The sequence below is a fragment of the Sciurus vulgaris genome (genome assembly GCF_902686455.1).
Source record: "Sciurus vulgaris genome assembly, chromosome: 4".
Lineage (NCBI taxonomy): Eukaryota > Metazoa > Chordata > Mammalia > Rodentia > Sciuridae > Sciurus > Sciurus vulgaris.
In genome coordinates this window covers 83,365,934-83,510,112 of record NC_136464.1, presented here as the reverse complement: position 1 = coordinate 83,510,112, position 144,179 = coordinate 83,365,934, and the positions used below count along the sequence as shown (strand labels likewise).

General features: G+C 34.8%; 2 protein-coding genes across 3 annotated transcripts; one reads left to right on the top strand and one right to left on the bottom strand.

The window, feature by feature from the left end:
* Positions 1–47,840: 47,840 nt before the first annotated feature.
* On the bottom strand, positions 47,841–124,411 carry PTEN (phosphatase and tensin homolog). Of its 2 annotated transcripts, XM_079138310.1 has the most exons (8): positions 123,700–124,411; positions 100,852–100,936; positions 77,098–77,141; positions 74,689–74,927; positions 61,715–61,856; positions 56,214–56,380; positions 53,423–53,647; positions 47,841–51,353 (listed from the first exon to the last, which is right to left on the bottom strand). In XM_079138310.1, the coding sequence occupies exons 1-8, from the start codon at positions 123,776–123,778 to the stop codon at positions 51,168–51,170; spliced, it is 1,167 nt and encodes a 388-aa protein (XP_078994436.1). In that variant the 5' UTR covers positions 123,779–124,411; the 3' UTR covers positions 47,841–51,167. The 2 variants fall into 2 exon arrangements, with proteins under 2 accessions (XP_078994436.1, XP_078994437.1); XM_079138311.1 differs by lacking the exons at positions 100,852–100,936; positions 123,700–124,411 and adding an exon at positions 82,715–82,759.
* On the top strand, positions 123,817–128,445 carry LOC306658938 (uncharacterized protein; the record flags this gene model as incomplete). The annotated part of the gene is made up of 3 exons (XM_079136220.1): positions 123,817–124,220; positions 124,252–125,001; positions 127,590–128,445. The coding sequence occupies 2 exons, from the start codon at positions 123,817–123,819 to the stop codon at positions 124,994–124,996; spliced, it is 1,149 nt and encodes a 382-aa protein (XP_078992346.1). The 3' UTR covers positions 124,997–125,001; positions 127,590–128,445.
* Between the last annotated feature and the right edge of the window lie 15,734 nt (positions 128,446–144,179).

Genomic DNA, 144,179 nt, shown 5'->3' with positions numbered 1-144,179 from the left:
GTTTTCTTACCTTGGCTCTTGGAAACAATGCTATAATGAACATGTGAGTGCAGATATCTTTATGAGGTAGTGATTTCATTTCTTTTGGGTATGTGCCCAGAAGAGGGATTGCTGGGTCATATGGTAGTCCCCACCCCCCCACCATGGTCTTATTCTTTTGTAATATTTGCGCCAGTGGCCTTCAGCCTGGCTTGATCTTTGCGGTTTCCAAAAAACTAGAAGATATTTGTGTATAATCTTGAGAACTGCTATTTCTCACACACCCTCTTTGACAGTGGCTCAGACATCCCAGGATAGTGTTCAGGATTTTCACCTCTTTTGAAGAGCTGTCTATGGCTTATTTTTTTCCTTAACCACTGTGTTAAATAGAGAAACACAAGACTTGGAGTCATTACCAAAGGGAAAAGTCAAATAGTAATAATACTCCAGAGACATTCAAAGTATTATGAAAAGGAAATGTTTAAGTGGAAAATATCTACCTATGGAAATAAAATTGCCAATATCTGAACCTCAGTATGAAACCCAGTTAATGAATATGAGAAATGGCAGAAGCTCTTTAGCCATTGACTCCAATCTCTGGCAAATGGTCCTTGATGAATCCAAATTTGCACTGGGATTTGAAACTTTCCATGCTCTTGTATTTCATCAGCTGCTTTGAGTTACTTTTAAAGAAACACATTTTTAATGAGAAATTTCTGACAGAGAATGCAGTGCAGATGTAATTCTTTGAACAATTATTTCTTTTGTTGATGGCTTTTTTTCTTCCAGAATATCTACTTGCAATTAAATAAAACAGTAATTAGAACTCAAAATTACTGTCCCAATGGTCACCTCCAGAGAGCCTTCAAATGTCATTGTGGAAAGAATGTCTTATCAGAGAGCCAGCATACTAACATAGAAAGTCTTACATTTTTCTATTTTGGAGTTATATATTCATAATATGCAGAAACTTGTAAGTGATTAGAAAATCATCATGATGAAATAAAAATCCAAGGCTTTAGGGCTTAGGATAGTTTCTCTTAAAATAAAAGAAAGGTTTTTAAAATTTTTTATACCAATTACAAACACATTGAAGAACTCAGTAACAAAGATGTAGTAAGACATAGACCAAAACATTTTCCCAGTGCAGACATGAATTGTTCAGTCTAATTTAGCCATAACAAAAGAGCACCTTTCTGGTTGTCTCCCTAAGACAGATATGTTTAAATCTGATGTTAACTCATCAGTTGAATTTTTGGTGCTTCTTTCCAGAATGATCTCCTCTCCCATATTGCATCCTCCGCTTCCCCTCCCCTCCTCCTCTTATGGTATTCCTGACTTTCCTGAAAGGCACCATTGTCTTCCAAAACAAGCAGGCAGCTTCTGGGGATACCAGACTACTTCTTTTCATGGCCCATGTGAGCCTTTCATCTAAAGTTTTCTCACCTTCTCCCTTTTTTTTCCTTTTATACAAATTACACTATTTTCTTATTTTCTTTCACCTGGTCTCTTGATTTCCATTTCCCTCTTGCTCTAATTCTCACAGCACAGCACTTCCAAGGTGATATTCCTAAAGGTCCCTGATAAACCATTCTCCAGCTCCTGAAACTCAGCAGCTCACATTGACCTCCCAGGGTTCATTGCAGTCTTTAGTGCTGAATTACCTTTTTCCTTCAACAAGCATCATCCCCGATTCAAGTACTCTCAGGATACCAGCCAAACTGAATTGTCTTTAGTTTTTCATATATGTTGTGTTCATAATTCTCCACACCTTCAATTACACTATTTGCCATTCCTCTCATGTTTGCATGTCCAAATCCCATCCACCCTCCAAGTCCCTATTCAAGAAAAGCTACTGCACAAATTGAATCTTGAAGGACAGCTGTAGATCCAGAAGAACCCTATAGTGTTAATAGACTTCTGGAGCTGATTTGTATCACATTAGAGCTTTCTCTTTCTCCTCTTGGTTGACTCCAGAATATGTCCTCCCTACATGTGAGTTAAATCTCACATTTGGTTCTTTGTTCATCAAACAATTGAACTAAGAAGAGAGTGACACTGTCACCATGAACTGTTTGGAAGAGGAAGTGGACATGTAGGAGTAGGTCTACTCAGCATCATTTGTAAACAGATAATTGCTAATGACTAGGAAGATTAGAGGAAACCTGCTTGTGGTGATGGAAGATAGCCCTGCCTCTAGGAGAGCAAAAGTGAAGAGATCTCACCTTAAGTCCTCCAGCTCTGGAAATTCCCGCCCTGCACCAAGAAATTCACACGCCAATTCTACCAGGTTTCCTAGAAAGAAGGTAGATTAGGAACCACTGACCGGTGATGAAGACAGTTTAAAAGTTTCATTTCCAGCCTAAAGGTGAATTTCCCTCCCAATAGGTTAAGCTGGGTCTTTTGATTGCAAGAACACCCAAGCTAACACATATAAAGAGGGGTGTAGGGATTAAGGTAATAGAAAGGGATCTTACAGAAGTTCAAAGACAAGAAACTATAGTACAATCTGGTGCCTCATGTGATTTGGAGCTGGGAGACTACCAGGAACCAAAATTGCTTTATTCCTTAGAACTTAACTGCTTTTTCTCAGCACATCTGTTCTTTTCTTCTCTCTGTTCTATTACCTCGTAGCTTTTCTTTCATCACTTTAACTTGTACTTGGCCTCTGCCCTGACTTTACCTGTGATTTTCATGTCCTTTCCCTAACTGGCTCAGTTTTATCAGAGCCCTAGTTCTTCTTTACTGTGAGAGCACCGTCAATCACTCAAAAACACATTTTGAGCAAGATCACTGACTAGCCTCTTGCTGGGTCATCCTTAAGAAGTCTGTTATATGCATGTGTGTTGGGGCAGTAATAATAGCTGATTACTAACTGTGAACGGTTTTTCCTCCTAGAAGGGACTTGTGCTTCAGACAGACTATGAGACTTCACTGGTCCAAATGATAAACATGCTGCAGACTTTGAGTGTGGTAGCAGAGCTTCAGTGAGCATATTTTGAGGTAGCAAGAAAACCTTGAATCATTTTTCATAGTTTGGGAACCTGTCCCACTAGGCTCATCACTAGGGTGAACTTTTTAAACTGTTGTCCTAAATACTATTAAGTACTATTATGGTTTGGATCTGGGATATCCCCAAAGGCTCATGTATGGAAGGCTTGGTCCCTAATGCAACACTATTCAGAGGTGGGGTTTTTGGAAGGTGATTGGATCATGAGGGTTTTGGTCTCATCAACAGGTTAATCCACTGATGCATTCATGGCTCATAGACTATTAGAAGGTATGGAAGCTGTAGGAGGTGGGACCTAGTTGAAGGGAGTAGGTTCTTGGGGGCATATCCTTGGGGACTATATCTTGTCCCTGGCTTCTCACTTTCTCTCTTTCTTTCTCTCTCTCTCTCTCCCTCTCCCTTTCTCTCTTGTTTCCTAACTGTCATGAGCTGAGCACCCTTCTACCACCTCACTCTTCTGCCATGATGTTCTGCCTTACCTCAGTCCTCAAGCAATGAAGTCAGTTGACCATGGTCTGAAATCCCTAAAACCATTAGCCAAAATAAATATTTCTTCATTTAAGTTGTTTTTCTCAGGTATTTTTGTCACAGCAACAAAAAAACTAATGTAAATACTAAGAAAGGCATTTATGTTCACACTCACAGCAAGGTGACTCTTTAGAATATTTGAAGAGAGAGAAAACACTTCCCTATACATAATTCATTAGGCTTGTATTTAGTTAGAAAAGTCCAGGATGTATCTTTTTGAAAATAATAATCAGTATAGGAGTTAACTGGGCACATTCATCAGTGTCCAAAAAAAAAAAAAAAAAAAAAAAGCATTTTCCTAAAGCCACTGGAAATTCTGAGACTTAGTTCTAAGAGCTTAGCAATACATTATGTCCCAGCGTTCCATATATAGGACACTGGGACATAAAAAAAAAAAAAAAATTGTCTAATTATATAATATTTCAGAATCAAATCCCCTATCACATAGCAAATAAACAAAATGGGGAGGGGGTGCCAAAGATGCATTGAGAGAATCTTATAAACTCTGCTACTATATACCCTTTGACATGTTGAACTAGCAAGAAGAAAACCTGATATCTGGCCTAGTTATTTAGTTGGCAAAAAGCCAGGGTCATGGTTTCCATCCTGTTCCCCAGGTGGTTTCATCTTGTCAATGCCTACAGCATGTGGTCTGGCACCTTGGCCAGGCTCTGTAGGCCCTTATTCTCTTTGGGGAAGAGTTAGGTTTGGGAGAGTAACAAAGACTGTTTACTATCTTAAGAAGAAAAAGAAGAAGAAGTTAGAAAAGCTCTCTTCAGTCTACCAATCTTGTCATTTTCACTGACTAGAAGATAGCCTTTCTCTCATTAGGGCTTGGCTGCTTGTTATGGTTTGGATATAGAATGTCCAACCAAAGGCTCATGTCTTAGTACTGAAATCAGCATGTTCAGAAGTGGGTCCTGTAGAAAGGGATTGGAGCATGCAGGCTCTGACCTCACCAGTGGGTTAATCCACTAATGAATTCATAATTTAATGTCTATTGGAAGGTGGTAGAAAATTAGAAGGGGGGGCCTAGTTGATGAAAGTAGGTCTTTATGGGTGAGCCTTGAAAGGTATATCTTGCCCCTGGTCCCTTCTCTCTCTGCTTTATGGCAGCTATGAGGTAAGCGGCTCTGCTCTACCATGCACTCCCTGCCATGATGTTATGCCTTGCCAGAGGCCCAAAATGATGGGTGATGCAACCATGGACTGCAACTTCTTAAACTGTGAGTCAGAATAAATCTTCCCTCCCTTAAGTTGATTTTCTCAGGTATTTTGTCACAACAGCAAAAAACTGACTAACACACTGTTCATCCAGCTCTACAATGACAATAGGATGACAGTGCCCTACCTCAATTAGGAAAGGCATTTATTTCTTTAATTCAAAGGGGAATGACCTTCTGATTAAAGCTCAAAAAGGAATTTGATAAACATTCAACACTGATACCTAATTTTTAAAAAATGCCTAATAATCTAGGAATAAGGGTAACAAACATATAACCCAAACAAAAGAATGTCATAAAATCAACGGCAAATATGATGTACATGGTGAAAGGTGGAGTTCTATTAGTATCAGAGATAAGGTAAGGATATCTTCCCTCACCATGAGCATTAACATTGTCTTGAATTTCTAGCCAATGAGGGGGAAAATCAAAAAGGAAGATATAGCTTCATTGAAAAGGAAACGAAATTGTTGTTTGCATATGATATTATTCCTATCTTAAAACTCCAAAACAATGAATTAAAAAACTATTAATCAGAAAAAGAAAATTTACACAAAATTAACACAGCAAAAGATATAAAACAGGAAGTTTTTTTTTCCCTAAAAAAAAAAACATCAACTATATTGAAATTGGATCAAGATGCTAGAGTAAATCTAGATGACCTCTGATTCTCACACCCAAATTTTCTTAATATTACAAAGATAAACCAAATGAGCACTGGAAAATGAAGTCTCGTGGACAGGAAGAAATCATGAGTAATTCTTGAAAACAGAAATACACACAAATGAAAAATACTATGAAGGATAGAGCAGAACACAGCAACCTCAACTGAGATCAAACAAACACAAAAACAGGAGGAAGTTTTAGATCAATCATGTATGACTAATATCTCATAATCAAATTTCATTTATGGATTGATACAGAATATTTGAAAATTGAATCCAGCAGAATATTAAGGGAATAATATGCTATGAGCAAGTAGCATTCATTTTATGTTTTTTATTTAGAGCACATTAATTCAATAAAATGCATCAAAATAAAATATAAATTTTAATAGAACTTAAACCATATTTGGTGAATTTCAATACACATTCTCATTTTAAAAGGAGAAAGAAAACCTTACAAAAAGGTTGTAAGGATATATGACAAAAATCTACAGTAAGCATCATATCAATGCAGAAATAAAAAAAAATATTCTCATTAAAATAAAAAATATCAGAAAACCAGCCATCCCTGAAATTTTTAAATATTTTACTATCAATAATAACAAATAAAGAAAAACTTATAAAGACATACACATATAAGAAAGGAAAAGGCATATAATTATTTGTAGATAATATTATTGTCAACTAGTACTAATACTAATAAATTAAGGAAATAAACTAAGAAATTTCTAACTGATAAGAATAAATATGGTTAGTACCAGATCAACACAAAATTCAACAGAATTTCTAATTGTCTGTATTAATCAGTTTGAAAGTTAAAAGAAACAAAGATACTATTCATAATAGCAACAAACTTAGAAAAAAATTCAATAAGAAACATTCAAGAATGATATGAATTAAATAATAAAAAACCCAAATAATTGGAGCTGTACTATCATTTTTAAGTGGGAATATAAAATATTTTTTAAAGTTAATCAAACTTCTAAGAGAAAATTTTCTACAATTGAACAAACTGGTTGTAAATTTCATGTGAATGAAAATAAATGGAAGAAATCAAAATTCTTGTTTAAATAGCAATAAGGGAGGCTGTGTCTAAAAGACACATATAATAACAACAGCAAAACTCACCACTTTCTTTATCACCCAGACTCAGCAGCAGTTTGACAACTCCAAGGTCAGTTCAGAGGGCCTGTGCCAATCAGCATAGCTTCAACACCAACACTACAATGACCAGATGGTTATGCAACTCATACATCCAGTGGATCACCAAAAATTAACAAGTAAAATGAAGACCTGCACTGTTTATTGAAATTCCTGCCTATAAACACAACTCAGTTCTACCAGCATGTTGACTCTAAATGGGGTTGGTGCTGGGGAGTCGTGGATGAGGAAATTTATGATTTCCAGGAGTTTATGTCTCTGTTTTTGCTTTTCATTCCAGATGCAGTGAAAATTATTACTCCCTGGGCCAAAGCTGGTTACTCTAAACTAGTCTTGTTTGCCGGCTTTCCCAACCATATGACAGGATACCTGAGATACACAACTTAAAAGAAAAAAAGGATTATTTTGGATCACAATTTGGGAAGTTTCAGACCATGGCTGCTTGGCCCTGTTGCGTTGGGCCTACAAAGGCACAGTTCATCTTGGCATGAGCACATGGCAGAGGTCTGTTCACCTCATGGTGACCAGGAGAAAAGCAAAAAGAGAGAGGAAGGAAGGGGCTGAGGTTCAAACATGTCCTTTGAGGGCACTGCTCCAATGACCCAATTCCTTCCATTAGGCCCCACCTCCTAAGAGTTCCACTACCTCCCAGTTGCCACAGACTGGCAACCAAACCTGTAGCATATAGGCCTTTGTGGGACCTATAATTTATAATTTATAATCCAAAACAATTACACTAGTGGTTTTCCAAAGTGAGGTCCTGGGATCTGCAGCATCAGCATCTCCTAGAAATGTATTAGAAATGCTGATGCTGAGGTCCCACCCCGACCTACTAAATCAGATTCTTGGGGCAGGGGAGTCCTCCAGGTGATTTCAAAGTACACTTGAGTTTGAGAGCCATTACCCACTACTCTATATTACATAGAAGAGTAGTTCCTAAATTATTTTCCTTGTGAAAATTTTGCTTAAGATTACTTAAGAATAAGCCAATCCCAAAAAAACAAAGGCCAAATCTTCTCTCTGATATGTGGATGCTAACACACAATAAGGGGATAGGGGATAGAAGCTCACTGGATTAGACAAAGGAGAATGAAGGAAAAGGAGGGAGGATGGGAATAGGAAAGAGAGTAGAATAAATCAGTCATGTATATCTAAAAACAACAAATTTAAAAAAAATCACCTAAGAAACCACTGTATAATTTGTATATGCTATTTGATTTTAAAAGAGTGAGACACATTTTGCACATCAGACTTCTGGAAATAGCCCATTTCCATAGGTCCACCCTATATAGAATGGTCCTGTAGCTGAAACTTATATTCATTTACTGCTGGAGTAATTATTTCTTGAGTCTCTATTATTACTGTGGATAACGCTGCAGTGAACAACTTCATACATAAAGCTTTTGTTTTCATGAATTAATTTAATGGAATAAATTTCCAGACATGGGATAACTGTGTGGGGGGACAAAAGAATAGGAATATCTTTATAGTGCTTGATGCGCATTGTCATGCTGCTTTGTTAATGACTTTGTCCTCAAATGATGCCAGCTGTCCTGTGAACGTAATAGTATCATCACCAACTTCCCCACATAGGGCATAATCATTCAATTTTGATGTGTATAAAATGTCGCCCCCAGGCTTTTCCATTCTACTTTCTTTGTTCTCTAATGATGTTGTAGATTTTTCCCATGTGTGTCTTTAATATTCACATTGCCTATTGTGTGACTCATCAGGGGTGATCCTTTGGTTAACAGAAACAGCACTTTAAAAAATACCCACTCAAGAAGTCACTGCTTGACTTAGGATACACAAATGTGTTCCAGGTACATAAAATTGTGGAATTAAGCTCCTATAAGACAAGGAATCATTTCCTCATTCGGGCCAATGGGTAGAATTCCTATAGTAATACCTTTTTAGTTTTCCCAGGGCTGCTTCTAGCCTATAAGAAAATCTGTGAGAATTAGGGGAAAAAATCTCTCTTCCAGGGTTGAAGTCCCAGGTCCTAGACATGACATTTAATGAGCAGAGGGGACGGGTTCCCATTTGCTCCCTAGCCCAAGTGTCCTTGAAGAGTGAGCAATCTCCTTGGCCTGTCACTCTGAGTTTCTATGCAGAACTCCTGATTTTCTGAAAAACAAGCCAAAATGGGAGAAAATCTGACATGTCCCCATTTCCATGGCTTAAACTTCCTGCAGATGGCTTCAGGTTTGGGTGGCAGGATGGGGTGGGAATACCACTTTTGGTTGTCTTTTCCATGGTTTGGAAGAAAGACCTGTACTTAGATGTCTGGGCCCTAACAAGGATCCAAGAGTTGGAGGTCAGGGCTCTTGAAGGTAAGTGCCCTGTCACTGCTTCCCAGGGTGAGAATGAACAGGCAATTCTAAGGTCAATTCAGAAAGTCTGAAGAGACTCCTGCAGCTCTCCGTCCTATTAGCTTTGGCTCCTTCAAAGAACTGCCTCACCTCACCCTTGACCAATGACCTCTTACTATTCTCTTTATTCTAGATAAAGACACTCATTTTTAACATCAACATAACATACTCAAGACTTTCCCAGCTTAAAACAAAAATCCTTTCAGCCCCTCTTCTAGTTTCTGCCCTTTCTTCTTCTTTGGACAGCTAAACTTCTTAAGTAATCCTGTACAATAATCTCTGAGTGTCTGTGTTCCCCACTCCAAAATTCATATGTTGAAGCCTAATAACTAGTGTGATGATCTTAAGAGATGGAGCCTTTGGGAAGCGATTAAGTTACTGAGGGCTCCACCCTTCAAATGGATTTAGTGCAGGTTGAGAGGAGTCAACTTAAACTTTCCACCCTGGGAGAACAAAGATACCATCTTTAAGAAAGGAGCTCTTAACACCTGGAAACTAAATAATATACTATTGAATGATAATGGATAATAGAAGAAATCAGAGATGAGATTAAAAAAATACTTAGAGGTAAATGAGGATAGTGATACAACATATCAAAATCTCTGGGACAATATGAAGGCATTGCTAAGAGGAAAGTTCATTGCTTTGAGCTCATTCATTAAAAGAGTAAAAAGTCAACAAATAAATCACCTAACATTACAACTCAAAGCCTAAAAAAGAAGAACAAATTAACACCAAAAACAGTAGAAGACAGGAAATATTAAAATCAGAGCTGAAATCAATGAAATTGAAACAAATGAAACAATTCAAAAAATTGACAAAACAAAAAGTTGGTTCTTTGAAAAAATAAATAAAAGTGATAAACCACTGGTCACACTAATGAATAAAAAAAGAGAAAAAAATGCAAATTATTAAAATACATGATGAAAAAGGAATGTCACAATGGACATGACTGAAATACAGAAGATAATTAGAAATTCTTTTGAAACTTTATACACCGATAAAATAGAAAACATTGAAGACATTGACAAATTTCTAGAGACATATGACCCTCCCAAACTGAATCAGGAGGAATATACAATTTAAAAAATTACAAGTAATGAAATAGAAAGCACCATCAAAAGCCTACCAATCAAGAAAAGCCCAGGATCAGACAGATTCTCAGTTGAATTCTACAAGACCTTCAAAGAAGAATTAACACCAATACTCCTCAAAGTATTCCATGAAATAGAAAAGGAGGGAACCTTTCCAAACTCATTCTATAACACTAATATCACCCTGATACAAAAACCAGACAGAGGTACATCAAAGAAAAGAAAACTTCAGACCAATATCCCTGATGAACGTAGATGCAAAAATTCTCAATAAAATTCTGGCAAATAACATACAAAAATATATTAAAAAGATGGTGCACCACAATCAAGTGGGGTTCATCCCAGGAATCCAGGATTGGTTCAATGTACAGAAGTAAATGTAATTCATCATATCAATAGACTTAAAAACAAGAATCATATGATCATCTCAATAGATGCAGAAAAAGCATTTGACAAAATACATGTTAAAAACACTAGAAAAAATAGGGATAGTAGGAATATACGTCAACATCATAAAAGCTACATATGCTAAACCAGAGAACAACATCATTCTAAATGGAGCAAAATTGAAAGCATTTCCTCTAAAAACTGGAACAAGTCAAGGATACCCTCTTTCACTACTTCCATTCAACATCATTCTTGAAACTCTAGCCAGAGCAATTAGGAGAAAGAAACTAAGGGATATGAATAGGGAAAGAAGAACTTAAACTATCATTATTTGCCAGTGCCATGATTCTATATTTACAAGAGTCAAAAAATTCCACCAGAAAAATTCTAAAACTCATAAATGAATTCAGCAAAGTAGCAGGTTATAAAATCAACACCCATAAATTAAACACATTCCTATATATCAGTGACAAATCTACTGAAAGAGAAATTAGGAAAACTACCCCATTCACAATAGCTTCAAAAAATAAAAATAGTTGGGAATCAATCTAACAAAAGACCTCTACAATGAAAACTACAGAACGCTAAAGAAAGAAATTGAAGAAGACCTTAGAAGATAGAAAGGCCTCCCATGCTTCTGGATAGGCAGAATTAATATTGTCAAAATGGCCATACTACCAAAAGCACTACACAGATTTAATGCAATTCCAATTAAAATCCCAAAAACATTCTTCATAGAACTAGAAAAGGCAATCATGAAATTCATATGGAAAAAAAAAAAAAAAAACAGAATAGCCAAAGCAATCCTTAGCAAGAAAAGTGAAGCAGGAAGCATCACAAACTAGATGTTAAACTATACTACAGAGCCATAGTAACAAAAACAGCATGGTATTGGCACCAAAACAGACAATTAGACCAATGGTACAAAATAGAAGACACGGAGACGAACCCACATAAATACAATTATCTCATACTAGACAAAGGTGCCAAAAGCATTCACTGGAAAAAGATAGCCTACTCTAAAAATGGTGCTGGGAAAATTGGAAATACATATGTAACAAAATGAAATTAAACCCCTGTCTCTCATCCTGCACAAAACTCAACTCAAAGTGGATCAAAGACTTAGCCACTAGACCAGAGACCGTGCACCTAATAAAAGAAAAAGTAGACCCAAATTGTCACCATGTAAGTTTAGGATCTGACATCCTTAACAAGATTCATAAAGTGCAGGAAGAAAAATAAAGAATCAATAAATGGAATCGAGTCAAACTAAAAAGTTTCTTCTCATCAAAGGAAACAATCAATAACATGAAGAGAGAGCCTACAGAGTGGGAGAAAATTTTTACGACACGCACTTCAGATAGAGCACTAATCTCCAGGATACATAAAGAACTCAAAAAACTTAACACCAAAAAGAATAATAATAATAACCCAATCAATAAATGGGCTAAGGAACTGAATAAGTAATTCACAGAAGAAGAAACAATCAAATCAACAAATATATGAAAACATGTTCAACATTTCTAGATATTAGAGAAATGCAAATCAAAACTACTCTAAATTTCATCTCACTCCAGTCAGAATGGCAATTATCAGGAATACGAGCAACAATAAATGTTGGTGAGGATGTGGGGAAAAAGTATACTCATACACTGCTGGTGGGAATGCAAATTGGTGAAACCATTATGGAAAGAGGCATAGAGATTACTCAGAAAACTTAGAATGGAACCACCATTTGACCCAACTATCCCACTTCTCAAATTATTCCCAAAGTACTCAAAATTGCATATTACAGTCATGTAGCCACATCAATGTTTATAGCAGCTCAATTCACAATAGCTTAACTATGGAACCAGCCTAGGTGCCCTTCAACACATGAATGGATAAAAAAAATGTGGTACATATATATGTTGGAATATTACTAAGCCTTAAAGAACAATGAAATTAGATCCAAGATGGCGGATTAGAGGGTGACTGCATCTCCAGTCGCTCCAGAACCCAGGATTCAAGAAGGGGAGGCATTGAGAGACTCAGACTAAAATAGAGCCACAGGGTGAGTCTCCCCCACCGGGTGAAGCTCGGCCCTGGCAGCAGGCCCAGATACGAGCGGCTTATCAGAGTAGGCCAGGACAGCTAGAGTCTTCCCCAGGCAGCCCTGCACACTCCGGCGGTGGGCTCCTCCCACAGGGCCAGATTCTCCAGCTTCGCAGAGCAGGCCCCCCAGTGAGAGTCTTTCTGCACAGAACCAGCGCGTGGCCAGCTCCCCGCCCCACCCATAGGTTGCTTCAGAGACCAGGACAGGGCAGCCAGGGACTTCCCCAAGCAGCCCGGCTCCCTCCGGTGGGAAGCGCCTTTCTAGGATAGCTTCTCGGAGCAGACCGCCCAGTGAGAGCCTTTCTACACAGAGCCAGCCACAAGTCCCCAAGCCAACAGAGACCTCCGACCTGCAAGCAGCCTCTGGGACCAGGGTAGGGCAGCCAGAGACCTCTCCAGGTCTCTCTCCCTGGAACCAGTAGCGGGCTAGGGGCAGTGTTCTTCAGAAGCAATGCATTATCAAGTTACTCCAAGACTTCAGGCTACTGAAGGCTGGGAGGTGATACACTGGAAATCTACAGGGACACTATAAGCAACTAGAGGAAATCTGCAATATCACAGAGTCCCACTGACATCTGACCAATATGAGAAAAAAAGGGAAGAAAATGTACCAAACAAACTTAGATAATATATCAATAAAACCCAATGACAGCACAGCAGAAGAAATGTCAGAAAGGGAGTTCAGAATGTACATAATTAAAACAATCAGGGAAGCAAACGAGGAGATGAAAGAGCAAATGCAGGCATTGAAGGAGGAGATGAAAGAGCAAATGCAGGCATTAAATGATCGCACCAATCATCAGTTAAAAGAGCAAATATGGGAAGCAAAAGATCATTTCAATAAAGAGAGATACTGAAAAAAAAACAAACAGAAATCCTTGAAATGAAGGAAACAATAAACCAAGTTAAAAACTCCATAGAAAGCATAACCAATAGGATAGAACACCTGGAAGACAGAACCTCAGATATTGAAGACAAAATATTTAATCTTGAAAACAAAGTTGACCAAACAGGAAAGATGGTAAGAAATCATGAACAGAATCTACAAGAATTATGGGATATCATGAAAAGGCCAAATTTAAGAATTATTGGGATTGAGGAAGGCTTAGAGAAACAAACCAAAGGAATGAACAATCTATTCAATGAAATAATATCAGAAAATTTCCCAAATCTGAAGAATGAAATGGAAAACCAAGTACAAGAGGCTTATAGGACTCCAAATATACAAAATTACAACAGACCCATACCAAGGCACATTATTATGAAAATACCTAACTTACAAAATAAAGACAAAATTTTAAAGGCCGCGAGAGAAAAGAATCAGATTACATTCAGGGGGAAACCAATAAGAATATCAGCAGATATTTCAATCCAGACCCTAAAAGCTAGAAGGGCCTGAAACAACATTTATCAAGCCTTGGAAGAAAACGGATGCCAACCAAGAATCTTATACCCAGCAAAACTTACTTTCAGATTTGACGATGAGATAAGATCCTTCCATGATAAACAAAAGCTAAAGGAATTTACAAAAAGAAAGCCGGCATTACAGAACAATCTCAGCAAAATATTCCATGAGGAAGAGATAAAAAAACAACGATACCAATCAGCAACAGGAGGAACTAGCCTAAAGGAATAGTCAAATAAAGGAGAAACCAAATCATGTCAAAAAACAAAAATGAGTCACATGACTGGGAATACAAATCATATCACAATAATAACTCTGAATGGTAATGGCCTGAACTCATCAATCAAAAGACATAGACTGGCAGATTGGATTAAAAAGAAAAATCCAACAATATGCTGCCTGCAAGAGACTCATCTCATAGAAAGAGATACCCATAGACTAAAGGTGAAAGGATGGGAAAAAACATACCATGCACATGGACACAGCAAAAAAGCTGGAGTATCCATCCTCATTTCAGATAATGGGGACTTCAAGTCAGAAGGGATAAAGAAGGACATTTCATAGTGCTTAAGGGAAGCATAAATCATCAAGACATAACAATCATAAATATCTATGCCCTGAACATTTGATCATCCATGTACATCAAACAAATCCTTCTCATTTCCAGAAATCAAATAGACCACAACACAATAATACTAGGCGATTTTAACACACCTCTCTCACCGCTGGATAGATCGTCCAAACAAAAATTGAATAAAGAAACCATAGATCTCAATAACACAATCAACAATTTAGACTTAACCGACTTATATAGAATATACCATCCAACAAAGAACGAATACACTTTCTTCTCAGCAGCACATGGATCCTTCTCTAAAATAGACCATGTTTTATGTCACAAAGCTACTACTGTTAGCAAATACAAGAAGATAGAGATACTACCTTGTACTCTATCAGATCATACTGGATTGAAATTAGAAATAAATGACAGAATAAAAAACAGAAACTTCTCCAATACTTGGAGATTAAATAATACACTATTATATGATGAATGGATAACAGAAGACATCAGGAGGGAAATTAAAAAATTCTTAGAAATAAATGAGAACAAAGACACATCATATCAAAATCTCTGGGACACTATGAAAGCAGTACTTAGAGGAAGATTTATTTCATGGGGCGCATTAACAAAAGAAGTAGAAATCAACAAATAAACAACTTAATACTACAGCTCAGAGCCCTAGAAAAAGAAGAGCAGACCAACACCAAAAGTAGTAGAAGACAGGAAATAGTTAAAATCAGAGCTGAAATCAACGAAATTGAAACAAAAGAAACAATCGGAGAAATTAACAAAATAAATAGTTGGTTCTTTGAAAAAATAAACAAAATTGATAAACCCTTAGCCACACTAACAAAGAGAAAGAGGGAGAAAACTCAAATTACTAAAATTTGGAATGAACAAGGAAATATCACAACAGACACAAGTGAAATACAAAACATAATCAGAAGCGATTTTGAAAATCTATACTCCAACAAAACAGAAAACCTCAAAGACATCAACAAGTTTCTAGAGACATATGAATTACCTAAACTGAACGAGGAGGACTTACACAACTTAAATAAATCAATTTCAAGCAGTGAAATAGAAGAGGTCATCAAAAGCCTACCAACAAAGAAAAGTCTGGGACCAGATGGGTTCTCAGCTGAGTTCTACAAAACCTTTAAAGAAGAGCTCATTCCAATACTCCTCAAAGTATTCCATGAAATAGAAGAGGAGGGAACCCTCCAAAATCATTCTATGAAGCCAGTATCACCCTGATACCTAAACCAGACAGAGACACTTGGAGGAAAGAAAATTTCAGACCAATATCCTTAATGAACATTGACGCAAAAATTCTCAACTAAATTTTAACAAATTGCATACAAAAATATATTAAAAAGATAGTGCACTACGATCAAGTGAGTTTTATCCCAGGGATGCAAGGTTGGTTCAACATTGGAAATTAATAAATGTCATTCCCCATGTCAATAGACTAAAAGTTAAGAATCACATGATTATTTCAATGGATGCAGAAAAAGCATTCAATAAAATACAGCATCCCTTTATGCTCAAAACACTAGAAAAAATTGGGGCAGTGGGAACATTCCTTAACATTGTGAAGGCTACCTACGCTAAGCCCATGGCCAATATCATTCTAAATGGTGAAAAACTGAAAGCATTCCCCCTAAAAACTGGAACAAGGAAGGGATGCCCTCTTTCACCACTTCTATTCAACATCGTTCTTGAGACTCTAGCCAGAGCAATTAGACAAACCAAAGAAATTAAAGGGATATGAATTGGAAAAGAAGAACTCAAACTATCCCTGTTCGCTGATGACATGATTATATATTTAGAGGAACCTGGAAATTCCACCAGAAAACTCTTAGAACTCATAAGTGAATTCAGTAAAGTAGCAGGTTACAAGATCAATGCTCATAAATCCAACGCATTTTTATACATAAGTGATGAATCTTTAGAAAGAGAAATTACGAAAACTACCCCATTCACAATAGCATCGAAAAAAATAAAATACTTGGGAATCAATCTCACAAAAGAGGTGAAAGACCTCTACAATGAGAACTACAGAACACTAAAGAAAGAAATTAAAAAAACCTTAGAAGATGGAAAGATCTCCCATGTTCATGCATAGGAAGAATTAATATTGTCAAAATGGCCATACTACCAAAAGTGCTATACAGATTCAATGTAATTCCAATTAAAATCCCAATGATGTACCTTACAGAAATAGAGCAAGCAATTATGAAATTCATCTGGAAGAATAAGAAACCCAGAATAGCTAAAGCAATACTCCATAGAAAGAGCGAAGCAGGGGGTATCGCAATACCAGATCTTCAACTCTATTACAAAGCAATAGTAACAAAAACAGCATGGTATTGGTACCAAAATAGACAGGTGGATCAATGGTACAGAATAGAGGACATGGACACAAACCCAAATAAATACAATTTTCTCATACTAGACACAGGGGCCAAAAATATGCAATGGAGAAAAGATAGCCTCTTCAACGAATGGTGCTGGGAAAACTGGAAAACCATATGCAACAGAATGAAATTAAACCCCTATCTCTCACCCTGCACAAAACTCAACTCAAAATGGATCAAGGACCTCGGAATCAGACCAGAGACCCCGCATCTTATAGAAGAAAAAGTAGGTCCAAACCTTCAACTTGTTGGCTTAGGATCAGACTTCCTTAACAGGACTCCCATAGCACAAGAAATAAAAGCAAGAATCAACAACTGGGATAGATTCAAACTAAAAAGCTTTCTCTCAGCAAAGGAAACTATCAGTAATGTGAGGAGAGAGCCTACAGAGTGGGAGAATATCTTTGCCACTCATACTTCAGATAGAGGGCTAATTTCCAGAATCTATAAAGAACTTAAAAAACTCTACACCAAGAATACAAATAATCCAATCAACAAATGGGCTAAGGAAATGAATAGACACTTCACAGAAGAAGATGTACAAGCAATCAACAGATATATGAAAAAATGTTCAAAATCTCTAGTAATAAGAGAAATGCAAATCAAAACTACTCTAAGATTCCATCTCACCCCAATTAGAATGGCGATTATCAAGAACACAAGCAACAATAGGCGTTGGCGAGGATGTGGGGAAAAAGGTACACTCATACATTGCTGGTGGGGTTGCAAATTAGTGCAGCCACTCTGGAAAGCAGTATGGAGATTCCTCAGAAAGCTTGGAATGGAACCACCATTTGACCCAGCTATTCCACTCCTTGGCCTATACCCAAAGGACTTAAAATGAGCATACTACAGAGATACAGCCACATCAATGTTCATAGCTGCTCAATTCACCATAGCCAGATTGTGGAACCAACCTAGATGCCCTTCAGTTGATGAATGGATAAAGAAACTGTGGCATATAAATACAATGGATTATTACTCTGCCATGAAGAATGATAAGATTATGGCATTTGCAGGCAAATGGATGAAATTGGAGAATAGCATGCTAAGTGAGATAAGCCAATCTCAAAAAACTAGAGGACGAATGATTTCGCTGATAAGCGGGTGAGGACATATAATGGGGGGTAGGAGGGGTTAGCGTTAGGGTTAGGGTTAGCGATAAGGAGGGTGGTAAAAATGGAGTAAGGACGGACTGTATAGAGGGAAAAGAGGGGTGGGAGGGGTGGGGGGAAGGGAAAAAATAACAGAATGAATCAAACAACATTGCCCTATGTAAATTTATGATTTTTAATATAAAAAAATGGAGAAAAAGAAAAGAACAATGAAATCACGGCATTTGCCGGTATATGGATGGAACTGAAGAATATTATGATAAGCAAAAAAAAAGCCAATCCCCCAAAATCAAAAGTCAAATGTTTTCTCTGACATGCGGGTGCTAATTCACAATGGGAGGGTGGGACTAGGGAAGAATAGAGTTACTTTAGACTAGGTAGAGTGGATTGAAGGAAGGGGAGGGGGTATGAGGGTAGGAAAGATAGTACGATGAATCAGATATTATCACCCTATGTAAATATATAACTCTACGACCAGTGAGATTCTACATCATGTATAACCAGAAGAATGAGAAATTATATTCCATTATATATGATGTATCAAAGTGCATTCTACTATCATGGATAACTAATTAAAACAAATTTTAAAATTTATTGAAAAAAAAAGAAATGAGTCCTCAGATACCGAATGGGCTGATGCCTTGACCTTGGAATTCCCAGCCTCTGGAACTGTGAGAAATAGAGTTCTGTTGTTTATAAGCTACACAGTCTAAGGCATTTTGTTACTGCAGCAAAAAACAGACTCCTTATCTCCCATTCACTACTCAGCACAAGGTAATCTGGCTTCCAACACAATTCCTCTCAAACTAATCTCACCAAGACTGTAAGCTTACTCCTTAATTGCTAAACCCAATGTACATTTTCCAGTCCTTATTTTAAGTCACCTACTTAAAACCATTGATCTTGTTTCCCCCCTTGAAATTGTTTCCTCTGTAGTGTCCTTGATTCCATTACATGAGAATGTATATTCTCCACGAAGATAGGGATCTGTGTGTTGTTCATTAATGTATCTCAGGTTCTTAGAATAGTGCTTGGCCCATAATAGGCTCTGAATAAATACTTGTTGGATTAATTCATTACTATTTCCTGGTTCCCCTGCTTTTCTGGACACTCTCAGTATCCTTCTAAAAAATCTTCAACTTTGAAAGATCAAATAACCAAATGCCAATTTCATTCTTATTTCTGGCATCTCCGAACCTGTGCATAACGAATAATCATGTGATAGCATAAATTTATCATTCAGATTTATTACAAATAAATATAAACATTCCAGACTTAACAGAGTAAAACTTCAATGCTGCATATACAGAATTATCCATTAAAAAATAAATATCACTCTAAGAGTAAACTTGTAAAAAAAGCAATCAAAGAATTTGAAACAGCTAAATAAGAAAACATGTTTAACTGATATATTATAGCTTATAAATGTAAAGAGGATGTTAGTTATATATTTCTAGCATAAGTATTAAATCCTTGAAAGGACAAATGTTTATAAAATCATAAATAATAATCATACAAGTCAAAATAGTAAAAATAAGATATAAGTTTAGTCCTGTGGGGTTTCTTGGTATATTGACATTCATAACAATATATGAAATCACTTTATAGTTATATTTAATTTTCCATTTTTTAATTGCATTAAGCCACAAGTTTTTTAAAAAATAGTCCTGAGATCCTTTACTGTCTTGTGAGGATAAACTGAAAGGAACATGTAAACTTTGCCCCCTCAGTGTCACAAGTAGGAAGCTTTCCAAAATCTAGATGCAGCAAGTTATCTTTAGTGTAAACATAGGAAAGAATATAAAGGGGCTGGGGTTGTGGCTCAGTGGTAGAGTACTTGCCTAGCACATGTGAGGCCCTGGGTTTGATTCTCAACACCACATAAATAAATAAAATAAAGGTATTGTGTCCATCTGCAACTAAAGACAAAATTTTTTTTTAAAAAAGAATATAATAGATATCGAAAAGCAAGTGGAAAGCAATGTGGTACCCCCCAAAATCTTGCTCCCTCACTAACATCAGCTGAAAGCAAACAATTCAGTATTATCAGCATGCGAGTCCTTGACCATAGGAGACAACTGGGAAGAGATAGTACTAAGGAAGGATTGATTCTATGCTGCAACAACAAAGTCCTCAAATTTGACTACTCAGTTTTAATAGTAATCATAAAGTAGTAATAACATAACAATTACATTTGAAAATAAGAATTCAAATTTATTCTTATGTGTCAGAACTTCATTCTGTGATAATGTATTCATTTTAGATCAAATACAGATCTTAACACCAGACCATTCAGCAAAATCATTTATTCATAAACCCTTCTTTCTTTGATGACATTTTAATATTGAAATACAGGGAGGAAAGAAACATGTTAACACCACAATGATTAAAATGCAGACTATGGAATAAAACAACCTAGTTTCTTCAGCAAATTAATATAATTCCTAAAAAAAAAAAAAAAAAAAAAAAAAAAAAAGATGAAGGATGAACCCGCAGACTGTGGCACAGCAAAGAAAAAAAAAGTCTTCTTCCTCCAGGACCATCACCATCACTTGCTTCCCAAGCAGGAGCCTTGGGGATTACCTTATCTCCCTATCTCCCCTCCTGGTGTATACATTGCATTCTAGCTCCTTGGTATTTCCAGATTCCCCTTCCCTCTCTATGCTTTTTCAGGGCAAGTTAAATCCCTTCCCCTCTTTCTGCCTCCTAACTGTCCTTCATCTCTTCAATCTATCACTCTATGCCCTATTTTCACACTGCAGTATATCTCAGTAGAAACTTTCATTGACCCTCTTGCCAATTCTGATGCTAACTGTTCATCCTAAGCACAAGGCCAGTCCTGATTAGGTCCCAAACTTTCCAGCCTCATCCCCTGCACTATTGGAATTCATTGGCACTTCAAACCCACAGAGGTGTTTATAATTCATTGATTATAATGTAAGTGTTTACCCTTCCCAAGTCTTTTACCATCTCCTTCAAAGTTATGTCCCTCTGCTACCCTCCACCCTACTTTTTCCTGCCGTAAACCTTCTATTTCTCATTAAATAGCTTTTCCTGAAGTCCTCCCCAACTCCCAGAAGTTTATACACCTGGCTCCCCTGACCTGTTCCCATGGAAAGCTACTTCATCACTGAGTACATGCACTCATTGGAGAGGCGCTCCTCTCCCAGTGCCTCTCACTCTTCCCCTGCTCTGTTCTGTATTGCAGAGGGCTACCTTTCCCAGGTTCCCTCTCCTCTAGTTCTAGATAGGTTTGGACAATAAAAGACACTGGTGAAAGACTGAAAACCCCCTCAGCTTTCGGTGATGTTCTAGAAATAGGTCATCTTCCCTCTGCAGGACCAACTGCACCAGTCAGGCCCCACCAAGGCTCCTGGGTTCTGGTAACACCATCTCCCCGCCTGTGGCCCCTGCCCTAGGGACTTGGCAATTTCTTCTTACTAATCCCTACATTGCCTCACCAACATCTCATATAACCAATTCCCTATATTAAATTGCCTCTGATTTAAAATGCAGGGTAGTTACTGTTTTACTGACCAGATCCTAACTCATATATACATTAATACATATCTCTCTCTATAGTATACATTAGGTTGTAATCTTGCTACTAAATCAAAATTCTCAAAGGCAGAAACTATGTATGGAATCAGTGCTTACAAAATTCATTTAATTCATTTAATTACACCTGTAATTCTGTATATTAGGGAAAAAAGAAAGGGCTCTATGTCCCTTAAGAAGTAAGTGGCTCCCACTTGTATGAAATATTATAATCAGAGCTGGGGTTGTAACTCAGTGGTACAGCGCTTGCCTTGTACGTATGAGGCACTGAGTTCAATCCTCAGCACCACATAAAAATAAATAAAATAAAGATATTGTGTCCATCTACAACTAAAAATATTTTTAAAAAGAAAGAAAGAAATATTATAATTAGGCCAAGAAAGAAGCAAACCAAAGTCAGGGCCTTATATAGGGGCCTCTACAGGAACTGATTGAAAATTCATCCAAATCAACCATGACCCCTGATCTTCTTACTAAGATCAACCAGTAATCCATTACAAAGTTTCTGCCACAGAACAGGGCATTCTTTCCTTGTTGATTCACTTTACTCAGAAGCCTCCATGTTCCTGGAATTTGTGTTAAGTAGTAGCTTTCAAAGATGATAATATTTGCCAACAATCTCTGGGGCACTACTACTTTATATTTTCCTAAAACAAAAAAGGGGATGATTTTTTCCATATTTATCTTTTTTACACTCTTTTCCCTATATTAGTTGTTCTTCTTCTGGCATTCAACAGCAATATGTCCCCATTACATTATGAGAATTACTCTATTGCCTTTTAAACATCAGTTGTCAATTAAGGTTGACAGACTTTCTAACATCCTCATGAACATCTTACTCAACATGTGGGTACTCATTTCCCACTGGTTTCAAGAAATACTGGTCACAGGCAGACAGGCTGGTAGACTTAAGAATCTGATTTTTAGCAACTTCTCATAATTACCTATTTAAGTTCCTACGCTTGCATCATTGTCCCAAACAACAAGTTTAACATTACGTAGAAAGTGAAAGTGATGCTGTGACTATTATTGATCTAATCAAATCCAATTACTTTGTTGAAAACTGGTTACTTTTCTTCTCTAGCCTTTTTTTTTAAATCCCAGGAGTTTGCTCTATTATACTTTCTACTGCCCACAACCTGGTATGTCCAGATTCAAGCTTTATTGCAAGATCAGTGAATGTCAACATCTCAACTCTTTGTAATTTGCATGATGTCCAATAATCTCTGTCCTTAATGTAAATCCCTTCTCTAATATTTTTACACTGTTATTATAGGCATATCTATATCTTAACTTTTCTACTTGTTTAAGTCAGCTATTCTTTGCTGCTGTAACTAAATGATCTGACCAGCACAATTATAGAGGACAAAAGATTTATTTGAGGCTCACAGTTTCAGAGGTCTTAGTCCATAGAAGGCCGGCTCCATTCCTCGGGGTTTAGGTGAGGCAGAACATCATGGCAGAAGAGCATGGCAGAGGGAAGCAGCTTGCACCATCAGGAAGCAGAGAGAGAGACTTCACTTACCAGATAGAAAATGTATACCCCAAAGTCATGCCCAGTTCCAATCTCCTCCAGCCACACCCTACCACTTCAATTAATCCAATCAGGGCTTAACTCACTGATTGGGTCAAGACTCTCACCACCCAACCATGTCTCCCCTGAACCTTCCTGCATTGACTCACATGTGAGCCCTTGGGGGACACCTTACATCCAAACCATAACACTACTGTACTGCAGATTCCTTTGTTTTTCTTTTTTTATTTGTTCTTTTTAGATACACATGACAGTAGAGTGTATTTTGACATATTATACATTGCAGATTCCTTTTAAAAAGCATATATGTATTCTTATTTATTTTGTTATCCTTAAAGGACCTTTCAGAGACTTGATCATCACCATGAAGTGTTCAATGAATGAATACATTTTTTCCTCAAGCTGTAATACTAGGTAAATGGATACTTTAAAGGTTTTAGTGAATAATTAAGACAGATGGGGGACAAGGTTTTTATACTTGTTCGTACAGTATTTGATGTATATTGCCAGCTTCCATTATTCTCTAGCTCAGGAAAGATTCTAGAAATTCTTATCATTGGAATGTAAACTTCATGAGAGTAGTGACTATGTCTCTATTTTTTTCTTTCTATGTCCTCTGTGCCTAGTACATAGTAAGTACTCAATACAGATAAACCAAATTAATCCTTCAAGATCCAGCTCAAGCCAAGCATAGTAGTGCATGACTGTAACTCCAGCGCTTATAAATAAGAGGAAATGTTGATAACAGCCAGGAAAAAAGAAACTATTAATACTGTAATTTCCATTTTGCTCTATTTTTATCTATATAAATATATCTGTATACAGTATATGGATGCAATTTTTAAATAAAATTACATTTTTTGTATAAGCAATGTTTGATAAGTTTATCATTTAAATAATTTCTTTAATTAAATCCATGGATATTAAAAATAAGGGCTTTTTGCAAAGAATAAGTATTGTCATATTCTAATAAACCTCTTTATCTATATTATTCAATTCACTATATAATAGCCCCCCATTATTCATGGGGAATGGTTCCGAGACACCCCAGTTGATGCCTGAAACTGTGATAGTGCCATCCCCTATTTATATACACTCCATCTTTCTCTATAAATATGATGAAATTTAATTTATAAATTAGGAACAGTGAGAGACTAACAGTAATAACTAATAATAAACTAATAATAAAATTATAACAATACATTATAATACAGTTTTCAGCATCATTACTCTTATACTTTGGGTTTCTAATTAAGTAAAATAAGGGTTACTTGATCATAAGTACTATAATACTGTGACAATTGAGCTGATAATCAAAATGGTTACTAAATAACAAATGGGAGGGTAGAATATATAGCATCATGGATCCACTGCACAAAATGATGATTCCTACCCTAGGCAGACTGGAGCAGAATGGTGGGAGAGGTCATTACACTATTCAGAATGATATGCCATTCAAAACTTGTGAATTGTTTATTTCTGGAATTTCCCAACTAATTGTCTGGGACTGTGGATAACTATGGAAGAGAAAATTACAGATAAGGAAGGACTACTGTAATCATATATACTTTTGCCTCTTTGGTTGGTTAAGGACTCAAATGAATATGCTAATATTCCCCACTACTATTGTTTGGGTTTCTTCATGCATCACAAACAGATATTTCATTATTTCATAGTTATACTCTTTAGTCCATATAATGTCACTAGGTATTTATTGAGGTTTGTATATGTTCACAATAATAACAAACAAACAAAAAAACTCACAAATCTTCTTTGTTCTGTTTGTTGATTCTTGAAGGTATTTTTTGTTTTGTTTTTTGTTTAATACTAGGGATTGAACCCAGGGACATGCCGTAGCTGGGTTACATCTGCAGTCCTTTTTATTTTGTACTCTGAGATAGGGTCTCACCAAGTTGCTGAGGGCTCCCTAATATGCTGAGACTGGCCTTGAACTTGTGATCCTCCCACCTCAGGCTCTCACGTCCTTGCTTATGGTATGTGCCACTGCACTTGGCTGTATTTGTTGATTCTCATAAGAACATAGAATATTCTTTTGTTAAAATTGGGATTCCTACTTTATTTTTGCTTATAGTATGTTTCTACTAATAATTACATTTTAACCCAGAGTCTAGGAAAGTGCCTGACACATTGTAGACCCTCAATCATTTGATCCATTCATCTCTGATTTATTTTCCTTCTAGAGAAATTTGGAATGCTTAGTTCTACTACAGTTATCTTTTAAAAAGAAAATAAAACTACTTAAATCTATGATTCTAATATTTTCAACTTGTATCTCAAATGAGCAGTATCTTTTGTCATCTCCTATACATTATATTCTCTCTTATTACCTCCCTTTTACCTGCTAGTTACCCAATCTGTGGATAGTTAAGATTTCTGATTTTTTTTTTCCCCAGTACCAGGGATTGAACCCAGGGTGGTTAACCTCTGAGCAACATCCCCAACCTGTTTTTGTTTGTTTTTGAGACAGTCTCGCTAAGTTGCCTAGGGTCTCACTAAATTGCTGAGGCTGGCTTTGAACTTGTGATCCTCATGACTCAGCTCCGAATTTCTGGGATTACAGGCATGCACCACCATGCCTAGCTAAGATTTAGGATTTTTTTTTCCCAGTTATATTGTTGTTAAATGTTTATAGTATGTATTATTCTTTGCATAGTTAAACTGTTTTACTTCATTAGTGTGGTTTTTGTAATCTATTGTGTAACCATAATTATCACACTCTTGTGTGCCTGTTGTAAATTTAATGATTTCAAGGGTCATCATCATCTCCAACCCTTCCATACCCCAATTTCCTCATTCAGGAAGCTTTATTTATATATATTTAAACTTTTGGTTGACTGTAGTTACTTTTTTCAGAATGGATGTATGGTGTAGTATGTATTTTGAATCCTTAAGTGTTCAAAAATAACATATTGTTGTTTTGTGAATGACAAATTGACTGAATATAGTCATAAATATTCATAGATTCTTCCCACCTAATTTTCTGCAGTTCAGGTACAGAAAGTATAAGTTTGAAAGCAACTAAACATAATAATCCACAAAAATATTGTTTGTGTGTGTGTGTGTGTGTGTGTGTGTGTGCATGTGTATGTGCTTGTGAAAGAGAGAAATCAGGCACAAGTGAATCCTAAGATAGTTAGAAAAAGCTTTTGAGAGAAATTGCTCTGGATTTTGAGCTATTAAGTTGAAATGTAGGTACTGAGTACTTGCCATGTGCCAGGTGCCAGGTGCAGAGGACATATTTGAAAATGATAGAGGCACAGTCCCTGCCCTCCTAAAGCTTACATTCTAGTGATGAGTTCTTCAGTCCAATTATAGATAATTAATTCCACAAAACTTTCAAGAAAGTCACTGATGTTATATCATGAGCAGCATATCTGGATCATTCTTTTATAAATTTTTGCTCCCTTTTATTGTCACCAATTATCCACAGATTATACCATTCATATTTATCTTCCAAATCTATTTTATTGTTTCTAATTCTCTTCATCTCCTTTGTGTCCTTCAAAAGCTTATTATACTCATCTTTCACTGAATTGATCTGATTCTCTGCAGTGTTAATTCTGCTCTTGACATTGTAATGTCTGTTATGGTCCTACTTTTTCCCTTATATTTTGGTCATACATTTTCCTTTTATTCTCAGTCTATTGTCTTATCACAGTATCTTTTATCTATTATTTAAAAGAATTCACCATTTAAGTACCCTGAAAGTGCTAAGCAAAGACATCCTAAAATTTAATTGTCCTTCCTGAAGTGTGCTCATCTTTGGTTCTGAGACGTTAAAATACCTCATTTTATGAGGCAGAATTTTGTCATTTATCTCATTTTGTTTTGGTTTTATTTTGTTGCTATTTTTGACATCATTCATTTGATTTAAAAATATGTTTATTGAGGATCTTCACAGGGCAGGCACTGGAAGAATAACCATGAATAGAAAATATCTTAATACTAGTTTGCATTTTCGTCTTCTAGTACGAAAGAATTTTAAACAAGTAAGCAAATATCCAGTATTAACCAGGGAAAGTTACTGAATCAAAAAATGGAAGTCATCCGAGAGAAGATACCTTGGTAACCAGCTTTAGATTGGTTGATTCAGTAGGCCACTTGAGAAGTAGCATTTAAGGTGAGATTTAAAGGATGAAACTGAGCCCTCCACTGGGAAGAAAATGTGAAAGAGTGAAACAGGTTAAAAATAACATCACAAACAAAAGCCCTGAGGCCAGAAACACTCATGCTTCTCTCTACCCTAACTACTCTGTGGGAGACAAAGCTAAATAAATGGGCAAAAAACAGCACATTCCTAGTCTTATGTGAGCTTGAATGTTCTTGGTGAGGCGATAAGAAATTATTAGGGTCGTCAGAAAAGGAATCAACATGTGGTTTGAGTGATTGCCTCGAGTTCATTTAGGACTGCTGTCTGAAGAATGGGATGGAAAGATAAAAGCAGGTATAAGGGACTGTCAGTAATTCAAATGAAGAATTATAGTAGTTTGCATGAAGGCAGAAAGATTTGAATTATATTTTGAAATTAGAATGTTATATTAATTTGATTAGGTTAAATTTGGGGGTCATTACTAGACTTTTGGTTTAGGCAGCTGGATGGATAGTGTTCCTATTTACTGAGAAGTGAAAAATGAAAAAAAAAAAAAAAAACAGATTTAGGGTGGGAACTCAAGAGTTCAGTTTTGACAGTTAATTTTGAGATGCATGTGAAAAACAGATGCGATTGAGACTCTAAGGAGAAATAGGAATGGAAAAATGAAGTAGGGATTAATCAGGATACATAAGGAATTCAATATCATATGAATGAATTGGAACACCTTGTGTAAAAGCACAGAGGGAGATGGGAAGGTAGACAAACATCACAGCCAGAGGGACCCCCCAAATTTAGACATGTTATCAAGGAAAAGGAGACAGGAAGAAAACCCAAAGACTGTGGAATCCCAGAAACCAAGAAAAGAAGGTGCTACAAGACATGGGTGATCACAATTTTCAACAGCAAAGTCAAGATACTCCACATTTTTCTCCCAAAATGTCCTCCAAATAACAAGCAGAATGATAACAGAAACAGATTTCTCAACTTTAATGAATTAGACACATCTCTAAAGTATAAAAACATGAAGATTGAAAGAGATGGAAGAATATTTATGACCTATCAGGACAGTAGAATGTGAAATTTAAGTGCATGTGGGGAGGGGCATTGATGATGAAGAAGTCCACTTATGCTGCCAAACCTTGAAGGTGCACAGTGTCTGTGTTACAGACAGGGCAGAAAACTGAAAACAGAACTCTTGGAGTTTAGATCTCTTGCTTCATAATGTGAGTGGACCATGAAGCATCTTCAAACATTTCTGCTGAGGTGGAAAAAAGAGATCCAAACAAACTCAGAAAAGGAATTTGAAGAGAAAAAAAAAATAGTGAAAAAGCCAAAGAAATTTTTTTAAAAACCTGTAATTTCTCCTCTCAAAATGATGCTGCATCTATAAGTTAACAATAGGAATCACATAAAAGGAAAATTCAGAGAACAAGAGTGAGATACTAGAAAGGCAAATATAACAAACAGGTCTTTAAAAAAAAAAATCAGTAGAAGGATTGGAATATAAAATCAAGAAAATCTCTTCAGAAAGTAGAGCCAGGAGAGAAAGATTTCTGTGTTTAATTAAAGTACTGATCCAGAAAAGGATATCCAGAAAGGAAGAACAGAGAAAACGGTGGGGAGGAAATTATTTTATATGTACACACACACACACACACACACATTTGATTCCAAGAATTAAAGGACATAAAAATATAAATTTAAAAGTCAAACTGTTTCACAAAATGAATTTCAAAAAGATACCTAAGACGTGATTGTGAAATTTTAGAACACCAAAAATAAAAAGAAGATCCTAAAAACTTCCATAGAAAAAATCCCATAAAAAAGGAACAGACATCCAAATGTCACTTTCCACAACCATTTCAGAAGCACGTGTACAGAGCCAAGGTAGGGAACTGGCTGCCTGGATCTGAATCCTGACTCTACGTGCAACGTGTCCTTGCTCAGTTAATTTCTCACGTGCGAACATCAATTAAGATGACTACCTTGGAGTTCTGTTATGAGTGTCAGGTGAGCTCATATTTAGGAAGTGCCAGAAGAGTGTCTGACACCTAATATTTGCTATTTAGTGAATTTAAAGAAGATAAACTGTACAAGTTTTTAAAGTTCTGAAGGTCAGTGAATCACCACATAAACCCCTAATTAAAACTCTTGAACAGGTATGCGATCAGAAAAAAAAAATTTAAGTCATGCTAAATGTATTTTTTAAATTCACTTTCTCTATATTTTTCCTCCGGGAGTTCCAAAATTATGAGCATCACTAAAATAGGAATCAATCTAAGAAAGAAGAAGATACGGTAGCCAGGAAATGAAATATAATACAGGAGAAAAGCCAAGAAAAGGACCAGGATGACAGCAGGATAGCAGGCCTGTGAAAATCAAAGGAACGATTTCAGGAAAATAAATGAAGTGTGTGATTTCGTGCCAAATTTGACCATGACGAATATTATACTGAAAGGCGGAATAAAAGTAGCAAAGGGTAAAAGGAAATGAGGAAATAAAAATAAATCAGGCAATTACAAACTATAGGAAAAACAAAATGTTATTCAAGAAAGGAAACAATCATTATGCTACTTGGCAAAGCAGAGAGAAATATTTACTTAGTCCAGTGATACAAATACTTAATAGTGATTCAACTAAAAATGGTGACATAGAGAGGAAAGCTGCATTTCCAGTTGCTCCCGGTGGCTAAGGATTCAAGGAGTGGGAGAGTACTGCTTCTCAGCAAAGTGGGCAAAAGAGGGAGTCCACTGTAATTAAGTATCAGATAAGCCAGTTGTGGCAGTGGTGCTGGTTCACCGCCAAAGGAAGGGATACCACAGAGAGAATCGCAATTGTCTTGGAAAAACCTGTAGATCAGAAAAGCAGACTGAACATAACTGATTCAGAGACTGCACAGCAAACTGGTATTTGAAAAGTGCTGTTTCTCAACTGGTGGCAGAGAGCAGAGGTCCGAGCCATCTGGAGGTGGCCACATTGCAGCTGCTGCTGAGGAAGTCAGGAGATCACAGCAAACATTGCCATGAGGATCCGGCAAGTGCCTAACAAGTGGGTTAGGGTACCTAGAAAAATGTGAGTGAAACAGGCACAGAGAAAATTGTATCCAGGGTGATTCAAGTAAGAAATAGAAAGGGTAGTCCAACTTGCTTTCCTTTTGAGTATGGTGTCTCATGTGACCAGCTGAAGCAGTTTGGGAATCTGAACAGGCAGGTGTGAATACATTCAGGGACTAAGCCTGGGAAGGCTGTATTGGTGGGCAGCACAGTGTGTTAGACCTGTGGAGGGTCAGGTCCCCTGACTGAGTAGAAACCTCAGGATCCAGACTCTGAGATCCAGCTTCTCAGGAGAGATCAGCATCTTCCCAGCCCTAGGTGTTGTGTTGATCTAATTTCTCCAGAGCAGATACCACCCAACAAAGTCCCTAATGCCTGATTAGACCAAAACCCCACCAGCCAGAACTTCCCTCTTAGAACACTGCAGTAGCCTCAGCCTGGGAGTTCTTTGATCTAATCTGTGCAGATAAAACTCCAACGACAGTACTTCCCATTCCATCATAACTTATCCTGGGAAGTTGAAAGCTATTTCAACCATCTTTAGTATTAGAACACTCCAACTGGCAGCTTGGTGAGCAACAAAAAAAAGAGGAAGCGGTTCACTCTCCCAGCACATATCCCAGAAAAAATGAAGACTGTTGGGCATAAGCAGTCACCACCCATCCTTGCTGATAGTTTCAAAGACCTCGGTGGAGACGATTCTTTCACTTTTCATTAAGATTCTTTTTTTTTTTCTTTTTTTCCCGTGTGTGTGTGTGTGTGTGTGTGTGTGTGTGTTTTCTTGCTGTGCTGCTTGGCTTGTGGATATATATACATACAGATATTTGTTTCTTCTCATTTTTAGCATTTTTTTCATGACAGTTATTTGTCCTTGTCTTCTGAGGGTTAAGAATTTTTTGCTTATTTATTTTGGTTTTGTTTAGTTTTAGTTTTGTTTCCTTTTCCTTTCTTATCCTGCTAACAACTACATTCTTTTATTCTCTCTCCCTTTACTTTTTCTATTTTCTCTCCTCCTTTATAGTCAACATTTTCTATATCTACTTTTTCTCTATTCACATTTTGAACATTCTAAACTACCTTTTACTTTCCTATCAGATTTTCTTTTCTCTTAATGGACTGTATTTTTACCATCTTTTAGAATTATTAGGTTTATATAACTCCTACCCCTAATGTTGTTGCAGTTATTTGTACCATACAGGATGCGTACACGGTGTAGTTTAACTCCTGTTTACATTAATGCCAGATCTAGTTCACAGCTATTTATTGGTTTTTGTTGTTGGCTACTGCTAACCACACCATTCCTGTTTTTGTGGTAGTGTTATAGATGTCATAATAGGCACTGAGTATTGATTTTAATGCTGTATACTGTTTACTTCAGTTGTTGCTATCATTTGTTTCCCCCTTATCTGTGAAGTACTGGGAATCTACAGGATAGAGACTAACATGCTGAACTAAACCCAACCAAGAGACAGTGTATCTTTCTTACACACAAAATAACCACACTCAAACCTCAGCAATACTTTAATACAAAGAGCAGAAGAGGTAAAACCCCCAAACTAATGGCCAGGCTCTGAGTAGAAATGGTTGGGGGGGTGAGGGAGGCTTTGGTCCCATTTGATCCCCCCATCTTTGAGGGGTCTTGATCTATATCACTCTAGGACACTTTGGCAAGAGGATGCTACATCCTTAAAAGGCTCACACATAAAAGTGGAAGACAAATTCCTCACAACAGATGCATAAAATCCAACACCGGATTACCAGAAATATGAAAAATCTAAGTAACATGATGCTTTGTAAAGTTTATAATTCACCAGCAATTGACTCCAAAGATATCAAAGTGAATAAAAAATCAGATAAAGAATTCAAAAGAATGATTATAAAAATGATCCATGAATTCCCAGAAAACACAAAAAAGTAACTGATTTAATAAAGTAAGTCAGAATATGAATGAGAAATTCAATAAGGAAGAAAGAGATGGAAAAAGAACAGAAATCTTGGAAATGAAAGACAATAAATCAAATAAAAATTTCTGTTGAAGCCTGTGTAATTGATTAAACCATGCTGTAGACAGTCTCAGAGGTGGAAGAAAATATGACTTGCCTTCAATATTCTGACAGTATTAAAGAAAAGAAAGTAATCATGACCAGAATATGCAAGCATGCTGGGACAACATTAAGAAACCAAAATTAAGAATCATTGAAGTTCAAGAGGTTTGTGAGATGCACGCTAATGGTATGGATAATCTCTTCAAGGAAATAATAACAGAAATTTTTCTGAACATTGAAAATGAGGTGGACATACAGATACAGGATGCCTTCAGAACCTCAAATAGGCAAGATTAAAAAAGAACCTCTCCATGACACATTATAATTAAACTGCCTAACATTATAATTAAAATGCCTTATTCTTCTATAAGGACAGAATTTTTAAAGCCACGAGAGAAAAACTTCAGAGCTCACATTTAGAGCCAATCACAATTATTTCTGATTTCTCAGCATGTACTCTAAAAATCAGGGGGACTGGGAATGATGTGTTCCGAGCCCAAAAAGAAAATAGCTATCAACCAAGATTGCTATCCAGTAAAACTATCCTTCAAAATTGAAGTCGAAATAAAAACCTTCCAAGATAAGCAGAAACTAAAAGAATTCATGACTATTAAGCTAGCACTACAGAAAATACTTAAATACTTCACACATAAGAAATCAAAAACAAACCCCAGAACTCAAAGATGAACAAATCTCATTTAAAGAGTAGCTAAACAAATGAAAAACTAGTCTAAATTAAGCATTAGAAATAAATCAAAATGGCAGGAATTAATAAACATCTTTTTATGATAACTTTGAATATAAATAGTATCAGCTGTCCAATTAAATGACATATGCTGGCAGAATGGATTAAAAAACAAGACCCAACTATATGCTGTTTGCAAAAGACTCACTTCACAGGCAAAGACAACCACAGATTGAAAGTGAAACAATGGAAATCAATACACCATGCAAGTAGATTCTGAAAACAAGCAGGAGTAGCTATTCTGATAGTCAGCAAAGTAAATACCAAGCCAAAATCACAAGAGGAAAAAGAGCATTTCACACTGGCAAAGGGAACAATCAAGCAAAAAGATATAATGATAGTAAATATTTATACCATAAAACATATTAGACACGTAGACCCCAGTACAATAATACTGGGTGATTTCAACATACCTTTCTCACCAGTAGATAGATTTCCAGATAGACTCTTTGGATCTAAAAATATACATTATAAATCAAATGGACTTAACAGACATCTATAGAATTTTTATCCAACAACAGCAAAATCTAATTATTTCTCAGCTGTTTATGAAACCTTCTCCAAAAGAGATCATATTGCAGTCCACAAAGAAACTCTCAGAAAATACAAAAAAAAAAAAAAAGATATAATTTCTTGCATCTTATCTCATCATAATGGAATGAAATTGGAAATCAACATTGAAAAACCCTACAGAAACTATATAAACTCATGGAGATTAAATAATATACTTTTTTTGATACTGGATGAACACAGGGGTTCTTAACTACTGAGCCACATCCCCAGTCCTTTTAATTTTTTATTTTGAGATGAGATCTCACTAAGTTGCTGAGACTGGCCTCAATTGCAATCCTCCTGCCTCAACCTCCCAAGTCACTGGAATCACAGGCATGAGCCACCATGCCCAGTTGAATGAACAATACACTTTTGAATTATGCCTGAGTGATAGAAGAAATCAGGGGAGAAATTTAAAAATTCATAGAATTAAATGAAATAGTGATACAACACACCAGATTTTCTGGAACACTATAACATGGCTCTAAAAGAAAAAATTTATAGATATGGGTTCCTACATAAGAAAATCATAAAGATCCCAAATATATAACCCAATAATGTGTTTCAATGCCCTTGAAAAACAAAAACAAATCAATTCCAAAAACAGAAGGAAAGAAATAATTAAGATCAGAGCTGAAATCAATGAAATTAAGAATTTAAAAAGTACAAAGGATCAATGAATGAAAGGTTGTTCTCTGAAAAAACAAACAAGATTGATAAACCCTTAACCAAACTAACCAAAGAAAATAAAGAAGACCCAAATTAATAAGAATTATTAATAAAAAAAGGATAAATCACCACAGACATCCAGAGGATCATTAGGGACTGTTTTGAAAATTTATACTCCAATAAACTGAAAAAAAAAAAAAAAAAAACTAGAAGAAGCGAATACATTTCTAAACCTATATGACCTATATGGCCTGCCAAAAATGAATCAAGATGACATAAAAAACCTAAATAGACCAATAACTAGCAATGAGATAGAAGCAATAATAAAATGTCTTCTAATGAAAAAAAAGATGAACCAGATGGATTCTCAGCTGAATTCTACCAGATCTTTGAAGAAGAACTAATGTCAACGCCCTCCAAAAATTCCACAAAATAGAAAGGGAAGAAGTACTTCCAAATTTATTCTATGAAGCCAGTATCACCCTTACACTAAAATCAGGGGACAACTGGTCAAGGAAACCCACCTAGCTCTGCACTCCCACTCCAATCCAACTTTTTGCAGGACCTGCTGGGAGAGATTCGTCTGGTCAGAAACTCAGAAGGGCAAGGGCTGAAGAGATGGTATGGAGACTGAACCCAAGACCAGGAAACATGGTGCCTGAAGGTGACATAATGGACCAAGAATTGGGTCCCCCACCACATGAGTGGAACCCAGGGGAAATTCCTGGGGTAGTCTTCCAGCATAGACCAGCAAGTACTGGGTGCTGAAGGTGTGCTGATTTAAAAATCTCTAGACCAATTGGCATTCAGTGAATAGCCTGGAGCCCACCTAAGCCTAACCCCTGCTTCCAGGAATTCCTCCTACAGGATTAACTCTCTCACCTCAGCAACCCAGAGGGTGGAGCATCATGCTCCAGACAACCCCACCTAAAACTGCCAAGAAGAGAAGTTGAGAATATTTTGAACTTCAATGGAAGGAATTCTTTCAATTTTCATCAAGATCTTTTTTTTCCTTCTTTTTCTCTGTTTAATTGTGACCTTAATGGTACATGGACATTTATACATACTCATATCCATACTCATATTTTTTTATCATTTCTAGCATTTTTGAAGGCAGTTTTTTTTTTTCATGGATTAGTTTTTTATATATAAAGTAAAAAATTTTAAATTAAAAACAAAAGAATACAAAACAAAACTAAAATATACTAATCAAACATCCTAGTTCACAAAAAACTGTCCAGCCTTTGAAATTATAAACCATTTTGAAAACTTGTTGTTTTTATTGTTGGCAATAATTGATCATATCATTTCTGACTATTGTGATAATTAACATTGTAGACATCATAGTAGGAACATAGTGGCTTAACATTGTAGACATCATAGTGGCTTAATGTGTATATTGTTTGTATTGGTTATTGTTATTATTTATTTCCCCATCAATGGTGAGGTACTGGAAAACTCATAGGCACTATAAGGTCACAATTATCTATCCACAGATTAGAAACTCTACTGCCTGGATGGGTAAACACACAAAGGACATGAAACAGCAAGGGGACAAATTGCCCCAAACAAACCAAGATACTCCAGTGAACAGAATCCATCAATACCACAGTGGAAGAAATGTCAGAGAAGTTTAGAATGTACATCATTAAACTGATCTGTGAAGTAAAGGCCAGTATAAGAAATGAAATCAGAAAGAAAATACAAGAAGTAAAAAAATCACTTCAATAAAGAGATAGAGATTCTGGGGGAAAAAAAGCAGAAACCCTTGAAATGAAAGAAACAATAAATCAAATTAAAAATTAAACAGAAAGCATCACCAACAGACTAGACCACTTGGAAGGCAAGAGTTTCAGGCAATGAAGATAAAACATATAATCTTGAATATAGAGTTGACCACAGAGAAATTATGTCAAGAAACCATGAACAGAACTTCCAAAAACTATGGGATAACATGAAAATAACAAATCTAAGGTTTAATGGGATAGATAAAGGCACAGAGATACAAACCAAAGGAATACACAAATCTTTTCAATGAAATAATATCATAAAATTCCCCAAACCTAAAGAATAAAATGTAAAATCAAATACAAAAGGCTTATAGGACCTCAAATGTACAAAATTACAACAGACCCACACCAAGGCACATTATTATGAAAATGCCTAATATACAGAATAAGAATAGAATTTTAAGGGCTATGAGAGAAAAATATTCAATTATACAAGGGGAAACCAATTCTGATCTCAGCTGTTTTCTCAACCCAGACCCTCAAAGCTAGGTGGTCCTGGAATAACATATACGAAGCCCTGAAAGAAAATGGATACCAACAAAGAATCCTATATCCAGCAAAATTAAGCTTCAGATTTGAAGATGAAATAAAAAACTTCCATGATAAACAAAAGCTAAAAGAATTTGCAACTACAAAGTCTGCCCTACAGAACATTCTCAACAAAATATTCCATGAAGATGAAATAAAAATAAAAAGTGAAAACTAGTGAAGGGAGAAACTACATAAAAGGAATAGTCAGTCAGAGAAGAAAGTAATTCAAATTAAAAATTAGAAATAAACCAAAATGGGAATGCAAATCATATCTCAATGATAACCTTCAACAATAATGGCCTAAGCTCATCAATCAAAAGACACAGGCTGGCAGATTGGATTAAAAACAAGACCCAACAATATGCTGTCCCAAGAGACTTACCTCATAAGCAAAGACATTCACCGACAGAAGGTGAAAGGATGGGAAAAAACATATCACTCACATGGATTGCGTAAACAAGTAGGGGTTTCTTTCCTTGTATCAGATAAAGTGGACTTTAAGCCAAAGTTAATCAGAAGGGACAAAGAAGTACATTTCATACTGCTTAAGGGAATTATACATCAATAAGACATAACAGTTGTAAATATTTATGCTCCATAGAATGGAGCATCCTCTTACATCAAACAAACCCTTTTCAACTTCAAGAATTGAATAGACCACAACACAATAATACTGGGTGACTTTAACATGCCTCTGTCACCACTGGATAGAAAAACAAAAACTAAACAAAGAAACTATAGAAATAAGAAATACAGTTGATAATTTAGACTTAACAGACATACTTAGAATATTTTATCCACTAATAACTGAATACAGTCTTCTCAGCAGCACATGGATCCTTCTCTAATATGTTATACAAGTTATCACATATGTTGGCAAGCAATTGAAATATTACTTTAATATATTTTTAGCATCTGTAGGGTTATTTTCATAGCTCCCTTTCCATTGATATTAATTTTTGTGTTCTTTTTTTCTTGATTAGACTTGTTTGATTTTTATCAAATTCTAGCTGTATTATTTCTTCTTTATTTCATATATTTCTGTTTCTACTCTTATTTTTTCCTTCTTACAACATAATTTGAAAATATTTGATTGTTATTCTAGCTTATTTCTGATATAAGTACTTTGTTATAAATGTTCATCTGAGTACTATATCACAGAAATCCTGATATTTTAAGCTTTTATTATCACTTAGTTCAAAGCACTTTTATTTACTTTTCTTGTGATTTCTTCCTTGACCTTTGAGATATTTATAAGTGTGCCATTTAATTTTGAAATAGTTGGTATATGGGGGTGGGGTTCTATACATCTTAAGGTGACTAACCAGGGATTGAACTTGGGAGCACTCAACCACTGAGCCACATCCTGTCTTTTTTTGTATTTTATTTAGAGGCGTTCTTGCTGAGTTGCTTAGCACCCCACTAAATTGCTGAGGTTAGCTTTGAACTTGAGATCCTCCTGCCTCAGCCTCCCAAGCGACTGGGATTACCAGCATGCACCATGGTGCCCAGCAGTTGATTTTTTAAAATTTGTTCTAATTGTTTTTTGATTTTTTTTTTTTTGTTTTGTTTTTTTGTGTTTTTTCTGCAGTGCTGGGGATTGGACCCAGGGCACTCTACCAACTGAGCTATATTCCCAGCCCTCTAATTGTTTTAATTTATATATCTACAATTACCTGAAAAGGCTTTAAAAGTACCTTTCTTTTCTAACTACATATTTGTTTGTGGTCATATTTTCTTCATATATTGCAAATAAAACTGTTTCATAGCAAATAAAGAAGTCTATGAAAATTCAGCAGTTTTCAAGTATTCAAAAGACATGTTTTTTAAAATCATCACTAAAATTTTTGTTTTGGAAAATATAGTTAGTTATTTTTATCAAAATACATTACATTTCATGCTAACATGTAATGAGTTTTATTGCTATTTTTAAATTGTCAAGTATTTATCAGATAACAAATAATGAACAGATAATAATGTCTGTTTCCATATCAAATATGGTAAATATAACAAAAGTTCTTTAAGGTTTTCAATAAAATTCAAAAGTGTAAAGAGTCCTGAGACCTAATAGCTTGAGATCTTGTTTATACCACTGTTCTTCTTAAGTCAGTTTAAATGAAAGGTCTCAATTTTTATGGAAAGTAACATATGTAACAGTAGTTAATGGCCCAGGCTTGGCAATCAACTTGACCTGGCATATTAGTTAGCTTTCCATCACTGTCACAAAATACCTGAGATACTAAATTTAAAAGGGCAGGTTTACTTTGGCTCACAGTGTTAGAGGTTTCAGTCTATGGTGAGTTGGCACTATTGTTTTGGGCCTGTGGTGAGGCAGCACATCATGGCAGGAGCACATGGTAGAAGAGAGCTTTTCACCTCATTGCAGCCAGGAAGTAGAGAATGGGGTCCCTTTGAAAGAACACCCTAATGCCTTTTTTCCACTATGCCCTACTTTTCCAAGTTCCACCACCTCCCAGTAGCACTTCAGGCTGGGGATCAAGCACTCAACATACTGGCTTTTGGGGATATTGGCAATCCAAACTATAACACCTAGATTTAAGTCCTGGCCGTGCCACTTACTAGGTCTGCTATGTTCAACAAGCCTTGAGTTTTCTGCTCCTCAGCTCCTCATGTGTAAGATGTATAGAATTGTACTTCCTACTTTATGAGAATTAAATGCAACAGTTGTTAAACATTTAAACCAAGAATGGTCATTGCCATTACAAGAATTTTACTACTTTACAAGAGTGATATGGTTCTGATATAACAGTGGGAGGTATTCCAAATCCTTGAAGTTCTCCTCTTCCATCAGAAAGCTGTTTCTGCAAATGTAATACCAGCTAGATTTTTCTCCAAACTCACTGTTTTTTTAAACAGATTTCTCAATACAAGCAGCATTAAACATTGCTTTTTTTTTCTATTAGTCTTTGTCAAAAAACATGTATGACATCTGTATAAAAAAATCACATGTGGAAAAAAGTCCTATTGCAAATACTGTATCAGAGTTAATATGAGTAAGTACTAGGCACTGATCGAGGAGATGAACTTGACAATTATCTAATGATGACTTCCCTATGTTTCCAAATTGCTTGTACTGCATGTATATAAATTAATGGACCCAATCAGAAAATTTTTCTATGTCAATGCATATAGCATGTTGAATATCTGTAATCTACAGAGCTTTCAAAACATTTTAATACTATATAACACTGTAACAAAATTCTCATAATCATTATGGTTGTACCTGCAATAATACAAATTCCTTACTCAATGTAATTGATAAACAGCAGGAACTTCATATGTATCTGTGGGTGCCATATAAAAGCACCTGAATTAGTATATTAGTAAGGTTCCCTGTAGCTAATTACAGTCAGATACATTTTCTTTTCAAAGTCTCAACCACCTTTAAGACTCTAAAACCATAATTAAAATTGGATATTTATCCAGTTATCTTCAAGTGTACTGTTCCCTCTTTTGTCATTTCCATTCTTTTATTGCCCATTTCCTGTGTTCTTTTTATTTCTAATTTCTAGTTATAACATTTTCATGAAGTTCTTTTTATGTTTGTTTCTCTCCTGAGAACATCTATCTTTCCATTCATTTCAAGGGTATTTTTATCTCAAAGGGTATAATTATAATAGCTGTCTTTACATCTGATAATTCCAACATCTGGATTATCCTGCAGTTAGCATCTTCTTGATTATCTTTTTCCTTGGGAATTGGCCACATTTTCCTGGTTCTTCCTGTTTAAGTAATGATGGATACTGAGTTGTATAAACTCTGGGTTCTGTTAGAATTTTCTGAAAAATGTTGATACAGGCAATTAACCATTAGGCTCAGATTGCAAGTTCTGTCTCACCTTCTGTGAATGGAAATTCCAATCTCAGTGTCATCTCTGAAGGATTTGCTATGCTCCTTTGGGTCTGTCCTATGCATGCCAGCTCAGGGAGTGAACCTAGAACTTGCAGAAAAACTTGCATTCAGACACAGAATTCGAATATACCCTTTTCCAGCTCACTTCTCATCAGGATTTTCCCAATACCCAACCCATATCTGCCATGCCCTAGGGCCCCTGGCTCTTTCCGCTAGAAACCTGTATTTCTGTGTTTTAGCTGCTCATGATACTACCACCATGCAGCTTCACAAGCGGGGCTCATCTTGAGAGGAAAAAGAAAAAACAAAAACAAACAAAAAACAACAAAGGAAAAAAAATAAAGCAAGTAAACAACAAAACCCCAGCAAATATTCCTATATAGGTTGCTTTTCTGTTTTGATTGTTCACAGAATTTGCCTACTTTTTTTTCTTTTTTTCCAAATGCTCAGACAGTTATTTTTTGTTTTTGGTACATTTTTGTCTTTAGTTGTCATTAGCAGGAGAAATAAGTTTTAGTAGTTTTATTCTGCCTTCATGGAAACCATTTATTCCTCTGCTTACGTCCCCCCAATTTTTCTTTCACCAGTCTCACATCATTACTTTGCTCTAGACTTTCTCTTCCCAGTTTCTTAAATGGCCAAGTTTGTTTCTGTATCAAGCCATTGCACCTGCTCCTCCCTATTTAAAATCTATGACCTTTTCTGACTTCTGCACTATTATAATTCCAATAGACTTGTTGGATGGCCGGTAAGCCTGCTAAACTGAAAATCAATCACTTTAAACAGTCTGAATATTCCAGTTCAAACAAAAATAAAGTACAAGCTTGTTAAGAGGACTTCACACCAAACTCCCAAATTAAAGAGTTCTCATTCTAAGTCTTGAGAGAAAAATATGTGCCAATATCTTCCCATCTTACCTTTCAAGAACTTTGCAAGTTGGATACTTTCTTTTTTATAGTTTGAACAATTTTTAAATGTTTCTTTTCTTCGATGTTCATTTTGCAAGATTTATAACTTGCACTGAAGTTTGCTTTTCTTCTGTTGATAATAAAGAGTATCCACATAACTCCATGACCTGTGAATTTCAGGCTTCTCTTTTTTGTGTGCTTTGTAAATTTGATTCTGCTTAAGAGATAGTATAGATAGTACTGTAGGAATAATAGACTGTCCTAGGTTCACGTCCACTTCTCTACTTCTTAGTTGTGAAACCTAAGTAATTTAAGCACCTGGACTTTTCTTTATGAGAGAAAATCATAAAGGGTGACACTGTGTATGTACTGCATACAAAATCATGAAACAATTATTTTCCAATCACTCTAGAATAAAAAGGTAGTTTGAGCTCTCCCAGAGCTTCTTTTCCTCCTGCTTCCACTTCTTTGCTCTCTCTGACCTTTTATTTTAGCAGACAGGCAGTGAATTGACCTCACAGAATTCCTGTGAATCAAGCTTTCTGATGTAGAACTGTGTTTAACTTTTTGGAGCAAGATTCAAGTTGCTTGAGACCTTTACATGCCTCCAGCCAAGATTTTGCCTCAGTAAATAATATTCATAGTGATATTTTTGTTTTATCTTTATTGGATTTCTATAGAAATGTTATTTTCCCTTTTGAAAATTCATTTAACATACAATACTACTAAGCATAAGAAACCTATTCGTTATTCATGATTTATGATAACTACACATAGTAAACAAGCAATTAGATAATTATTTAAAGAACGACTTGTGGTTTCCTTGTTAAAGATCACCAGATAAAAATGTCCTTTCCTGCCAATAATGCTTTTGTGAAAATATTAAACTAAAAATTTAAGTAATTTTCATATGCCATTTGAGAAACAAATATACTTGTCTTCCTTACAGGTAATAGGGATTTAAAAAATGAGGAGATCTCATTTCAAACTTTATCATAATTGTAAAAGAAAGTGTAAATATGACTCACATATCAGAGTGTTCTAATATCTAATTGAACTACTTTAGCTTTCTAAGTTTTATTACTTAAAGAGTATTGGCACACAGTATTTTTTACAGATTAAAATTTTACTAAATTTCATGATATCTATGAATCACATTGAAATTATTATCATTATTATTATTTTGGCACTAGGGATTGAACCCAGGGATGTTCTACCACTGGGCTACATCTCCAATCCTTTTTTATTTGATAGGGTCTCATTAAGTTGCTGAATCTGACCTCGAACTTTGAATCCTCTTGCCTCAGTCTCCAGAGTCACTGGGATTACAGGTGTGTGCCACTGTACCCAGCTGAACTGTGTATATGATTAAATAGAACTATATTACTAAATTTGTTCCACTTATAGGTTTTTCAAAAAAAAGTGAATACTACAGTAAAAGTACTACTTTATTTCCTTGAAAATTGGGCTTGGGGCCTATTTAGGGATGTTTAAAAGAGCAACTCAAAATACTATTGGAATTAATTTTAGAAGTTCAATGATACAGGTTCAGGAGACATTCTATGTAAATTTTAACCCTCCAATCAAGATCAAAGGATACATACAATTTTTTTCTAAATTTATATGCTGATTTTTCTCACACTAGGGAAATCCATTCAGCTACTTTAAAAAAAAAAAAAAAGTGAAATGTCAAAAAAAAAGCTGCCCAAGTACATCTTTAAAATTACTTAAAATCTATTTTTAAATTAGAATTAAAAGAGAAAAGGCTAATAGTATTTTCTTTCAAGGGTTCATGCACAATTGTATACACCTGACTTCACAACAAACTGATCACTAGCAAAAAGTTAATAATGTTCTGATGAATAAATAGTTGCAAATTTCCATAAAATTAAAGTTCTTGGATCCCTGAGGTTGGGAGAGAGGAGTTCCCTTTTTGTGAAAAATAAAAAAAATTCTTTTGCAATTTAGTTTTTGGTTATTTTTCCAGATTTTTCTTATGTGTTAAGAATTAAAATATATAACATTAGACTATAAACCTCACCTGTTTTCTTAACTCAAAATTTTACTTATTTCCTATAAGTAAATCATAAATAGCATTTCCTTTCAGCCTTACAGAAATGTTTGTCATAACAATTTTAACTTCTGAAAGTATCATTTTCAAAATGCACACACAGGCACACACAAAACTAAAAATTCAACTCATTTCTGAGAATCAAGAGGAAGAGTGTTTGCACAGGTTTTAACAAACCAATTTAAAAAACAAAATGGTTTAGAACATTGTGGCTATTTAGGGTGGTAGTCTTAAAAATTCTCCCTTGACATACCATTAATAATTTTGAAACCCAGAAATTAATGAACAGTTGTACAAGATTAGAATAAAATTTTATAGAGGATTCTGGATGCATCTTGTTGGTTGAAAGGGTGAAAGAAAATTCTAATGCCACTGTTTGAGGCTATTCAAATTTCACCCTCCCAGTAAGGCCCATCCTAGATTGCACTAAATACTGTAGTCTCTCTACTCGGCAATCCTGATCTCCTTTGGTCGACATTTCCTCCATTGCATTTATTACCTGACATATGGCACAATTACTATTACCCATTTTTTCTTGCTAGAATAGAAGTTCCACAAGGGAAGGAATCTGCTGTTCATGCGCTTGTATACCAAAGTATCTAGAACAATGCTTCAGGAACCTGTTTCACTATCATTTCAAAACTTTTGGAAGGCTTTCAATTTAGTTTATACCATCAGGTTGTTTAAAAGATGTTATTTTTCATTTTGCTTCATTCTTAACTCCCTCTTTGTTGAAGAAAATCTTCCGAGTTTCCCAAAGCACTAGTCAGAATGTTATAAACTTTTTGCTGTAGAAACAAGTTGTCCCAAAGTATGTATAAACTAACCATGAGTTTCTTGCTTGTGCTAGTGTCATACAAGTTCAGTGTGGGATAAGAATTTGAAGGAATTCCGATCCATATAGTGACTCAAGGCTCAGGCGGACAGCTGTACCATCTAGAACGTGTCAAACCCCTTAGCCACTGCAGTAGGCAAAGTGTAACTGTATGGTACAGGGGATTTTTTTCATGCCTTTACTTGATTGGTATTTCACTGGAATGAACTAGTTTCGTGCACCCCATTTAATACCAAGGGGGTGGAAATCTAGAGGAGTATATGGAATGTTTGGTGATCATCACTGTATCATATGCATCCCGTATCTCACAGCATGTATCACATCCTATCTTTATTTCAGTAAAGTCTGTTTCCTCTATTGCAGTGTAAATTCATCCATGGCAAGGACAGGGTGTGTTTGTTTTGCTTACTATTGTATTCCAAACACCTGTTATATATAGCAGGCACCTGATAAGTAATTGATGAAAGAATAAAAAGCTAAAAAACAAATAGTCAAAATAATTAACCTTTTTAATTTTAAAGGAAAAATACTCTCCATAGGAAGGCATTTCTATTCTTATGTCCATCAGTAGCCAAATGGAACTCAATATAAACATTTTCAAAACACCAACTTTGGTTTAACGCACAAGTTTAAAAATAACTCATTAATGCATATATCAAGATGCTACTAACAAATCCATTTATATTCAAGATTGGTTACTGTATGTCAAAGGTCATCTATGGTTAACATTTTCATTACAATGAACTGTGAAATTCCAGTGAGAAATGCTTGCCTGAATCAAACTTTTTTAATCTTTAAACTTGGAGTTTAGCATTCTTGAAAATCTAATTCACTCATACACACATCCACAAACAATACACATGCACACACTCACAAACTGCTCATTAGGGCGTGAGGGCAATTTAATAGAAACAAATTAGATGTTGAAAGGACATTTGCAAAAGTGGGATACTGTTTGGACAACTCTACAGAATAGGCAGAAAATCCTAAAGGCGCATATAAATAATAGCCAGTGATAGCTACAGAAAAACCACACCTAAACATTAAGAATTTCACTAAACAAATTTGGTAAACTGAATCACTAGAGCCATGACTACAAGCCTTGCTCCATTCCACACAAACAAATCTCTACATTATAAGAATCCACATGCAACAGAGAAAATATAAATTATTTTTAATTTTAAAAAATGAGAAATATAAATCCTTGTTAAACACTTCATTTAAAAATAGGCAGCTTTATTTTAAAATGTGATAATGCTCAAAGATGGCAGTTAATTTACTCATATATGTAAAAATGTTTTTAAAGTATCAATACATTGGTTTATAAGTTATACACTGCCCTCAGCTGAATGTTTTTTCACCAAAATTTTCAAATAATTGTCAAAAAGAATTGTATGTTTTAAACCCACCTTAGTACTAAACATGGTTTCAGAGCTAAAGGGTGATGTATGAAATTTCAAGTTTTTGATGTGATGTAAATCACAAGAGCACAGATTTGAAGACAATTGAATGATAAACCAGTGATAAAAGCAGTTTTACTTGTGGGGCGGGTGTTGATGATTAAATTAATTTGCTCCAAATCAAGTTATTTGGGAACTATTAAACACAAAAAGTTAAATTTTTTTCCAATCTAAAAGAGGAATAGAAAGATGATGAAATTAACACTGTTTCACACATTCTGCTTTGTTTAAAATGGCGCTTAAGTTCAGCTTGTCTATGCTAAATAAATGTAACTTTTACTTAGACATGTATTTAATGCCAAGGATATTTAAACATTCATGATTAACCCACTGAATTGGAAAGGACTCTCAGTAACTACACAAAATCTGCTTCTGTAGCATTAGAAAGTGATCAAATCACTCTTCATTTTCTGAGGCAAAGGAACATTCTACAAATTCATGATGGAAACACAAAATTAAAAGGTTTTGAGAATATGCACAGTATAAATTCCATTTTTAAAGAAAATATATACATGAATATACAGAAAAAATGATTGTATAGTCACTAAAGTATTAATAATGGCTATGTCTCCAGGAGGTGGGATTATGATTATTTTATTATGCTGGGAAAATATTCTAAAAATAGCCAATTTAAGAACCAGAGTACTACCAGTGAAATTATTTTGTCCTTTCCTTTCTTCACATTGCAAATGTTTAAAGCTACCAACCAACATCAGTTTGTCACAGTGGCTACCTACATTCTGATACACTTAAAAGATCTCTTTGAAAGATGGAAAAACAGGCTAGGTGCAGTGGCACATGCCTGTAATCCTGGCAACTCAGGTGACTGAGGCTAGAGGGTTGAAAGTTTGAGGCCAGTCTCAGCAAATTGGTGAGGCCCTGTCTCAAAATAATAAATAAAACAGGCTGGGAATGTAGCTCAGTGGTAATGCACCTTGGGTTCAATTCCCAGTACTGGAAGGGAAAAAAAAAAAAGCTAGATTAAAGCAGCTTTACCTTACCACCAGTCTTCCTATCATTATAAAATTCTATAGGAAAATCAGTCTCTAACTCAAGTTTTTCTCCATTACCTTATTTACTTTTTAGGTACTGTTCCTACACCAGTTTAGACTGAGTATTATTGTTCCCTTCAAAAATATTTGTCTACACCAGCAACTTCTAATTAATAAAAGTTACATGTTAAGCCATTTTAAGACTAAACTTTTGATATATTGCTAATCATCTGGCAAAAATAAAAGAACCAAACTGTAAACCATAGTTTCATGTTTACAGTAAGTTAAATGTAAGGGTCTTGATTTTTTTGGAAGCCTGCATGTTAAACACTGGTGATTTTAAAGTTCTCAATGGAAATGGTGATGGCATTCACGTGAACCAAGCTAGCTCAAATTACAGCATAGTGAGGACATAATATAAAACAAAATGCCAGTAAACTCTATTTTTCAAACATCACCAAAATATCTTATAAATCAAAATACTTGACTCCAGAATTGTTTTCATCCATAGTAATTAGGACTCCTATAAAAAAGTGTGTGAATACACATGCCTTCATACTTCTTTACATTATCACACATCATTCACAATTACTTTTAAAAAGTCACATGGAGAACATTATAAAACTTGAAATAACATTAAATTCCACTTTTACATTAGTGGTCTGCTTTACTTTCAAAACATTTGTACAAGCTATACTTTCACTTATTACCTTATGTTTTGTTGAAAGGATATACCTTAGTCTTTAAGTTTTCAAGAATATTAACAAATAACAATATTAAATTCAAGTACACAAGTCCTTTAGACTATTCTGGAATATCAATTTTTATATGGCACAAGTCACACTGAGTAGATGATGCTTCCCAGATGTTGATGGCAGAGTACAGAATTATAAAGAAAAGCCACATGAGTAGACATATACTCTACTCTCAAACTGACAAAGGCTATTCTTTTATAATAGGTTTTGAAGGACAGCAGAGGGGAAAAAAAATTACAGAAAACTTCTTAATCGTATTTGGCTGCCCATTATTTAAAATTTCAATGGATTTAAGCAATTGAAATTATAAATACTCCCATTTAATAAAACACCCACACAATGACAAGAATGAGACTTTAATCAGTTTTAAGTGGAGTTTATAACACTAAGAGATAAAGGGTTGTTAACAAACACAATAACAAATGGACATCTGATTGGTATGAGGCATTATCCTGTACACATTATTTTTTTTTTTTTTTTTTTTTTTTTTGTGTATCCTCAGTGCATAGCATTTACACACAGAGCCACTGCTGCACAGCACAAGAGTATCTGAAGAGGCTGAATCAGAGTAAGGCTGTTTAACAGACTGAAATTTTTTAGTATATATATTCTATATGAAAACAGATTGAACTTTTGAACTGGCAGGTAGAAGGCAACTCTGCCAACTACTACAGTTAAAGCCCCCACTTTAGTGCACAGTTCCACCCCTTCCATCTGCATGCATGACACATTAACAGTATTTAAAGGTAAACGAGGCACTTTGTGGCAACCACAGCCATCGTTATGAACATATTGCACAAATTTTCTATAACTAAACATGTAATTTGTACCCTACTCGTATTTTTTAAAGCTGAAACATTTGATGCTGCCGGTAAACTCCACTTATGTTTATAACCTGTGCCACAGCAAAGAATGGTGATGCTGTTTATTCAACTACCCTTTTATAATTATGGCAAAAATGTCCAAGAGGAGTTAGAGGACTTGGGATGGTACAGGGCCCAAATGTAAGCTTTCTTAAGTGATGTCTTCAAGTAACTTCAGACATGTAAGCTGCTGCACATCCAAAAAGTCTAAGAAAACATTCCAGAAACTTGGGAAAGATTACCTACAGAATGTATTTCAGGTTAATTATGAATACTGTCATAAATAAAGTTTTAATTAGGACTCAAAAACCTTTCAGTCATAACAATTCTTGTCAAATTCTAGGGGTATGGTAACTGAAATAAAGGAAGGAGAGTATGTATAATATATATTTATATATATATATATAATATATATAATGCCATTTTTCCATTTCCAATGACTACACCATAAAATGTAAGCAAGGCTTCTCAAAAACACTGAAACATTCAAAATCAAAACCCTCATTCAGACCTTCACATTCCAAAGGAAAAATAATAACAGTGCAAAAGCCCATTATAATATCATTATTTATGACCTGGCCCTCCATGTTACATACTGGAACAATACAAGTTATGTTTTAATATGCTGTGCCCAAAACTATAAAAAAAGAACAATATTAATAACTAATTTCAAAACAGGAATAATGACTTTCATTTTAGTCAGTTATTTTCAGCTTTTATGAAACACATGGTTATCATAAATTTCAATGGTGAGATCTTAGGAATAGTTGTCTCCAGCTTTGCCAATTTAACTTATGAGCCATCAATACTCTATATATCAGTGTTTAAATATAAATGTGTAAATCCTAGGAGCTTTGTTAAAAATTTAAAAATTTTACTTGTTGAGTGAAATTGATGAGGTATGGAAAATGTCATAATTTACCAAGAAAATTTTAGATCAAGTTCTGCCTAATCTATTTACCATTAAATTCTATAAATGCTGCTCTAGTAGTTCCTATGCAATCGGTATTTGTAAATTATAACTAGTCAGACCACAGCTAGTGAACATTTCAGCACCAATAAGTTATTGAAAATGGGATTCTACACCATTAAGAAATATAATGGCTAGGTATTCAAATGTCAAAGTCAAGGTATAATTTGAAAGACACCAAATTTCTGGGGGGAAAATCCTTTTTAATAGTATCTTCACATTAGTTTTACAATAGTAGTTGTATCTGCTAAAAATCATATGCAGTCTGGGCATATCAAATATGTGATGGTGTTTAAGAAGTGAAATTGAAGCCCTAGTCCCAACTCTAACACTATGAAATGACTCAACACTGCATGTTAAAAAAAAACTATTCAATAGCAAATCAATAAAGCACGTGTAGGACAATTTCTACCAAAAAATTAAAAGCCTTCTTATTTATGCAGTGTTGAAAATTTACTGCAACTCTAATTCTTTTTAACACAATTTTTTTAATATACACATATACGTATTCAGTATTCAAGTAAAATTCCCTAACAGTTAATGACATTTAAAAAATGTGCAAAACTGCAAAACTCATTGTAATAGAATGTGTAAGGTCAAAAGGGTGGAACAGCTGACAGCTACTGGATTGAATAAGTGCATCATAAATCTTTAAAGAAAAAAAAAAAAAAACCACTTACTGTAGAATATGAAACTGAAATTTCCTGTGCAGCATTACAAAATATTTTATATTTAATGAGAAAAAAGAAGTTTGCAGGCAGCACATAGAAGCATCCACAGCAGGTATATGATTGAAAACTTAAAGTAAATATAAATTGTTGACTGATGCAGGTACTAATAGCATCTGACTTTTAGCACTGGCCTTGATTACACAGGAGATGGAGCAGTCATTACAGTTGAGAAAACATTTAATAAATCATTGTCAATTTTTATAACGTTTCAAGCCCATTCTTTGTTGATAGCCTCCACATTTATATGGTTAAGTCATTGTTGCTGTGTTTCTTTTCTATGCCCACATTGTTTCTATATCCCTTCATTTGTGGATTCTTAAGATGTTGCAGAAGGTTCATTCCTGTACCCCAATACAAATTCACTCCTTCTAGCTGCCTTTTCTAGCACCAATATGCTTAAAAAAAAATGCACAAACAACAAGCAGTGACAGCGGCCAATTCCTCAAATGTCCAGATTAATAATGATAGCATGCTAAAGAAAGGTGCGTGTAAATAGCTGGAGATGGTATATGGTCCAGAGTCCAGCATAAAATATATTCCTTTCTGAGCATTCCCTCCATTCCCCCAACCCAAATACATGCATTAGAAGGTAGCAAAACCCTTTAGAAACTTCTCTTAGCCAACTGTGAACTTATCTGTTGCCACAAGTGCAAAGGGGTAGGATGTGAACCTGTAATTCACAAAGCTTTTTAGCCACTTAGGTTGGTGACAGAATACAAAAGGAAAAATTCCTACGTATACACATCAGTCTGTCTCCACTTTTTATAAAACTGGAATAAAATGGGAAAGTGCCATCTTTATTTATCCTAATTGAATTTTAAATGTCCTTTTGACACAAAAAGGTATATACATGACACAGCTACACAACCTTTTTTTCAACTGGACAACAAGTGTCAAAACCCTGTGGATGTATAGGGTAAAACAAGATTGGTCAGGAAAAGAGAATTGTTCCTATTACTGGTAATCTGACACAATGTCCTATTGCCATTAAAAAAAAAAAAAAAAAAAAAAAAAAAAAAAAAAAAAAAAAAAAAAAAAGGTCCATTTTCAGTTTATTCAAGTTTGTTTTCATGGTATTTTTATCCCTCTTGATAAAAAAAAAATCAGACTTTTGTAATTTGTGTATGCTGATCTTCATCAAAAGGTTCATTCTCTGGATCAGAGTCAGTGGTGTCAGAATATCTATAATGATCAGGTTCATTGTCACTAACATCTGGTGTTACAGAAGTTGAACTGCTAGCCTCTGGATTTGATGGCTCCTCTACTGTTTTTGTAAAATACAGCTTCACCTAGAAAAAGAAAATAAAAAATGTAAATCTACAATTATGACTAATCTTAAATTACTTAGCAAAGACATGTATTTTAATAGATTCATTTAAAAATACTATAACAAACATATCTTTAAAGGACAATTGTCTTTCAAATAACCCTCTTCTGAGAGTTCTTATATATTCTTTCCTGCTAAATACTGAAAAAACAAACTGGGATCTTAATATACTATTTTTTAAGAAACATAAGCTACAAGCATTCACTAAATAATGCTACAAAGAAATGTAGATTGAAGTTCATCTATCATTCAACATAATGTAATTTTTCAGTCACGAAATTCAATTCACAAATGGCTGAATTCTTACTAGGGGGCACTTGACCACTGAAACACATCCCCAGTCCTATTTTGTATTTTATTTAGAGACAGGGTCTCACTGAGTTGCTTAGCGCTCACTGTTGCTGAGGCTGATTTGAACTTGAGATCCTCCTGCCTCAGCCTCCAGAGCTGCTGAAATTACAGGTGTACGCCACCTCACCCAGCTACAAATGGCTGAACTCTGAAAGTTTCTCTTACTACCTGTCTGAAACTCAATGTATTTTCTGATACTAACCATATTATACAAACATAAATACTGATTCAATGATGCATACAGCCCTAAAAATTTCACCTAAATTGAGGAGAGAGGGAAGTGAACATAGAACATATAGTGGCCTAAACAGTAGGTCAATGGCCTTTATATGCATAATTAAAATAACTGTTGAAACACCCCTAATATAGTAGGTACTTCCATTTTAAAGGAAGGAAACAAAGACCCAGAAAGGTTAGGGAACATGTTAGAGGACACATACCTGGTAGTAAATATGGGATCTTAATCCCCTGCTTATTCTGTTCTATCTATAGCCCCTTCTCTATTTTTCAAATCTCCTTTAACAACCAACATCCATTTAATCAGTAAATTCTTTACATTTCTACCTTTAAAATACCATATATACCCTATCTGACAGTTTCTCATTACCCCTCAATACCACTATTCTCATCCAAGCAACCATCTCTCACCTGAATGTTTTAAACCACTGCCAACAGCCTCTTAACTGATCTTTTATCTTCCACTCAAAGACAAAATTCAGATTACATCTTTCTTATGCTGAAAACATAACTTTTCTACTCCAGAACTGGTTTTCTTACCAACTTCCTTTTGGTCAAAAAGTCTAATGTTACTCAAATATACTAAACATTGACTCCTGTCTCAGGGCTTTTGCATTGAATTACTCTTCCCTCTTTTCCCAGATATTTGTATAACTCACTCATCTCATTTAGGCCTCTACTTAAATGTCATTAACTTGATCAAGCATTCTCAAGCTACCCTGGGTTTAAAAAAAAAAAAAAAAAAATGACAAGATTACTTTCTATCCTATCTTTATTTTTCATAGCACTTACCATGATATAACATCGTAACTGTGTACTGATTACTAAAACAGCTTTTATTTATAATCACAAATATAAAACTTCTGGTAATATTAAAAGAGAAAACAATAAAAGAGAGAAAGATATTTTAAAGTCTAATTGAGAAAAACTCAGATTTAGAGAAAAAAAAAAGGAAATGGAAACCTGTGAATTCTAAAGGAAACTTTTAAACAGAAATTTAAGATCCAGAGGTATTTAATATTAGACCTATTTTCACTTATGAAACATGTACCTTTCCCTCTCAAGAACTACTAGTATTGCCATGGACAAACAGAGAAACAACATGTATCCCATTTGTTTACAATCAAAAAAAAAAATCAAATCATACATTAAATGAAAAAAAAAAGAAAGAATTCCTAGTATTGTGCTTATAAACTATTGTTAGATTTGTTACAATGAAAAACAAGAATAAAACAAAAAAAAGGGCATGCTAAAAAAGTAAAAAAAACCAAGTAGAATAAGAAATAGGGAAGAAAAATGGCAAACAACCATTTGAGGTTTACCAATTGCTTTTCTTAATCTGAAGAATTCTTGCCTATAAATAGAAATACGCATGTGCCTGTGCACACACACACCCAGATGCATGCATGTCTTCACCAATACTGTACAATGCTTTTAACTGACCTTAAAATTTGGAGAAAAATATCGGTTGGCCTTGTCTTTATTTGCTTTGTCAAGATCATTTTTTGTTAAAGTAAGTACTAGATATTCCTTGTCATTATCTGCACGTTCTATACTGCAAATACTATCGATTTCTTGATCACATAGACTTCCATTTTCTACTCTTTCTGAGGTTTCCTCTGGTCCTGGTATGAAGAACGTATTTACCCAAAAATGAAACATTTTATCCTATAAAAATAAAAGAAACAAATTAGTTTTTTTTAAAAAAAGAAATATATGTCATCTATAAAACATCTGCCCCCACGAAGTCAACAAATTAAATTATGTATCATTCAATATTTCAAATAAAGGTAAACACAATCTGTGGGTTATCTGTTGAATTCACATTTATGAGAATTTTTCTTTTCTTCAAATTTTAGAGCAAAAATATAATCTCCTAAGATCAGAGATAATTTACTTTTGTCTTAAAATTATAAGTAAAATATTCCTTTTTAGTCCAATACTAGTTTTAACCCATTAAGTCAAGTTTTCAATTCTGCAAATATTTCAACAAAATTGAAACAAATGCATTAAAATAAGTTGGAAATCACAATATAGAAATTATATATTAACTAATATCAATTAATGTAATTATAATTCTATTATAATTACATAGTTCTGTTATTTATTATATAATTCTGTTATATATTACATAAAATATAGAATACATATTCAAGTTTTTATAGGTATTCTGCATCTGGGGTGATGAGACAAAATAGGTTAAAAAATGTTTTGAGTTTATGTATTTGTAGATATAAACAAATCTCAGATATTTTAGTAAAAGTTCTTATAAGGTACTTTCCTCAAGAAGCAAGGTAAATACATTTTTACTTCTCCAGCAATATTTAAATCTAATTGATCCCACCTTCTTCAATGACAATGTATGCCTGAAAACTTTCATAATAAAATTGTGTGTGGTGTGGGTTGGAGGTGACCTAATATAAAAGTTAAGCCTGTGGGGTCATTTGACAGTTAATTGTGACACCTTATCTGATGCCTTATGCTGCCATTAAAACCTCTATTTTAATTTATGTTGAAATTTTGTTTTTGCCCCAAGAATATGCTAAGACTCTTTAAGAATTTTATTTCTTGAATTTCATTCTTTTAACAGTACCTAGCAAGACAATCTCATACATGGCAAGTCCTTTTAAAAAAATTGTTAATTACAATTATTTTAGAAAAATCACTGAGTAATTACATTTTACTTAGAAGAAAATATTTAAATTTCAAAAAATATGGATTTCTTATGTGTGCTGATTATACTAAAACTGCTTGTTTAAATCAAAGCAGACATTTATAGACAGGGGAAATCATGTAAAATTGAAAACTAATGTGAAGTAATACAAGACACACAAAAATATAAATATTTAACCTTTGATTTTATGTTAGTGTGAAGTACAGAAGAACAAAAATAAAAATGAACACCCTCCTAAAACTACAGGGAAATAGTGAAGCAGGCATGTATTTTTAAAAGCAAAATATAAAATTTTATGTGTATATATATACACGAGTCTCATAAAGTACAGGAGAAAACACACACACACACATACACACACACACACACACAAACCCAAAGTTTACTAATTATCTTGATTTTGAAGTATCTGCTAATACTTTCTGGATTCCCAAAAAATATTATTTCAAAGCTACTGAGATATATTTAATTTTTATTTACACAAGGGGGTAGAAAATGTGTTTCTGGGGAAAAATATCACTTTAATATTCAGTGATTTTTTTCCCAGATTCTTGGATTCTGAATAAAGGAAATAACATTTCTGATAAGTCAGAACAGTGTTAAAAATTTTTGTAGTAAATGAAACTTCCTCTAATTTTCCTTCAAAAGAAAAACTAAAAATTGGGAAAACTAAATCAATCCTATTTCTGACATGTCTAAAAATTGGTAATGTTAAAAAAAAAAAATTGGTAATGTTTAAATATCTAGTATGATTAACGAGGCAGCAACATTACACAAAATTAGGGCTTTTTTTCCATTACTACTTAAAAATTTTGCACCTTAAGTTCACTTTTAATGTCCACACAAAATCAAGATAGTTTTATTTTATAATCTTGTCATCTCTAAATATAGATCAGTAAAATATAAATCTCACTAACTTTCTAAACCTGCATATTTAAATACCACATTTTTTCATTCATTATTACTTCCTCTTCATAACTATTTCTCTCCTAACTAAAAAGCTAAATATTTAGTAAATATGGGGAAACTAAATATAAATATAACCAATTCTCAAGAAACATAACCAAAATGGAGGAAAATGGTTTGTATCATTACATAAGACCACAGAACAGATCTTAACTGCCGTTTATAAGTCTAGTATTTTTTAAACCTATGGTTGCATCCTAATTTCTTTTCAGTTAATTCACCATCTTTTTACAGAGGATTATTAACTGACTGAATGGGGGTATGTACACAATCTAACACTTTTACAAAACTTCTTTGTATAAAACAAGAAAATTTAATTTCATGTTACAATGTTCTATAGACTTTTCCTTCTAACAAGATTATTTACCATTTTGATGTTCCATTAAAGCCACAGAAAGTAAAGCATCCACAGATCTAACCATTGAAGAAAACTAACTATAGTTCATTAAGTGTTCATCATAAAATAAAATATAGCTTTTAATCTTTCTTTATAGAATGACTTCTGCCTTACTAAAAGCTTTAAGTAAAAGATTCAGGGCTAATCTTAAAGGTATGCCTATTTTGATAATTACCCCAAAAAAGTAAAGTGCAAACCTTTTTTAGCATCTTGTTCTGTTTGTGGAAGAACTCTACTTTGATGTCACCACACACAGGCAACGGCTGAGGGAACTCAAAGTACATGAACTTGTCTTCCCGTCGTGTGGGTCCTGAATTGGAGGAATATATCTTCACCTTTAGCTGGCAGACCACAAACTGAGGATCTGCATGATTAAATACATACTATTTTACTTCACAGGAAATGCCTTCAACTGCCAAAAGCTATTTTAATGATCAATTATCAGTATTATATACAAAATGGTAAATCCACATCTGTACTCCTGATCTAAAACAAATCAGTAGAAATAAATAAGGTCAATAATATAATCAAGGTATGGTTTTCTCCAATTTGAATTTATAAAATAAGGTTCTAGTAGTAGAATAGTCAACTCCTGTCTCATAAACTAGTACCAAGAGAGGACATCTAGCAATATAGTAACATCAAGACTTGTCTTTTAAATTATGCTAAAATTCTAAAATAAAGTATAAAAATAATTTTAATAATTTTTCTGGAATATTTGTGAATTACGTAAATGGTAACTTTTAAAACACATATTCACTGTAGTATTTTGAAGCTTCTAGCTTGTGCCAAAAATCACAAAATAAAAATTATTACATGTTCATAAGAGGAAAGAGAACATACAACCTACAACAAAGCCATAATAAATTCCTCAAGCATAAAGCATAATACACTTAGTATTTATAAGAATATTAACCATTTTTTTTAACCTCTAGCCCACATTTTATTTTAAAAGTACAAAAAGTTACCACCATGAGAAAGGAAATGATTTGAGATGTCTGCAGCAGTCCTTAAGTGTAAATTACAGCATAACCTCCCTTCCCTTCAAAACATATTAACAACCATTCTGACTTTGGACTGTATCTGTTTTACAATAGCTGGTAAAGTATAACTGCTCAAAATTCATCATGTTTTTTTGTGAGCATTTCAACTAAAAAAGGTAGTAAAGTGTGGAAAAGAGATTGTTGTTCTATTTTAAAATTCTCAAAATTCATTTACAGCTAATAACTTTGGTGACAGAAAGACTAATGAAAATTAATACTCTACAACTTTAAAAACTTCAAATTAAATAACCTGACAAAGCATAATTCATTTGTAGTATACTGAAGAATTTTTTAAAATGTCCATTGATTAATCTTAGGAGATAAGAAGATCTCAAAGAAAACATGCCAAGACAATAAAGGAACAGAAATACAAGTTTGCATATAGTATATGAGAAATATATACATGTTGCATATATATGTATGTGTGTGTGTGTGTGTGTGTGCGTGTGTGTGTACATACATATGTATATATCACACAAAATCCTCAGCACCTCAAAAGGCATTATTATCCTTCAAGGCAAAAAAAAAAAAAACAAAAAAAAGTCTCTTATTTTTAATCAATGTGACCAAAGACTGCAAATGAGGCAAAAAGTCAAACCAAGCTAAATGAATTTCCAGTTTAATAAACACCCACCAGTACACCTCTGTAATATCTAAAGAAATATCAGTAATCACATAATAAATGTTTGACAAAAGTATGTGGGGTTTTTCTAATATGGATTTGTTAAGACACACATCATGAGGAAAGGTTACCCCCAAAAGGGGAAATGCTACACCAACAATCTGCCAATAAATTTCACTTCTTTGACTAAAGAACAAAGTGCAGTAAACCATTTTACAAGTCTTTATGTGACTGAAATTTTCACAGGAAATCTAGCTCAAATAAGCAAAAAACCAACTTACAATTTCAAAGTTGTGATAAATTAGCCAAGATGAAAATGTGTTATATTAATTCAAAATTGTTACCAACAATTTTCAAGCTAATTACAAATTGGTATGAAGTAGAATTTCCTCTAAAAACTAAGCTTAAAATGTTTTAATAAAAATTATAAGTTTGCCAGACGTGTGGTGCATACCTGTAATCCCAGCAAGTCTGAGGTCAGCCTCAGCAACTTAGTGAGGACCTAACCAACTTAGCAGGACCCTGTCTCAAAATCAAAAATAAAAAGAGCTGGGAATGTGACTTGGAGGTTAAGAACCCTGTGGGTTCAACTTCAGTACCAAAAATTAGTAAGTTTCCTCAAAACACTAAGGAAAATACTCTACGATATGAATTTCACATTTTAGATAACGTCTAACTCATCAGAAGTCCAACATTAGAAAAGAACCACAGTTCTTTTGAATTCTAAGACACCATTTTGATACATTTTCTGATATGATTGATTATTCTAAGGAAATTACGGGAACCATCTAACTCATCAGAAGTCCAACATTAGTGTGGTTCTTTTGAATTCTAAGACACCATTTTGATACATTTTCTGATAGGATTGATTATTCTAAGGAAATTACAGGAACCATACCTAGAGTAAATAAAAATCAAATTTAAATTTTCTTAGATATACAGATAGATAGATATAGGTATGTCTGTATGTATGTGCAGAGACAGAAACCCACATCAATCAACTTTATTAACATTCTTAACCCTTTTAGAAAATAAACTTTTCCTTCACTTCAAAATATTAAAATAACTAAGAAAAAGGTTGCGAACCCCTGACAACTTTGCGGATTATTTTTCACCACTAGTTTTCTTTCCTTCACTGATTCCCTTCTCCTTTCTGAACCTAAGTTGCCATTCATCTCAGTCCTCACCTTTTGTTTTATTCCAAGTCTTCCTACCCCACAACACATTTACATGAAAAGGTTTAAGAAGTCTTTTTCTTTATGCATCCCAAAATACCAGATATCTTTCACCTATATCTGAACCTAGACCCCAGTACTCACTGAATATCTCCATGTGAAAAGTTCATTTTCATCAGATTTAAAACATGCTTAAAACCAAATGTCTATAAATTTCAGGTTCACTTTCTTTCTTCTCCTTTCTGTGAATCATCTACCTGAGCAGGACTAAAACTTTGATGAAATCTTTGTATATAAATCACTAAGGAAAAACTAAACACCTATTTGCTCACCCTAGCACATCTGGCATAAGGCAAGTCACATTGGTTTTCTTTTCACTATTTTTGCCTTCTACAACCTTCTATACAACTACCCTAAAAACATGGTTTAAATCTCTCATACTACCATGATACTATATTATTTATCAAACCAAGTTTAAAATCCCATTCAAGATTTTCTAACTGACATTCCATTTCTGTTCTATGCTGTCTTTACACTTTCCCAGTTCATTTCCTTTATGTGCTTTAGTTCAAGCTGTTTCCTATTGCCTGCTCTATTCCTATTACTTCCTTCAGATTTAATATCAATCTAAATTGTATGCTTTCCTCAATGTTAAATAAAGAGCTGGTGAACTGCCAGGCATAGTGGCACACACTTCCCAGCAACTCAGGAGGTTGAGGCAGGAAGATAGCAAGTTCAAGGTCAACCTCAGCAACTTAGCAAGGCCCTGTCTCAAAATAAAAAATACAAAGGACTATAATGTACCTCAGGGGTAAAGTGCCTCTGAGTTCAAGCCCCAGTAACAAAAAATGACAAAGAAAAAAGAGAGTGAACCTGCACACACGCTGAAGGACTTCTTTTATGAAAATGTTTTGACAATTCCTTTTTATGAATACATTAATAATTTATAAATAAAACTTCCAATTTAACATCATATACCTATATTTTAATGATCTTAGTAAACAAGGAAAATTTTAATAAACACAAAAATTTTTAAAATATTTCAGTAGTTAATAATTTTAAGTCTAGAAAGAAATGCAATACTGTGAGACCAAAAAACAAAACAGGGATTAAATATAGGCAGGCTGAGTAGAACTGAAAAGAAATTTTTGCTAGAGAGGTCAATGTGAAAAAATTATACTAATAAGATTGAATGTTCTCTTTTTTTCTCATTATCTCCATAATACCATCCATTTGGCCCTTACACTGAAATCTACACTGTAAGAAGTTTTTTCTTCCTTTTCCTCTGTTTTTGTTAAGTCCCTACCAACATTAATCACCTCCAACACCCCAGTGCCTTGCACTCAAACGGTTTTAAAAATTATACTGAGATTTAAAAAAAAAAAAAAAAAAAAATCAATGAGGTTCCTAAGAAGTCTTTAATATGCTGTATTAATCTGTGATCTTTGACAAAGTTGCCTTACTCTTAAACGGGAAAGCTCTGGTAGACAATCCCATCTACTTGTCAAAGATTTTAAAAAAAAAAATCAAGGAAGTAATTTTTAAATTAATTTAGGGATAAAATATGTTTAAATTAAACAAATATTTTCAAGAAACAAAGCTTAAAGCTAAAACCAATCAAGCATAGTGGCACATGCCTATAATCCCAATGGCTCAGGAGGCTGAGGTGAGGGATTGTGAGTTCAAAGCCAGCCTCAGCAACTTAGTGAGTACCTAAGCAACTCACCAAAACCCGTCTCTAAACAAAATATTTTTAAAAGGGCTGTGAATATGGCTTGGTGGTTAAATGACCCTGGGTTCAATCCCTGATACCACAAAAAAAAAAAAAAAAAAAAAAAAGCTTAAAACCACTAATTACAAAATTTCACTGAAATAATATTAGACATTAAAAAAAGAAATAGTGAAGGGGTATTTAATCTAGGAACCATAAAGTTGTCCTTTAAATACTAATAAAATATATTTCTTAAACATGAAAACATTACTGACGATTTCCAGATAGTATTTAAGTTCCAGTATTAAAAACTGTTAGGAGTCTTTTGACTAACTGCTTAGGATTCAGTTTTTAAGCTTTCCATCAGTCTAGCTAAGAACTCTAACTAAGAATAGCAGAGAAGCAGAACAGGATAGGGATGGATGAGGTAGGCTTACAAAGTTAGGGTAAAAGAGAAATACACTAGAAGCAGACATCAGTGACATGGTTTGTACTTATTCAGGAAGTTTCAGATTTTAAAATCTCTGCATTTCATTTGATGAGAAAACTCAAAGAAGGGTAGATAGTATGCCCAGAGTTGCTTAATACTTTAATGACTGAACTAAGATTGGAATTCAAATCTGAATCCAGGTATTCTTCCTCATTCCACATACTCTAAAACTCAGTTTGTTTGTTTTTTCCCACTCTTCATACTTGACCGTCTGCCTTGTCTTATCACTTCTTCCTTTTTTTTTACATTGTTCAGTCATCATAAATGTAAATATCCATCTTCTTAAGATGAAAGAATTGGTCCTTGCCCCAAGACCAGTAAACTGATGAATCCCACCATCACTCTCATGCTAAACCTCTGATGAAGCAAGTTTTTCAGTCATCTTCCCAGAACTTAAGCTGCATTTGGTGGTTGTAACACAGAATACTTCCTTACTAAACATAATTTGACTTCAAAAACATTAAAATCTACTGTTCTTGGCTTCCTCTGTCCAAGGAGATGAACAATAGAGTCAATTAATTTGGATACTTCAGAAATATACTCTGCTGCATAAATATTTAAATGTGGTAAATTTCTTTCTAGATTTTTATATATACTTCTAGATGTGTTAATAAAAGAATTCCAAAACATGGTAGGATGAGAATTTAGAGCACTTACTGCAAGTTCCGCCACTGAACATTGGAATAGTTTCAAACATCATCTTGTGAAACAACAGTGCCACTGGTCTATAATCCAGATGATTCTTTAACAGGTAGCTATAATAATACACATAGCGCCTCTGACTGGGAATAGTTACTCCCTGGTGGACAGAAAAAAAAAAAGAGAGAGAAAGAGAGAGAGAGAGAGAGAAGCCAAATTCAAAAGAAAAGTTCCATTACAGTTATTTTACTAAATTGCTATGGTAACTGGGTTGTACCCATTGGAAAATATATACATATAAAAATTGACCTTAATTAATATTTAAATCCAGCTCAACTCAATAATAAGAGTAAATCAGAGCAACATCAGTACAAAGGAAAATATCAGAATAACAACTTCCTTCAAATACAATAACACCTCATTTATTCAAAACTCACAAATATGCTCTAACCCTGAAATCCAATTAGCAAAGGCCACTGCATATCCAAAATAACTGTCAAAGGCCTCTGTATTACAGCTATGTTCTTTATACCAATGACTCCCCACAAGGATTTATGGACTCTTATTAAACACACAATTCTTTACAAATTTTTCCTAGCAAATTAAGATAGAATCAGCAAATTAGATAATGCAAACTGCCTTTAAGAGGCAGATAAAGCAGTGGCAAAAAGATATGCTGGCCTCAGGACAGAAGAAAAACAAGAGTATTCAGTTTACGTTAATGAATCCAATAGTCCACTAACAGAGGTACTTAAAGATGTTCCTGTGCCACATATATCTCTGTGTTGGATAAGGGGAATATAAAATGTTTTAGAAAATATCAAGTATTAAAAATGCTTTAAATATGTCACATATTTTAAAAGGGAACCTGAATTGTCTAAAAAAAAATAATATATGCAATAATACATTCACTAATGATGATGAATAAATGAGGTATTAAAGTGCTTATCCTAAGGTTTTTTCCTGCTACACAATGTGACTTAAGAAAAACTCAATTTAGAAATACAAGGCAAATAATAAACAACATTAAGTATAACAGTTAGAAGCAACTTGTAGAAAATTATTTTTTATACTCAGGAGTAAAAGAATTCACAGTATTTCCCTTTAAGTTATCATTGGCACCTAAACCTCCCCAATGCATTAAAAACTCTGTACACAAATATCCTTCCTTCAATGAAAAATATAAAGCACACCTTTGTGAATTTAAAATATGCTGAATGTCAAGTATGAAGATAACTACTATAATACAATCAGTTTTTTAAAAGTTAGCATGATTTTATTATAATTATACATACATACACGTACACAAGTTTGAAAAATGGATATAAACCATTTGAAATCAGAACAAGCGATTTAAGATTCTGGCCATAGTGTAAAGAACATACATTTTATATTCAGAAGACTTGGATTTGAATGCTGACAGTCAAAATGCAAATCCCAATTTGTTTCCTCAGGAAACTGAGGATAATATTATGTACCCTTCCTTCTTAACAAGATTCTTGTGAGAAATGAACACCCAATGCAGTTACACGAAAGCAAGGTAAAACTACAAATGATACAGTTAACAGTTTTAACAGTTTAATTAAAGTTTATCTGTGTTAAGGTATAATTCTGGTATAGCTGGTATTTTATTTGTATGTATTCTTACAGGAACAGTAGTAAAGTACCAAAAAAGTTACAAAAATTAACGGTAAGCCTCCTTAACTTTAAAAATGTTTAGACTTATAATGGTTTATTATTACATTATTTTCTGCAACTTCATCAAACAACTTGTCATTCACATTTATCAAGATAAAATATATAATTGCTAATGGAGGAAACAGAAGATGGAGGATGGGTGGGAATGATACTTTTTTGGACCATGTGAATTTATTATCTAGCCAAAAAAAACTAAACAAATTGAAAAAATTTTAAAGTCAATACAAATCTATAAGAAGACCAAGTTGTAAAGTTATTATTTGTTGGGATTCAGTGGGTGGTAGATATTTTTCTCTTTATCTCCATTTTTTGCAGAGATTTGCATGCAATAACTAAAGGTTTTCAAAGTTTTAAAGTTTTCTCAAGTAGTAAATGATTGTACATCTATAATGCAGGTGTTTCTAGATTCAGTTAATCCTTAACAAAAGGAGCTAGGCAAATGTAAAGAATACATGAATTTACTAGTTGTCAACACTGAGCGAATAATTATGCATGAATACCAGCTGAACCTAAATTATAAACTTCAGAACTCCCATTTAAACCCTTCAGTTCTTCCTGCTACAAGAAGGAAACAAAGCTGAGAGACAGTAGTGATATACACAGGGTTACAGAAAAGTTAAGGAACCAAAGCAAAGTGGCAAAAGGTCTAGGTAGAAGAGCAGAGGTCAGAAATTGGTATACCAGCCAGCATATTAAACACACACACAAATACACACACACACACAATGAAAGACAAATCAGTGACTAAAAGTTCATTTAGAATATTCATCTTTGTGTCAGGATGAACCAAACTACTATGTATAACCCTAAAGATCTAATTTTAGAAAGTCTTTTAAAAAAAAAGAATACTCATCTTTGAATATTACACATCTTTTCAACTGCCAAAATCCAGATTTTGACTAAATACCACCCTACCACTCATTCTTGAGTCTTGGTCTTTCTATTTCAGTTTCTTTCTAAATTCTGCAATAAACAACAGATTATCAGCCTTTGACTCATCATTCAATCTACCTTTTATACCACTCTTGGATTAACTTTATTAAAGTGTAAGATTAATCACATTGATGACTAATTCAAATGTTAAATGGTATCCTGGTGTCCACCTAAATAAGAACAACATATCACATAGTAAAATTCAATCACATAAAAATAGAGCCCCAATTTTCTACTTTCACCTCTTGCAATTCCCTTGTGCCTACAATACTCCTACTTTTGATCAAACTATTTGATTTCCCCTAAATTGTACTTTCTGATTTTCTCTTAAAAAAAAAAAAAATCTTTATTAGATTAAGATGGTAAGAGTAAGGAAGCAGTCACCTATTAAGTTTTACATATTTCCTAACATCAGAAACCTTTCTAATGTCACCTCCACACTATAATTCTAATTCTACTTCCTTCTTAATACTTAAGGTCTTATGTTTCTTTTCTCTCTCCTTTCTGTTTTCCCTGGAATGACTTTAATAGAGATATAATGATTTTATTGGCCTTTTCATATCATAAGTGTTTGGATTTATTAGTTCAAATGTCATTTCCTAATTCCTTAAATTATATTATCTTTGTTAATTCTTATTATTAATCTTAATAATCTCTAATATGAATCTGTATTTTCTCATTAACTCAAAAACTGTTTAAGGACATGGTTTTAAATTTCCATATAGATTTCAATTTAACTTTTTAAAAAAACTATAGTACCACTGAATTATAATCAAGAAGTGGGGCTTGTATAATTCCTACTTGTGAATTGTTTTGTTTTGTTTCTTGTGGATGGCCTAATGAATTATTAATCTTGGTTGTTTTGTGGATGACAGAAAAAGAAACACATTCTTTGGGCTAATTTTATCATATTATTCAAACCACCCACATATCTTATTTGTGCCTTCTTAAAGTATATTAAAGCCTTCCCCTATCATTACTTTTCTAACAGTTTTTTCCTTTTCATTCACCTTTTGCTTGATATGTTTTAATGTAAGTTTAGCATATGAGTTCATAACTGCTTAGTAATATGTGGAGTATACCCTGTGTTAATATAAAATGACATGCTTGATCCAGTTTTACATTTTTGCTTTAAAGTCTACTCAGATACTGCGATCCCATCATCTGCTTTTGAAACTTACATTTTCCTGATGTCTTTAATCAACCATTTATTTTTAAGCCTTAATTTGTTTTATGTAAATCTCTTGTATGTGATTAATCTCTTAGGAAAGAGACTTTAAAGCATAGATTACACACATCTTTTAGATCTACAAATACTGCCACAATACTGTCAGACCAGACTATCACCTTAATACCACAACATAAGATGTGTAATGTTTGTTCATATTCTGTGCATCAATACTCTCAGATCATCTTCTATATGATAAATTCGCAATCTGACTCCTCAAGCTTAAAAAGTGATTTTCTAGCTGGGCATGGCGGTGCATGCCTGTAATCCCAGCAACTCAGGAGGTGGAGGCAGGAGGATCACAAGTTCAATGCCAATCTCAGCAACTTAGCAATGCCCTACACAATTTAGCAAGACCCTGTCTCAAAATAAAAACTAAAAAGGGTTGGGGATGTAGTTCAGTGGTAAAGCACCCCTGGATTCAATTCTAGTACCAAAAAAGAGTGATTTTCTACTTCAGTACTTTTCTGGCACTTATAAACTCAGAAATAATGTAGATGTTTCAACATAATGGTGTTTGCTTGAAGCCTGGAAAGCTGTATTTCAGGTTGATCACAATAAAATTATTATATGGCTTTAGAAATGACTGTTATTGTAATGACAACATATAATAGTAGCTACTGTCACTACTTGCCAATATTCTACACATATTCCTAACACTATCTCAACTTAACAAGATGTTGTCACCTCTATTTTAAGGATAAGAAACAGTCTAACTGCATGTAATTACTTCATTCAAAACCAGGATTGAACCTAAATGTGAATGAGTCTGAATCTTTTACTCAGAAGTCCTAGGTTTTATGAATTAGCAGGCATACTAATTACATGATTTGAATGAGGTCATATCCTCTTTAAGCTCTTATTTTTCACATCTATGAAGAATCTTCAAAGTTAAGAGTATTATTATGATCCAGTTCTATGAAACTAACTATGCGTTACATATTAAATAGTGCTGCATGATCCACAGAATCCTTCAGAATTAATTGTGAAGCAGACATTTCTGCCCAGCATTTTTCCGTCTCCTTGCTTTCTGGGAAGCTATCATTCTCCCTATGGTTTAGTGATGCTGAACTTTTTTCTTTAGCTTCAGATACTTGCCCCAATCAGAGAATTGCATTTTCTGGTCAGAATATTTGTTCAGATATGGGCACATGCCCAGGCCAGGAAAATCAGAACTCAAGTGAGAAATTTTTGCTCAAGTTGTAGTCTCTTCCCATTGCAGTTGATAAAGTAGTAAGAATGCAAGCCTAAAGCTACAAGGAGCAATACCTTGCCATTACTTACAGAGAGCCTGTATGAAAATAAAGTATATACAGGAGAGAGAAGATGAGGAAGAAGGATGGAGGAAGGGAGAGAGACTCCTGAAATCTGTTGAGCATAGATCTAGGCCAAAGCTTTAAGTTATATAAGTTAATAAATGTATCCTTTTATTTATGTTTACTTTGAGAGTTGGGTTTCTGCTACTTGAAACTGAAAAAGTCCTCATACATTGTAAAACGACTACTTCATTTTTTCTTTTTTAAGTTTTAGTTTCTACTTTGGGGATTGAAATAACTTTAAAAAATTAGATAATAGAAAGAACACTGGATTTGAGGTTAGCTAAGAGATATAGTTTCATTTGATAAAAAGATCATGACTAAGGGCAGATTACTCTGCACATCTGTTTTATTAGAATGGGTTTGAATTAAATAATTGCTGAGATTCTTCAAGGTATAAAAATTCTATGGTTCTCTGAATCTACAGAGTGGATAACATTTAAATAGCATGTATCACAGGAACAGTTTAGTCCAGCAGAACTAATGTTAGGAAAAATGAGAATTCAGAGTTTTTTTAAAAAAAGAATATACTTTATGTGTTTCAAATGAAGAAATATTAAAAAGTTCACTGGGTTACAATATAGGGAAATTTAGTAAACCAACTAGGAAAAAATAACCTGATTATGAGATTAGTTCATAAAAATTCATCCCCCAGGAAACTAAATAATTTCTTTTCTTGAGATCATTTAAAGTTAACATTTATTATTTCTGTAAGATTTAAATCTTCATTAAAGGTAAGCTCAATGAACTCTTGAACAGAGTTCACAATATATAGAAACATTTTCTCTCATTACAGATTTGAAAACAAAGAAAAGAAAATGAAAACTGCTCAATTTATCCCCCCTAAAAGTTTATCAAAAGAAAATAAATACTAATAAATATTAATGCTTACTTTACTTGCCACTATTCTGAAAGTGGGAGAAAGGAAGTAAGGAAAGAGGAGAAGAGCAACGATTCTAGGTAGATTTGTCATAAAATGGAAATTGACCTCTTTAAACTTAAGAAATTTTGGAATCCTTCCAAAATACAAACCTACCAGCATTCTTATGATGTTTTAACTCTTTTTTCATAGCTGAGTATACATGTGACTTATCTTTTATAATACTGAAAAGTAAGTACAGATGTACACAGTGTGGGGCACAGGAGAGATGGGAACCCTGAAACATGCTTTCTTATGGTGGGAAAAAAACAAATGGCTTGCTTTTGGATAATTTAGCACACTCTCATAAAGTCAAATATCAAATATACAAATGAAAAATCCCAAGGGAAGTCTGACTTACCTGCATTCTTAAAAGATACTGCATAAAGGAGTCATCCTTCCCTCAAGCAGTTATCTCACTCTTAGAATTTTTTTTTTTTTTTTTAATAGGAGGTATCAATTGCTTGACTTCTCTGTAAAAATTCACAGCCTTAAGTACTATTTAGGCATTCCTAACATAATGCTGTATTTTATGGTCAGTTTGCACCCAAGACTGTGCCATATGTAATTTACACCACTGCCTGCTGCAGATATGTCATAACTGGGTCAGACTGTAATAGGGTCAGAATATTTTGAGAGTCTGCAAAGTCTACAAATTTTTCACAAAAAACATGACAACTACCTCCTTTCTCTTCAAAACAAGTTGAAAAATAAAAAGATTCTCCCATATAAATGTCCCCAAAATACAATTTTCTTTAGCTTCTTATGTTTCTCTATAATTAATGATATAAGCAAAATAACATTTAAGAGAGTTTTAATGAAATTAATTCTATAAAAACTGCAAAACAGATAATGTATTCATCTCCTATAATAGAGGTTGACAGTTTTTAAAAAATGTGAACACACAAGCTCAACCTAAAAGGAAATATTGATAAAAGCGAATAAATGTATTACCGCATGTTTTAAGAATAAAACTACTTTGGATAATCATATTTATAATAAGATAATGCTCAGGAAGAATTTCACAGTTGTATAACAATGAATTTACCATGCTCAGCTAAGTTCTCTCATGATGAAATTAGCTACACATAAAAGGGTAAAAATAAGTACAGCTGTTCACAGTAGCACACACCTGTAATCATAGACACTCAGGAGACTGAAGCAGGAGGATCTCAAAGTTCAAAGCTAACCCCAGCAATTTAGCCAAGCTGTAAGCAACTTGGGGAGACTCAGCCTCAAAAGAAAAAGCCAGGTATAGTGGTACGCACCTGTGATCCAGCCTCTAATCCCACTGGTTTAGGAGGCTGAGGCAGGAGGATTTTGAGTTCAAAGCCAATCTCAGCAATTTAGCAAGGCCCTACTCAGCAAGACACTCTCTCTAAATAAAAAAATATTAAAAAGAGGCTGGGGATGTGGCTCAGTGGTTAAAGCCACTGGAACAAGAAGAGAAAGAAGGCTGATGATTTAGCTCAGTGGTAAAGTACCCCAGTTCAATTCCCAGTAACGTCCCCAAACACACAAACTATATACATATATACATATATTTATGTATATATTCAATATATGTCATGTATGTATAAATATATATATAAAACATATAACATACATATATAATTTCACTAGCACTCTAACCATCAAACAAGTGATATCTCTGAAAGCTTTAAGACCACTAAATTGCGGAGATTTTTGAGAAAGTCTACAGCGTTAAGTTTGTAAGACCAATATCCTCAACTTGTCCCCTTTCTCCTTAAATCAGGGGTCTTTAAATGTTCTAGGACCTGTAAAAAATATAAACTGGGACTGAAGAGCCTTCAAAAAAGACCTATTTCATCAGTATTATCTAACCTTTCAGGAGATTCTATACAGATATTAATTATTCTGAAGAGTCTCAAAATTCTTTTGCAGTTCCAGGATTTGTGAATTTAATAATGTATAGAGAAATTTAACAATGAAGCAAGGACTCAAATTTTACTCTGAATCTATCATTAACTGTATAGATAACACTGATCACAATATTTTACCTTTCTGGATTTGTTTTATCATCTATAAAATAAGAAACTTTAGAGGAGGTGGGGAACCCTCAATAATCTTAAGATTTTTATCCATTATTCCTAGTTTTCTACTGCTATTTCGACCTAAAATGTAAATGCAAACATTAAGTAAAACACAGCTTAGTCAATAGCATCTGCTCACAAATGTCTTTTCTGCCTTTTAAAATAAACACAGGGATAAACGGTAGGAGTACATTCCTTTAGGACCTGTGAATAATTCATCCAAAACATGATCTAGGTATGTGAATTAAGCACAAGCTAAGTACAGCAACTCTCAGTGATTTATTTTATTCTAAGACACTAAAAGTCATCAACTTAGCTAAAACTACTTAACTGAGCTTTAACATCATGTAACAGATAAACATGACAATTTTATCAAATACATACCTGACAGTTTGCACAGATCTACATTTTCTATTTCCTTCTAGCCCATCACATTCACTTGGGGAAGATGCCAAAAAAGAGCCGTTCTGACGAAAAATATTACTACTTTTTAATCACGTAATACAGTAGGATTTATGTTTTATTTTCATAAAATAGCAATCTTTTCACTCTGGCCCTACCTCACAATATTCCAAGGGGCTTTGTCATTTCACTAAACACCCTTTCCTCACCTCTAGAGAGGAACAGAACTGTCAATGTTACCAGTTCATGATGACTAAATATGTTCTGACAAAGTGAATATGTCCTCACTTTTTGACTATGAAAATTTCTCTTGGATTTAACTTGAGCTAGAAACAGAAAATAAAATATAAGAAAGTTGAAGCATCCTCAAGTTTTATTTTTATCTTGAAGATGATGAGACAGACTATCCCAAGTGCTTCTTACATGGCAAATTATCACCATCAGCAGCATATAGTCAACTATTCAGAAGAAGCACCTATTATCAGACAGGGGTATGTATGCATATATATGGGTGGGAAAGTATGCTTAATAGGAAGGGAAGAGGGAGAAGAAGAAAGAATATTTGAGAGCACAGCTTAGAAAAGCCTGGACCATTACAAAACCCTTATTTGCTCCAACTCAAAATCTTGAGTAAACCACACTACCAGGCTACTGGTTAATGTCAAACAAACAAAAAGACACACAGTTGAACATGATGAAGGCAAGTATCTTAAAAGTAGTCAAAATATGTTTGTAGCTTGCAGCAGAAAACACTGTTTCAAACCCTCTATCAGATAATTTTTACCTATTCCAAAAAATTGACATTTTTTTCAGAGACTATGAAACAGGTCATGAAATGACTAGAAATACCACCTCCTTTCAGTATATGATTTCTTGGTGCACCCCACTACCAGTTTTGCATGCATGGTGACATAATCTACAATAATGCCTATTTTGGAGTTCTTTTTAAAAACTTTGGGAAACACTGGTAACATTTCCAAAATGGTGAAGTTTTTCTGCCAAAAGAGAGAAAACTTCCCTTGAAGAAACCTCAATATTTTATAACAGACAGTACATCTTAAAGTCGGCCAGCACACCTGCTTTTGCTGCACTGGTGAAGACAGAAGCTCTCCATGCCATGGTCACTCACTGCTTTGTTCATCCATATGCCTCAGAGTGGCAAGACTCACATTAATACCGAAAGAAACCTTATCTGTCCTTGTCAAAGTATTCTACTGCTTTATAAGTGCCAAGCTTTGAATTACAGCCTATGCAAGAATTGTCATGAAAAATCTATTGTGAAAGTTGTCAAATTCATAAAAGCCAAGGTTTTCAATCAAGACTTTCTCAAGAGATTTTGTCAAGAATGGGAGCAACTATGAAGTTTTTTGCTACAGATAAGTTTACTGATATTTGGAAGATAAATTTTAGTCAGATTAACAGTGCACTCAATAAAATACACACTCTTTTAAAAGAGTTTAACTCTTCAACTTCAAAACTGAAATGTGGAATCATAATGCTTTCCTTCCTAACATAGCATTTATGATGCAGATATTGCCAAAAATGATCTCATTAACTTGAAGGCAAAGAAAATGATGCAACATGAATTTATCTGAAGTCTTAAGGAATTCTTATTTCTTGACACAAGCTTACTTTCATTGGGCAAGGGAACCTATATATTCCATGTGGTTCTTTTATTTGTGAGATAGGGTTTTCAGCATTTGTTTATACCAAAAGCAAAGTCAAAATTGACTGGATATCAAAGATGACCTAAAAGTTGCAAAGTTAAAAGAAAATGGCACAGTTTTACTTCTTATTTTAAGAAGTTAAATAACAACAACCCATTCATTAAAATTTACTACTAAGAGAACTAAAGTTTAATTTTGGTTAATTTATACCACATTGATTTATTCATTACTCTCATATATAGTGGCCAAAGAGATTTGTATTAAAAAACTCACAGTTGAACTGAAGGTTCCTTTTATATACTATGTTGTTAAATAAGTTTCAGTGCAATTAAAAACCATAAGTAAAATTTTGTTTATGTATCCATGCCCATGTTTAATGGAAGAACATTTATAGCTTTCACCAGATTTTTTTTTTTTTTTCCCCGTACCAAGGATTAAACACAGGGGCACTTGACTGAGTCACATTCCCAATCTTTTTTGTATTTTATTTAGAGATAGGGTCTTGCTAAATTGCTTAGGACCTTGCTAAGTTGCTAAGGCTGCCTCAGCCTCCCAAGCTGTTGGGATTATAGGTGCTTGTGCGCCTGGTTTTCAACAGATTTTTCAAAGTTATATAAAAACATTTTTTTAAAGCTCCTAGCTTATTAAATCTAGCATTCTGCTCATCACACAACTTTTCTACTTTATGAAAAAAAAATTTTGTACCTGATTTTTAAGATCCAATTTTGTGAACTATTACCAATAAATGGTACTTTTTATTACTCAAAAAGTCACAAAGACAAACAAATGGTTAGAAAACAAGAGGTTCAGAAAGATGTAAAGAAATCAGGAACTGATGCAACTACTTGGCTTAAAATGATGAATATGATACCCTCTATGTGTTTTGAAGCTGAATGAAAAATAAATTGGCTTACCCTGGAGGACAACCTGCCTGATTATAAAATTATTATAACTAAAGTTGTGAATAAAGTTGTGATTGATGTCCCCCTCCCTAAAAGTTTTCTCCATCTATATGGAGAGATGTGGGTTGTGCCCTACTTAGAGGTAAAGAAACATACAAAACTCTTTGTATTCAATGCTAATATGTTTTTTTAAACTTACCATCCAAAGAAATTGACCCTTTGAAAATGATTATAAAAACTCAAGAGTTTGCTTTTTTTTTTTTTTTTTTTTTTTTTTTTTGGTGGTGTTGGGTATTAGAAGCCAGGGCCTTGTGCATGTGAGGCAAGCACTCTACCAACTGAACTATAGCCCCAGCCCAAGAATTTGCTTTTTGCCCTCAAATGCACTAAGTTAAATCTGTTGCTGATTTTTAAGTCTTTAGTTTACTAAATAATTTAAGAATCTCTGATTAATCATAACTCCATTTCTAAGTATTCACATGAAAGAATGAATTTTATTATAACTGATCATACTTTACTAGGTAATAATCATATTCAGATAATTATCCCAAAACATTTTGTTCTCAAGCAAGCTTCAACAATAATAAGCTTACTTTTTTTATTGATATGCTGGGGTGTTTTTGGTTCGTTTGTTTGGTTTTTTCTGTGTGTGTTCTGGGGATTTAACCCAGGAGCACTTCAGCACTGGGCTACATTTCCAGTCTATTTAATTTTTTCTTTTGAGATAGGGTCTTGCTAAAAGTTCCTGAAGGCCCTGCTAAATTGCTAAAGCTGAACTCAAATTCATGATGTCCCTGCCTCAGCTTCACAAGTTTCTGTGATTATAGGCCCGCACCACCATGTTCAGCAATATGCTGTTTCTAAAATGCTGTTTTATAAGATCTTTGTGAGACCAAGTCTGTAATGCAGTTAATGGGTAAGATATGCTAGCATGAAATGAAAATGGCGGCATGATCAGAAAAATTAAATGAATCAGTTAGTTGTCTGCTCACACAAAAGTTGGGGCAGAACCTGATTAAAATTTTGGAAGAAATTAAGTATTAGCAACTGTCTTTTTAAAATCTGTTTTCTAGAGGTTGGGGGTAGATGGGAATGGGGAGATCTCCAACTATACAAAGTTTCAGTTAGGTCAGTAAATAAGATCTGGAGATCAAATTAATAGCATGATGACCTATAGGTAATAATAATGTACTTGAAAATTGCTAAGAGAAATCCCAGCAGCTCAGGAGGCTGAGGGAGGAGAATCGTGAGTTCAAAACCAGTTTCAGCAATTTAGCAAGGCCCTAAGCAACTCAGCAAGACCCTGTCTCAAAATAAAATATATTTAAAAGGTGGGGAGGGGCAGCTGGAGATGTGACTCAGTGGTTAAGTGACCCTGGATTCAATCCCCAGTGAAAGAAAGAAAGAGAGAAAGAGAGAGAGAGAGAGAGAGAGAAAGAGAGGGGCAGGCGGGGGAGAGGGAGGGAGGAAGGAAGAAAATGACTAAAAGAATAGCTTAAATGTTCTCCCCACTGTGGAGAGAAAAGGATAATCAGGTGATATGTTGTGTAGACCAAATGTAGTAATCATTTCACAATGCATACACATATCAAAACATCACATTAGGGTTAGGGTTATAGCTCAGTGGTAGAGCGCTTGCCTAGCATGTGAGGCACTGGGTTCAATTCTCAGCACCACATAAAAATAAATAAATAAAATGAAAGTCCATTGACAATTAAAGAAAAAAAATTTTTAAATCGTATTATATGCTTAATTTTATTTATCAATACCACCTCAAGAAAAGTGAAGAAAAAAAAAAAAAGAAAAATGTCAGTCTTCCAATAAATTCTTGAGTCAAGAAATAAAAAAAGGGAAAACATTAAATATAACTTACCTTTTTGTCTCTGGTCCTTACTTCCCCATAGAAATCTAGGGCCTCTTGTGCCTTTAAAAATTTGCCCCGATGTAATAAATATGCACAAATCATTACACCAGTCCGTCCCTTTCCAGCTTTACAGTGAATTGCTGCAACATGATTGTCATCTTCACTTAGCCATTGGTCAAGATCTTCACAAAACGGTTTGATAAGTTCTAGCTGTGGTGGATTATGGTCTTCAAAAGGATACTGTGCAACTGTGATAAAAAGATAACCTCAGAGTAAGAAAAAAAAATCTCTCCTGAATTTTTAATTAAAAGTAGGCAAACTTATGTTGCATTATAAACTTAGGTTTTTAAGAAAAAAACTGAATTCCACAGAAAAATAACTTATTGCTTGTTAGATTTCTAATTTTTGAAGAGAAAATACTGCTAATTCCTAAAAGTACCCATTAGACAAGATGGCCAAGTATTATGTTTCTCACTTTATGAAGGAGGAAGCTTCTGTAAGACAGAGCAGAGGTCACAATACACCAGAAGTATACCTGAATCCCAAATGAAATCATATGGATCTCTCAAGGCATTTTCTAACAAAAGGAATAACAATATTTATAATAATGCACCATGACAAAAAATATTTCAAAGAAAGTATACGTTACCAATAGAATCAACTGTGGAAAGGATTGTATTTTATACTTCATAAAATAAAAATGCTTTGGGTCATTTAAAGATGGTCTTACAGCTGGGCATGGTGGCACAAACCTGTATTCCCAGTGATTCAGGAAGCTGAGGCAGGAAGATGGCAAGTTCGAAGCCAGCCTCAGCAAATTAGCGAGGCCCTAAGCCATTTAGTGAGACCTCATCTCAAAAAAATAAAAAATAAAACAGCTGGGAATATACCTCAGTAGTAAAGCAACTCTGAGTTCAATCCCCAGTGCCAAAGGAAAAAAAAAGAGATGGTTTTACAAATTTAATATATCTATACATGACTTGAAAAGCATTTACAAAAGAAACTGAAAAAAAAATTACTTACAAAAAGTATACAATTGTAGTAAAGTTTATCAAATGAAGTTTCAGGTCTTTTCACATGAATTATTAAGAATCCAAGACTTCTCTGTTCCCTATAGTTAGAGTTGAGGTTTTTTAAAATTTGTCTAGAAATAGGATTTTAGATATATCACTGTTAAATTTTATTATATGAGTATATGCATTGGTTTCAATCTTTAAGATCCTTAAACGTCCTGACCAATACCAATGTACTAATTATTCTGTGTCATCTAAATATGTGACCACTATATCTTCAATCTTCAAGTCATCATGATATAGTAGAGGATACAATCAATTAAATCCTTTGGTATGACAGGAAAGGTCTTCTGACAAGATAATGACTACTGTTACATACAGTAGTGGTGGGACAGCTTTCATAGTCATCTGCATAATTATACTATTATTTCTCCTTCATTTTCCAAGTGGCACACAAAAACCTTCAGGAAAATTTGTGAAATGTCTACTTAAAGCAATAAACCTTGCCAGACATGGTGGCTCACTCCTGTAATCCAGTGACCCGGGAGGATGAGACAAGAGGATCACAAGTTCAAAGCCGGCCTTAGCATCTTAGTGAGGCCCTAAGCAACTTGGCAAGACCTTGTCTCAAAATAAAAAATAACCCAGTGGTTCAGTGCCACTGGGTTCAATCCCTGGTGCCAAAAAAAGAGAGCAAGAAACCTCAACCAATGGCATGCTTTGCCTGGTAAGCAGAGGCCTAACTCTAACACACACACACACTCGTAGTGAAATTACACTGACTCTCAGTCATTAGTGCTTCAAAATTCTCAAACCATTTATTTAAAAGTCCGTTCTAGATTTTCAGGAGGGATCAATGTCAAATACATCCATCAGTAGCTCACATCTGCAAGTTTTTCAAACTTTCTAGTTCTCTGATGGTTTAAGGGGTTCTACAAATACAGTGGAAATTTCTGTGGGCTCTGAGACAGAATTTACCTATACCTGGAATAAAATTTAGTTAAAATACTTCCCTGCTCTCACCTATATGGCTCCTCTTTATCCATATTATTTTATCCTTCCTATCTTTTAAGTCATTCGTCAAGGCAGAAAGGTTAAGTAATTCTGCTTTCTCTCTATAATTGCTTACTATGACATCAATAATTCAAACAGTAGGAAAACCCCCTCCTTATGATACAAATATAGTCTAGTAATTTCTCCTGACTAGTCTTCCAGACAAGAGAGGTTTGTATGATACTAGTTTCCCAAAGTATAACAGCAAAATTAGTTTTTCCAAGTTGTCTAAGATTATCAAGACAAATATTTCTATCACTTTAATAATCTAGATAACTCATTATTGCTATGACAGTAAAATATAGTCTACTGGATTTAAGTTATCAACATACTATAGTACACTTATACATACCTCTGCAGTTAAATTTGGCGGTGTCATAATGTCTTTCAGCACATCTAAAAGAAAAATAAAGTGACATAAAGTTACCTTTTACACTTAGGCAAAGAAAATATTAACAACAACAAAAAGTTTCTAGAACCAGGCACTGTGCTAAGTGTTTTATATTCACTATTTCATTTAATTCCAAGAATTCTGTGAGGTAGGTACTAATACTATCACCATTTTATGATTAAGGAAGTGGAGGTTTAAAATGCAAAGTGTATGCAACTAGAGCTTTATAATTTGCTTAACAATGTGATGCCACCACCATACAACCCTACAAATTCATTTGCATCTATACCTTCAAATTTACTCTACTAAAATGCTACATTATTAGAATGTATTTTTTATTTCACAAGTACCTGGAAATAATAGTTTCAATGTTGTCTTTATATCACCAGATGAGCATATACAATTCTCAAACTATTATTTGAAAACATGTTAAAAAAAGAAAAAGCAAAAGGACAAAACAAAACTGAGTGATGCTAATCTACGTGGACACAATGCTTACTAAATTTTTTTAAACGAGACGCCTTTCCCTTTAGATAAAGCCAAAGTCATCTTTCTCAATAATCTTTCAGATCATAAATTTTAATATCTGAAAGCAATGAAAGAATGATAATATCAATACAGGATACTAAAATTATAACACTGCATTCATAAAGTTACAAATATTTGTCTTTTTAATAGTAGTGATGTGTTTTATTATTACATACTGAGCTACTCATAAATGACAGGTTCAAAAAGAAATTCTTTATTATCAGTCTGGTCAGCAGCATCCTAGTAATTCCAACCATTAACCAAACCAGATTTTTAAAAACTATTTAAAATAAAAATCAACATTTTAGAACAAACTCAGGTCTACTTTTCCTTAACTTACAATTCCAAAATCCTAAACTTACAAAACATTTTCTCTTAAACTTACAGCAATCTCAATTGTAGCAGAACCTGATCTGAGGTTATGAGACTGTATGTAGTCCTTCATTAATACACTCAAAGAGTCAAACACTTTTTTTTTTTTGCAGTGCTGGGGATCGAACCCAGGGCCTTGTGCTTGTGAGGCAAGCACTCTACAAACTGAGCTGTATCCCCAGCCCTTAAAGAGTCAAACACTTTATTCTGGGTTGTATACCAAACCCCACCTGGGTATTTATGTAATATGAAGTATATGCTTCTGTATTACCTTTCCAAAAATGGAAAATTCAGAATACTGAAACATAACTAGCTCCAAAAATTTCAAATAAGCTACTGTGAACCTATATTATACTTTAAGAAATCTGGAAAACATTAATATAATTTCTCTAAGTTTCAAAAGCAAATTCACAAGAAAACTGAACTAATTATAAACAAACCCACTGGTTTTTTAACTGGTCATACCTAAAATAAATCAAATTTCACAATACTGGTCAAAACCAAGTTTTTTTCTTTTATTACATTGTAATTTAGAATACTGAGTTTTGCTAAAAAGAAAATATATTTAGTAATGGCACATGCATCCTTGTTAAATAAATTCATACAAATGTGAAAAACATGGTAAGTAGAAAGAAGAGAAATGACCAAGAAAACAGTCAAATTTTATACTTTCTTTAGCAGACTAATCAGTAGTGAACAATTCAGAGTGCAGTATTTTATAAGGAATCATATAAAGGCTTAGGAGGTGGGATGTAAGGCTATACAATAACTCTAAGAAGCTGGTTTCATAATAGTTCAAAAGAAAATAAATGTCAGCTTCATGTAGATTCAGTTCTCTAAACTTCCCATACTTTTCAGGATCTCAAAATGTTTGGTTTGGGAGCTGAAGGCTGTAGAACAACAGTACAGCACCTGCCTAGTATACGTGAAGCCCTGGGTTTGATCCCCAGCACAGTACTCTAAGATGAATGTATAGAGGGAAAGAAGAAATAATGACTACTAAATATTATGAGATGTACAAACCTTCTAAGAGTTTCTATGTTTTTTGTTTCACCCTCACAACCATGTAATAATGACTAATATTAGCCTCATATTTTTATGAGAAAGCTAAGATGTAGAACATTTAAAACCTTGCCCTAAATCACAATATGTAAATGAAGAATTAGAACTCAAGCTCAGTATCTGTGGTTATAAAACTGAAACATTTTCTACTACTGCATCAAACTTCTGCTTATAATAAAAAATATTAAAAATTTTAAATATGAAAGCAATAACAAATTTTATTCAAATTTCAATCAAAGCCAGCCTTCCTATACAAGCAATATTGTCACAAAATATAAAGCCAACCAACAGTGATGATGAAAAACAAGAAAAAAGTTAAGATAATCAGATAAGCATGGGGATTCGAAAAGAACAAGCTAGGACTGGTGGTGCAAATGCTCAGGATAAGGGCTAGCAGGGTAAAGATGACAACTTGAGGATTTTCTCTGATAAATGCTCTCCCTAAACACACGTGTGCACACGCACGCACACACAAATTTTCTTTGATATGTTTTTGTGGCATGTTAGTGATAAGTCTCAATATATTAAAATCAAAGATACACAGAAAACAATTGGGACTTAATCATTTCAATTTCTTTATAACTAAAACTCAAAAGATACCATTATTTTTATTATTACCTTTATACTGCTTATATAAGACAAGAGAAATGAAGAAGCACTGATTTTTCTGAAGTAGTAGTAGGCAGAGTGAAGAAAGGGATAAAAATAGGAAGTTTCCAAAGTCACACTTGCCATAGTTAGTTCAGTAAATAGGTCTCTTCTTTATTCTCTACAATAAAGCTATCCTTATCTTACACAAGAAAATAATTAAAAATCCATACTAGCTAAAGGTTTACCATAAGAGTTAAGTATATCAAGCAAAATATGCAATGAAATATATATATCTTTTGAAAATTAGCATTTGGTGAACACTAAGGTTTACTATATTGCCTTTAATCCTATCTCCCTTCCTTCCCTATCACTACCAGTATGTATATTATAAAGAGGAAGAAACAAAAATGAAAAATACTTGTACCCTAAAAAAACTGATTAACAAGTTATCAGTATACTTAAATTTGGATAATGCTCTGAGGCCAATTTTGCCCATTCTTAAAATAACTTATTGAAAGCCTGAAGAAACTATAGAGACATGTTTAATTATTACAAAGTTCACATTAAGAACTCTTCTTTATTCATAATTGCTATAAAAGGTTTCACATACTATTAAATGTGGGTATGCCTAGTGTAAGTATTTTAAGATCTTCCTATCTGTATGTTTCCAAACAGAGAGATATCACATGTATTTACTATCCTAAAAATCAAAGAAATAAAATAGAAACACCTGTTAGTGATGCTAGACTCACTTATCCAGACCAGATAAATAATAAGCAGGAGTGGAAAGAAGGTAAAGGCTGGAAAGCGATATCAGATGGTAGTTCTGATAAAGTGAATAAAATTGGGGGAGGTTAAAAAAAAAAAAAAAGGAAACACTGGCATCAACAGTGGCTAGACTGCTACTATATAACTTTGTCAACTCCCTTAACTTCTCTAGGCTTCATATTCCCCATTTGTAAAATGCGAAGATTGTAGTAAAAAGATCTCTTTCAGGTACTTTCTAGTTTTGAAAGTCTACAATTCCATGTTAGGAGGGGAAGTTAACATGCATTAAAAGTTACTCGCGACTAATAAAGAGTTATTTCATTAACTTGGGAGTCCAGTGTTTGGAAATACAAAATCAGGCATTCATGTTCCCAGGATATCCCCAATGCCAATAATAACCATAATAATGTAATAAGTGACCCACAACACCAATAGTGCAAGCCTAAATCCTAAATTCTAGAAAGCAGGAAGCCTCTACATACAGTAATAAAAAGAATTTCCTTCCATTTGGATATGGCAAACTGGAATAAAAATTTTGACCAATGCAGAATTTGTCTTTTGACCTCCCCAATTCTGAAAGTCTACGACTGTCAAGATTTATTAAATTGAGTTCAGTTTTTGACAGTTCTTGTCTTTTGTTAATTCAATTTCTGATTCCAGCTGTTCAAAAGGCACAAAGCTATGTGGTTTTTATGTTTCTCCAAAGAAACAAGAAGGCACTATAGGAAAGGTTAATCTAGCAAAGAAGACCCCTAAATGCACAGATCATTTGTAAGCTGGGCTCACCTAAACTTAAGTACGTTTTATCCCTGAAACTCCCCAGGCACACATACACATATCACAATTAATTATCTGACCAAAATTAATTATCTGCCACATTCCAAACACTATTATGCCAACAATCTCTTTACTTGCCATTCGCTCTGTCTGCAATGCCATTTTCCTTCCTTCTTGGCCTAAGAGCCATTCCCTACTGATTCTGTTCACTACAACTCAAATATCTTTCATAAAACCTTTCCGATAGGACACAATTACTATTACTGTTCTCTTCAATACCGTCTTCTAGTCAAGAGTTACTTCTTCTATAATACTTTGTCTAATTTTTACATTAGACTACAAGCTACCTGAGGACTGAAATGGTGCCTTATTATTTCTGTACCCACCCCCAATGTGTTTTATAATGTCAAGCAAGTGGCAAGCACTAAATGTTTGCACCTCTGTGAAGCTGCAGAATTCAGTGAAAACTCACTAGGCAACAACACTGGTGTCTACTCCACACCTAATTCTTCTGAGTTTTATTAGAACAGAAATATCATAAAACAAGGCATAAAGAATCTTTCATTCTTTTCAGTAAAGATTTTTAAATGCTCACTGGAGGCAGAAGAGAATCTTGTTCTAAATAACTACAAAAACAATTGTGGGGCTGGGGAGATAGCTGAGCTGGTAGAGTGCTTGCCTTGCAAGCACAAGGCTCTGAGTTCCAGCCCCAGTACCACAAAAAAAAAAAAAAAGTCACCAAGAATATATATAACTTTACACAACTTTTTTTCTATTGTATCATTTATAAATGTAAGAAAAATAAAGGCCAGGTACCGTTTTTCAAAATGTACCATTTTTCAAAAATTGGAAATGGTTAATACTCTGGGAAGGAAAAAACAGTCTTCAAGGTCAAAATGAGCTAAGTAATTTTTTTCCTTCCTTCCTTTCTTTTTCCCTTTCATGTTTCTACTCCCAAAGTCAAAAGCAGAAAGTAAAAGTCAACTAGCTCTATCAAGCAGGCAACCCTTAAAACCCTGCCTAAGACAATAGAAACCATCCAATTCCAACAATTTTAGATAACTTATTGTAACAAACCAAATACTCTTAATAGCTTATTCAATCAATTCATCAAAAGACAAAGAATAAACAAAATCATATCAACTCTGGAGAATGCCTCCATGGAAGACATCTTAATACTTTCACAGAAGCTCTGCTATGGATTACACTTCAAATTGCCACATGATTATGGGCTCAAAGATGGGCTAGATGCCAAGTCAGTTAAAGCAGATCAAGTAACATGAATCTGTGCCAACATTGTTTTACCTCATCACTACACTTTCTAAATGATCTAACAGTGTTCTCAGACTTCTTCAACTAATTGTTTTAGGAATACAATTCTAGTAAAATATATAACTCTACCTTACACTAACAAGAAAATAACTTTCACTTATTATTTTAGAAGATATTTGCAAGCGTACAAATAAGAAAACATACTTACAGATTGTATATCTTGTAATGGTTTTTATGCTTTGAATCCAAAAACCTTAAAACAAAACAAACAAACAAAAAGCCACCATTAACAAAAATGAGCTAACATTTGAAATTACATTAATACTATTGAGAAGAACCAAGAACAAATTCTATTTTTTCCTAATCTCAAATACCTTTAAGTAAAAATAAATAAATAACCCAAATAAATATTTCCTTCATGGGTTTTAAACTAATAATCATGTTGTTCTTAAATAATTACTACATTACATAGAGTTATACAATCTGAAGTAAAGCCAAAGCTTTTCACAGAATGAATATTTTCCTCATCTTTTCTTTTTGGGATAACAAAACAAGATTGAGTATTAAGAAATAATTTATTGAAAAGGCTGTAATTAGTATTTAACTCTAGTTCACCTAGCTCATTCAAGTTTGCAAGAAAGTCACAAGCAATCTAATACTTTTGAAATTCAGCCATCATTTTCTTTCAAACTAAAAGCTTGATATTTGAAAGATTCAAGTAGCAACTATTAATTCTGTACAAGGTATTATTAAGCATTTTCACATACATATTCTTATTTGCCTCTCACAAACATCTGAGAGGATGCCTTATTCACATGTTACAGAAGAGACAGGTCTCAAAACTAGTAAGTCAAAGATTCAAAACCAAAGCCTATGCCCTCAAGACAATTAGTTGTAGAACTAAACACTAACAATTACAGGTACCACAAGTCTTTAACTACATGCCAGGTACTATTTTAATTATTTTATGTATGTAAATTTGTTTAATCTTCAACCCTATGAGGTAGGTAACAGAAGAGTTACAAGAATATAATGCTGAAGAATTATCCAAAAAAATAGAAAAGACAAATGATTAACAGAAGACTTTTTTTTTTAAAAAAATGAGTTTTCAAACAAAAAGGTAACATGAATACTCATTAGAATTTTGAAATTTTTGAACACTAAAGAGACAAAAAGAAGACCCTAAAATCTGCCCAAAACATTTTCATAAAAAGAATGTAGAATCAAATTGGCAGTGCCCTTTCTTCCCTACCAGCAGTGAAGATTCAGCAGAGGCACTATACCACTGTGCTGTATCTATGGCCTTTTTTTTCTTTTTTTTTTTTTTAATTTTGAGATAGGGCCTCACTAAGTTGCTGAGGCTAGCCTCAAACTTGAGATCCTCTTGCCTTGGTCTCCTGAGTCACTGGGATTACAGACACATACCACTATATCTAGTAGCTTTAAAAAAAAAAAAAAAGCAAAAACCTTCTGATTGATATTTCCAGACTAGAATTCTACACCAACACAGTCTATAAACCAAATGAGAATATAATAAAAGTATTTTAAATAAGCAAATTCTAAAATAATTTTTTCTATACTTTCTCAGGAAGTTACTAAGAGATAACCAGAGTAGGAGAAAACTGATAAGTTCCAGGAATTGGAAGAATCCAACTCATAGTAGAGAACCAGTGAATCCCCAGAATGACCGTGAAGGGGTATCAAGTAGACTTCCATACAGCAATTAATCCAGAGACTAATTAAGAGCAATTAATTGAAAAGCAATTAATCCAGATTAGGACCAATCAGAAGGATCCTGGAAATGATAAAACTGACAGAATACCAAGTGTGCTCAATCGGTAGATTTATAGAATTTGGGAGTTTGTGAATGAATTAAAATTAAGAACAGCGGGAATTCTGGCCCAGCCAGAGAGGAAAGACTTGATTCCCCAGATATTCAGCTGAGACCACAGAAAGGTCACACTTTAGAAACAGGGACCGTAACACTGTACAAAAAATAAATCTGAAATAGGCCTACCATAACAAAGAAAACCAAGCCTAACAATATCAGATCAAACATTAATTTAAATGTTGTCCAAATGATTCTCAGTACCCTTTAAGAAAATAATAATCCAAATCCCTTCGAAATTCAAGAACCAATTAAAATTTAGTAGACAGGCAGAGCAGAAAAATATGACCCATAGCCAAGGGGGGGGGGGGCAATCAACAGAATCAGATTCCAAGACAAACCAGACATTAGAATTAGCACACAAGGACTTTAAGGCAGCTATTATAAATATGTACAAGGAGGTAAAGGAAAATGATTACAGTGAGTGAAAAGATGAAAATTCTCAACAAAGATACAGAAAATATAAAAGAAGATCCAGTCTTCAAAAATACAGTACCTTAGAAGAAAAACCTATTGGACAGCCTCAACAGAAGACTAGAGACTGCAGAAGAAAGGCAGACTGTATTTCTCAAAATTTTACTAAACAAATATTTGTCAAGCACTTGCTAGGGAACAAGAGCTACTATAGACACAGAAGCAACATAACTCCAAGTACTGACAATTGTAATTACGAAGGCTTCTAACAGCTTGAGAAACTGAGTAGAGAATGCTTTTAAAGGATATCCCATTCCTAGAATAACCTAAGGACATTGGACACCTCTCAATAATTCTAAAGTAGATGAAAAAGAAATTATTTGCTACATCCTTGTAGCTATTTGGGAACAATATATATCTCCCCTGCTATATTCAGATTTAATCAATACTTGTTATTAGAACCTGAGTATAATTATAATTATTACAGTTATCATTAATAAACCATTTTTTAAATAACACAAATCATTCCTGCTTTAATTCCATTTACACAGGTACACTCCAAACATTCTAGTCCTTAACTACTGTCTCCCACATACCCAATAAGAAAGCAACTACGCTGGTGAAACTTAACTCTTACCTTCACAGCAGTTTTCTCATACATAACAGAAGAGTCAAAATAACAGCTCCACATAGTCCCACCGAAAAATAGTGATTCCCAGTACTCAAGAAAATCTAACTCTCTCTAAAGAGGTATAAAACTGAAGGGAAAAGAAATAAGTCATAGCAGAAGTGATCTATAACTCACTGAAGAAATTCTGGCCATCAAAAGTAATATAAGAAATGCCAAGCATTGCTTCAAAGAAGTTGAATCATTTTGTGCTTTTACCAACAGACCTGAGTGTTCCAATTGATCTATGTCCCTGCCAACCCTTGTTAATCCTGTACATTTTAGCTATTCCAATAAACATCAAACAACATTTCGTGTTTTAATTTCCATTTCCTTCATGTTTACTGACTATTTGTATATCTTCTTTGATAAACCTTGTATCTTTTCCTCTTTTATGAGTTATCCTCTCCTGATGAAGTTGTTCAAGCATATTTATATATTATAGATTCAAGTCCTTTGTTAGATAAGTATTACAAATATTTTTTCAATACTGTACTTGGCCCTTTTATTTCCTTTATTGTGCCTTTCAAAGAGGAGTTTTCAATGTTGATGAAGTCCAATTTGTTCACTTTTTCTTATACAAGTAATATTCTATGTCTAAGAAACACAAATATAAAATTTCTTAATTTAAGAAATCTTCAAAACCAAAGGTCGCAAAGGTTTTCTTCCATAATGCTATCTGTACATTTTATAGTTTAAAACTTTTGTTTTGGCCTATAATCTATTTTAATTTTGAAGTATGATTAGAGGTATATGTCAAAGTTTATTTCGTTTTCTGTGTTGTTCCAGCACCTTTTTTAAAAGACTATTCTTCCCGAGCAAATTAACCTCAGCACCTTTGTCAAAAAATCTCTATTCTATGCTGTATGTATTTAACCAACAGAAATAAAAAATATATGTTCCCGAAGTCTTGTACACAAAGGCTCACAGCAACTTTGTTCATAAAAAACCCTGAGAACAACCCATTGTTCACCAGAGGTGAATGGATAAATAAATTAGGCCATGTTCATACAATGGAATAAAAACAAATCACATAAGCTGGGACTGGTGGCACACGCCTGTAATCCTAGCGGCTCAGAAGCCTAAGGCAGGAGGATCACCAGTTCAAAGTCAACTTCAGCAACTTAGCAAGGCCCTAAGCAATTCGGCGAGACCCTATCTCTAAATAAAATATTAAAAAGGGCTGGGATGTAGCTTGGTGATTAAGTACCCCTGTGTTCAATCCCTGGTAACTTAAAAAAAAAAAAGAAAAACAAATGACAGTCGACTCTCCATGTTCATGGGTTTCACATCATTAAATTCAACCAACAGCAGATAGGGAGGGTTGCATGTGTACTTCTTTTTCTTGTCATTAATTCCTAAAAAATACAGTATCATAATTATTTATATAGTATTTATTTTGTTGTAAATATCTAGAGATGATTTAAAATATACAGAAGAGCTAGGTAAGGAGGTACATGCCTATAATCCCAGCTATTTGGGAGGCTGTGACAGGAGGATTGCAGGTTTGAGGCCAGCCTTGGCAACTTAATGAGACCCTGTCTCAAAACAGTTGGGGATGTAGCTCAGTAGTAGAGTGCTCCTGAGTTCCATCCCTAGTACTGTTAAAAAAAAAAAATGTATACAAAGAATATACATTGGTTATATGCGAATACTACACCATTTTATATAAGGGACTTGAGGATTTTGGTATATACAGGAGGGTCTTGGAACCAATGCCATGGATACCAAGAAAAGACTATACTGTTAACAAGCAATAAGGATATATTTTAAATACTACTCTAAGAGAAAGAAGCCATAGAGTTTATATCTAAAAAAATGAATGTATACTCCGACCATATTTATATAAAATTCTAGTATAGGCAAAAATTATCTACAATGATAGAAAGCAGGTGACATAGATGGGTACGAGGAAATTTTTTTTAATAGAAATTGTTCTAAATCTTGATTGTGTGCGTGGTTAGGTATGATTTTATGTCAACTTATTGAACTGTACACTTTTTAGGTATAATTTACTGCTCAATAAAGTTGAGCAATAAAAAAGTAACATGAATAGCCTGATTTATAAATATCAGTTGGTAAAATGCAACCTACTTTTAAACAAATTCTCAAATTTATTTTAATACTAGGGGACAGCAATAGAAGGAATACATCATCTTATGGATTACAACTTTTTAGAATAATCAGCAGAACAACACTGATCATCTAAAAGAAAATATCCAATATAACTTTCCACAATGATGAAAATGTTCTAGAACTGTGCTGTCCAATACATATGTAGCCACATGTAGTTGCTGCATACTTGAAATGAAGCTAGTGCAAATGAATGAATCAATTTATTTTAATTCATTTATGTTTAAACATGTGTCTATTGGGTAGCACAGGTTTTTAAAAATTCCCTGAACACCATACCCATGCCTCCTACTCACATATAGAAATGGCATATTCTTGAAAGAAAGTATAAATGGGAGAAGAGAAAAAAATACAGTAAAAACTAGGGACTTCACAATTTTTAACAATATGCAGTTTTCTGTCAAGTTCTTGATAAGCTTGGTTAATTTTATCATTTGATTAATAAAAATAAAGAAGGAAACTACAACTCTGAATATATTTCCAACAAAGAATGAGGAACATGTTTGAGTGGAAATGCCAGGAAACAGAGAGAAAGTGTTCATGTAATTTTAGAGTTCACGTCAGACAAGGAAGGAAATACTGGCATAGTTAGATATGATACAGATCAGTAAAACAGATTTCAAAAGCTTCATTTAAATAACAGGCTATGAATTCATAACTCAACCTAAAAGGAAAGGCTGTAGAGAGGATTTAACAACTAAAATTCTGTACAAACAATTCTAATTTTTAAAAAGACAAAGGATGAAAGACAAACTTTTTAGAAGACCAACCAATTTAGCTGTGGAGAATTTACTCATTAAACTTAGATTTATAATGGCCAAATGGGAGAAAATGATTACAGATGAATAAAAAAACAGCAGCATTTATAAAGAACAATGAAGTGGTAAAAAATAAAAGGTTGGGGGGAGGGGAAGTGAGACACAACAGAACCATAAAGAAATTAAAATAAATTAGAATTCCAAAAGTTAGGCAGCTGTACACTACTAGAAATAGAAGGGAAAAAAAGCAGGAACTCCTAAATTCCCTCTTCACTTCTATTTTCTCTGTCCAGAAAATTCCTCTGATTCAGTAAGTCAGGAATAATGTCTACATGACAATTCCTCTGGCTTGAAAGTATTTTCTACTTGGTAACGTAAGCAAAACTATTTCTTAAAGAATCCTTTTTAAGCTGGGGCTATAGCTCAGTGGTACAGTTTGCCTAGCATTTGTGAAGCTCAGGGTTCCATCCCCAGCACTGCAGGGGTTAAAAAATATATATATTTTTAAACAAATAGCTACCAACAAAAAAAATTCTGATATGCTCTCATTAGCAGATAGCAATCAATTCAAAACACAGATAATCCATCAATTTCTCTAACCTCTCACTACTTATTTTTGTAGTCCAGAGAATTCAAATGGCCAAGATAGATAAGACATTATAAAATTGCGTGCAACAAAGGATAAAACTAATGTCCTTATTTTTGAGAGAATTCATCTAAAAAAATCATTAAGAAAAAAAAAAAAAACCTTGAAAAAACATAAGGTGAAGACAAGGTCAGTATACACATAAACATACCCCAACAAAAATGTATGCCACCAATAAAACAGCAAACAGGGGTCTAGGGTTGTGGCTCAGTGGTAGAGCACTTGCCTAGCAAGTGTGAGGCACTGGGTTATATTCTCAGTACCACATAAAAATAAATAAATAAATAAAATAAAGGTATTGTGTTCATATACAACAAAAAAAATTTTAAATAACAGCAAAAAGTCACTTAACCTCACGAGTAGGGAAATTTAATCAAATCACACTTTTTGCCGACAAATTACAAAAAGTTAAACCTCTGACGATATTCGGTCTACAGAGATTGTAAAGAAGGGAGGAAGTACTTAAACATTTTGGCATTAATATAAAATGCCATTTTTGAAGACAAAGGTTTAAGTCATGAACTCAATTGACCCTGCAACTCCACAGCTTTTCCTTTAAGACATATTTGGAAAAGAACACCAAGATACCTGTATGAAAATATATCAGAGCACTGTTTTCAATGGCAAAAAACTGGAAATGAATATTCATCTTATGGCAGTATTTATCATGGTATGATAATAAAATGGAATTAAAGGTAGTCAATAAAAAAAAAATTACATGTCCGTGCCAATATAAAAGATATACTGAACATAAAAAGGAGGTGCAGAACAGTGTGTAGTAGTTTTGCATTTGTTCTTTTTAAAAAGTGCATGAAAAATAAAACCATTTAAAAAAAAAAAAGACCTTTAGTTGTCGATATTTGGGAATAGGATCTAAAGGTAAAGAATATAAAGTATGAGAAATCTGCAGGAGGCATTTATTATCTTTAGGCTGCTCAGCAATGGAACACCATTAAAATCTGAAGAGAAGTTCAAGAAATCAGAAGCAGGTATTTCTTTCTTCATCTTTCACCACATGTACAGGCATAAGGTCAATTAGGCCCTTCTGCTTTGGACACTGAATTCCAATGAGTGAAGGCAATGGGAAGGTGTCAGAGATTCTTCACAGACATGAGAGTTTTTGAGCACTGTCACCAGTATACAGTCATGGCAGCAGTACCTGCACTTCAGCAAGTGTCCAAGCAGCGATGTTCTAAAGCTGACTGATCTTGTTACAACCTCCTGGTCATATTTTGCTTCCCTGAGCTTCTGTCTGTCTTCCAAGTCAGGTTCTCAAGCTATAAGCTGCCTAGCTTTTCAAAAAAAAAAAAAAAAAAAAAAACCTTTCTAAGTTTAATTAGTCCCTTTCTATTCAACCAAGAACCCAAACTTCCTTTTTTGCTACCATTATTTTCCTATAGCTTGAGTGAAGGTTATGGAAATCATACTTTTTTATGTGCCTCTTTAATAACTGAATAAGTCAGGCTGATAGCAGAATAAACAATCTAGTTAAAAGAAAATGGTACAGCATTTTAAAAAAGTAGAAGGGTGAGGGTTTACATTCTTTCAAGGAACTTGAATATTACTTAGGGAAACATTCATCATGCCTGTCCCTCCCACTTCCTCCTCTCTCCTCCCAAAGATTTCACACCCACAGTTGGCTCATTGTCTTGAGGGTCTGACACAATAGAAAGGCTAAAAAAGCAAGAAAACAGCACTTTCCAAAGGGAAATGGGAAATTTTTGCCTATAGATACTTGGAAAGTAGAGACTAAAAGCAGAAAGGCAATACTCCCAAAACCTGGGTTATCTAAAATACATCTTTCTAATATAACTATATTTTACTTCACATAATTTCAATATAGAAAAATCTGAATTACAAATGAGAATGAATATTGTCTTTATTTTTATAAATACATATCTATGACGAAGTTTAATTTATATATTAGGCACAGTAAAATAGTAATTATAAAATGTTATAATAAGTTATATAAATATGGCCTCTCTCTTGAAAGAGTAAAGATGAATATTAATTATTTCCAGACCATGGTTAACCCCTGATTAACTAAACATCAGAAAGCAACACCACAAATAAGAAGAGATAATAGTAACTTGCAACCACATTAAAAAGTAAAGAGCCAGGCACGGTAGTGCATGCCTGCAATCCCAGCAATTCCAGAGTGAAGGCAGAGAGATCACAAGTTAGAGGCCAGCCTCAGCAAACTTGGCAAGATCCTCCACAAAACTAGAGATGGATATAGCTCAGTGGTAAAGGAAAGTACCTCTGGGTTCAATCCCTAGTACACACACAACACACACAAAAAAAGAAAAATCTCTGCTGAATGGTTAAACACATGAACAATTATCAAAGGTAGTATTATTATAACTAGCTTCGTAAATGCACTAAAAAATTATTAATCTTGATACATAATGTATAAGGATGTAATTCTGTGGTATCAGATGAACAGGAGCTAAATTTGCTACTGAAAGTAAACTGGTATAAATTGAAATTAGTATTATAACTTAGTGTTAAATGCAATTCACAAAGAAAATAGCTATAGAACATAAACAAAAGGAAGTGACAAGAGAATTAAAACATTTCATTACAAATTAACAAAAGAGCACAAAAGACAGGCAGAAAATGAGGGGCAGAAAAGCCATAATGCATATAGGAAAAAATACTAAAATGGCAAAGGTTAATCCCCTCTATTTCAGTAATAAACATAAGTGTAAATGGATTAAACTCTCCAATCAAAAGACAGAGATTGTCAGAATGCATATGAAAAACATAAACATAAGAGAAATCTAAAGATACTAATAGGCTGAAGGGGAGAAGATGGAAAAATGATATTCTATGCAAGCCAGAATGAGACTGGCTGCATTAATATTGGACAAAATAAAGTTATGAGACCAAACCAAATTATGTATTATAAAAGTGTCAATACAATAAGAAGATATAACGACTATAAGCATTTAGACACCTAATGAGAAGACCATCTAAATTCTTGAAGCAAAAATTGCTTCATGATGGGGAAAAAGTTCTAAAACAAGAATTAAACACTTCAATACTGGACTCTAAATAACAGAACAACCAGACAGTAAGACAGATAAGGAAACAGAGGACTTAAAGTACAGATACATTCTAGACCTAAAAGGATACATTCAGAACACTATACCCAACTACTGCAGTGGGAAAAAAACATGAAAAAACTGAAAAATTTACAATATGTGGGTATTAAGAAACATACTATCACACAGGAACTTAGAAAACACAGGAATAAAAACAAAAATGCAACATACTAAAACTTATGGGATACAGCAAAAGAAGTACCAAGAAATGAAAGACACAAATAAATGCAAAGACATTCCTTATCTGTGGATTAGATGATTAATATCATTAAGATGTTAATACAAGGGGGCTGGGGAGATAGCTCAGTCGGTAGAGTGCTTACCTTGTAAGCATAAGGCCCTGGGTTCGATCCCCAGCACCTCCCCCCCCCCCCAAAAAAAAGATGTTAATACAACCCAAAACAATCTACACATTAATGCAATCCCTACCAAAATGTCAACAATGTTTTTTGCAGACATAGAAAAATCCCATCTAAAATTCATGAAGAACCCCGAAGAACCAAAAAAAAAAAAAAAAAACCCTCTTTAAATAGAAGAACAGAGTTAAAGGAAGTACACTCTGATTTCAAAAATTTACAACAGTAATGGAAATAATGTGGTCTTGGCATAAAGTCAAAGAGTCCAGTGAAATACAACAGAGGGCTCAAAAGTAAGTTCTTCATTTATCGACAAGGATATCAAACCCCTTCAAAGGGAAGAAGGGTGTCTTCAACATATGGTGCTGGGAAAATTAGATATCCATATTCAAAACTGTGAAACTGGATCTGTACCTCACACCGTACACAATATTTAACTAAATGTAAGAGCTAAAACTATAAAACTCTTAGAAGAAAACAGGGATATTCATGTTTCATGATATGAATTTGGAAATTATTTCTTAGATGCGACACTGATAACAGACAAATTATACATTAACACCGTAAAAAGCTTCTGCATAACAAAGGAAACAACTAGCAAAGTGAAAGAGCAGCTCACAGAATGGAAGAAAATATTACCACATCAACTATCTGATAAGGCATTCACATCCAGAACATATGAAGAGCTCCTAAAACGAATGACAAAAATACCAAACTACCCAATTTATAAATGGGTGAACTACTTGAACAGACACTTCTCCAAAGATGATATACAAATGAATAGTAAGTACACAAAAATGCTCAACATCACCAATTATCAGGGAAATGCAAATCAAAACCACAGTGATACCACTTCACACTTATTAGGATGGCTATTAATTTTAAAATAAAAGTGAAGAGTTGGTGAGGATATTGAGAAATTGGAATCATTCTGCACTGCCAGCAGAAATGTAAAATGGTAGCCTGGGGATGTATCTCAGTGGTAGAGCACTTGCCTGGCATGTGCAAGGCCTAGGGTTCCATCACCACAAAAATAAAGAAATGTAAAACAGTATAGTCACTATAGGAAACAGTATGGCAAAATTTTAACAAATTATCATTTAACCTAGTAATTTCCTTTTGGGGGGTATATAACCAAAAGAACTGAAAGCAGATATATTCAGCATTATTCACAACCAAAAGATAGATCCCAAGTGTCCATCAACGGATGAATGGACAAACAAAATGTGGCACACACATACAATGAAATATTTATTGTTCAGCTTTTAAAAGGAAATTCTAACACATGCTACAAAATGGATGAATCTTGAACACATGCTAAGTAAAATAAGTCAGTCACAAAAAGACAAATATTGCATAATTCCGTTTGTAGAAAAGTCAAATACAGAGACTGAAAGTAGAACAATGGCTACTAGCAACTGAGTGGAAGGGAAATAGGTAGTTACTATTTACTGAACTTGGTGTTTCACTATGGGATGATGAAAAAATTCTAGAGATGGATAGTGGTAACAGTTACAAAACAATGTGAATGTACATAATAACACATAAGTGTACACTCAAAAACATCTAAATGGCAAATTTTATTTTTTATATATAAAAATATATATTACTACAATAAAAAAAGTTACTCGCCTCTGGCCTATTCATAATCAAATTCTTATTCCTACTTTTCCCCAGAGATACTTAATTCAGCATTTCTAAATATTATTCATTATACTGTTCTCTATGGATTTATTATCTGTGTATTACCTACATGGTAGGGCTGGCTTGCAAAACTAGTGGTACCCCCATACATTTCACTTTTTTAAATCCTACTAGTAGCAGTATCACAATTTGGGGTTAAATCAAGGAACACTAAATGGTTTGGGGTTTTTGTTTTTGGTGCTAGGGATTAAACCTAGGGGTGCTTGACCACTGAGTCACATCTCCAGTCCTTTTTCTATATTTTTATTCTAAGACAGGGTCTTGCTAAATTGCTGAGGCTGGCTTTGAACTGTGATCCTCCTGCCTCAGCCTCTAAGCTGCTGGGATTACAGGTATGTGCCACCACATCCAGCTAATTGGTACCTTTCTCTAATTTGTTCAGTTTTCTAACAATCTACTTCATTTTCCCCCCAAATATGTCAACATTCACCTATCAGTTCAATTTTCTTTCCTGAAGCTTTCTGGCCCCTGTTTCAAATAGACCTGGTAGCTCTTTAGCTGTAGCACAGTTGTCATCTTTGGGCTTTCCTTTATTGCTCTGATCCTTTTATCTTCTTTATTTCCTTGTTTTGCTGCAGCACATCTTGTAAAAATCTCTTTAAGAATCGTTTGCTACAGTTTAGATATGAAGGTGTCCCCCAAAAGTTCAGGTGTTAAGACAATGCAGGAATACTCAGAGGTAAAGTGACTGGATTATCAATGCTGCAACCTAATTAATCAATGAATTAATCTCCTGATATGGATTGACTGGTGGTGACTGTAGGCAGGTGGGGTGTGGCTGGAGGAGGTGAGTCACTGGAGGAATGCCTTTGGGATTTAAATTTTGTCCCTTGCAAGCAGAACTCTCTGCTGCTTTGTTACCATGTCCTGTGCTGCTTTCCTCTGCCACACCCCTCTGCCATGATGTTCTGTCTCACCTCAGGCTCACAGCTATATAGTCAGCTGTCTATGGACTTAGAACTCTCAAACCATTTTCTCCCATTCTGGATGGTTTCACTGGGTAGTGAATTCTAGGCTAATGGCAGAAATTTTGAGGTAGTGTGCCACCATCTTCATCCTCTAATTCTCCTACCAGGAAGTTAGATGCCAATCATATTCCTAATCCCTCCTAAAGAATCCTAAAAAAAAAAAAAAAAAAAAAAAAAAAAAAGAACTTTTAAGATATTCTCTTTATTTTTAGTGTTTTAAAACAAATTTCATAATAACTTGTCTAGCATGGGTCTTTTTCCCATTTATTCTATAGGTACTTTCTATCTAGAAACTTGAATCCAAAACACATTTTCCTGTTTTTTGCTGATGTTGTTTTGTTTTAGTACTGGGAATTGAACCCAGGGGTGCTTTACCACTGATCTACATCCCAAGTCCTTTTTTTTTTTTTTTTTTTTTTTTTTTGAGACAGGGTCTCACTAATTTGTTGAGCCTCACTAATCTATTAAAGCTGGCCTCCAACTTGTGATCCTTCTGTCTCAACCTCCCAAATTGTTGGGATTACAAGGGTATGCCATCCTGCCTGGTTCTCCTTTTTATCTCTTTATGAAGTCTTTTGATTAAAATTATACCTCTACACAATGATTCTACAGTACATTCTTAAATAATACAATTCACAGGTAATATTCTACAATAAGTATCTAAAGCAGGCTATATGTGTATTAACAAAGCAAAAGCTCATACACATAGACTGAATTACTGATTCTATGAATTTGTATAGAATCAACATTACAATCACAAATGCCATGTGAACAGTTTTGGCAGATCCTTCAACTTTTCCAAAGAAGTTAGAAATACAGTTTTTTTACACGTCTTCCTAATTTTTAAATGTAGACAATAAATTCCAACTTTACACACTATGTGTGGACCAACACACTATTAAGTCAATGGATATGAACAGGTTAGACTAGACCAAGAGTTTATAAGTTTTGTTCTCTTGTATATGAAATAATATAATTATTAAAGAAATCAGCTTCAGAATCTAACAGACCCAGACTCAAACTTTCAATCTCACTACTTACGAGCTATAGCACTTGAGGAAGTTAAACTTCCTTTAATAGGGATAGATTTACTGTAGAGATTTAATATAATGGCACAGATACACTACTTATACAAGTTATACATGTAAATAATATACAAATAAGTGCATGAAAAATGTTAGTTACTATTAAAATACCAAAAATGAATTGGTACCCAAAATAAAAATAAACATTGTCTAATCCATTAAGGGGTGGGGGAAACAAAGGAGAGGGAGGAAGGAGAGGAGGAGAAGAACAAGGCAGACGGTGAAACAGTTTTCTTTTAGAGTGATAAAAAAATATTCTGCCATTTGATAGAGGTGGTAATTATATTGTGAAGGTACCAAATTTCAGAAATTGTACACTGAAAAATAAGTAATTTTGTTATGTGAATTACACCTCTATGAAGGAAAAAAAATAGTAGGAAATGGGGAGACAATATGGGGCAGGGGGAGTCAGAAACTGTTAGAAAGGTAAAATGGTCCTGATACTCCTTTCTCTAAATTATTTTGAAGTTTGCTTCTAATCTCGTTTCAAATCCCCTTTTAAACAAAATAGCCAATAATGATAATGTTCAGGGCAAAACATTTCCTTGTTAGTGAAAATCAACTTATGGGCTGCTCAGTGGTGTAGAGTTTGCCTGCATACACAAACCCCTGGATTTGATCCCCACAAAGAGGAGGAGGAGGAGGAGGAGAACAACAACAAAACCAACATAAGATTGTTTGACTGAGAGATGAACATACTATTAATAAAACGTTTGAAAAGTTTCTTTAGAAAGAAAATGTAGATAGCAGACCATTAAGGAAGAATATAGATTCTTCAATCTGTAATAGAAATACTTAAGAATAAGTAAAGAAGCCAGCATAAAAGACAAAGGATTAAGTCTTTTTTTTAATTATTACGCCTCAGAAGACTGAGCTCCTAGTATTTCCTTTTAATAACTTTAAGAATCTTCCCACCAAAAACTTTCCAATAAAAAAGGAAGTGAATAATTTCCTATAGATCCAGAAAAGAGGAAAGCATTTTTTTTTTCAGTTTCAACATTTCCCAAATTATGCTCTGTGACACACTGTTTAGAAAGATATTTAATGTACCACAAAAAGAAAAGAAAGAGGTGGAGGAGGAAAAAGCAACGAAAAGGAAAAAAGAAAAGCTGCATACTACAATCGCACTCTTGGGAGATTCACAATGCATAGCAAAGGTTCTACAGTAAGAAAGCCAGTTCGCCTTTATTAAACCTACATTTTGATTTATTAGGGACTGAACAGGTATCAAATTATGCCTCTTAAACACATGAAGTACCAATTTGTTAAAGTCTGCTTAAATTATTTTAATATTAGCCCAAGGGACAAGATTAAGACATATCAAAAAACAATTATCTGAATAAAACTTTCATACACTCACCAAGCAAAGTCAAGAACTTAGTGGCAAGACACGAGGAGGAGAAAAGAAAGCTTTCAAAGAGTTAGCTCTTTAATTTCCCTTCTATGTCTCTGTCCTACTCTTTCAGTCTTTATTGCATATTAAGAAAAACACCTGCAGTTAAGATGGCTAAAAAAATTTTTGTTTGGTTCACTTTCCCCCTTTCCTCTTTTGTTTATTTTTTACATTAATTCCTGATTCTTGATGGTAATTTCAAATACAGAGGTTAAACATTTGTAAATATTTGTCTCAAAAATACTTTGAGTATCTCTATTGTAAATTTTCACATTGCCACAACAAGTTATGCCTCCCTAACAATAATAATACTGGACAATTACAAAACATAATTAAATAAAACTGGATAGTTTAAGCATGAAGACATTTGAAATAAGTTTATTTTACTCAAAGATATGATATAATATGATGACGAAAAAGACTGGAGACTCTGCACAACATTTCCTGTTGAGTGGGGAAAATATGGAATTAGAGAAAAAGGAATAATTTAAAATACCCTTTGGGCATCCTAACAGGAAAGGTAATGAAAAATCCAGCCGAAAATGATTTTAACACAAAAGCAAAGGTACATGAAAATGAAACATTTCTACTGAGGTATTATCAACTTTGAACCAAAAAATAAATCACTAGTGATTATTATAAATGTCACTGATACAGTGTGAACCAACCAAGACAAAACAGTTATTCAGACACTGGATACAACTGATCCTTTGGAAAAGTCAATACTAAAAGGAATATTACTTAGGAATTATGCTTTCATTCTGCTTATAGAAAAAACTACATCTTCTTTCCTGGTCACTATTCATCCTTTTGGTTATAAAGGAAGGGGAAGAGACTGACCAACAGAAACTACCGATGTCTTACTGGCCATTTACCCACCAATCAAAAAACAAAACAAAGGCTGCGTATAATCCCTAGTGGCTCAGAAGAGACTGAGGCACAAGGATCAGAAGTTCAAAGCCAGCCTTAGCAACTTAGCCAGGTCCTAAGCAACTCAGCAAAACCCTGTCTCAAAATAAAAAAATTAAAAAGGGCTAGGGATATGGCTCCACTGTTAAGCACCCCTAGGTTCAATCCCTGATACGAAAAAAAAAAAAAGCATACTTTATTATATTCAGCTGTTAATTCTTTAATGTTCATATACTAATACCAGTACTATAATGGGTGACAAGATCAGGTGGCTAAAGAAACCACTGGCTAAATAACAATCCAGATACAAAATATTTTTTTAGGAAAAACAGATCAGGGGAAAAAAAATATAAGCCTAAATAAAACAAACTATCCAAAGATAAACAGAATAAATTTCAACTTTGGTTACTGATTACAAAGTAAATGTATGAATCTTTTAATTCAAAGGCATAAAGAGAGGAGGAATTAAGAAATCAGAAGATGAGGAACCAAAATAAAATTTTTTTTAAAGTTACTACAATCTAAACCAACAGAGCTCAAAAACAACTTCACCAGTAATCTAAAAGATCACCCTTGGTGACTTATTCACACTAGAAGAGATTAATTTACCATGAGAGCTTTATAGCCCTCTATTCGGAATACTAATACTTTTTCAGTGTAACCACGGGAATAATCTGGCTTGACTGAATTAGTATTTGATTGAGTATAAGATTACAGTTTTTTGTTTGTTTGTTTGTTTTTTAATGGAGATTGAGCCCAGGGGCACTATACCACTGAGGTACATCCCCAGACCTTTTTACTTTTAGATAGGGTCTCACTAAATTGTTGAAAGCCTTGCTAAGTTGCTGAGGATAGCCTGGAACCTTCCACCTTCCTGCCTCAGCCTCCAGAGTAACTAAGATTTCAGGTGTGCACCACAAAACACAGTGAATTAAGTCATCAGGAGACATTTCATTCAGATCATAATCTGATAAACATATCTGCATCACAACCAAGAATACATGTCTAGTGAATCATGTTACAGATTTGCCACCTCTTGTGATTCAAAATTTACCTTTCTCATTTTTTTTCCCTATGGCATACTCCTTTTTCTTTAGGTGTGTTAGTATCACAGCTATATCAAGCTGCTGGTTCCATGGGTCTACAATGTTAAGTATGCTTGCACTATCTTCCCTAATTATGAGAAGGCAAATTCATTTTCCTATTTTCAAGTGCTTAACAGTACCTTTGACACTCCCATGTACCACCTATAATTTTAATAGAAGCCACAAAGAGATGGGGAGTTTTCTTAGTTTTTGTAGACACTGAAATTTAATTCTGAACACAATAATACCACAAAAATTCAACTGAACGCACCTCAGTACTGCAAAAATGTAAGTAGTCCAAAGCCAAGTTGCTAAAAATTAACCACTTAGAGAAGCAACTTACACCCAGCTCATAAAAGGGCTTAAGTAGTCATATACTGATGCAAATATTATAAAGGAGTCTACGTTTGTATGTTTTCTAACGTACAAAGTGCTTTCCCACCCATTCCAAAATTTAATTCTCAGAATCATCATTTAAATTAAGTCTTCAGAAAGACATTTATGAAAGAGTGTAAATGAAATAATCCAGAATTTTAACTTTTAAAGTCATTAAAGTTTATACTGACAATTTAATTTTTTCATGCATACATATTTTTGCTCTGAAATCAGAAAAAATATTAAGACTATGCATCAAATTCTCATGGAGATTTGGGTCATATGTTTTAAAAAGTAATATTTAAGTGGGTCTTGAGAAAGACATTGTTCTGAACTGAATAATAATTACACTTAGAAAATTATGCAAAAGTGTTAAATGATTACTTTAGGTTTGGAATGCTGAGCAATTCCTTTCTTTAATCATTGTGCCAAACACTTCTTCAGATTCTTGGTACATGTTGTGCCCCATTAAAAGCTGCTCAACATAAAACTACATGGTATTTAATCTACCCAAGGATTTTCAGCCTAATCCCCAGCTGCGGAAAAACAAAACGAACAAAAGACAAAAATCATATTGTAAGGGAATCAAGGCACTAACCTAGTGAGAGGCATTTTACAGAATCCAAGAAATCACATCATCTAAGTACTTAGTTAGGTACGAAGCCAGTTCTCATCAAATAAGTTGTATTCCACTGAGGTCCATTAGGTACATTAATTTAAAAAAAAGAGTTACAGAACATAATAAAGCCTACATCGCAATGTGTATCTTTTTTTGTTTTGGAAATCTTCTCTAAGTGAAAAATAATATGAATACAATACATCAATATTTGAAATAGAAAAATCAAAAGAGTTCTTACCTTACTACATCATCAATATTGTTCCTGTATACGCCTTCAAGTCTTTCTGCAGGAAATCCCATAGCAATAATGTTTGGATAAATATCTGAGTATTTAAATTAAGGAAACATCTGAAATATGCAACAATGCAGGAATATGCACACATTTTGAAACACTGGCTAATTATAAAAAGGGTCTCCCCCTTTAGCAAGTTATAAAAGTCTGTGAAATGTATCTATAACCTATGATGCATAATTAAGAAATACTTGTAAATGCATTAATTACAAAAAAGATCCTCAAAACAATTTTATAGCAAAATAATGTTTAAACCCCTCTACTTAGTACAATGAAAATAGGCCTAGAGTAAAAGGTAATTTCCACATTTATTTATAGTATTTATGTATATAAAAAAAAAGAGCAAAAAGCTAAGATCTAAGACTTTATAAATTATATATATGTGGGGATAAAAACAAAAAATCTATACTTGCCTGAAAAGACGTAACAGTATAACTTCTAATTTTTCATGTTACCATCGTGTGAAAAGTAGATGAGTCTCAGAAGGTTCGATTTAAGAGCTGGCTGTGCCTCTAAATAGTTATATAATTTGGACAAGTCAACTTTTAAACCTCAATTTCCCATTTACATGATAATTAGATTCAAAGAGATAACCTCTTATAAGTCCCTTCTAGTCCTGGCTATCACTTGATAACCAAACTGATGTTGAAATTTTATTATTGTCACTTCTAACCAATATAGTCAATATTTAGCATGCCCATTCAATTATGCTACACATTACAGTTGGTATGAAAACAAACCTCTGAACTCGAGTATTCCCAATTACCTACAATTATCACCAACAATACATATATGATTCTTGTCCATCACACCAGCTTTCACTTGCTCTTACTCCATCAACCTTCTCTAATCTTATGATTTTCCAATACAGACCTTTCATACCAACCAAGCTAATTTACCCAAAGACTCCCTTGAAAGAAAATCACTAAAGATTTTTGCCTACCTACTTTTGGATCTAGTTACCTTTCAAATACAATTCAAAATTCACCTAATCCAGTGAATCCTTCTCTATATCTTTTAAATTTAGTCCTAGAAGCCCTTAAATTATTGATTTCAATGTTGTTATGTTATTTTATTCTTCTTTCTTTTTCAGGGCTGGGAATAAAGCTAGGGCCTCAAGAATGCTAGGCGAGCATTCCACCAAGTCATGTCGCCAAGCCACATCCCCGGCTCTCAACATTATTTTCAATTCAAAAATAATTTAACAAACTACCAAAAAGTTTCATTTTAATATTTTAAGAAAAGTTTATCTGAGCATTATATGTTCTATAACTTCTGGAGAAATTTATAAAATACTTTAAGCAAAAAATATAAGCCAAACTATACCATCTTTGAGTATTCTTTTTACACTACATATATTCTTGAACACCTTTTACACACACACTGCTTAAATCTGAACTTATACACACAAATAAATGAGAAACTAATAAAAAATGGTTGCTTCATAGAGAATGGGAAGGGGAGAGAAAAATAGTTTATAAAAGTAAGGAGACAAATATAAATGAACACTGGTAGAAAAAGTTGTCACTGCTCAATCTCAGTGGTATCACCAAGAGCATCACCAAGAGTCAGAGATCAAATAACTTGATGTAATGCAATATAAAAGACCGAGCATCATCTGGGATCACCGAGTATCTTGTACTTAAATTCACAAAATCTTCAGATAAAAAGTTTAATTTACAGAAATACATAGAACAAGCTAAATGACACTGAGAAAGTAAACCATACAACTCAAAAGGTCTATAGGGCATGATCAATCTCTCTTCAAGAAGTCAGTATCAATTTTTTTTAAGAGGGGGGAAACAGGTGGCTGCTCTTAATTTATAAAATCTCCAGGTTCCTAACAGCCAATGTCACCAGTGCAATGGCGGTTCGGATATTTTAGATGAACCAGTCATAAAGAACACTTTAAGGCCAAGCAAAGAAACCTTTAATATGATCTGGGCATTAGATGAAATGAAAATTTATTGAAGTGGAAAAGGAGACATAATTAACTATGAAGGGCAGGTTTCAAAATAGAATGTACAGTGTGATATACTTTGATAAAAGAATACATATATTCTGGACACAGTGGCACACACCCATAATCCCAGCATTTTTGTTATAACTTTTTATGGAAATTAAACTTTAAAAAAAAAAAACAATATGCAGAAGTGATTCTAAAATTCCTATTATCCAGAGATTATTACTTTTAGTACCTTAGTTTATAATCTTTTGTCTATATCTACATGGCTGTGTATTTTTGGGGGGGGGGGGGGTACCAGGGATTGAACTCAGAAACATTGACCATTGAGCCACATCCCAGCACCATTTTACATTTTATTTAGAGACAGGGTCTCGCTGAGTTGCTTAGCGCCTCACTTTTGCAGAGGCCGGCTCTGAATTCAATATCCTCCTGTCTCGGCCTCCCAAGCCACTGGGATTACAGGCATGTGCCACTGCGCCTGGCTTGTAGATCTTTTTTAGTTATGAAAATGTTTTGGTGTGTTATGTTCACTAATGAGGGAAATATGGGAAGAGAGCTGAGGCTCAATCAAGCCTAAATCAATGTAATTCTTGAACTGAAGAATCTTTACTTTTTAACTCGGCCCTGAAGCGCAGACACAGAAAATGGGAAATAGGAAAAAATGAGGCCCAAAGACTGAAAATATAAAAAAGAAATGGTGTCTAAATATGTACACTTTTCTCATCATTATTCCCTAAACTATACAGTATAACATAGCATTTACATTGTATTAGATATTATAAAAGATCTAGAGATTATTTAAATACATAGGAGGATTCGTGTAGGTTATATGAGAATATACACAGTTTTATATGAGGGACTTAAGCATTCATGAATTTTGGTATGGGGGGTTTCTGGAATACATCCCCACAAATACCAAGGAACAACTCTGTGTGTGTTTGGATTTCTAATACAAAACAGCCTATACTTAGTGGACAACCTTCTGAATAAGTAATAAGAAATAATGACTTTTAAGTATTAAGCATAAAGAACTATACTTAACTAGTTCACTAAAGTAAGCCAAGTATTTCTGGATCTACAGATTTACTTGCAGGCAGCATGGAATAATAGTTAAGAATGTGCTCCTGAGCCAACCTGCCTGAACATGACCCCCAGTTTCACTTTCTGTAACCCTGAGCATGTTAACAAACCTCTCTGCCAGTTTCCTAAGTAAACCGAGAATAATAAAGCTACTTCTCATATATGGTTGATAGGAGGATTATGTTAATATATGAATAATACTTAGAACATAGTGACAGTTTGACTATCTCCTGAACAAATGGTATAGGTTTATTCCATAAGTGCCTACCATTTCTACTTATTTTTTTTCAATGACTGATTTATGGAATAATCTAATCCTTCCAAAGAACACTGAAGTCTAACAGAAACTAACTCTTCAAAATACTATATCAATTTGCCTTTTAAGTACTTACTTTATTATAACTTAAGAACATACTTAAAATATTCCAAAAGTAAAGTCCTTTTCTCACAGTATCAGTAAGTACTGTATACATAATAAGGAAGAAACGCATCCATGGCACTTCCTATGCTGCCTACATTGGATGGTTACCACAAACACAGGAGATCTGAGATACACTGAACAGTCTATTTCCCCATTGTTGGGTTAACAAGTTCAATTTGTTTTGTTTTGATAGAGGTATAATTTATACACAACACATTATCTTACGTGACCAGTTCAATGAGTTTTTTGTTTTGAGGTTTGTTTGTTTGTGGTTTTTTTGGTACTGGGGATTAGACCCAGGGGAGATTAACCACTAAATCACATCCCCAGTTCTTTTTCATATTTTATTTAGAGATAGGGTCTCACAAAGATGCTGAGGCTGGCTTTGAACTCATTATCCTCCTGCCTCAGCCTCTCAAGCCACTGTAATTACAGGCATGTGCTCCCTCTCTGGACCTGATTCCATAATATAACTGATCTATCTATTACAAAACAACGTGGCTATTTTATAAGCAAAATAAATTGTTATTGGCTGTTCTAGGCATTTTGTACATGTGTGTGTATGTATGTGTGGTGCTGGGGATTGAACACAGGGCCTTGTGCAGGCAAGGCAAGTACTCTACCAACTGAGCCAGCCCTTGTTCTAAGCATTTAATCATGACTTAAAACACTAGAAATATTTTCCAAGTTTCACCTAATTAATAAAATACCTTTTCTTAAACAATTTCCAAGTGTGAGATCCAAATAAAGTGTCTTATCTCAAATTTGCATTTGCACCTAAAATATTATGGAGTTTACACAAGAAATTTAACTATAATTTTCAAATACAGTATAATAACCAAAAGCAGCTCTTTAAGCCTTACAGGAATGTGCTCCTAACATATATACTGAATATTATTTTTAAGTATGATAGGTACTAAAGTAAAGCAGTTGCAAAATTTCTTTGTACTATCCAGTGAAATACATAGGGTATGCTTATCTCTAAATAACTCTGAAACTAAAATGCAATGTTTCATACAAACTAGTAACTACTTTCTTCTTATATAATTAAGGAACATTTTTGTACAGATCATGGATAATTCATTTTTTAAATTAGAGTTCCCTAAAAACTGCAATAACAATATGAAGCTATAGCATGGAACACATAAGCCAAAATGGAAAGCAACATATTAGAGAGGTAGTAAACCAGAAACATCAAAAGCAAACCTAAAGCTGCCTGGCTCACAAAAGGATCACACAGGTAAACTGGCAGGAGAGGTGAAGAAACACACTAATAACAGAAGATAATAGGAAATGGAAAGAAAGATTTAATTATATTTTTTGGGAATTTCTGGAGTTTTATCCCTGCTTTCTGCCAATGCTTTCAACTAAAAGACAGTTAAGGTTTATATGAGGGAGAAGAAAATTCAGCCACTGATTCACAAGTTCTATCAGGCTTACATTTCCTTCAATAATTTTTTAAAAATATTTTTTAGTTGCAGATGTCACAGTACCTTTATTTTATTTATTTATTTATTTATTTATTTACTTACTTACTTACTTACTTACTTACTTATTTATTTTCACGTGGTGCTGAGGATCAAACCCAGTGCCTCACGCATGCTAGGCGAGCACTCTATCACTAAGCTACAACCCCAGCCCCCATCAATAAATTTTAACAAGTTCAAATTCAACATATACTTTCCAAGTATGTCGGTTATACTGTATTATCACTCTAATCTAATTATGCTTTAAATACCATTCTCATGGATTTCTATGACTTTCTCACTTGGTGAAAATTTTTTTTATTTCTTGCTAGATTTAACCTTTCCCTATTAAGTATGCTGAATGTTGATGATGGGCACTGGTTTCTACATTGCAAATTCATACTGAGAAGAAAGCAGAAATAAGTTAACTTGATTTTTCCAGTTGGTAAAGTGCTAACTTCATTATTTAAGAAAACTCTATCATGATATTATAAAGCACATAATCATTCCTACACAGACCACATCAATGCAGGTTAAAACCTGTTTTCCCAAAGGAAAAAGAATATACAGGCACAAAAGTTCAAACTAAAAAAAAAAAAAAGGTAAGAGAAAGAGTAGTCCAAAAATATGGGGTTTCAAGAAACATGAAGGAACACATAAATATTTACTAGGTTTCAGGCCCTGTGCTAAGCACTGAAAGAATGTTGTCGATATAGAAGGTTCCAATCCCAACTTTCAACTTAAATCCTATCACTTCATAAATCACTTAATCTCCGAGCCTCAAATATTATTTTTTGTTCTTCTGAAAAATAGTAACAATAACACTTGTTTCAACTTCTTCACTGATTGTTTCAAAGACCAAATAAGATATCTAAAGTATTTTCAAAGTTTAAGACTCCAAAGGACTCTAATTGTTAAGTTTGTTAGTATTAAAAGCTACATGAGATTAACATGTCCTGTTATTCAGATAAAGCATCAATACAAAGCAACTCCATGTGGTATTTTCATAAACAAATAGTAAAAGGAATTCTGGTATATTAATTAATTTCACTTTAGCATAAATTTAAGGTTCCTTTTCATAGTTTTTAGTTATCTGCTAGCAATGTCAAATGAGAAAGGAAAAGAGAAGGCCAAATAATCTTAGAACTCAACTAAAGTTTTCTACTTCTCCAAACCTGAAGCCAGATTTTTCTCTCATGTTTCTACAATATGACAAGATGACTAATAAGTTTGCATGTATTTTTACTTTGAAACATAAGTTTAGATCTCACTTTGAACGCTTCAAGAGTTAACATCAAGAATTGCTAGTTAGCTGGGCTTGGTGGTACAGACCTGTAATCCCAGCGGCTCAGGAGACTGAGGCAGGAGGATCACTAGTTCTAACCCAGCCTCAGCAAAAGCAGGCACTAAGTAACTCAGTGAGACTCTGTCTCTAAATAAAATAGAAAATAGGACTGGGGGAGTGGCTTAATGGCCAAGTGACCCTAAGTTCAGTCCCTAGTACCCTGCCTCCAAAAAAAAAAAAAAAAAAGAATTGCTAGTTAGTATTCTACTTAGTATTATAAATTAGCTCATTTGGCAAAAAATCTGCAACTTATAAAAAACAATATAAAACTGCTAAGGCTTTTTCATACAAAATTCTTACTCTAGCAAAACACTCTAAGAAAATAAACCCCAAAAAAGTATACTATACAAAGATATTCACAAGGGTGTTTTTTATGAAAGAAAAAAAATGGAAATAATCCTAATGAGGTACAAGAAGTAAACCATACTTAGCACAGTCTGATGAAACTACCTACACAGCTTTAAAAATAAGTATGCTGACAAATAAAAATTACATCTGAAAAAAAAAAACAGATCAACAGTACAAAGGCACTGATTACAACTGTATAATAATATGCATATATACATTAACAAGAAGATAATTTCCAGTTACAAACATCTAAAATAGAATTAACTTTTTTTCAGGTAACTCCTTAAAGAATAGTTCTTTTTTTAAAAATATTTTTTAGTTGCCAATGGATCTTTAATTTATTTATTTTTATGTGGTGCTGAGGATCAAACCCAGGGCCTCACACATGCCAGGCAAGCACTCTACCACTGAGCTACAACTCCAGTCCCTTAGAGAATCATTCTTTAATTCAAGACATATACATTAAGATTACACTCAGTGAAAAAAAATTAATTTTTAAAGAAACAAAGTACTCTGTACTTCGGTTATTTAAATTTAAGCAAATTAAACCTCATAATACCTTATTAAGACACTTAACAATATTTGCAACTCTAAAATCCAAAACACAATTTATTTAATTTATTAATTGAGGACTTATTAATCCTCTCAACTAATTTAATCCACTTTTTCCATAGCAGTTGTTAATTAGGAAATAATGTATCTACAACTGCTCAAGCCTACATCTGTAAACCTCTAAAAAGTTAAATTGCCCAACTAACTGGTTTTAACGAGCACGAGCATAGCAAACAATTACCTTCTTCCTAGGTCTCTGGATGAATACGATAAGAATGGTTTCCTGTTTCAGAAATCTGCTGCTGTTATACACACAGCCCTTTCTATGGTTCTGTTCCCACTAAAACACATATAGAGTTGACCACCAATGACAAATCAAATTAAATATGAAATAACGTACTAATAATACTAATAAAGTTTTCAAAAAGATTATTTTAACAACACATTATATTAAACATACTTCAAGAGCATTATAATTTGATCTAAGCTAAATGATCTTTTCTACAGAAAAAGAAACCACTCAAAAAAATTTTTTCTAAGCAAAATCATACTAACACATATGAAAGACTAAGTTAATAATAATGATTCAGTTACCATAAAGTTCATACCTTTAATGCTCTTTTATATTCAATGCTAGATTTCTAAGTTGTTTCTATATAATTTTGCTTGTATAAGGTGTGTATTTATCATTTATTTTCCCAGAAATGAGTACCCCAAAACACTACGTTTTGACAATTGTTTGCAACAACACATAAGGCAATTAACTTTTGCAGCAAACAATACTCAAACAGGTAAGATGCCAAGGGATACATCAGTAAGATGAAAATAAAGATCTAGCAATAGTTGCCATGGTGGCATATGCCTATAACCCCAGGGACTGTGGAGGCTGAGGCAGGAGGATTTCAGTATACAATGACCGCCTCAGCAACTTAGCTGAGACTCTGTCTCAAAATAAAAAAATAAAAAGGGCCAGGAATGGTGGCACCTATAATCCCAGCAGCTTGGGAGGCTGAGGCAGGAAGACTGCAAGTTCAAGGCCAGCCTCAGCAATTTAGTGAAACCCTAAGCAACTTAGCAAGATAAGTTGGCTCAAAATAAAAAAGGCTGGGATGTGGCTCAGTAGTTAAGCACTCCTGGGTTTAATCCCTGGTGCCAAAATATAAAATTTTATTTAATTTAAAAAATTTAAAGGGCCAGGCTTGGTGGCACACACTTGTAATCCCAGCGGCTCAAGAGGCTAAGGAAGGAGGATGGAGAGTTCAAAGTCAGCCTCAGCAAAAGAGAGCAACTCAGTGAGACCCTGTCTCTAAATAAAATACAGGTGCTGACCATACAAGCCATCTTGTAGCGTGTTTGACTAGCATGCGCAAGGGCCAGGGCTGGATTCCCCAGCACCTCGCAGTGGGTGGAGTTGGGGGGGGGGGGAGTCTAAATAAATAAAGTACAAAATAGCACTGGGGGTGTGGCTCAATGGTCAAGTGCCCCTGAGTTCAATCCCCAGTACCCCAGAAAATAAAATAATAAAAATGACTAGTGTAAAGTGTCCCTGAGTTCAACCCCCAGTACCAAAAAGGAAAAGAAAAAAATAAAAGAACTACTAATATTAACTGCCAATTCACTCAATATTAGCTGCATTCTCACAAAAAAAAATCCAAAATTGCCATCTGTAATGATGTTGCAGATGAAATCATGAACTAATTCACAAATACTTGAAACCTACTATACATAGGAATTAAGAAAATGCATTCTAATACAAACATGTCTCTAGCTAGAAGGCTTCTTTTTCCTAATAATTTAGCCAAAACTCTTTAAATTGATTCTCACAATCAAAATTTATATTTCAAAAATAAAAGGTATTAATTTAAAAGCATTTTAAAAGAGTAAAAATCCACAAAGGTATACAAGATGATTTCACTTTATACTTGACTTTAATATAATAAATCAAATTCTCCTTAACCTGTACTACAAGCCAGACTACCATTTGGAAATGACTAATTTTTTTCCAACTGGCAAATACAAGTTTGCCTAATTGTAGTATTTTAGTCTGGTGAAAAACAACAAGAACTAGAAATAATGTGTATTTTAAGATATGAAGGCACACATGGTCATTTATTATTATATTAAAAAGAATATTATTGATTTTATAATTGCCTTGTTCTAATATAGTAAAATGATTCTTATTTCCACTGAAGGTAGCTGAATCATTAAACCAACTTTATACTCACTTGTGTAGTGAATGACCAGAAAAATATGAAATCATATATACTAAAATGCTAGTCAAAATTCATATTTCAGAATGTAATAATATGCAATTTTAATACGAAATCTTAAAATATACTAATAGATCCTGGTTTGAAAAGATAATGCTCTTAATTTTAGCAAGCTACCTATAAATGCTTTTTACTAAATGGATACCATTTTGGTAAGAATTTGAGTGGGTGTGGGAAGAGAAAGAATAATAGAATGAATCAGACATTAATACCCTACATGCGTATATAACAACTGGTGTGATTCCACATCATATACAACAAGAATGATAAGCTATACTCTATTTATGTATGATGTGTCAAAAAGCATTCTACTGTGATGTATAACTAATAAAAATTTTTTTCAATTATTGCACAGGGTGGGGGCGGGGGAATGGGAGCACAATTACTAATCCAAGATCAAATGCAGAATTTTCATATTCAAAGAACACACAAAAAAACTTACAAAATAGTTAAGTTGAAACTTCTTAAAAAAACTAAAGGAAATTACACTTTTCAACTAGCAAATAAAATTTTAAAGTATAAAAAGGTTTAACGTACACGAAGACAAAAATAACAAATGGAAGAATAGGAAAGAAAACAAGGGTCAGGAACTCAACACTTGGCACCATTTAAATTACTATTAAGTAAACAGAATGGGTAAAATCTTTTAAATTTCTAGTATTTGAATAAAAATCTCACCTATTTATGTCTCTCGATGTACAAGATATCACTTATGTATACAATATCTATTCAAAAAGGTCCAAAAGAGTATCATTTTCACATGGCCTAAAATTCAGTTTTGACAAAAGTGATGCTAAAAAACAATCTACTTTCTTCACAGACATTAATCTAAAAAATGGGCAAGATGTTTCCTATACAAAAAATATAGGCTTCAGACACTAAGTTGCATTTGAAAGGCTAAAATTTTAAATATCTAAACTTAAATGTTTCAATCATATAAATCTTGTGGCATGACAAAAAACCCAAGAAAATTTAAATGTCAATATAATAAAGATATTAAAATTAATCCAATTCTATTAAACCAAATAGACAATTTTTAAAATATTTTTATAACTTTTTAAAAAATTTTTATGGGTGCTGAGGATCGAACCCAGTGTCTCACATGTGCTAATAAGCAAGCACTCTACCACTGAGCCATAACCCAGCCCCGCAAGTAGACAATTTTTAAAGGCAATTTTAATACATGTTAAGACTAAGTTCTTGGAGGTAAAAAGGAAATAAAATCAGAAACTGTGTCTACAGTGGCATAAAATTCAATAGCAAGTTTTTAAATGGGGAAGCTCATTTGTGGAGAAAAAAGCAGAGAATATAAAAAATACTTAAAGCAAATCTTTAAGGAATGCTTATTAAATCAGTTTTCTGGTTGAATTCTATAAAAATGAATTCTGCATATCTCAACTTCTTGGGAAAACTACAGTTTAAAAATATCAAAATCTTGTATAATTTAATATCAAGTTATAACACAATTTATCCACTTACATATCCAAACAATCTAGTAAAAGCAAATGACTAAAAGCCAGGCTGTCATTACATAATCTTTAGTTTTTAACCAGAACCTTTGTACTTTAATAGAAAAATATAAACACTAGCATAACTATTGTTTCATTTTTGCAAAAGCCTAAAAGTTTGTGTTAGTCTTAAAATATTCTAATTAGAAAATGATTCCAAAAACAGATGTCAAAACTACTTATATCACTAAATTTTCTTAACTTATTCCTACATTTAAGTAACAGATGGCAGGCCTCAGTTCTTGGACACTACGCAATAATCACAATCTGCGTGACCTTTTCAGTATTAAAAAGAATCCAGTCTTAGTAGTCAGCAAGTGCATATTTTACAGTATCATACATAATCTTGACCACAACCAAGAAATGAAAAACTGTATCATACCTTTTAGTGTACTGCCATTTAATAATTTCCTACAAACCTGTTTAAGTAGGTTACTCAGATGCTAAACTGCTTCATCATGTTATTGAAAAAGTATAAATGCATACACATACAAAATATTTTTGCCATTACCACATTTTCATTAGCACCCAAGAAGGTATACACCACACCTAGATGAAAATTGCCTTAAGTTTAAGAGTCAAAACAATTTTCTCATTCAAAAATACTATTCTAACAAGCAATTTTGTTTTTAAAAAGAGAAAATTTTATTTCTACCTCAATATTTTAGCTTTAACTATATTAATAAATATAATATTTATTATATTAATAAATATACTTCCTTGAAAAAAATTAAAATTTAACTAATAAGGTTAAGATATTTCCATTTAAGTATCCCGACAAAATGTGACAAAACAAATTCAATTTTGAACACAGAAAGAGGTATTATGATAAATTAACAGACTTTGATCAATTAATATCACACCAATTACTCAGTTAACTATGCAAATATAAACGATACCACTGAAACCATGCTTCAGGGAATAACATCACTGCAAACCAATATCCCTTCTAATTAACAAAATGGAAACAATAGGGTTATAATCAATTTAAATTTTTAAAAAAATAATAATTTATTAAAATTACTTCTATTCCACTTTAATTTCAACACAATATTCTTATAATCAGAAAAGAAAATTAACAGAGTAAGGTATTTTTGTGCATTTTAGATCGAAAAGTAAATTTTATTTTGTTTCCCTTAAGTAAAACATGCATTAAGTATTGCATATGCAATAGATTCCCTAGAAGTAATTCAGAGAAAAAATGTTTGAAGACTTCAATACTTACAGATTGAGATTTTATAAAATGCAAATCTTTTCTAATATTTGTTATCTTAAATCTACTCTAAAGAAATATCAGAAAATAGCTCAAAATGGAAACAAGCTTAAAGTGCAATAGATAAATAATTATTTGATTGTTTCATGTTTAAAATAATTGTGGCAATTATATGAAATTAGAACATCAAGGGCTGGGAATATAGCTCAGCTGGTAGAGGGCTTGCTTGAACACCCTGGGTTCAATACCCAGCATCACACACCAAAAAAAAATAATTTTTTTTTTTAAAAATCACCCCCTTTGAACTTACTATGAATTCGATTTTTAAAAATACATAAAAAATTAAGTTTTAAAGACAATGGCTGATAAAAGAAATTTTCTTTAGTAAGCTAATGGAGTTTATTTATAATGAAAAACAATAAACCTTATCCAATTAAATTATAGTAATGAATATTACTTGTTTTTCTCACTAAACCTGAAGTTATCATACAGTCTTTCTGGTTTTAAAATATTTGAGTATCTTGAAACATTCCCGTTAATTAAAAAAGATGTTAAAAACAGGCCTTGATATTTGTCCTCTGTATGCAAAATAGAAGGCAAACTAAACTAAATCAAGCAAACAAAAAGTAATAATAGCAAACAATCTATTCCTAGAATCCTTTCATAATTACGTTTATGTGCTCTAAAATCAAATAAAACCAAAAAATTCAGAATCCACTAAAGCTACTCCCTTGGCATCTTTCCATCTTGGACTAATCTAAAACCTCATCCTACTCTCTTCTAAAAACTTCACTTTAATGCAATGTTATTTCAACAGTCTGACAGCAAATTTAGGGCCTAGTAAATAACACAAAACATGCATTAGAGAACCTTAGAGCCAAGTCAGCTCTCTTTTCTTTATCTGGGAAGAAATGAGTTGAGGAAATTTCTAGAACTTGTCAGAAATTTGCCATTTTACATGATTATATTTAATGTTACTACATCTGAATATAGCAAAAATAGCTCTAGAATAAAAAAATGTATAAAACTAAAGAACACTAAAAAACAACTACAGATAAAAAGAAAAGTATTCTGGAACAAAGTAACTCCCTACACTCAACAATTACATAATTAAAGGAAAACTTACTTGAAAACCACTGGAATTTTTTTTTAGAATTTTTAATTGTATTCTTCTGATAAAGTATATCCATCCTGTTGCAGTTCTATGTAACAATCTTCTGAATACAACATACAGTGCATCACACTTACAAATGTTGACTGAAAACATCTTCAACCTTTTCTAGCACAGGTTCAAAACACTTTCACATCAGCCAAAGAAAAGAAGAGCCCTCTTCAAATAAATCATTTTTAGTTACTTAGGGATGCCTTTTGTGGACAAAGTTGTTACAAAGAATATGGGCCTAGCCAGGCACAATGGCACACACTTGTAATCCCAGCAGCCCTGAAGGCTGACACAGGAGGATTGCAAGTTCAAAGCTAGCCTCAGCAATTTGGTGAGGCCCTCAGTAACTCAGTGAAACCCTGTCTCAAAGTCAAAACTAAAAAGGGCCGACAATGTAGCTCAGTGGTTAAGCACCTTTGGGTTCAATTCCTGATACCAAAAAAAAGGGTCAGCAGTAGTCAGAAAATCCAAGTATTAGGCCTGGTTCCATCATTTATTAGCAACCTGACCTTCTTTAACACAACTTAAAGGCAAAGGTACTTTAATAGAATGCCATATTTACTATATGCCAGACACTTTACACCATATTTGGGTCTAGATAATTGTTGGAGATGGGAAGGAGTGGTCCTATGCATTGTAAGATGAAGAGCACATCCTTGGCGTCAAACCACTAGCAGCCATAAGCACCCTCTCTCACCCTAGTTGTGACCACCTGTATGTCTGTGACTGCCAAAAGTCCCAGATGATGTAGGAAGAGATCATCCTCAGTTGACACCAACACTCTGAAAATACCTTATACTTCTAACATGCCTAAAAATAAAAAACAAACCTATGGAAATTGGTTTCACTTAGGTTAAGTAGCATGTCTTTTAATATACAACTGAAAGCGGTTGAACAGGAATTTAAGGTAGAATCTGAGTCTAGCTGACTCCAAACCTATAGTCCTCACATTACACTATGCAGCCTTTCTAAATTCATTTTGCTTCACCTACAAAATTAAGATATATTCTATTCTAAGCTATTTAGGAGTCACAGATTAAATGAGATGATGCATGTATAAATTCTATTAAGGGTTAACATATTAAGAATTTGTTTGGTGGAAGATAATGTAACATGCAGTTCTCACAAAGTGTGATTCCCAGACCATCAGCATCAATATCACCGGAAACTTAGAAATTTTCAGAACTCAACTAAGACCTACTGAATCAGAACCTCTAGGAGTTGGAGCAAGAAACCCGTGGTTTAACACACCCTCTAAGTTATTCTGACAGACACGAAAGTTTGAGAACCACTGATGTAATGGTAAAAATGCTGTAACAGGTGCCCAAAACACGCTGCATCGTTCTTTGGACTCAATCTTCCACTCTCCCTTAACAAGTTACTGATTTCATCGAAGCTATAATTCTTAAACTGCAAGAAAAGGAGTAAAATATTGCCTGCTATGCCTGCCTCTTAGGCTGCTTTTCTTCACAAAATCAAATGAGCGAATGATTAAGAAAGGGCTTTGTTAATCAAAAAATATTAAATAAGACTGTCACAGTACATGCTAGCTAATCCTATGACATTAATTAAAAGAAAAATCTTTTAGCTCAAGTCCACAATATCTTTCACTATTTATTTGTTCAAAATGTTGAATAAATTTTATAACATGGCCAAATTAAAACTACCAAAACACAATTTTCACATTGTGGAGCCTCCCACTTTATCTCTGACAGACTAAAAGTAAATTCATAATTACACATTTAAAAATGAAACAACTAAAAATCAAGATGAATAACATCCCCAAGGGATGGAAATGCCTACCATGTGTAAGGCCTGGGTTCAATCTCTAGCACTGGAAAAACAAATGATAACATCCCCTAATGTCATTCTAAAAATAGAAACAACCAGAATACTTAAAAGGAATTATCTCCTGGGCAAGGTGGTGCAGGCCTACAATTCCTGCTGGAGGCCTATAATTCCAGCTGTAGGGAGGCTGAAGCAGGAGGATCACAAATTCAAAGTCATTCTGGCAACCTAGCAAGACCCTGTCTCAAAATAAAAAGATTGGGTATATAGTTCAGTGGTAGAAAATTTCACCAGTTCAAGATAGTGAGAAAATTTTAAATAGGGGGAAAAAGCAAAAATTTTTTCTAACTTTATAAGTATATACTATATTTATGAATAACTACTTGAGGACTACATCTCATTTAAAGATACCAAACTCAAACCACAAGGCATTTCATAATTACTTAAATAATTACATCCTCTTCAAAAGACTGAAAATATTAACATAAAATTAGCAGAATGTAAACTTTGCAATCACTAATAGAAAAAGAACCTACTGTACTTCAGCTTGAAAACCTACAAAAATCAAAGGAAACAAAAGTCAAAATTATTCTGAACAGCTTTTATAATGCTAAACAGTAAGTTTTGGGAAGTAATATAAACAAAAAATAGGTATACTAGAGAGAGAGAGAGACATTGACTTACACAACTCACCTGTGCTCAAATATCAGAATGCACAATTCAATTCTACAACCTAGACTTCTACCAAAAATGCAGCTAGATTATAAAACTCTTAACAAAATATGTTAAAAGAAAATCAGAGTCATATAGTGAAAAATTAGCGTGTTATTCACTCTGTAATACAAAATGAACAACCAAGCAAAAAACTCACTAGTATTTCCCTTTTCTTCTTCTCCGGTTCTGGGGACTGAACCTAGGGGTGTTTTAGCACTGAGCTACATCCCCCAGTCCTTTTGTTATTTTTTATTTTGAGACAGGATCTCACTAAGTTGCTGAGGCTGGCCACAACTTGGGATCCTCCTGCCTCAGCCTCCCAAATTGCTGGGATTACAGATGTACACCCCTATGCCCAGCTATGAAGTGCTTGCCAACTGAGGATGCTTATGAGAGAGACGGGAAAGAGTACAGGCAAAGGAAAAAACTACTGATCTCTATGCACATATAATGGCTTTACCGGGAAGATCAATCTTAAGTTTATTCCATTCATCCTTATACTTGATAAAAACAGTACACAAAGAAAAAATCCTTTAGCTCTTTCTTCCCATTTCTAAGGCCTAAAATAGACTGAAAATCTTGGCTAAAAATAAAAATAGGACACAATAATACAGAAGCTTAACACTAAATTTAAATTCCTATATTAATACACTGAAGATTATGTTGTGTAAATTTTATTGTAATAAATGTAACTTGGCATTCAGAGTCGCATGATTCTCTTCCCAAGCTGAATTTAAAAGGAAATGTAAAGCCAGGCATGGTGGCACATACCTGTAATTCCAGCAGCTCAGGAGGCTGGGGGCAGGAAGAACACAAGTGCAAAGCCAGCCTCAGCAATTTAGCAAGGTCCTAAATAAACAATTTAGGGAGACTGTCCCAAATAAAAAATAAAAAGGGCTTGGGATGTCACTCAGTGGTTCAGCACCCCTGGTTCAATCCCCAGAAATAAATAAATAAATAAATAAGAAATACATCTTTACTGACAAAAAGTTCATTACCTCTTCTGTTACACAAAGTTTTATCTCATTTGAGGGAAAGATTACTTTTTGTGAATAAAGACATATTTAGGTTGACCTATCTTTAACACTAAAAATTAAGCTTTAAAACAAATTATTATTTTTAAATTCTAGTTCCTTTATAACATATATAAAGGAAGTTTTTATTTACCTTAGTATTTTAAAACAAATGCTTTTTGATTAGCATGATTAACTTTTCTTTAGACAACAGCACGAGTGAGCGAAGTTTTACCCTGTTTACACTGCAGGAAAAAAAGCAAGATCACAGACATACTACACTGACAGATCCTAAAGGAATTTACTTAGATTTTGTTGTTGTTTTGTTTTTGTGGTGCTGGGGATCAAACCCAGGCCCTTGCACATGATAGCCTAGAGCTTTACCACTAAGCTACATCCCCAGCCCTCTTTAATTTTTTGAGGCAGGGTCTCACAGAGTTGCCCAAGCTGGCCCAAAACTTGTGATCCTCCTGCCTCAACCTCCCAAGTAGTGAAATTATAATTTTTTTTAAGAGCAGCAGCTACTATTTAAGTATTTACGATGAGGTAAGTACCATATATGTTAAGTGCATTACTTATCTCATTTATTCAAGATATACTTTATGTGGTAGGTACCATTATCATTACCATTTTACAGATAAAATAGACTGAAATAAGTAAAATAACTTACTCAAAATTATCTAGCTACTAAGTAATAAGCCAGAATTACAACACAGTCTGGTTCCAGAGTATACACCAGTCTAAAATCTAAAATGAAACAATATATACACTTAAAGAGCAGATAAAATGGTCAATATTTTAATGTAATTTGAATAGATTTAACTTTATAATTTTAAAACAATATCCTCCAAGGTAATGTCTTTCAAAAGAAAACTCATTTTTTAGAAATATTAAGAACAGTGTTCCCTAACTTCATATTTACATATATACACACACACACACACACACACACACACACACCAGTAAGTTTGACTCACTGTTCATATTTGAAGAGATGATTACTGATGATAACCATATGGACAGTTGTTTAAAAAATAATTCAGTCTTCTTTTCCACACTGTATACAAGTCAAGAATATTCTTTTGCTCACAGATTCGGCTACAATGACATCTCTCCATAGTTTAACCACTATCAACAGGTGTATATCTAATATTTTAAAGACTCCATACATGCCCCAAAGTCAAACTTTGCAAATATGGAATCTGCCTTAACTATTCTGAACTAAATTAAGACAACCCAGACAAAATTAATTCATCCCTCAATTATGTCTACTCAGATTATTCCACAGCAAATTACTTTAAATAAATGAAATTACTAACCTCTTCTTCAACCAATGAAGAAAATCTGAGAGGCATGCTGAAGAGTCAAATTCAATAAGCTAATTTGACCGTTCATGATAAATATATTTGCAGTAATGAATGCATATGCTGAATACTTTAAAAGAACCATATTCACTGACCAAAACATTCTAACCACACATAGCAAGAAATACACGTGGCAGTAATATGGCCTATGAAAGAATTAAGGTTAACAGTTTGGTCCATAAGTCCTTACCAACTTAAGGTTATTTAGTCTATCCTCAACACTGTTGATATCTCTGATAGCAAGGACTAAATATTTGCAAAATCATTTTTTTTTTTGGGGGGGGGGTAGTACCAGGGAGTGAAGCCAGGGGTGCTTAATCACAGAGCCACATCCCTGGCCCTTTTTATTTTTTATTTTAAGACAGGGCTTCACTAAATTACTGAGGCTGACTTTGAACTTGTGATCCTTCTGCCTCTGCCTACTGAGCCTCTGGCATACATCAGCAAGTACAGAAATCATTTCTGACCATAATCTCAAAAACTTATAAAATTATCCTAATTCACTGTCTTTAGAACAAATCCTAAAACCTTTCTTAATGAATTCCGGCCACAAAATGAATTCTCCAATGTTGACTCTGAAAATCAATTTTGTCTAAGGGGGAAAAAAAAAAAGGAAACAAGGGTGAAGAGTAGTAAGTTCTACACATACAAGTTCAAAGCTGTTTTTTCAAGCCAATGGTTTCTATAGAAAAAGAAATAGTACCAAATACATTTCTTAAACTACATTAATAACATACCTTCTGGAAGCTAAATCCTTACAGTATGACAGAGGCCTAATATTTCAAGTATATGAAAAACTGTCATATGCATACATATACTTCAAAATTATCTTTACAAACTGAATTCACACAGATCAGTATAAAAACATTTCCTACACTTTTGCCTTACATAAGATACTGAGATAAAAATTTAAAAACTGAATGTTCACTCGAAGTTGAATTAATGTTGAAACTTGGTGAATTGATTTCCTATAATGAATAATTCTCCAATTAAAAATCACTGCAGAGATTACTTTAGAAGTAGCTTAAAAATTTTTTAAAGGTATTAAGCTATTACCAAATGAAAAAGTAGCAAGTGGGAACAAATTTCAAAATGAAACATTTGAAAATAAGAATTGAAGACTTCACTTCCAAAAAGTAAGCCACTTCATAACACTAAGAAGTTCATACATTTTATACAGTTATTATGAGAAAGCAGATATGCTATTCTGCACAAAAATAACACCAGCTGCCTTTCTCATTTATTAAAATTTTAAGATAATACTATGCATCTTTCTCTTTCTAAAACAATGTCTACAAATAAGTGGCTATATCTCACCATATTTATCTTTAATCATTCAGTATTTAATATATTATAAGCAACATAAATCTATATTGATGACTGTATTCTTGTGTAACTGACAATAAAATTACTTTTTCTTTATATTGAGTTATTTAAGTTGTAAATTACTCCTTTCAGATGCACCTTCTCCTGAATAAGCTTTACAAAATGAAGCTTGTAAATTATCATGTAGCAATTAGGTCATTCAGTTGTGTTTTTCAGGAAATACAGTTTAGTAGATACATAAAGACTGTGAATAAAATCTTTTTATAAATATTAAAATTAATCTCAGTAATCACTTACCTTTAAAAAAGCTAACTTTAATAATCACTGTACTCCCACAATTTAAAAATACTTCCCATGAACATCAGCATTTGAAAACATGCAAATCTATCAAACAACAAAAATCCAAAAGAAACCTAAAGTTTCCATACGTTCTAAATTCCAGACACTAAATCTTTTAGTCTCACATAGGTCACTATTTTCCAGATTAACATTAAGAATAAAACCCTACTATAAAATTCTTAGAATATACTTTTTTAAAAAAATCTTAAAACTGAATTACCATCTTCGACTTTCCTCTGAGAAATCAATTATTAACCTTTCCTTAGCAAATACGATTACTCCATTCACTACCTTTATAAAGGAATTTAACTTTTACCAAGCTAGCTCCTGAAATACACACTTACAACCTGCCAGTCTTCAGTGACCATTTTAATTCCAGCCCCCCTAAAAGTGAAACCAAGCAAATCAAATTGCTTTGGTGTATCAAAATTATTAGGAGTGTAACTATCAAAAGAGCAAGAACTTCATAAACATTTCCTTACTGTTTTTTTCTCATATCAACATTGGATCAATAAAACCACAACTCTAGAAATTAAGAGGAGTTATTCATTTGAAGCAATATTTGATATGGCTTTCTACACATACCATAACCAAAAGCACAGTTTTAGAAAAATTTAAGTCACGGAAATGTCATGGCAAGAGGCCCACAAACTGTGAAATCAAAGGAGAAATTACCCATCACCTCACTGCTCACATAAGAAACAAGCAAAATTTTAAGGTCTTATAACCCTGACAATTTTAAATCAAGTGGAAAAAGCAAAAATAGCATAATCATACTGTGAAAACTAAAGCAAATCTGTCTACCAGACAGCATTCTAATAATTTCTTTGCAGGAGGGCTTTTTAAAAGATAAAGAGAAATCTAACTCATTCTTATATATCTAGATGACAGTTAATTCACACCAGTAGTAAACTGCTTTTGAAGTAAGTCACAAATCAAAAATTTTCCCCAACAACCTTTTGGGCAAGGGGGTCAAGTTCAGCCTTAGTAGTTTTTCAATTAACGCAGACTTCAAATTTTCCAAATACTAATTTCCAAAGAATAATAATAAATTATTATTTTTAACTTAGAAAACTTAAATTTTGGGAAGCTACTTATTCAGTACACTTCATTTCAAAACAGAAACTTGGGCAAAATTATTTGTGCATATTTATATGCAGCTATTATAACCCAAAAGAATAAAACCTCTTCCAAAATAAATCATTTTCTTAAAAAAAGAATATTTCCCCTCAATTATCAGCAGGACATATAAACACTTTCGTGCCATTCTACCTTTGAACAAAATGTTTACTATTATTTGCTAAGAAATAATTTTTATTCTGAATATAAGTTATTCTCTTTTTATTGTGAGTATGTAGCTTAGTGGTTGGGTACTTGCCCCAGGTTCTATTCCCAGCAATTAAAAAACAAAATTAACCTTATGCACTTACATAATGTTAACTAAATATTGTCCACTGCTGGACAATTTACAGCACCAAATTTTAGATCTTAGATCTTAACAGAGGCCTTGAGAAATCTTAAATGCTTCAGTCACTTTGAACCAATAACAATTCTATTTTCACACACCTTATATACTGGCCTACTAAAAGCTCTCAATTCCTGTCAATATTTTCCATTCTGAAAAAAAGAGGCTTTTTTATTCCCATTCCTAACAAAACCAGTAAGTTGTACCTGAAACTGCAAAGATTAATGCTTTTTGATAACCACTTTTAGAGTACAAAGGCTTAACTTTTAGACAAAACTACATGTAGGTTAAAATTATTAGTTTTTGTCTTATTCAACAAGCTGACTCAGTAAATTTAATCCACTGCATTCAAAAAACTAATACACCTATAATCCGAAATTAGAATAATCCACTCTGCCAACATTCAGAATATTAGCTTGACATTCGACCAAATCTGAATAAAACTAACATATACCCAAAAGGTGTCAGAACACCTGAAATCTAAATAAAGGTCAGAAGAAAAAAAGGTAACTAGCAGTTGTAGTTCACAATACGTCAATTTCAAGTAAGAACTGAAGTTTAACCTCTACAACCATCATTTGCTACCTTCAATACCCTTGAACCTACACATTATCATCTGGGATCAAAAGGTACTCAATCTCCATTCTATTAAGTATGCCACGACAACTGAACATTAAATGCTACTGAAATGTAAAATTTCATGGCTCAGACTACATCATTCCATCATCACCTCATCAGAAAAGGAAAAGGTTAATTTAACAAAGGTCTAATAAGAGTACCTTATAAGTTATGTTATCGCACTATTGATTTCAAACTACAAAACTTCTAAATACAGTTCAAAGTTGTTATTAACTTTGTTTAAATATACAAATCTACTTTGTTCTCTGATGCGCACCGTATATGTTTAAAATGATTCTGCTTCTAAAGTTATGCAAATCAGTCCACACTTCACATTTTAAAAAAATCTATCAATGCAACCCAGGAAACTAAAAACAATCACTGCAAAATTCTGATGCAATATGCGTACGTGCAACACTAATTTTCATTTTAATCTAATCTATACTCTTGATCTAGGGCCTAAGCCAAGATTTAATCGAAATATGCTCAACCTCAACGCTTCTACTTTTTTGTTCATTTAGGAGACCGGATTACCAAACTCACTAATCCACTAACAGGGTACTGTATTATGTATTAACGGACAATAGCCCTTAGGAAGAGACCACATAGACTGAGAAAGCAATAGGTGCCTTGACACTTGCAACCAGGCAAGAGTTCCGTCTAGCCGAACACACCCTAGGTTGAATGCACTGAAGAGACACAAAATATATGATACAGAAATATGATCATGGTAAACGTTACAGTCACCCAAACTACGGAAATTTTTCGCATCCGTCTACTCCCACGTTATAAGACCGTGACAGAAAGCAAAGAGGAGTAGCCTCAGAAATGGATACAGGTCAAGTCTAAGTCGAACCCATCCTCTTGATATCTCCTTTTGTTTCTGCTAACGATCTCTTTGATGATGGCTGTCATGTCTGGGAGCCTGTGGCTGAAGAAAAAGGAGGAGAGAGATGGCAGAAGCTGCTGGTGGCGGGGCTTCTTCTGCAGGATGGAAATGGCTCTGGACTTGGCGGTCGCTGATGCCCCTCGCTCTGCTGCCGCTTGGCTCTGGACCGCAGCCGGGTAATGGCTGCTGCGGCGGCTGCTGGATGGTTGCAGAGACTGGGCCTGCCTCTCCTCAGCAGCCAGGGGCCTGGCAGCGGCGGCAGCGGAATGGGGAGAAGACGAATAATCCTCGGAACGGCTGCCTCCTCCAGCGGCCTCTGGAGCCCGGGCCAGGGGGGGTGCGGCGGCGGCGGAGGGGAGGTTTAAAACCGGCCCGGGTCCCTGGATGTGCCGCCGCCGCCGCCGCCGCCGTGTTGGAGGCAGTAGAAGGGGAGAGACCAACTCTCCGGCGTTCCCAGCCCTGGAAATGGTGACAGGCGACTCCGACCCCCTCCCCGGAGCTGCGGCCGCAGCCGCTGCCGCTTGTCCCCCCCGCTCCAGGAGCGGGAGGTGCCGCCGCCGAGCCTCAGCCGGCTCCCGCCCGAGCCCACGGCTTCCACCTTCCCTTTCAGGAGAAGCCGAGGAAGAGGCTGCACGGTTAGAAAAGACCAAGAGGAGGCGAAGAACGCCGCCGCTGCCGCCGCCGCAGGCCGGCCGGCTCCCGGAGGGCACTGCCCCCGCGGCTGCTCACAGGCGCTGAGAGGGGCTCTGAGCCGCGGCCGCCGCCGTCTCTCATCTCCCTCGCCTGAGCCGGGCCTAGCCTCACAGCAGCTCAACTCTCAAACTTCCATCATGGCTGCAGCTTCCGAGAGGAGAGAACTGAGCGCAGCCGCGTCCCAGCGTCCGAACACGTATCCTGCCGCAGTGCACAAAGAGTCCCGCCACATCACCGTCCGCCGGCCTGCCCGCCCCCTCCGCCGCCCGCCGGGAGCCCGAGAGCCTCGGGAGCCCGAGGGGAGGGGGAGGCGAATGAGGGGAAGCCAGGGCGGCACAGGGCCGGGAGGAGGGGGCGGGAGCAATAGCTCCCGGGGCGAGCGCAGAGCCCCTCAACCTGCAGGCGCTACTGAGCATGCCCAGTGTGACTGCTGGGGGCTCGCTCGAGCTTGTTCCGAGACGCCCGCTAAGAATTGCACTTGCCGCGACTGTTTCTGCAGCAGCGCGAGGCGGGGGAACGAACTGAGCCTCCGCCTCTGCCCAGAAACCTAGCCGAGGTAGGGTAGGCTGTGGCGGAGTGAGGGTGGAGGCGGGGGAGAGATGGTGAAAGACGAGCCGGGTTGAGAAGTGTCACTGACTCTCGGCTTGAGGTTACCTGTGCTCACAGGTGGAAAGGACCAGGTGACCGCTCTTGTCAGTGTATAGGGATATCCAGCGAGGACACTCGTCCCCTACATTTCTCCGATATGGCCTGCATTCCCACTCGGTTTGCACTATGATCAGTCATTGGCAGTAATTTAACTGTATCAGCCTTTACTTAGGTATCCCCACTCTTCCCGCTCCCTGTCCTCAAGGTGTCAGTCTTAGCACAAAGAACAACCCCCTATTGTGTCTCCAGTCATGTATCACCTCATCCTGCTCCCATTCATTGCCCCACCTTTTGCTTCCCAGGCAACTCAGTTCATTAGCCCTAAAAATGAAAGCTCTCAGCCGATCGCGCTCGTATGGACACATACGCATCTCCCCAAAATTTCCAGAATCCAAAGAACAGCTAAGTGAACTGAAAGTGAATTTCAGTAAGTGGGACGCACCCCACTCTCCTCTATTGCCTCCTGGAGATCCAAGCATCTGGGAGGTCAGGTCACCGCGTCAACCCAAGCTCAGTCCTCACAAGCCATCTCGCCCCGCCCCTTTTTGGCCGCCTTGAAAACCTGGTGAGCCGGATCGCCCGGGGCCAGGTTCAGCGCTCCCGCGGCCGGACAGTGCACGCTTAAGGACCGGGTTACTGGGTCCAAGTGTAAAGTACAGAACGGTAGGAAGCTGCAGCCCTTAGAGTAGGCGGGGCGAGGAGGCCTAGGAGGGTTCAAAAGGAGGTGGAAGGATACACGAGCGATTGTCGGAACTACTTTCAGGAGGAGGTCACGTGTGTTCCTAGTTGGGGAACTTTTCCAAATTCCTACTCCCCTCCGATAGCTCCCGAGGCAAGTGCTTCGCTTCCTTTGCTCTAGGTTCTCCCGCCCCTCGTAGACAGCAGACCTCGAATTCCCCCCGGATAGTAGCGGAAAAAGGGGCACAGACCAGCTTCCCGCAGGAGCCTCTGAGGAGCTGCTTACACAAGCACCCACATCCAGACACCACTGGGGAGAGTCCCCATTCCTACTCCTCACCTGCTACCCACAGAGCAAACCTAGGGACTGAAACCTGAGACTCCTTGCCCTCTATCATCTGCACGATCCTAACCGTCGGAGAAGGGCTGGGTCCCAAAGGTCTGGCGCATCTCTTTCACTGATTAGGGTGAACCCTCTGATTTCGAGTTCGTGGAGCAAAAGGGTAGGTATCTTTTATTGCAACCCGCTGCTTGGATTTGCCGATGTTGCAACAAACTTCCAGTCACTCACTCAGAGCTGGTGATGTATTTCACCTTCTGTAGACTCAGCCATAGTGACTTATCTGGTTGGAGAACCTAGGCAATGGCCGTCAGCCCAGAACAAACCTGTTAAGTTTGCTTGCAACCGGGACTAGTTAACCTATCCCCTTGAGTTAACTAGTTCAGAAATGCTGAGAACTGGAACCCATACCTCTAACAACCAGCTACAAAGCAGGTAGTTCACCTTCTACTTGGAGAGAATGGGCATCAACACCAACCTAAGAATTTCTTTTTTCTTTTTTTCCTTTCCCTGGGGAAGTGGAATTTAAGGCAACAATTGGAGTCCAAAAGTATCTCTTTTGAGACCTAGGTTAAGGCACTGGGTCATTTTAGAAAATTGGGAAAACGGGGTTCAATTAAAATGTATTGCAATAATTGTGAGTAGATGCCTGGAAAAGTCTAAAGAGGATTTATGAAGTGTATAAGAAAGACGACTGTACATGTGTACAGCACAGTTGCAGGCAGCCCCTAAAGACTAGAAACCTCCAGAGGCCTTGCTCAGAAAGCCACAGGCCATTACCTAACTCTATCACTACTAATTAAACAAGGGATGTTTGCAATGTTCTTAAAGATCTGTGAGGTTACTTAAACCTTGCATTTATGTATGACACACTTTTAAGAAAGCTCTGCAGGAATGACCAACCTTCTGAAGCTTCAGTGTTGATATTTTTTGGAGGCTGATTTCCTGCATGGTTCTGGTCCCTTGCAAGAGGTAGGAACGGTAAGTGGGAAGGGAAATAAAAAACAATCGGGAAACAGTAGGAAAAGTCCTCTATTTGGTTTCCAAGGATGCAAATCCTACCCACACAGCCTAGTGTGAGGGAGATTTCTTTATTTTACAAATAACCAAGGATAAGCAGTCCCTAATGTCTAGGTGTTCTACTACATTGCATGGTAAAAACCTGAGCTGTGCTCAATTTAGTGTTTACTACTGCTTAGTGGGGAAACTGAAAATGAAGTTAGATCAAGGCTAGTATACTGGGAAGGATAAAATGTCCCATATTTGTTTCTCAGGTTGCTGATCTGTCCTCAGAGTCCCTGTTATTAGCACTGCCCTACTCTGCCTGCCCCTGGAGCCTACCCAGTGTAAGGATTAGTCTCAAAGCATGTGAGAAGCTCTGAACTGCTTCCTTGGAAGACAATGAAACAGGGTTCATTCCTGACCTTTTTGAGTGTAGGGCTTGAAGTGAGAGGATCCTTTTGATTTCCTTGGCACAGTTACCTGGAGCACAAAGGATGTGCATCATCAGCACTGAAGTGCAGGAATATGAGACCAGCCCACAAGCACTTCCATCTGACAGAAGCAAACGGGAAATGAGTTTTTTGCTGCTTCTCTGAACATCAGGTCCCTCTACTTCTCTCTAGTGGTGAATGAAAGTATCACCAATGTTGGCAGATAATTGGCTAGGCTGACAGCAACATCAGATTGTTGTTGAGAGTTGTTGCATAAAAACCTCCTGCCTTTCCTGGTGTTAATTATGTTCCTGAAAATATACCGATGTAGCTTTTTCCAGTTTTTACGCTTCTTCGCTTTTTCCTTCTACTCAGGGATGTCCTTACCCATGTGGTAGAGCTGAAACCTCTAATGGGCAAGCACCATCTAATACACAGAAAAAATGTTTTAAGATTTTTTTTAAGTTCAAATGAAAATATCTGCTTAGTTGTGCAGAAATTACAATACATTGGTTTCCAAGTACTTCATTTCCTTACCTGTCTGGTTGCAGAAGGCCCAAGGGAGAAACAAGCTTGTAACAGAGGGAGAATTATATAAATCTTCAGGGAGACTAACTATATAGAATAATTAGTGAGCATGATAAACCAGCTTTAATTATGGTTTCTAACAGCTGATTCCAAAACTGTTTTGTTACTATACCCAAAGAATGTCCAAAGAAAATTTCTTTCTTAGTTTCTCTGATAAGTGAACTGACCAGGAACTTGATGTGGATAATAAATAGTTGATGTGCTCTTTGGAGATTCTGATGCTAAAATGCTTTGTGTGAACTCTGTGGCTATAGAATCTCTCATCTCCTACACACTGACCTTTCAAGAAGAGACCCAAATCAATGTCTTTAATGTTTAAGCAATCTTCTCTGTTTTATGTTTAACCAGCATTTTCTAAATAATAGAATAGAAAAAATATAACGATTGGTTTGAAATTAAACTGCCTCATTCTTCCAAGATTCAGAAGGCTTTTTCCTTTTTTCATTTATCCTAGTAATAAATTTTATTGTTCTTTTAAATAAAGATGGTTTGCCTAAGACATTCTCCAGAAGGTACTGCTATGGTCATACAAGTAACTATTTTCTAGAAGAAAATTTCCCATTATTGTCTATAAGCTTTCCATGTCCTGGATCTCTCCTGAAGCCATTCAGATGGTACTCTTTCACCTTTCACATCTCAGGGAGATGCACTATATGAAATCATCATTCTCAGTAAAGTAGGGGTTGGCCTAGATGCTCATGGGGAAACCACAGGGCAGATCAGCCATTCACTATGTCCAAATGGCATTCAGAAATTATGCCTGGAATGAGGGAATAAGTCCCTGAGAATTAGACCTTTGAATCAATTTCTATTAAAAAAGACAGGACAAAACACTTTGGCTATTTGAGTCTCCAAGCTAACTTTAATTATTGGGTACTGTGCTTTGGTCTTAATACTAACTCTAATTCTAGTCCTACAAACTCATTTTGCCTTTCAGTGCTTACAATAATAGAAAAAGATGATTCCAATATGGGCAGGAATTGGGACAGCTACCAGGTGCTTCATAGAGTAGCCCACATTTGACTAGGTATAGAAGGAACATTGAAAAAGAATTAAAGTTGATCATTGCCTCACTCTTACAAATCTTTCACTTCAGAACATCTTACTGGCCTCTGAGGCATCAGTTTTTTTGAAAACAAAGAGTACTTTTTTGAAAGAGAAAATACATAAGACAAAATCTGTTTAGAGTATCTTTTTTTGTCCTCTTGATGGTAGGGAATCATATCTCCATTCATTTATTTAATGATTCAATCAACAAATATTCAGGAATCTATTATGTGCCAGTACTGTGCACATAATAGAACAGTGGCATATAGGGTCCACCTTTTTGGAATGTAGTCTGCCTTGAGAATTTGGTTTCTTTGACTGACACTGTTACAACCTCTTCATAGCCCACGGAGTAAAGTTAAAGCAATATAAAATAGCCTGACGTTTGATAACTGCTTCAATGATTTATTGCTTCATAATAAACCACTTTAAAACTTAGTGATAACCATCATCATGGGGCAAGGATACAGGGGGAGGGGGACAGGCAGAACCCAGCAGTTCTTCAGTTCACCAGTGATATCAGCTAGGGACAGACACATGGTCCATAAGCTCTGAGTTTTGCAGGATCTGGAATGTTCAAGAAAACTCTACCCACATGTCTGGCACCTCAGGGGAATTAGCCTAAATGGCTGGGGGGCCTCTCTTCAAGTGGTTACTCTTGGCTTTACTCTCTGGGGTTCAGGCTAGGACTTTTGGATCGATTTTCCTTTTCCATAATAAACTGCCTTCCATGCTTTCTTCCTATAGAAAGTAGGGGGCCTAAAAGCTTTGTTCATTTTTAACTGTCTCTTTAGTCCACACTGGTAGCACTTTTATCCATAGACGTGTCTTTCAAATTTTGTAAGTTTTCTATTATCCATATTGGGGTTCCCTCCTTCCCCAGAAAGAAACATCTAAAATTTTTTTAAAAACAAACATCTTTACTCGGGCTTGTCGAGGTGAATACTGTGGGACAAGTCCTTTAGATACCTAGAAACCCTTTTGTCTAGCTGAGAAGTATCTTATCGCAGCATTGACTGGGTCTTTACCTTGAGGCCACATTGTATAGGTGGCTCCTGAAGTCACTTCCTACTTTGAGATTTTGCTGGCTAAAAAGACCCTCCTAGGCCTTATTTATATTCTCTATATTCAACTTGAAAGACTGCATATTTTCTTTTTAAATACATCTCTCCCTAGTGATACCACTATACATTGCTCATGTACCATACACATAACTAAATCAGTTCAACTGACACTGAACAGTGAGCCTGAACATCTCCTTTGCCAGATCTGCAGGCTCATTAGGTAAATTTTCTATCATCTGTGCTTTAGTGCACACAAGTGCAACCAAATATTTTACCACACATAACACCCTTTCTCCAACCTCCAATATCAATTTCCTCACTACTTTTATGACCCCCATTAAGAGTCTTCCCCCCAGACTAAGGAGACATATCAACTAAGTGCAAATGTGAGATCCTGGATTGGATTCTGGGACAGAAAAAAGACATCACTAGAAAATCTGGTGAATTTCACATAAGGTCTGTACCTTATGTTCATTTTCTGGTTTTGATCATTTTCCATGGTTATATATTTGGGCTACTGGATGAAGAGTATACATGAACTTGTACCATTTCTACAACATTTTTGCAAAACTAAAATTGTTTCAAAATAAAAAATTTCAAAACCAAATTAATTTGTTAAAGAATTTGTTATCATCTTGCCAATGTCCACCCAATGCCTGAGTCCAAAGCCCATACCCTAAGGTTTTTACTGCACTATAACCCAACTTTCAGACACTAATTTCTATTATCAATACTACCCCAAAAATGCAGTAGCATAAAATGACAATGACCATTTACTTGCTTAGAATTCTGCGAGTAAGTGTTGACAGCTCGTGGTGTTGGCTGGGTTGGTTTCACTGGAACTGGAAGATCCAAGATGGCTTCGATTACATATCTATTGCCTCTGCTAGAGTGACTAGAATAGCAAGGGGCTAGCTCAACCTACCCCTCTCTCTCTCTCTCTCTCTCTCTCTCTCTCTCTCTCTCTCTCTCTCTCTCTTCATAGTCACTTTCTCTCCAGGGCATATACCCCTCTTCAACAGGGAAGTCAGATTTCTTCACAAGATGATTACCTTTCAAGAGAGCAAAAATTAAAGTTGGCAGGCCTAAGCCCAGAACTATTAATAGCATCATTTTTGCCTCATTCTACTGGCCAAAGCAGTAAGAGGGGGAAGATTCAAAGCAGGGGAGAAACAGAATCCACTTTTTGATGAGAGTATCCTATGCATGCAGAATAATGGAGAGATGGATGTTGGTGGTCATGTACCACAATGCTTATGGTCCTGTCCCTATAAATGACTCCCAGAAACATAATTTTTCATGGTCCTTTTCTTAGGTTAATTCTGCCTAGAATCCTATCATTTAAGAATCCTCACAATTTTGGATGCAGTGGCACATTCCTATAATCCCAGCAACTCTAGACACTGAGACAGAAGGCAGGGTTGCAAGTTCAAGGCCAGCCTTGAAAATTTAGCAAGACCTTGCCTCAAGTACACACACACTGGCTGGGAATGTAACTCAGGGGTAGAGTGCCCCTGGGTTCAATCCCCAGTACCATAAAAAAAATTTTTTTTAAAAATCATGATTTAATTAGCAATGGAATATTTTCATTTGTTTTCTAATTGTTTCTTAATCTTATAATTTCTTAATTTACTCACTTGTTTATTTTACATGCATAACTGCACTCTAGGATTAATATATTTCACACTTGAAGTAGACAAAACATAACATTCCTTACTTGGAAAGAAAAGTACTGGAGCTGGGGAATGTTGCCAGGTCCTACCTACCTAGGATTAATATAGTTCTCAAAATATTCATTCAAATTCAATGAAGTAAAACAAAAGTGATAATACACATATAAATGGGTGCCCATAAATACATGGAAAATACTCAGAAGAATAAAGAAACAAGATAACACTGGGTATCTCAAGGAAGGTTGGAAACAAGCACTTCATAAGGAAAATTTTTCTTTACTGCTTTCTCTATGGTTTGAAGGTTCTTTACAATCATCATCTATTATTTTCATATAGCAAAAAAGTGATTTGGCGGGGGAATAGGGGAGAGGTACTGGGAATTGAACCCAGGGGTGCTTTACCACTGAACTACATCCCCAGCCTTTTTTTTTTTTTTTTTTTTTTTTTGAGACAGGGTCTCACTAAATTGCTGAGGCAGACCTCAAATCTGTAATCCTCCTGCCTAAGCCTCCTGAATTGCTGGGGTTACAGGCATGCATCAGCATGCCCAGCAAAAAATTGATTTTTATCCACAACACAAAAAAATTAGGGCAGAAAATAAATGTCTATTATCAAAAGAATATCAAATAACCAGGGAGGAAGCTCAACTCTAATTCCATTTTTAAATAAGTGAGCATACTAAGGACTTTCCAGCATTTAGATCTTAAAGTCTGTTTGTGTCTGCTTGAAGCAAGGTCTTGCTAAATTTCCCAGGCTGGCCTTGAACTTGCAACCCTCCTGTCTCAATCTCCAGAGTTGCTGGATTACAGGAGTGTGCCACTGCATCCAAGATATAAGAGCTAGAAGAAACCTCAAAGACCCCCTAATTTACCAATCCTATTTTACAAATGAAGATACTGAAACCTAAGGGTTAACATGCCTAGATTACATAAAACTCAGTGAGAGATCCTTCACTGGAGCCTGGGAAATTTCCCGATACCACATTCATGAATAAAGAAGGGAAGAAAACGTAGCTTTTATAGAAACCTGAACAGTTAATTAGAGAAAAAGTGGACTAGAAATGACTTTTAATGACGTTTTCAAGCCTTTCACATGAGTGGACAAAGGGAACAAGGAGTCTGCCTATGTAGAGATGATAAATAAGGTTTGGAATAGGGAAAGGTGGAGATAAGTGAACAATATCATTACTGATGCTCGCTCACTCTCAGTCCTTAAGTGTCCTAAAATTAGCCCATGAAGATTAGGACCTTAAAAATCAAACACCACCAGGCATGGTGGCACACGCCCACAATTTCAGTGACTTGGAAAGCTGAGGTAGAGAGATTGCAAGTTCAAAGCCAGGCTGGGCAATTTAGTGAGACCCTGTCTCAAAATAAAAATTTAAAAAGCTGGGGGAATAGCTTAGTGGTAGAGCGCCCCTGGGTTCAGTCCCTGGTACTGCAAAAAAAGAAGAAAAAAAAAGTCAAACACATAAAACATAAATTGCCTTGTGTTTTAAGTTCTACATTCTCAGTTTCTGAGATCATTGGGAAAAATACCTTCCAAACAAGAATATAAAGCAGACAGCTGTTATATGTCATGTGGGAACTGAAAATCAGAAAAGAACTGTAGTAAAGACCCCCACCCCTTTGAAAAAAGAAAACAAGGGGAACACTGCCCCCTGCTGAAGAGTTGGAGTCAGTGAAAGTGCTGCCACACAGTGAAAGCAAACCCTTTTATCAAGGTTCAAAATCAGTTAAAAGAGCCAAAGGTGGTCCAAACCTGTAATCCCAGCAACTCAGGAGGCAGGAGGATCTCAAATTCAGGGTCAGTCTAAGGCCAGTCTGAGCACAAAAATTTAATTCTGGATTTCATCAGGCCAATTTGTGTTGGAGAAAGGTTATCTTGTCTCTAGCATAAGGTAGCAGATACCTGCATCCCTACTTCCCTTTCTTCTGCAAATTTTTATGCCTATGAGTTTTGAATATTCTCTCAAAACATAAATCTCAAAATACTAAAATATACTTAGTTGTATTGAGATACAAGTGATATGAGAAGAGAAAGCAATACAAAGTTTATTCATGTAATAAACTTTTAACTACAGTTAAAAATTCCCTTTCTCAGATAAATTTCTTTTCCCCACTTTTGCTCTACCCATTCCTTCCTTTTCTCTTCACATACAAATATCCATACACACACATAGGACATTGCAAGAGAGGGCTGGAAGAAAACTGCTGAGCCTTTTATACAACCTTAGTTGGTCTTTCATCCATTTTTCCACTCTCCTGTCTCCAGCCCTCTCTCCTATCATTTTCTTTCTTCCTATCCCCATTTCCTCCTCCTGACCTTTAGATTTCAAGATTCCCCTTATTTAATATATGAGAAACTGATGAGTGGGAGGTATTGTGGGAAGGTGACATGTAACTGGCCAGTTTCACAACTCCAAAGCCATAATTCATATCATACGTGAAGCTGTTCTTTTGTGCCTTTTGATTTTCAACCACATGAATGCAGAATCTTTTTTTTTTTTTTTTTTTTTCCTACTAGGGAGTGAACCCAGGGACACTTAACCATGGAGTCATAGCCCCAGACTTTATAAATATTTTATGTAGAAACTTGGTCTTACAAAGTTGCTTAGGGCCTCCCTAAATTGCTGAGACGGGCTTTGAGCTCATAATCCTCCTGCCTCAGCCTCCCGGGACTTTGGGATTACAGGTGTGGGCCACCTCACCCAGTTATATTTACTTATTGAACCTGACCTTGACAGACCACTGTTTAATTCCATGGTTACATGAAATGATAAAGTAGTTCTTATGAAAATTTCTTATGAAAACAATATTTAGAATTAGTAGAATAAATTTGTAAAGTCAAATTTGTAAGACAGATTTATCTGTCTTACAGAAACTTCAGAAAGAATTCTGTAGAAAAATCTAATGCTGTCAGACTTACTGTAGAAGGAAAAATTCATCTTTTCTAAATACAATAGAAGAACAGTACTTTTGTGGCTTTTGTATACTTCATTTTATTACATGTGTTGCATTTCCTGTAAGATGCACAGTTTTACATTAAGAAAACTCTAGAGCAAAAGAAAGTGTGTAAACAAAGGTTATGGTACTTAAAAATTAATTTGGGAATACCGTATTTCGAATCTTTAACATAAACTTCATGGAGTTAGGGGACTGGGAGAAAGAAAATAGATGGAAACAGTACATTTTCAAAGAAAATAAATCCCTCATTTATGTGACTCTGAGCTATAAGTCTTACCTGAAGTTTCTTTTCTGGACATAAACTCTTGTCTTGGTTACCTCCCAGAATGTAGCCCCAGGTCACTGGCTGCTAGAGCTCCTGAGACCACTCTTCCTACATCACCTGCTGAAGCAAGTAGGAGGGACCCCTTACTTATGATTTAAAATATGTCTTACTATTAGTGTCCGCATCTCAAATCCTGTTTATTTTACAGTGTTGTTACAATTTATCATATCAACTGGTGAGTTTTAAAGTAGAATTACACTGTCCTGCCTGACAATGGCATTATGCAATTTTTTAAAAAAGCGTTGTCTTTTTCAACTATATTCAGAAATTGCAAACCAGAAAATGTTCTCCCTAAGAGTAAGCTATTTTGGTAGCCTACTTAGTTTGGGTTTGTTATCAGAAGGTAGGTCAAGCAACCCTGATCCCTAGCTTTCCCAAACTGCACAGAATATTTCTGAAATCTTCTCCACTAGACATCTGTTTATTTTGCAATTAACAGAGGGCAAAGAAAGCTTAAAAGCATTTGTGCTTCAGGGCACAAAATGAAAAGAAGTATAGTGCTGACTTCCTACCATCTTGGTTGGTGTAGACACACCTTTAAGGAAAGAAATGTGAAACTCATGAATAAAAATATTTCCAGAGGTTATCACAATTATAGAAAGAAATAAAGTATCTCACAGAATTCTAATGGGTTACTACTCTTTGGTAACCAGTTATTTGAATAAAACTTTCATAGGATTTCTGTCAAGTTAGCACACACATCTGTAATCCCAGTTATTCAAGAGGCTGAAGTAGGAAGATATCAAATTCAAGGCCAGTTTGGGGAGTTTAGCGAGCCCCTGTCTTTCCTTTTTAACCCAGGGGCATTCAACCTCTAAGCCACATCCCAGTCCTTTTTATTTTATTTTTATTTTTGCAGCACAGGGGATTGAATCCAGGGCCTTATGCTTGTGAGGCAAGCATCCTACCAACTGAACTATATTCCCAGCCCCCTTTTTATTTTTTATTTTGAGACAAGGTCTCACTAAGTTGAGTTTTTTGTTTTTGTTTTTTTTTTTTTGCGGTGCTGGGGATTGGACCCAGGGCCTTGTGCTTGCAAGGCAAGCACTCTACCAACTGAGCTATCTTCCCAGCCCCTAATTTGAGTTTTGAACTTGCAGTCCTCTTACCTCAGCCTTCCAAGATCCTTAAAAGATTTTTTTTTTTTAAATGTTTAAATCCCTAAAGTTAAACAACTGACTTACACATGGGGATATTCAGAAAGTCCTTGAGAGGCATGACAATGTCCTCAGTAATGTGCTTCAGTGAATCAGTAACATAGCTTAGGCCACAATTACACCAGCAATTCTACTTCTGAGTAGAACAACAGATTACTGGTCTTTAAACTAGAGATACTTAATTTTTTGGATTTTTGTTTGTTTGTTTTGTACCGGGTATTGAACCCAGGGATGCTTCACTACTAAGCCACATTTCCAGCCCTTTTTTATATTTAATTTTGAGACAGAGTCTCCCCGAGTTGCTTTGCACCTCGCTAAGTTGCTGAGACTGGTTTTGAGCTTTTGTGATCCTCCTGCCTCAGCCTCCTGAGCCACTGAGATTACAGGCTTGCGCCACCACACCTGGCCTAAGACACTTGGGTTTTTCTGTTTGTTTGTTTTGATTTTTTTAGTTGTAGATGGACACAATTCCTTTATTTTATTTATTCATTATACACTTAGTTTTAAGAGAATCAATCCAGATCTTTACCATATACCTTCTTTGCTAAGACTAATCTACCTGAAAACCAATATGGTTAAGTGACCCTAGTGGTTCTTTGTCCCTATCTTTTCCTTTCACAATGACTTTCTCATTTTCAAAGAAAAGGTATCTGAACACTAAAGCAATGTAGTCAGTCTTCCATACTCTGTTCTGCATCTGTGGAGCCAACCAAATGTGAAGGAAAAATAGGGGTAAAAATTGCATCTGTACTGAACATGTGCTGACTACTTTTCTTGCCATTATCCCTAAACAATCAAGTGTAACAACAATGTACATAGCATTTACACCACATAAGGTATCATAAGTAATATGGACATGATTCAAAGGGTACAGGAGACGGGTCAAATTCAAAGCCAGTTTCAGCAACTTAAGGGGCCCTAAGCAACTTAGCGAGACCCTGTCTCTAAATAAAAAATATAAAAGCGCTAGGGATGCTGTCCACTGGTTGAGTGCCTCTGGGTTCAATCCCCTGTACTAAAGGAAAAAAAAATAAAGGAAAATAATTCTACTTTTAAATGTTCATGTTTACATTACGAAGAAATTACTTCTGCCTGGCACAGCAGTGCACCACTATAATACCAGCAGCTTTGGAGGCTGAGACAAGAGGATCACAAATTTGAGGCCAGCCTCAGCAACTTACTAAGGCCCTAAGCAACTTAGTGAGACTGTCTCAAAATAAAAAATAAAAAAGGCTGGGGAGGTAGCTCAATGGTAAAGCACCTCTGGGTTCAATCCCAGTACTAAAACAAAAACAAAGAAATGACTTCCTTTCCAACTACTCATATATGTTTAATTCCAATTCTAAAATGTACAAGGAGGGAAAAGATTTTGCAAAGTGTTTGTAGGGTAAGCTAACCAAAAATTTTAAAGACATCTACTCTAGCAAAATTTCCATAAATGTACATAAAAACAACATATACCATATAAGGTTGTTCATGAATATATTATTTGAAATAGCAAAAAATTAGAAGGAACCTAGATGTCCATCAGTATGTATAATAAAATGTGATATTTTCATATGATAGAACATTATACAGCAGATTAAAAGTAATAAATTAGATCAATTTAACAACAAGGAAGTATCTCAAATTTTTGCAGATAATAGTTAAATCTGGTCCTCAGAATTGAAGTGGGGTCATCTTTCTCTCATTTCCTTTCCTTCTCATAATTGAGAAGCCAGTCCAGGAAGCAGAAAATCTCTAGGCAGTATCACCTAAACCTTGTGCCTAAAGCAGAGAACTTTGAATGGGTGTGGAAAATGATTACATCACAGTTATGATCTCGAAGCCTTCCTAGTTATCTGAGGCAATTTAATGACTACCCCTGGTGTGTGCATAGAGATTACAAGGGTCAAAGAATCAATAAGGAGAAAAATTTCCTCCTCATCTATATGGAATCTCTTCTTAACTGGAAAGAGAAAGTACTTACTTATACAGGAAGGATGGATAGAGAAAATATTAGTAATCCAGTAAATATCCAGTGGTGAGATAAGCAAAACTTATTCCTAGCAATAATTCTACAATAATTAATTAATTCTACAATAATAAGTCTGTCTGGATTTCATTTTTGTAAGAAAGCAAAATCCATAGTGTCTAAGAATAACAACTAAGTTCTTTAACTATTCATATGAATTTTTTTCCTGTTTTTGATTACTTTAAAAATTAAGCCCCGTTTTCTTATTGATTCCATTAAAATCAATAATAACATAAAATAGGAATGTAATAAGAGCAATAATAACTACCAATGTTTATTAACACTTAGAAATGTATGGGGTCAGGTTGGGGTTGAAGCTCAGTGATGGAGCACCTACCTAGCACGTGTGAGGCACTGGGTTCGATCCCCCAGCACCGCATAAAAATAAACAAATAAAATAAAGGTATTGTATCCATCTATAACTGAAAAAAAGTTTTTAAAAAGAAATGTATGGAGTCATTAAAAAGTATGTGTTATCTTATGAAGACTCCTAGCATGTTCACATTTTTTTTTTCTTTCTTTTTTTTGGTACCAGGAATTGAACCCAGGGGCACTTAACCTCTGAACCACATCCCCAGCCCTTTTTTTATATTATATTTTTCACTTAGGGCCTTGCTAAGTTGCCTAGGCTAGCTTTGTACTTGTGATCCCCCGCCTCAATCTCCCAAATCCTTGGTTAAGGTATATGCCACTGCATCTGGCTTACATTTTTTCACCTATGTTTCTGTAAACATGTTTCTATAAGGACAGTGTGGGCTGAGCACTGTCATACAAGTAATAAATACTTACTGATTGCATAACACGACTCAATAATCTACAGGCATGATTTACTTAAATAGTTTTCATGTAGTCCCTACAATTTAACCCCATACCACTTTTCTACCACATGTATTAAAACCAGCCCTCTCTTATAACAGCTGAGGCTTTATTGTCATTTCTGCATTGTTCCATCTAAGGTTCCCAGTATTTAAAAAATATTCTCCCATTGAACCCACCTATCAGTTCACTAGATGTGCCTGGACAGTTTCAAATCTCAATGGTGAATGAAGACTTCATATAAGTACTTCTACCAGAGGAGAAAGGGTAAAGTAAATATTATCATTAACCCTCAGTGTGTATGAAAAGATGACTCAGTAGAATAAGTGTTATAGCCTGGATATGAAATTAAACTGGATTGCCATCTGTTGGTGAATATTTCCAACTTTTTTTTTTTTTTTGGGGGGGTGGGTACTGGGAATTGAACCAACTTTACCACTGAGCTACATCCCCAGCCCCTTTTTATATTTTATTTTGAGATAGGGCCTCACTAAGTTACTGAGGCTGACCTCAAACTTGCAGTCTCCTGCCTCAGGCTCCTGATTCACTGGGATCACAGGTGTTTGCCAGCTTCAACTTCATGTTACATTTAATACTTCTCCATTGCTCCAGTTTTCTCTTTGGAGCAGACTGGGTCAGAAACTCTTGAGTGTTGGTTTACAGGAAACAGTCTGAGTCACGTTTTGCTTCCTTACCCATCATTCCCCACTGTCTTACCCTGATAGGGAAAATACTTATGTATATTCAGATCATAAATTCCTTGGGAGACTACTTAACATATAAGTTTAAAAGTAGTTTCTGGAACCAGAGTTTGTTTTTGAATTTTGCACTGCCACTTACCAGTTGTGACATCTTTGGCAAGTTACTTAATCTCTCTGTGACCCAGTGTCCACATCTGTAAAATGGGGATAATAGTATCTACCTCATACTACATAGTTGTTAGGAGGGAAGGAAGGAAACAGGTAGGAGGGAGAGAGAAAGTTAGAACAAGCCTGGCACATAGTAAGCAGTTTATAAGTGTTGGCTATTACTGAATGCAGCTACTGTATCTTACCCAGTTATACTGTCTTTGCTGCCATCACTAACACCTTCCATACTGTTTGACGTATGATAAGCTTTCAGTAAATGCTGAACGAATGATGAATAACTATTAACAAGTACTACATGGGAGATAAGAATATAAGAATTTCCATAGTCCTTTAATATCTCCCAATAAAATACTAATTTTGGGATTGTTTGTCTTTTATTAACAAGATATTTTATCACATCAATGTTTCACCTAAGTTTATTTAAATAAACTGCATTTGCCTCTGTGTCACTCTAGAATCAAGGCTTGGTATTGTGAGAACAGCCCAATCACATTGACCTGTCACATGCTTAAGTCACAAGTACAACATTGTGACATGAGCAAGAAAGCACCCAACCTCTTTTTCCACCTATTCAAAGTTCTCTGTGGGAGCTAGGTTCAGAAGATGTCACCTTCCCTGTGGATCAGATAGCTCCCAGGCACACATCTCCTAAAAACTGAAAGGATGCTTGTTCCAGCTGACCTGTGCAAAAACCAAACCAGTGTGATCTCTCCAAGAACAAGTCTTATCCACAGGTGTCAAAAGGTACAGTAACATTTAGAATCAAAATTTCATCTAGACTCCAGTTTAAGCCCTGACAATTCCTAAGTACATCTTAGTTTTTATTTCAGTGAAGCTGCTCCCACCTCAACTGAAGGGTCTTGGAGGTTAAAAAAAATTATTGTGCAAACTTTTGTACTTTTGTACTTCGCACTGCTAGTACTTTTGCACTAGCAGTTTTTTACACATCAAATCAATGGATAAATACTTCAGTATTTATAGATTCAATAGGTATAAGAATACATGTTTTTTTCAAATACAAACTTAAACACAAATATAACACATCAGCTATAAGATATTATTGAAAGAATATCCATTTGTTACTTTATCATGTCATGTTGTATAACATTTTCTTTCTACACTTTCACATGAGATGTTTAGTGTTAGTAGTAGTTGTAGTACTAGTAGTAGTACCAGAGACTGAACCCAGAGGCACTTAACCACTGAGTCACAACCCCAATACTTTTTTATTTTTTCATTTTGAGTCAGGGTCTCACTTAAGTTGCTTAAGGCCTTGCTTAAATTGCTGAGGCTGACCTCAAACTTGTGATCACCCTGCCTCAGCCTCCTGAATTGCTGGAATGATATCTTGAAAGATCTTAATCAGTATCCCCATCTTTTGTTTTCCAAAAAGAATGTCAACAGAAGTGTCAGGCATAGTTAATATTTTCTGCCTGAAAGAGGGAAAAGGGAGCCCTTGTTAATTATATACCAAGCAATTAATGCAGTTTTTTCCTTAATTGCAGCACACACAATAACAAAGAAAAAAAATTCAGAATGTGGACACCTAATTCTATTCATATGGCTAATTTTTCTTTCAAATAAGTTCTGATAAAAGTTATTTTCTAATATTTTCTTTTTGTTTTCTCTAAATGGACATGGCCAAATCATAATTGAAGTTTAATTTCAAAGATTGTCCTGATAACCTCTAGAACAACTTAGAGCTTTATTAAAACTCTAGTGTGAGAGAAAAGAACTACAGCATTCTTATTCTAGATCTGGGATAATAACCCTTTTATTCCCAAGTGAGTCAAAAAGTTAATTCATGTCTTCTGGCTAATAGTGACAGAACAATAGCATGATCCCAAGGAGAAGGGCAATATGGAGAGGCAGAACAGGAATGACAATACAAGGAAAAGATGGGAAATGAAGTGAATGAAAGAAAGGCAGTGCCCTTAAGAATTAGTAGTTTCTGGCCCCGTGTGTTGGTACATACCTGTAATCCCAGTGGCTGGTGCATACCTGTGAACCCGGCAGCTCAGAAGGCTAAAGCAGGAGAATTGCGAGTTCAAAGCCAGACTCAGCAACTTCGTGACCCTTAGCAACTCAGTGAGACCCTGTCTCTAAATAAAATATAAAAAAGGGCTGGGGATGTGACTCAGTGACTGAGTACCTCTGAGTTCAATTCCCAGTACTAAAAATAAAATTAAAAAAAAAAAAAAGAATTAATAGTTTCTTTATCTCCCACACTACTGATTAACCCAACCCCAACTTCACAGATGTACACACGGAAAGGGAAAAAAAAAAAAAAAAAAAAAAAAGGGCTGGGATGTGACAGAAAAGACTGGGGTGGGAGGACAACATCCATCAGCTAGAGAGCAATAGGGCCTAATATGGGATCACCTTAGGCATCAAAGCTCACTGACTGATATAATCTCGAGTATTCCCCCCGTTTGAAAGGCCTAGATTTAGTGTAGGTCCGCTCCAATTATGTGAACTAGCTTTTTTTTTAATACTGGGAATTGAACCCAGGGACACTTAACCACTGAGCAGCATCCCCAGCCCTTTTAATTTTTTATTTTGAGACAGGGTATCACTAAATTCTTAGGGCCTCACTATATTGCTCAGACTGACTTTGAACTTGTGATCCTCCTGCCTCAGCCTCCTGAGTCACTGGGATTACAGGCATGCGCCACTGTGCCTAACTTTTTTTTATCTTTTAATGTGAGACACGATCTCGCTAAATTACTTAGGGCTTCACTAAGTTGCTGAGGCTGGCTTTGATCTTGCAATTCTCCTGCCTTAGCCTCCCCAGTGAGTGGTATTATAGGACTGCGTCACTGCACCTGGCTCCTTTCTCCACAATTTTATGTATTCCACACTACTGTCATTTCTCATATATTAATGGCCTATGTGTGAAAGAAATGGACTGTGGACTTCTAATTACATGTTCTCTTTGAAGCAAGTTTCTCAAAGACATAAAAAATAAAAAGAATTGACTCAAACATGACCTAAGTTATTTAGCCTATACTTACAGTAAAACATTAACCAAATTAACTAGGGAAACCAACACAAGCTAGTAGTAAATTGAAAACAGACATATCAAAATATATATTAGAGGAGTTATAAGTAAACAAAAAAAGCTACCAGTCTTGTTTGGAGAGATTGTTTCTTTCTGTGTTTGGAAATCAACTAAGGATAATGTTAATAAATCTTGCACAAAACATGATCAAGTAGAATTATGAGGGCTCCAGCACAGTGGAGCACAGCACTGTAATCCCAGCTACTTGGGAGGCTGAGGCAAGAGAATTGCAAGTTACAAGCCAGTCTCAGCAATTTAGCAAGAATTTGCCTCAAAATAAAAAATAAAAGGGCTGGGGAGATAGCTTAGTGGTAAAGCACCCTAATCCCCAGTACCAAAAATAAAACAAAAAAAAAAAAAACAAAAAAAAAATGAGGAAAAGTAGTGATTGAATTGGGGAACATTGACCCAATAAGTAGTGCCTGGATTTTTTTCACGAATATTTTGGCAATTGTCTTTGCTCAGAATGTTATCACAAATACCATAGGCTGACTTAGGCAACAGAAACTTATTGTCTCAGTTTTAGAGCTTGGGTAATCTAGGATCAAGATGCCAGCTGATTTGGTTCCTGTTGAGGGCTCTCTTTCTGGCTTGCAAAAGTGTTATCACTGTGCCCTCATATACAGAGATAGGCAGAGAACAAACAAGCTATCTGGTGTTTTTTCCTAAAAGGACATCAATCCCACCATGAGAGAGCTACTCTCATGACCTTATTAACCCAAATTACCTCCCAAAGGTCCATCTCCACAGACCATTAAGTTGGGGGACTAGAGCTTCAACTTAAGAATTTTGAGGGGACTCAAACTCAAACATTCAGTCCATACACAACAATTTAAACATGACATAGCCAGATGTAATGGCACATGCCTCTAATTCCAGCAGTTTGGGAGGCTGAGGCAGGAGGATCACAAGCGCAAAACCAACCTCAGCAATTTAGAGAGATCCTAAGCAACCTAGCAAGACCTTGTCTCAAAATAAAATAGTTTTTAAAAGGACTGGGGATGTGGCTCAGTGGTTAAGCATCCCTAGATTCAATCCCTGGTATCAAAAAAGAA

Bases quoted from the DNA above. Each gene is read 5' to 3' on its own strand.
- PTEN (XM_079138310.1), bottom strand. From the start codon at position 123,778: ATGACAGCCATCATCAAAGAGATCGTTAGCAGAAACAAAAGGAGATAT. The intron at 100,937-123,699 runs GTATCCATTTCT...TTAAATACTCAG, and splicing joins GTTCGACTTAGACTTGACCT to ATATTTATCCAAACATTATT. The intron at 74,928-77,097 runs GTATGTATAAGT...TTTTTATCACAG, and splicing joins CGCCAAATTTAACTGCAGAG to TTGCACAGTATCCTTTTGAA.